The sequence below is a fragment of the Thunnus thynnus genome, chromosome 12, assembly GCF_963924715.1.
Source record: "Thunnus thynnus chromosome 12, fThuThy2.1, whole genome shotgun sequence".
Taxonomy (NCBI): Eukaryota; Metazoa; Chordata; class Actinopteri; order Scombriformes; family Scombridae; genus Thunnus; species Thunnus thynnus.
The window spans coordinates 7,371,104-7,515,282 of NC_089528.1; the positions used below are offsets into that span (position 1 = coordinate 7,371,104).

At 39.3% G+C, this 144,179-nt stretch overlaps 7 protein-coding genes across 12 annotated transcripts in view; 2 read left to right on the forward strand and 5 right to left on the reverse strand.

The window, feature by feature from the left end:
- Positions 1 to 3,475: 3,475 nt before the first annotated feature.
- pigr (polymeric immunoglobulin receptor) lies at positions 3,476 to 9,952 on the reverse strand. Of its 2 annotated transcripts, none has more exons than XM_067605025.1 (8): positions 9,802 to 9,952; positions 8,771 to 9,118; positions 8,554 to 8,635; positions 8,097 to 8,323; positions 5,955 to 6,048; positions 5,382 to 5,470; positions 5,110 to 5,159; positions 3,476 to 4,996 (listed from the first exon to the last, which is right to left on the reverse strand). In XM_067605025.1, exons 1-8 carry the CDS (start codon positions 9,848 to 9,850, stop codon positions 4,919 to 4,921), a joined length of 1,017 nt encoding a protein of 338 aa, XP_067461126.1. In that variant the 5' UTR covers positions 9,851 to 9,952; the 3' UTR covers positions 3,476 to 4,918. The 2 variants fall into 2 exon arrangements, with proteins under 2 accessions (XP_067461126.1, XP_067461125.1); XM_067605024.1 differs by having other exon boundaries at positions 5,955 to 6,051.
- Positions 9,953 to 13,323: 3,371 nt separating this feature from the next.
- dad1 (defender against cell death 1) lies at positions 13,324 to 16,073 on the reverse strand. The gene is made up of 3 exons (XM_067605030.1): positions 15,758 to 16,073; positions 14,671 to 14,841; positions 13,324 to 13,571 (listed from the first exon to the last, which is right to left on the reverse strand). Exons 1-2 carry the CDS (start codon positions 15,966 to 15,968, stop codon positions 14,711 to 14,713), a joined length of 342 nt encoding a protein of 113 aa, XP_067461131.1. The 5' UTR covers positions 15,969 to 16,073; the 3' UTR covers positions 13,324 to 13,571; positions 14,671 to 14,710.
- Positions 16,074 to 16,169: 96 nt separating this feature from the next.
- abhd4 (abhydrolase domain containing 4, N-acyl phospholipase B) lies at positions 16,170 to 22,135 on the forward strand. 3 transcript variants are annotated; one of them, XM_067605028.1, is made up of 9 exons: positions 16,170 to 16,755; positions 17,489 to 17,553; positions 18,784 to 18,869; positions 19,011 to 19,115; positions 19,353 to 19,641; positions 20,721 to 20,914; positions 20,994 to 21,105; positions 21,282 to 21,468; positions 21,692 to 22,135. In XM_067605028.1, exons 3-9 carry the CDS (start codon positions 18,830 to 18,832, stop codon positions 21,779 to 21,781), a joined length of 1,017 nt encoding a protein of 338 aa, XP_067461129.1. In that variant the 5' UTR covers positions 16,170 to 16,755; positions 17,489 to 17,553; positions 18,784 to 18,829; the 3' UTR covers positions 21,782 to 22,135. The 3 variants fall into 3 exon arrangements, with proteins under 3 accessions (XP_067461129.1, XP_067461130.1, XP_067461128.1); XM_067605029.1 differs by having other exon boundaries at positions 17,494 to 17,553; XM_067605027.1 differs by lacking the exon at positions 17,489 to 17,553 and having other exon boundaries at positions 16,171 to 16,755.
- A 3,183-nt stretch (positions 22,136 to 25,318) lies between these two features.
- tgm1l1 (transglutaminase 1 like 1) lies at positions 25,319 to 42,385 on the reverse strand. The gene is made up of 14 exons (XM_067605026.1): positions 42,208 to 42,385; positions 38,452 to 38,741; positions 38,066 to 38,257; positions 34,863 to 35,114; positions 32,713 to 32,831; positions 32,009 to 32,116; positions 31,686 to 31,863; positions 30,949 to 31,087; positions 29,569 to 29,761; positions 28,982 to 29,135; positions 28,377 to 28,661; positions 27,065 to 27,225; positions 26,761 to 26,897; positions 25,319 to 26,646 (listed from the first exon to the last, which is right to left on the reverse strand). The coding sequence occupies exons 2-14, from the start codon at positions 38,738 to 38,740 to the stop codon at positions 26,502 to 26,504; spliced, it is 2,352 nt and encodes a 783-aa protein (XP_067461127.1). The 5' UTR covers position 38,741; positions 42,208 to 42,385; the 3' UTR covers positions 25,319 to 26,501.
- A 6,650-nt stretch (positions 42,386 to 49,035) lies between these two features.
- On the forward strand, positions 49,036 to 58,860 carry LOC137193702 (nucleolar protein 9). The gene is made up of 12 exons (XM_067605031.1): positions 49,036 to 49,142; positions 49,978 to 50,279; positions 51,260 to 51,496; positions 51,618 to 51,815; positions 51,960 to 52,067; positions 55,661 to 55,802; positions 55,909 to 56,101; positions 56,182 to 56,322; positions 56,447 to 56,566; positions 56,743 to 56,955; positions 58,387 to 58,492; positions 58,624 to 58,860. The coding sequence occupies exons 2-12, from the start codon at positions 50,054 to 50,056 to the stop codon at positions 58,776 to 58,778; spliced, it is 1,839 nt and encodes a 612-aa protein (XP_067461132.1). The 5' UTR covers positions 49,036 to 49,142; positions 49,978 to 50,053; the 3' UTR covers positions 58,779 to 58,860.
- Positions 58,861 to 65,455: 6,595 nt separating this feature from the next.
- On the reverse strand, positions 65,456 to 97,524 carry rem2 (RAS (RAD and GEM)-like GTP binding 2). Its single transcript, XM_067605033.1, has 5 exons — positions 96,729 to 97,524; positions 93,023 to 93,359; positions 87,496 to 87,569; positions 77,708 to 77,885; positions 65,456 to 67,238 (listed from the first exon to the last, which is right to left on the reverse strand). The coding sequence occupies exons 1-5, from the start codon at positions 96,738 to 96,740 to the stop codon at positions 66,916 to 66,918; spliced, it is 924 nt and encodes a 307-aa protein (XP_067461134.1). The 5' UTR covers positions 96,741 to 97,524; the 3' UTR covers positions 65,456 to 66,915.
- Positions 97,525 to 121,877: 24,353 nt separating this feature from the next.
- The window catches only part of carmil3 (capping protein regulator and myosin 1 linker 3), a 77,183-nt gene continuing 54,881 nt past the window's right edge, over positions 121,878 to 144,179 (reverse strand). Inside the window, exons 24-40 of one of the 3 annotated variants that reach the window (XM_067605035.1) lie at positions 140,576 to 140,674; positions 140,311 to 140,430; positions 137,916 to 138,029; positions 137,047 to 137,222; positions 136,846 to 136,933; positions 134,861 to 134,986; positions 133,936 to 134,002; positions 133,486 to 133,673; positions 132,666 to 132,745; positions 129,792 to 129,911; positions 128,051 to 128,219; positions 126,964 to 127,327; positions 125,732 to 125,838; positions 125,429 to 125,627; positions 125,032 to 125,103; positions 124,587 to 124,706; positions 121,878 to 122,643 (exon numbers count right to left, since the gene is read on the reverse strand). In XM_067605035.1, the coding sequence (XP_067461136.1) occupies positions 122,603 to 122,643; positions 124,587 to 124,706; positions 125,032 to 125,103; positions 125,429 to 125,627; positions 125,732 to 125,838; positions 126,964 to 127,327; positions 128,051 to 128,219; positions 129,792 to 129,911; positions 132,666 to 132,745; positions 133,486 to 133,673; positions 133,936 to 134,002; positions 134,861 to 134,986; positions 136,846 to 136,933; positions 137,047 to 137,222; positions 137,916 to 138,029; positions 140,311 to 140,430; positions 140,576 to 140,674 (2,250 nt within the window). In that variant the 3' untranslated portion in view covers positions 121,878 to 122,602. Of the gene's footprint in view, positions 122,644 to 124,586; positions 124,707 to 125,031; positions 125,104 to 125,428; positions 125,628 to 125,731; positions 125,839 to 126,963; positions 127,328 to 128,050; positions 128,220 to 129,791; positions 129,912 to 132,665; positions 132,746 to 133,485; positions 133,674 to 133,935; positions 134,003 to 134,860; positions 134,987 to 136,839; positions 136,934 to 137,046; positions 137,223 to 137,915; positions 138,030 to 140,310; positions 140,431 to 140,575; positions 140,675 to 144,179 lie in introns of all 3 variants that reach the window. The other 2 variants (XM_067605034.1, XM_067605036.1) reach the window with 2 other exon arrangements.

A 144,179-nucleotide genomic window follows, 5' to 3' on the forward strand; every position in this document is an offset into this window, starting at 1 on the left:
TACCAGCTCAAGCTTTCCCTAGCCTGCAGCCCATCTTCGCCTTGCTCTGCAATAAATATCTTTTTACTGTATTCCTGTCTCCTTATCTATGTCTGCACCTGGGTTCACCTGTTCTGTAGCCCCATGTAATATTTACTTTAACCATTAGGGGTTTCTTATAGTTGTTACAATTACATTATGATAGGTAATGACATTATGACGCAACATAATAAGTGACATTTTATGAAATTTGGATTGATACTAATTTTGAATTTCTTTCAACAGGCTTTACTCAAACAATATATATGACTTTTTCCTTGTTGGCTTCAGTGTGCAGCACAACACTGAGATATTGCAAATTAAACTAATGATAACCTGATCAATATTGGACTTTTTGAGGTTGATACTAATATTGATATTTGAGAGTTTTAAAAAATCTGAAAAGAATATACCAATATGATTACATACATTATGATAACACAACCACATAACAATCTTGATACGGATTCCTGAAATTTTTATTTATTTATTTATTTTAAACTGTGACCAAGTTATACACTTGCCGGCACATTTTACAGAAAAAAATAAGCTTTTCAATACTCTTTAGAGGACAAACTATGTAAAGAGGACACTGTTTCTAAATTACCTCAAACATAGTTTGGCATTTTTTGTACTGCAAAACTTGTTACTTATTAGCCTATGTATACACAGATACCAATATATCTACAGTAAGCTAATAAAGGCTGATAGTCTGTCCAATTTATCAGCCTAACTCTAATTAAGATGTATTTGTTCATAAATGCAGGGTGCCGCATTTGAAATAAAATGGCATTCTGTCCTCATGGCATCCCCGAAGCTCAATGGATAATCTGGGATCCTAGCAAAAGACGTTACCTCTCATCCGTTGTAACAGTTCCTATTATATAAAAGACAACAAGTTAGTCTTTTGCATGGCGCATTGCGGTGTTCCTCAGGGATCAACTGTAGATCCTCTTTGATTCTCCAAAGTATGCAAAGAGAAAGGAGTCTCTCATGTGTTTATCTGTGTTATTATTTTGTAATAAATAAAACAATACACAATCACATAGAAATCCACAGCTTTATCCTTTTACAATGTAAGAACACAGACAGCTGGTGCAAAGCAGGACAAAACATTTTGCTTTTATTCTTATTCTACAATAAATCTTGTTATTCATAAATATAAAACGGCTCAGCTCTTGTTTCAAATCTTTCAATTATAGTATAGTAACTGTCAAGTGACAAATGATAACTCTAAATAAAGTATATACTGTAGGTTTAATGTGAAGTGTGGTTTGAGGATGTACCTTTAACAGTGATGTAATGTATATGAGGGATTTCAGATCTGTAGCACTACAGAAGGACAAGCATGTGCCCTTCATTTCCAGCCTTGTCATGCTCTCTCAGCGGGTGAGAGGCACTCTGGTAAGTCATGGTAGATCTTATGGTTGGACAGGACTTGGCAGCTAGGTATTATTTCCCCTGATGTTTTTTGTTTGTTTGTTTTGTATTTTATCTACTGTTACTAAAGAAACACAGAGGCAAATTATGCCTTTCACTCCATGCAGCTTATGGTGGATCTGTGATAGACTAGATGAACCACGACTGTTTAAAAATAATGAAATTATGCTTTTTAATATGCAAAAAAGGAATGCATTAGATTCTTTCAAACATTTTCATGGAATGGGTCTGAGTGAATCAATGCAATATTTCAATGGGGACTGTGCGCTTGTGCATCAGTTGGCCTTCATACCAATTGTCACAGAGCTCAGAGGACTTTCTTATCCTTCAGCCCGGCCCTCCATTTCCATTTCCATTTCTCACTGATGCCCTATTATCTGTAGCAGCTGCACACCAGGTGAGTACAAATGTATTGATTGTCGGTGCCCTCAAATGGCAAGACTTGAGGGACCCATTACAGGAAATGTAATTTCTAATGCATGTAGACATTAGCAAAGATTGGACTGTTCTCATATTAAATGAGCAAACACACACATATACACACACATACACACAAATGTATGCATGTGAAGCTATTGAAATCCCGTATTTCTCTGTGTGGAGCCTTATAGTGACTAGCAATAGCATACTGTTTTTCTCCACTTTTTCCCTACATTATCTCTGTGTTGTTTGGTCAGACAAAAGAAACAATTCTATGAGCATGAATGGACACACAAAAACACACACCAGCAATACATAGCGGAAAGAACATATTTCATAGAAGGTTGACCTCCATCTAGTGGCAGCGCTGATTCCACTCGAAACGCATCAAGATTAATGACTGAGTCCCTGCAACAGTGACACAACACAATGGTGACACTAAACTAGACTAGAATGTGCTCAACAGAATAGAAATCACTCGATTAATGTTTTGCTGTCTGAGGAGGTTGATATATAGGAGATATAGGATTTTATATGTAAGTGCAATTCCATAAAATATCCCAAAACTGCAATAAATAAATAAATAAAATAGAGACACAAGTAGAAATCGTAACACATTTAAATTAAAAACCTTGTTGATACTGCAGTACACCACCAAAATTACCACCACCAAATTATGGTGCATCCTAACACAAATAGGGTTTTTATGAATATTTTGTCATTTCACCAATATTTAGAATTACACATAATAAACCGGTAAAAAACTATGCCTTTATGCATCACTGCAAATATTCAAATATTCATCAAAAATGGCAAATCTCTCAGTAAAAGATCAAATATTTGATTATTAATGAGGCCAAATGAGCAAAAACTTCATAAAGATTGTCGTGAAAAAGTGTTCACATGCACATTTGGGCATGTTAAATGAAATCGTTTCCAGTTGGACAATGTAAAGAGCAGTTATAGTAATAAAACTTATTACATAGGACAAAATAATGGGATGAGATGAAATGAAAGAAAAATACCTTTTAATATAGATATAAAACAACACAAAATTACACCATTGATTAAACACTACTAAAAACAGGTAATCACACTAGAATAAGGCTAAAGCAAGCTAAGAACTGACACAATTCACAAAGTAGGGTTAGGGTTAGGGTTAACATGAAGGATGTTTCTTTTGATTCAAACACTTTGCAACAAAACTCTCTTAACATTTCCTGAGTAGCCTCCACCAGGTGCAGCAGCTGTGACCATAAATGATAAAAGGCTCTGAAAAGCAAGAACCTTTATTCTATTAATCTTGTCACTGAGCAGAGTGTTCATTGCTAACAGCACTACAACTGTGTGTTGTTTTGTCTGCTCCTCTTCAAATATGATTTTTGTCTGTTGTAAAATGACTTAATGTTTTTGTAAAGACTGTGTAGCTCTTTTAAAAAGAAATTTTACTCTAAAATTATAAAATGTCAAAAAATACACTCCTGAAAAGCCACAATTCAAAGCCAAAAGACAATATTGACCTCAGTCCAAGACGTGATTATCCACAGAGACTTCATTCTGATTCTGCAGGTATGCAAACATGACACCACAAAGGAAAACTATCTTTGTAATTTTATTTCTCTTGATCATAAACAACAAAATGGACTTTCTACAAATGAAGGTGAGACCTAAGTTACTATTAAGATTTCCAAGCTCTAGTTGGTTCCACAGCTGTTTGGGATGTCTCATTAGCCTGTTCAATTTACAATTCTAACACATCATTTGAGCTTCAGTGAGAGAACAGACGGTTCAAGCATGAAATGTAGAGCTGTTTGTTTCAGAGTTAATTTACAAACTCTTTCAAATGCTTTCTTCCCTTCTTTCTTCAAAAAGGTACGCCTCATAATTACATTCATATTCCCTGAATGTGCTTCCACATTTTCCATCAAACAGAATGTATCCAAGCCTATATGTGTTAATTAGCTATTTAATTATCTAGTTGTGAAATAAACACTGGTTGTACCAAAATAGCTTAACTGAAAACATTCTTGTGTCACTCCCATGGGCCGTTAATGCAGACAAGATTTTTAGTTACAATTAAAGGCAACAAACAGCAGTTGGAGCTGACAACAATCCACACCATTACTCAGTCTGTCCTTCATATTCATCTTTAGCAGAGCACAATGTTTTTCTTGAAACAAGGTACATGGTCACTGCTGCCACTATACCTGAATAAGCACAGCTATATTCTTTCTTGAGCAACGTTATTGGTGTTAACTATTCACATACTGAAAATACAACTTATTACACACTGTAGATATGTGGACTTCTGACCAGAGCTGTGGCTGGGATTTTAAAAATACTGGGGGCCATTAATCCAAGTCCCCCTCCTTCCCCCCCAACAGCCCCAGGCATCAAAAAGAAAAGTCTTTAAAATATTTTCTTTATGTCTTTTTTTCTTATATTTTCTTTATGGAGTTAGTGGTTAAATTATATTTTCTGACAGTTTTATTTAAATGGAGCAGTTACTTAAACGACGGCTGCTTATAGACTCAATTAACTGAAAAGTGACTATGATGAATATTTTTATATTAACAGTGGATTATATGACTATCTGTATGAGGAAGGTATCACTCTGCAGTTTTCCTCAGCTCTATGGGGCATTTGAGCGTTATTTAGCTTGCTGTTTTGGTTTTGTTGCCCACAACTTCACTATTTTTTTTAACTTCCACTGCTTTCATCATTTTCAGCAGCAGCAGGCAGCAGGCAGCAGGCAGTGTCCTGTAGTTGTGGTAGATACAGCTGTGCTTCTGATCAAATTAAGTAAAAGACCACATGATTATATTTTGGCAAAGTTGTCTTATGTGAGGTGTTTAGTCTTTTATAAACATCTCAAGATTATAACACTGGCAAAGTAGCAGTTAAATGTGGTATATAATATATAAAAGTAACTGAAAGTGAGCATGTGTGATGTGCAGTTAACTAACACAAAATTACATTCAGTTACAGAGAATAACAACACTGCAAATATAAAAAATGAGCCCAATGGTATTTTCTGAATTCAGCACATATGTGCGCTCTGGGAATTCTTGTTGAGGAAAACGACGTTTTGCAGGTCACCAACATCCCCTGATAACTCCTGTGGGAGACAGAAAGAAAAATGAGTACTATAATCACTACAGCATATTCTTAATTATGGTGTTTTTTAAAAGATTATGATACATAGTGACAGATGTTTTAATGAGGACTTACACTGAGCCTTACTTTCATCCCCTCCATTCGTCTCAGCCTAGGATCCTGCTCTGTAAGTGGATAGTAAGGATCTTTAAGACATACAGTAAGTAAAGCAAATAATCTCACTTTATCTTACAAATAATTAAAATTATCTTACCTTACTCTTCTTACTCTTATTATAATTAATGAATGCATTTACAATATTACATAATATATTCTTAAGAAAGTTAGTGGCATGATCCTGCCAAGATTTCATATTTAAAATGCAAAGAAATGGAAAGTTGCCTTACTGTGCAGTTTCCACATCTTCCATGCAAATACAGCCAAGCCCACAAGAAGCATGAGAGAAGCACACACCAGCAAAGACTCCAAGATGTGACTAAGACAGAGACATAAATATACTGTGGTCTGTACAGAGATAGTCCAACTTCAAGAGCAGCTTTGGCTTACGCTATATCTGTTCTTACATAGTGACATTACAGCAAAGATGATGAAAGATAAATATTACTGGGCTGGGCATGAATGGTATGATCATTATCTGTGCATGATTGAGTTCAGCTTGCATGAACTGTATCATGATGGTATTGATAAGCATCTATAATGGTTAACAGTGTAAAAGGCATCAAATCAAACACGGAAAGACCAGCACTCAGACGTTTTATGAGTAAATTTAGGTGGAAAGACATATTGGACGAGATGTCCCTTGAGGAGCTTTAACTAAAAGTAGCTACAATAAGTTGAAAATAAGTATCACTACTGTTCCACTGCTTTTCAAGAGCATATTTACATTTAAATATTTAAAGATATGCTGCCACCCATTTCTCAAAAAATGGCACTATCATAAAAAATTGCTTCATTTTTACCTGTGACCGTTCCAGGAGTCCTTTGTGATGGGTTTTGGGGGAGGCAAGTATGCAACAGATTGGCTTGGTGTAGCAGGGGACATCACAGACGCTGCTGCTGAAGATGGAGATATTATACATAGAGCTGAAAAATTTTGTACTATTATAAGCAAAAGAGTGTTTGTAGCAGTACCTACAGAGTTCATAAAATGAATATTGCTGATAAGTGACTTGTAATAATCATTGCCTTGTACAAGAGCCAATGCCATCTGTTACACACACATATTGATCTGTATAGCTGCACTTGGCTTCTTCTAATTTCAGCAGGTGGGGAAAATGCAATAAAGTCACAAGATTGTGTTTCATTTCATTCCTACAATGCCTGGTTTAATAATGATGTCATCAGGTTACTCCCTATAGGACACAGATTTGTTTAGCTTTCACCTACCAGGCTGCACTAATTTCTTGTGAGATTTAGGGTGTTTTTTAGGCTGGCGTTGTAAGGGTTGTGGTTAAGGATGATAACAGACTAAGAGTGTACAGCCTTGCTAGTGGCTCTGTGAGCACAGAGCTTTGAACTAAATGCTACCGTCAGCATGCTAATATGCTGACGATGACAATGCTAACATGCAAATGTTCAGCATTTTCAGCATTTTAGTTAGTGTTAGAATGCTAACATTTGGTAATCAGTACCAAACATGAACTCATGCAACTATTGTTGCAACATTTTGCTCAAAACCACAAATGTCAACCTCACGGTGGTACTAGAGGAAAAGTCATTAGGATTCATTAGGATTCTGTACAAAATTTTATAGCAATCTATACAATAGTTGTTGAGATATTTCAATCTGGACCAAAATGGTCAGACCAACTGATTGACAGGCTGAGATTACCAATACATATTGTAGCCATGCCGCTAGCATGGCTAAAACATGTATTTATAAAGCTGCACTAATCAATATTTTTATATTAACAGTGGGTCAGTTGACTGTAATGAATGGTGAAAGTGGTCACTCATAATGATGAAATCACAGAAAATTATCACCCAACTCAGCAGCTACCTCTAGTTCTACTGAGTGTTTTAGTGTCTTTCAGCTAATTGTCTAAATCCTAGTTCAGATCAATTATTCACAGTGAAACAAATGGTTTTAGAATGTTGCAGAGAAAAAAGGAAGTTGCAGAGCATCTGAAGCCATTGCATGGGGTCTCAAAAGACCTACCTTGTCAAACTGCCAAGTGCAGTTTTAGAATTTAAGGACTTGTGAGTTAAGTTAGCTAACGTTAACAAACAAAACAGCGGTCACTAGCCAAACAGTGGTAATATTTAATCTGTTCATGGATATTAACGTTTCCTGGCTTTCTGTCTTATCAGTTTCTTGATAAGTGTTACTGCAAACACTGCAATCAAATCACTGTCATCTATGTGTGTGGGGCATGCCAGTGTGTCGTTGCTATGGAAACGGTCATCTGTGTCTGTGTGATTGCTTTGATGTGACTGGCCCAGTTTAAGAACATTTATGATCAGACATCTGGGGATTTTTTTGCAAGTTTCATCCAGTCTCCTTGCGAATCATTGATCTGAGCTAGCCTTTAGTTTTCCAGCCTGCAACTGTTTTGCTTCAGTCTCACTGCCATCCTGAACCTTGTTTCAAGCCACAGCAAGCAGCTGTTGAGTAAAAACTATCTGCCCGGCACAAAACGGCAGACAGACAAAGTTAGCCAGAAATATAGAGCCGGACATTTTTCTCAGGAGCTGGTGAAGACCAAAACAGTGCTGGACGGAGAGTAAATAGTAGACTTACATTCGTCAGGTAGACTGAAACACAATTTCAAATGAATGAAATGTTGCTTCTTATCTGCTGGATGTGTAAGTAGGCAACTGTTTGCTAGCACACCTCACATTTCAGCTTTACAAGGTGGTGATATGTCAATGTAGTGTTTACAGCTTGTTCTGCTGCCCCCACGCACACAACAAAATCAATTAATGCTACTTTACATTAAAAAAAAATTGCCTAGTGCAGCTTTAACAATGAATCAATAACAATGGTTCAGTGGCTAAGATTGTCTACATGCCCACTGAATGCAACATTTTGATCTGAAAGAAAAAAAAACATGTAATATATTGTATATAATTTTAATTTTAAGAGATTTTTGTCAACCTACTAGTTGAGGCTGGAGGTGTGACCTGCACATGCACGGCTATCTGCTGCTGTCCAACAGAGCACCAGTACCAGCCGGCATCTCTCATCTGCAGCTTCTTTAAGGTTATAGTTAAAGTCCCAATTCTGTCATCGCTGATGGCCACTGAGTTGTCTTCGTAGCTCCCTTCAGACCCTGTCATCAGACAGGAGCTCCAGTCTCCACTCCGACACCACTTCTTCTTGCTTTCTCTGTTGGCACGCAGTCACAGGGGAGTTAATGAATGCTGACTGTCCGTCACTGTCTGACATCAATGGAGGATCTCCAACAAGTAACCATGTTTTTCTGGTTTACATAAGCATTGCTTTTAAGAAATTAGGATTCTAAACATTCTGATTGGTAAAATACTTGTAAATCAGTTTTATCATCATCATAACAAAATGGATGCAATTATAATATCATCAAAAGGAAAATCAAATACCTGTATCTCTCACTGTAGAGGCATTCAACTGTGACACTACTCCCCTCCTCCCCGCTCAGTCTGCTGTTCACCACTGACAAACCTGTAGGAAATGAATCAACATACACTGAGAGATTGCACTTGTAATCTCAGCATTTGAAAATGAGCAATGCACAAAAATGTATCTTCACTGGGGATTCATACAGGATTTTGTGTTCAAAATGAGTCCATCACTCACCATGAATGACCTTGACGTTAGTGTAAGCGACAACATCAGCGCTCCATACACCACCTATCTCCACACCACACATGTACCACCCAGAGTCTTCCTCCTTCAGGTCTTGCATGGTCACAGTGAAAACCAGCTGGACCGGATCGTCAAAAATGCTCACTTTGGCCTCAGCTGGATCGGCTGAACCGGGGTCATCTGTGCGAGCTAAGCTGGTACAGAATTCCCTCATCCTCCCTCGACACCAATATTTTACATAGCTGGCATACTGAGGCTCATAATGACACGGGACCGTGAGGGATTTACCTTCCAGGACTGCATGTTCTTCCACGGTGGTTACCCCACCACAGAGGAAGGCTGATGGAGAGCGGAGATGACTGAGTGTTCAACAGTGGCTTCAACTTTAACTTTAAACAGTTATGCTGCAGTCAGAACAGAACAGTTACTCATAGTGGACATTTCTTATCTATGATTGCGGAAAAGGAAAATGGCCTTGAGCAATACTTGTACCAAATTTATGGTTCAGTTTCCTTTCTAAAAAACTTCCCTCTCCATACTTCTTATTTCAAAATTGGATTATCCCCCAACTATAATACAGATTTTTGGGGAACAAATATAACAGACCTTTGAAGACTTGACAAAATAAACATCAAACATACACTTGCCAAGGGGCCAAATACAGTACGGAGCTTGGCAGATATTTTAAAAACACAAAAGCCAGTTACACAAAAATGGTAACTTTTACAGCCTTTTTAGTCTGTCTTTGACAAATTATCAACACAGGAAATAAATGAATTGTAAGGACAGTATAATCAAGCTCAGAATAGCTAATGTTTTTACATAAATAGCTGAGGCATTAGAAACATCCTACATTGTAGCACCCACATTTACCAAAACTATAATATTAAAGTGAGTAGGCAGCAGCATAGATGTTAATCGTCCAAGGAACTCCTTTTTTATCAATTATCTTCAGAAAAATACTGCTGCAAAAGCTCATTGTACATTTGTAAGCATATGACCTCGGTAGTCATGGTTATTACCTGGGATCCATGGTAACAGGCTGAGGGTGAATATGAAAAAGTGCTGCATATTCAAATGTCAGGTTAAGGTTTACCAAGTGGACTCTCACCGTTGTGTAAACACAGACCACAGGTTCCGCAGTTCCAACTTCCTCCTGGTCATGTGACCATAAGTTGGATCCAGATGTTGCACATGTTAACCATCTAAGTGCCGGTTGGATTTTAATAGTGAGGGATACTTTTAGAAAACATCTACCAAACTGTAGTCAAAGTCCAACTTCTCACTGTGGTACTGACTAAAATTTCATGACTTTTCAATGACTTTCTGTAAATAATTTGGATTATTTACATGACCTAAAAGTGGAAACAAGCCAGTCCAAGTTAAATCTGCTACCACCTACTGCAAAATGTGTGTTAAGGTTGCAAAAAGCACTGTTGTATTTCTGTAAAGTGACCTATATTCTATGATATTCAAGAAATCAAGACCCTAAAGAAATAGTTTGATTTCTGGGGGATCGCATTTATTCACTTTCTTGCTGAGAGTTAGATGAGAAGATCTTTCATGTCAGTACAGTGAATATAAAGCTACAACCAGCAGCTGGTTAGCTTAGCTTAACATAAAGATTGTAAATAGGAGGACAGATCTAACCCATCTCTGTCCAAGGGTAAAAAAGAAAAAAAAAAACCTGCCTACCAGCACCTTTAAAGTCCACTAATGATTATATCTTGTTTGTTTAATCTCTACAAAAGCCTAAAGCCAAGCTAGCTCTTTCCCCCTTTTTCAAATCTTTATTAGCTAAGCCAACTAGCTGCTGGCTGTGGCTTCAAATTAATCAAACGGACATGAGAGGAATTTTATCTTTGTAGCTCTCGGTATGTCAAAACCTTTTACTTTCTACGGGTTTGGCCTTTAGATTTCAGCATGTCCTCCCTAGTCTTATATCTCCTCATGTTCTTATTTCAGAATTAGCCATGTTTTTAATACCCTTTTCTCCAAGGCAACCAAATAACTGAGTGCCTTCCCTCCATGGAGAGAATTCTTTTGGCAGGCTGCAATGAAATGATTTGATTTTGATGGCTGAACACTTTGGATTTTGTCCAGTCTTCATTTGTTGGATTAAGCTCCTACACACAGCCCCCTCAGCCTCTGATTTAACAAACAATTATTCCAAGCCTCTCAATTTGCTATGTGAAGGGTGACAAGGATGTCCCTAAAGTCCCTTGCTTTTTGCTTTGGCTGCAAAGCCTTTTATGGCCATTCAGTCCCTGGAAGAACTTTGGATAGAAATTGCAGATTAGTCCTTTAACAGTTTAGACAGACCTCAGAATTGAAACCTAACTTTCACTAAGCTAATTCCAGCCAGTCAAGACCGGTGACAGTATCTGGTTCACATATCTGTTTATCTCTGTCACAGGAAGATAAGATACAGGAAATACAAGATTTTTTTTTTTTTGTGAATTGCTGCATTAAACAGCAGTTCACATAAGAATTAAAGGGAGAGTTAATCAAACTGTCACAACTTTTCTTCTCTCTAATAGAGCATGTAAACCTGACTGAAATGTCAGGTAAAAAGGTCTTCCATCAGTTTAATTGCCATCACTCCCCACACATTTTTTGAAGTCTCTGACTCTAAAATGTCTTCATATTTGTTGTCAACCTGTATGGTTTAGATAAAATGGTGTCATGATGCCTCCTAATGTTTGTTTTTATTATTGGGGTTCTCATATACATTGTTTGGTGGTTTGACAGCACTAGCATTTGCCCCACGGGCTGCTGCAAGTTAATGAGACCATTTTCCTTCCATTGCAGGGAGGGTCAGTTAAATCACGATCCAATTAGTCTATGATTCAGTCCCTTAGAATGTTTTCCATTTTCAGGAGGAAATGTGGCTCACTGTCCTCTTCCTTAGTACAGTAACTCCTATTATCTCAAGTTACCTTGTCCTACCCAAAATAGTGATTTGATAAAAGTTAAAATATCTTAAGGGGCTGGAAAATAAGAGGAGAGAAATGAAAAAGCTTTTAGTCTGACAAAGTTCCGGGAGCTTTAGTACTCTCCACTATTTTCTTTACTCAATTAGTTATCTTCAACATGGCCTAACTATAGGATGGGATGTGCACTCAGTTACCTTTCTGCCTCTTCATAGTTTTTTTTTTTTCTGTAACTCACATTTAAACTCTTACAGGTCGAATATGTCCGATATCTAATTTTCCGGTTCCTGGGAAAACCACTTCATTTCTAATTTACAAAGGGAGCAGTGTCACTGTTATCTACTTAATATCTAGAGGTGGGTACGTGTATTCTCTATGCCTGCTGTTAAATCAGCATATGAAAAGATTTAGATCTGACCTTTACAGGAGGAACCTGGGTTGTCAGACTGCTTCACTCCATTTTTCATCTATGTATGCAAGGCAGTTCATATCCAGTCCAGACTGGTCCTTAACATTCAGATCCCCAGCCCTTCAGGGACTTTACAGAGAGAATGGCTTAGATGGACCATGGACACTTTTACAAGACTATATAAATAAGTATAAATGAGACATTTAGTTTAAGAGGTGATTTGCACTGTTCAAGATATAAAGCCAGTACAATGAATAGAAACCTGAATCTTCTATGTAGTACAGAGATGTCCTGTCAAGGATTTTTGATGCAACAAACTCAAAGCAAATATATTTAATTTTTTTTGTCTGTAACCTCTGGCGTGCTGTTCTTGTGTTGTGTATTTGTGTTCTCTGTATTTTGGTCTTGTTGTATTCTTTCTTTTTTTTTTTTAAACCAGACTAGCTCAAAATGTACTCTCAGGTGAGTCCGCAGTGTGACAAATGTAAATGTGCATCGACTCTGTGCAGTTGAAAGCACTTTGGGGTTCCTCCAGAACAAGTAATAGAATCAAACCCTCTCATTTCTCTGGGTGTAATGTTCTTGCTTTCTCCTCTTGTACAGTTGAGTGCAGTTGAGTAGTAGGCCTGGTGCTCAGCTGGGAGTAGTTTGCTCCACAGACTCCAACTCTCATTGGCTGCAAAAAAATATTGTCAATCAAATCAAAAAAATCTGTGAGGTACAGAACCAGTTCCACAAGGTTTGACAAGTGATTTTTGTGCAGCCACAATATTGAGTCCTATATTTGCAGCTGCAATATGTCAATATAGAGGTCAAAGGGAGGTTAAGGGAATCAATCACTCTTGTAATGCTTTGTCTAATGTTTGTGGTATTGCTTTGTGTGATGTACTTCTAACTTCCTTAAAAAAAACCTTTGAAATTAATATAATTATGAAAAACATGAGTCTATGGCCTTATTGGTCAACCTATCCTTTTCTTCCTGTAATATAATAAACAAATGTATCGTTGTGCTTAAAATTATGTTCACACTCATAGAGAATGTAATGTATTTAAGAGATAGATCTTTAGACACAATGCCTACAATAGTCTAACCAAACCTTCTTTATTCATCTTGGTGTTAACAGTGTATTATTGAAAATAAATTGTATATTAAAACCAAATAGCATGAGTAAACTTCAAGTACTGTTTCATTATTCAAAAGGTCGCCATTTCACTTCTTTTTATTTCTTTGTCTCAGTGCAAAAGGGAATGCTTTACAAATTTTAACATTTAAAAAAAAGAATGACAGAAATTAACCATTATCAGTACGAAAACTGCAATGCACCATATGTGACAAGGTGCAATTAATTCAGTGTAGATGATGGGTTGTACTTTTTCCAAATCAATGGCCAAAAACCAGATGTAGCATCAAGTCTTGAAGGAGAGTTTTGATAACTTCTCTTGTCTTGACCTATGAAAAAAAGGAAGATGGGGTTGGATTAGAGACAGTGAGGTATGGAGGTAGTTACTAAAAAGAAGACACAGAGATATAGAGAACACAAGAACACTGTTTTCTAGCAAAGCAAAAAAAAAAAAAAAAGTGCCATCCTGTGGATTTCTCGAGAGAAGTATGACTGAAAGCTATCCTATCACATGCACTGTCTGGAGCTGCTCCGCTGAGAATGAAGTGATGAACTGGCAAGGATGTGAGAGAGCATCCTTTGAATTCATGAAATCTCCCATTTCTTGTCCATTGAGACTCTATACTATACATGGTTTGGGTCATATTTCTCAGATTTCCCTTAGAAAAAGTTCCTTAAAGTGAGACCAAGTAACTTTTGAAAGAAAAAATAATGTACTCTCCCTGTTAGTGAAGAGTTTAATTCATAGGGAATAAAACATTTTCATCAAACCAATAAACTCAGAGGTTCTGCCATTAAAACATGACTTGGTCTGGTATGGCCAGGTGCTTATGGTGGCAAACGTAAACTAATAATAGCAAACTTTAGTTAGATATTGCTGAGTCACGTGGGTGACTTTATGACTCTTTTCTACTTGAGCTACTGTTGCACTACATTTGAACTTACCATTACCCTGCTGTTGCAACAGTGGCCACTGTACAGCAAAACTCACAGTCTCGCTTTAAACTGAGTGAGTTCATCATTGAGCAGTCTGGTTTAAAAACCATTTCAAAAACTGAGTTTACATTGTCAGTAATAAAGAATGTGCAGAGGCAACTGACTTAAGTGCTCTGACAAGGCAGCAAAAACATTAGTGGCAACTTGTAGCTAATGTGAGAGATATCACTCAAACAAGGAGGCAAGTTTAACTAACAGATGCAGATATTTCATACTTAAAAGTGGTATGAAGCATACAGCTAGAGAAACTAACTGAGAAAAATAATATGATGACTGGATATGTTAAAAACACCACTGAATATAAATCTTAGCATAAATTATTTCCATTGGGGTTTGAACTACATGGTGCTAATGTGGTTATTAACAAAAAACACATTAATAATGCAACTTTACACACTCATAAAATGAGAAATACATGTGTCAAATATGCACCTTCTGAGAGGGGGACAGTATTAATTGGATGCACGTCTTTTCAACCAATGAAATTCATCACAACAAGATGCAGGACAGTGTGAGCGAATAGAAAGTCAGCAAAGGCTCTCTCTGGGGAGATAGACAGGAAGTCTCCTTTGTTCTGTGGGTTGATCTGGATACGAAGACACACTAAAAAAAAAGAGGCAAAAGACATGGAAGATTTAGTATTACTGCAGTGCACCATTTCCAACTACCCAACTGGCAGAGATACATTACTAACATTTTAAGGCATTTAACTGCAACTGACCATTATCTTCATCATTTACTACACTGTTCACTATTCTTATGATTTTTTTAGTACAAAAAACTTCACATATATGATATCTCCCAAGTTTCAATTATTGTAAGACCAACAGTCAAAAAAATGTATTAAAATTATAACATAAAAGAGAGAAAGGCAACTAAAACATCACTTTTGAGAATGGTGTCTGATTCATGCACCAATGAAATATCGACACCTCTCTTTCAGTGCAGTCTCGTTTTTTATAGTATGATTGTCACTTGATATCACTGTGCAGTTTGGTGCATTGAACATTGCTTTGATTAACAAAATCACTTAATCTCAATCACCCATTTATTGTTAATGGAGAAGTTCTGCAGTCAGTGAAATCACAGGTTCTTTTCAAAGTGACCTGGTTATGTCAACTACAGTTTTGAGTAACAATGACTTGATTATCTGTGACTATGGGAATACAATGGATTCTGAAATTGAGTACTAGCATACACTAAATTTGGCAGTTTACTTGATACACTACAACTAATGCCATCTAATGCAACAACCTCGCGATTACTCTCGCGATGCTTATGGTGTTGAGTTTTTGTCCACACTGTTTTAGAGATGTTGGTTCAACTTTGCAGTCAACTATTTTTTGTTAGAATACATTTTATTGCATTATTACTCAAGCCACTACATTTTAGTTAGCTTACTTAGCTCAGCGCACACGTCGAGCCAGAGGTCCAATAACCGACCGAAGCTGAACGCACTGAGTAGACCATTTGGAGGGAGGGGGTTCAATTGAAGACTTTTAATTGAATAACTACTTACCTGCGAGAATGAAAGAGCCCACACATGAGATGAAGCCCGAAAGAAAGCTGTTGAAGGGGAAGGTGCCAACGAGCAGACAGTACAGGAACTGCAGCGCTCCGGTCAGCAAGATGTACAACAAATACGCGTCCACCACTTTCAGCTTGTTGGGCGTCGTGGTGGTGTATTCCTCCAGGAACCGAGAGATCACTGATATGACCGAATTCGACATGGTTACAGGATATTTTTTACTAGAAGGCGATTTTTGCACTGTTCGTCTTCCTCAGTCGAATGAGTGACGTGTCCCCACCAACCGGAAGCACTTTGGTGTAACAGAAAATAAATTCCGCGTCTCTCGGAAGGAACCATAGAACAGGGAAAAAAGCCCGCAGGTTTACAACAAAGAGGTGTAATACGTGTAAAGATGTTCCACTCTGCCACATTTCGATCCAACTGCACTGCTACCAGTTTTGTTACGGCACTCTCACCAATTTTCTAGCGAAATGAAACAGGTCCCAGCTGTGAATCCCCTCCCAAAATATCATATCATTGATATTACTCCACTTTTAAAATTCTCCAGCTCTCAATCCACATACAACCGGCCGCTAGTGTGTGTTGTTGGCTAGTAAGTCAATGTACTGTCAAGTTTGTGTCTGATAAACGCCGACCTAAAAACGTTTTAGGAAATTTACTCAAATAATGCAAGGCGAAATGTCTCTATTTTGGCTGTGAGCACCCCGTACGTTGTATTTGGGAGGTTAGTTAATGACAGTGAGGCTTTATGTGTAGTGAAGCATCTTCTCTTTAGACGATCTTTGTACTCGGTCAGCTGATCTAGGAATGTACAAGTTACAAAACATAGAAACCCCGTAACACGCAGTAGTACCATTTAAAAAACAGATACAAAGAAACGACTTGAAATCCCATAACGTAATTTTGCTGATTGTAGTCACCGGAATATGTCAACCAATGGATCCTGCTACAACCACGGCTCCGATGCAGAACGACTGTGAGACAGAGTAAGTAACTTAAATACTAAATAGCTGCGTACAGCCTTCCCTGGTCTGCTTACATTTCATTTCAAACCTTTATTTATACGGGATAGGCCATTGAGAGCAAGCACTCTTTTTCAATTATGACCTGATTACAATTCAAATATAAAATATAAGAAAATAAACAAACAAACAAAAGCAATATATTAAAAGCAATAACACATAATATGAAACATATTCATTATTAAACTTCTTAATTATATAATGCACATAAAATTTAAAGCTTAATGTGCTAGCTAAATTTTTGAAAACTGACTATGTGTATTTTGTCGTTTTCTCTCTTCAAGACATTTACTGGGGTATTTACAAAGGAATACTGTACTGTAGTGTCTTGCCATTGTTTCTAAACGTATCTCTACCATATCCTAATGTAAAATACTGTTACTGCCCACACTGACTTAAGGTGTTTATGTGTAATTACCCTAGAGAAATAAACCCTTTTTGGTACATTTTAGAAATGTAGCTCACTAATGTGTATATATATATATATATATATATGTATATATACAGTTGAGAAAACTATCAAGCCTTCTGTGACCAAAATGAGAGTAAAAGTATTAGTCCACTGTAAGTTAGTCACTGTCTCACTGTGAACTCCTGTGTCAGTACTTAAGGACTACTGTGTATAATAGTGATTGAATTAGGTGGTCTTGATCCAGCACTCCTGACAAACTGGTCCTTTTATTGTCATTCATTGAAGAGCAGCAGTGAGTGACACGCCACAGTGACTCAGCAAGTTTGAATTGGCTGTTGACTGCCGAACAGGTAGAGGGTCTGGTGATGTACCTGGTGTATTGATGGTAGAGGTAGAAGTGTGGCGCTGGCATATTTCTGCCTCAAGTCAAAGAGGAAGTGGGAGGTAAACCCCCCTCAGCTCAGCTGACTCGCCTTTTGATTTCCAGAATAAAAACTAAAAAAGAGGGAAGTGTATTGCATTAAACTGCTTGAGCGATAAATGTGATTTGTGTTAAGAGGTCACAGGTGAGCTACATACAGTTGTATGCAAAAGTTTGGGCACCCCTTGACAAAGAACATATTTTGAAATAATGAACATATTATGAAAACATCTTTCTGGCATGTGCACAAGTTTGGACACCATAAGAGTTCTTATGTCTCAGATTCTTTTTACAAGGTCTCAGATCTTAATCAGCTCGTTAGAACTGAGGCATCTCAACAACTGTCATCAGGAAATGTCAGCTGGTGCCATTTTCATAGCTTTACAAAGCTTTGAAAGTTTTGAAAATGACACTCAGCAACCATGGGTTCCTTGTAAGAAATGAAAGTTACTGATGCCGACAATGCAGGGGAAGGATTTAAACATAAATGAAAATCTGTGGGAAGATCTTAAAAGAGCTGTGCATGCAAGACGGCCCAAGAATATTGCAGAACTAGAAGCCTTTTGCAAGGAAGAATGGGAGAAAATCCCAAATACAAGAGTTGAATGACATGTAGCTGCCTACAAAAAGCGTTTGCAAGCGGTGATATCTGCCAGAGGGGGTGTTACACAGTACTGACTGTGTAGGTGCCCAAACTTTTGCAAATGCCACAATGTTTTTCTTTTTTTTTTATTGTTGTTCAATTTATGACATAAAAAAGTGTCTATGCATCATTTTTTGCTGAAAATATTATGTTTTTCCCCATATTCTAGAGGGACTGTGTTTACTATTTTTCAATTAAAAAAATCACCAAAATATGTGATTTGTGAAGGGATGTCCAAACTTTTGCACACACAGCTGTAAATATTAACCACTACATCACAACTGTGGGTCCCGGCACTGACTTTGATTGACAGCATGATGGCTGTGACATGTGACTCCTTGGTGTGTAACCCTTGTGTTCCGTACACATAACATGATAACATTAGCTACACTGGCTTTAACCTTGGACTCCTGTCAGAAGTATCATAGTGTTGCACTCAGCATGAGCTAAACATTTCATCTACTATCTCTTCGCTCTTTTCACATCTTTCCTTTTATTTATTTCTTTTTTTGATAGGTCAAGTTCAGTTTGGAGCTGGTGGCCCTCCTGGCGTCCAACCTCCATGTCCCTTTTGAAGACTACAGAGTCCAAGATTCTTAACTGTAAGATCATGTTGACTAATACTGGCCGATGTACTGTAAGTGTAATGAGACACTTGCTGTGTATTCAGCCAGCTGTTATGTTGCTGGCTATTGAAGTTACTAATGGTTTTACTAATGGTCATTTGTCTCTGGTCACAACAGGTATTCAGAATGACCTATGGGCCAGGTTTGTGACCCTTCCAAACCAAGACCGAATATGGACTCTGACCCTCACTAACAAGGCAGTTCGCAAACCTGTGACGCAAGGTACTGACCTCTGCCACCCTCCTCTCAGCCTTTGTTTGCTTACTGGGAGGCAACAGCTGCACTGTAATATTATCATAACATATGGATTACATAACCCATATCTATCTATCTTGTCTACCAACTGTGAAACTTACATCTGCTGCCTTAAAAGGTGTCCGCTTCGTTCTATTTGTGTCTGTCACTCTCACACACGTTCTCCTCTATTTCTTTTCTGCCGCCCCCTCCTTTCTCCTACAGCTGCTAAGACTCCCCTAGTGATGGTTCATGGCTTTGGAGGAGGGGTAGGCCTGTGGATCAGGAACCTGGATGCGCTGAGCCGGTCACGGCCTGTATATGCCTTCGACCTCCTGGGTTTTGGCAGGAGTTCCAGGCCTTCTTTCCCCTCAGATGCTGAAAAGGCAGAGGAGCAGTTTGTCAACTCTATTGAGCAGTGGAGACAATCTGTAGGCCTGGAGAACATGATTCTGCTGGGACACAGTCTGGGGGGGTACCTGGCGACCTCCTATGCCATCCAGTACCCTTCTAGGTATGCTGATTGAACTCTTAATACATGTCTTGAGGGGATCTTTAAGGATGAAAGACTTTAGTAGGTCATGTTCTATGAAAAAAGCCAGAATTGTATTTGAATAGCAGTCACTGAATGAGTCATGCTCAATATTAAACTGGCTTGTGTCTATTTTTTTTTTTTTTATTTGAAGAATTGGAGCTAAAAGTTAAATGTATTGATTATTACATTTAATATTTATTCATTAATTGTACATAACAAACTCATAATGCCTTTACCTGTCAAACCCATTTTAGGTGAAATTAGCTGTTAAGTATGAATAAGGAAAACAACATTTATGGAGTCACATACAGCTTGAGTAGAGTTGAGGCTACTGATTTGATAAACACTTAACACCTGTAATAAATGACTTTTTGACCAAGATGTAAACACAACATATAATAATTTTACATTTTATATGATGACGCTGTTAACAAGAAGAATTTGCCTGTTTACACATCCAGCAGACACAGAGTATGTTCACCAGCTAGATGATATCTGATAAGAATGGTGAGAATGAACCAAAACAGAACATTTACAGGCCATAAAACCAAAGAAATGAGCTGAAAGATGCTAAAACGCTTTGTTTACCATCTGGGGAATTGCAGAGTTGGCTGATAATTCTTTGTGGGTTTGTCACTACGAGCAACACCCTTCACATTACACATAGTCATTCGATCCATTGTTAATGTAAAAATTTTGATTATAGCAGCTTTAAACTGGTACTTGTACTAAGACTTTACAAAAGCGAATAGGAATCTGCTGCCCTGCCGTTTATCAGATATAAATGCAATAAGTTTGGCCCCTTATTTGTGCGTCCATATTGTCTGCTTAAGAGACATGCTAAACAAAAATGTAAAAAAAATATATATATATATATTTATTTTAATGCTTGTTAAGTACATACAAAACTAATGTTTGATGATCATATTTTCAATTTAGAGAGCTTAGATATCTGTTCTGGGTGCAATCATAACCTTGTGAATATCAATAAAACATAAAATGATGACAAATACACAGCAGATGATGTGATTAATATATTGTATTCTGCTCTCTTCCAGAGTGTCACATCTTATCCTGGTTGACCCGTGGGGTTTCCCTGAGCGCCCACAGCCACAGACACAGACCCAGGAGGGTCAAAGTCAGGGGCCAGAGGTGGTGAAAAGGCGGCCTATTCCACGTTGGGTGAAAGCTATTGCAGCAGTGGTTTCCCTCTTCAACCCACTGGCTGTTATCAGAGCAGCAGGCCCATGGGGTAAGACGTGTAAATATCTGTCTGCTGTTGTGCTATGACACATGTAATGCTCTCATCTCACAGTGTGTAATTGGTTCAGGTCCGGGCTTGGTGAACAGATTTCGCCCCGATTTCAAAAGGAAGTTTGAAGATATGTTTGACGATGACACTATGACGCAGTATATCTACCACTGTAATGCACAAACCCCAAGGTACGTCAACACACGCGTCATAATCACATTTTGAACAAAAGAACATAACACTTGCAAAAAGCTGACACGGGCTTTAGAAAACAGTGACACCCTCTTAATTCCACATGCATTATTTTTTCATTGTCTTCCTCAACTAATTTCCATTCCACCTTTTCCATTTACTTTCCTTTTCCCAGTGGTGAGGTGGGTTTCCGGGCCATGTCGGAGTCTCTTGGCTGGGCTAAGAGGCCTATGCTTCAGCGGGTTCATCTGCTGCCCCCCTCCATGCCACTCACCATGCTGTATGGAGCACAATCCTGGGTGGACAGCTCATCTGGAGACAGAGTTGCCCAGATTAGGAGCCAGGTCCACACCAAAGTGCTGGTGAGTAGAGATGCCAAGATTCAAATACATAGAGACACAGAGTCATGAGATACAGTATTATCCGATTATTAGTTTAGCTCCATTCGGTGTTCAGCTTTGAACTTGTGTAACCCTAATTTCATTTATATTTTCTGCACACTGACTGTAGTGAAACTTAATATAGTTATACATAATTTCTGACCGTCTTTTCTATCTCTATTTCCTTATCTGTGTCACTCTGCAGCTGATAAATGAAGCCTCTCACCATGTGTATGCTGATCAACCAGATGAGTTCAACAGAGTGGTCGAAAATATATGTAGCTCTGTTAACTGACATGTGCGTATGTGTACAAGGACTCTAACTACATAGACAATTCATGGTGGTTTCAACACTGCAAACTTTGCATGTGAAAGCACACTGAATGGTTTTGTTTCAGGGCAGTAGCTCTTCATAACTTTGAATGTAATTTTGTTATGAATCCTGTCCTCATAGTAACAAGTTAGTGATATTATCGTAGTGAAATTGAGTTGTAATTTGTTGGCTGATGTACACTATTATTTTTTTTCAAGCTAGTATTGTCGTTAAATGTATTTATTACATATGATATGTATTTTTAATGTGTCCATACAGGAGATTAATTGGACCACTTAATACACTTCTAAATTATTTTGCCCATTTTTATGTTGTTTTTTTTACAATAAGTGAAACACACACATAACTGTGGATGCCAAGGGTCTATGTAAGGGTCTATAAGAGCAGCCACATGACTACTGATTCACTTTTTTTTTTACATGTTCCTGAGATGAAGCATTAAGTACTATATGTAATATTTTCTTTGACCCCCTGCTTTTCTGTTTTACCTTTTAATTTCTGGTTGTGTATCAAACAGCTGTGTGTATTTTATACCTTGAAAATAATAAAAGCCTATTTGTCAGATAGCCTTGAGGCAGTAGTGGAAGAAGTACACTGACTATTTAAGTAAAATTAACATGGTCATAATACTTCATTACAAGTAAAAGTACCTACTTAGGTAAAAGTAAATTGACCCTGTGACTGATTACATTATTAGATTGTAGCTGGTCAATGTTGAGCTAGCTTAGTATGCTTATCTGGTTTAATCACGTTGTGAGATAATTAGCAGGGGCCTCGGGCAATTATTTAAATGGAGCCATCTGAGAAGTAAAGATACCTTGTGGAGTGTTTGACCTTTAGTATGTGCACAAGGATGCATATGCACACGCGTGTGGGTGATGCAATGTGCACTCCCGCCAATGGTTTCAAACTATTTCAAGGATCTATAGGTGGCTGCAATTTGCCAGCAAATGCAAGGAAGAAGAATGTTGCTACTACTAATCATGGAAGTAAACGCTTTGAAAATGTTTTAATGAGGTATGATATTTTACACTTCTGTAAACCTGCATGACCTCAAGGACACACACGGTGTGTTTTGGTGAGTAGCACACAAAATAAACATAACTTTTGTGTGTTTCCAAGAAAACTCCACTAAGTATCTTTTCAAGAGGGAATGTCTTTTCAATGGAACTGCCAACAACTAGACACTTTTTCACAATGCAAAATGATTTTTTAAGTTTTTTTTCTGTAAAATCTTAATCTGAAATGTAACATGTAACTACAGCTGTCAAATAATTGTAATGGAGTAAAAAGTACAATACGTCCCCTTGAAATACAATATATAGTGGAGCAGTTGAAGGATAAAGTAGCAACAGTGTGCTTAAGCACAGTACCTGAGTAAATGTACTCAGTTAATTTGCACCATTGCCTCCAAGTCTACTAATGGAGAAATCCACATGTAGTGCACTTTGTGGGGTAACCAGTAGAGGTCACTAACAAATGTCACTCCTATTAGGTTAACTGTGCATTTAAGGTTTCTGCCTGTCAGTGGTGGAAGATGGACTGTGTGGTCCTGCATTCAAAATGTTTTATGAGTGAAAATATACATGCATTATCAGAAAGTGAAACTACTCTTGTCCGGGCAGAATGGCCCATTAGTGTTAGTTGTTATATTGTCGAATTATTAGTAGTATGACATTACATTTAACAATGTATTATATTTTATAAGCTGATCAGTATGTTTTGTATGTAATATATAAACATGTAAAGTAACAAGTTACCATACTTAATATGGTCAAATAAAATTTCCCGTCAAAAAGTATTTAAGTGCAATGGTACAAAATGGAAATACTCAAGTACCTCAAAACTGTACGGAGCACCACTGCTGTCTGTACTTCTATTTCAGTAAAAGTAGCAATACCATAAAATACGTTTTACAAGTAAAAATTCTTTAATTAAAAAAATCAAAAGTACAAAAATGCTAGCAACAAAAGTAACCTAAATCATCAAAAGCAGGCAGCAGAATGGCCAGTGTTATAATAAATGAATGGATTGTTATCACTGATGTATTAATGTTTCAATATTTTATAAACTCATCAAGGGATTGCATGTAAAGTTTTGATGTGAAAGTGGCTCTCAAATGAATGCAGTGGAGTAGTTGTATAAAGGAGCATAACATGGAAATACTATTTATTTATATAATATCACAATCAGTTATACAATGTATGTCAATATGTCAGTATCTTAAATTACAAAATGCAGCAAAGGTGTGTCACTTTCCTCCGGCTGCACACTTGAAACGTGTTATTAAGAATTAATTCATCCCTTATGCAACACATTTTTTTGTCCACAGTTATATTGCAGAAATGGAAAGTTACAGGCTGTCACATTCTTCCTCTTTGATCTCTTGATTACATCATCATTTTATCCTCTCTCACCTTTACAACCTGTAAGGGCTTGCCTGTTGTACAGAGGTAGAACATAACTCAGGAGCCTGGCCTACATACTAGTAAATGTTTTATTACCAGCAAAGCACAGGAAATAAACTAGAAATACCGCCTTGCGTCTGTATGCCTTCGCCAACTGGTAAAGTTTACATCCATGTTTGTCCAGACTCATAATAGTTGTAGTGAAGATTTTGAGGGATATTTAGTATATTTAGTAGTTTAGTATATATATATATGTATAGGATATTTAAGTATTAAGTGTATTTTCCTTGAATGTGTTCACATGCTTGGCCAATAAAGCTGATTCTGATAAAACACAAAATTGTAGCCATGACAGTAAACAATGCTTCAGATATGATGTTGCTACAACAAAGCTACAAATTCTAAAACGTGGATGCTTCACACACATCTTCAACCCGGCAGCACAGATGATCTGTACAATCACCACAGTGTCAAGGTGGCCACCCAAGATTAGTGTCACCAATTCAATATCTGATCAAATGTGAAATATGGTCACAATCTCCCTTTCTGTTCCTGAGTTATGGCGTTGATAATGGCCAGAAAAGTGTTTTTGCAGAACATTATGATGTCACATTGAAGTTGACCTTTGATCTCTTGGATATAAAATGTCCTCACATTATCATTTTATCCTATTAAACATTTATGTGAAACTTTGTCATAATTAGTGTATGAACTCTTCAGTTATGGCCAAAAACATGTTTTGTGAGGTAATAGTGACCTAGAACTTTGGCCTTTGACCACCGAAATCTAATCAGTTCATCCTTGAGTCCAAGTGGACGTTTGTGCCAAATGTAATGAAATTCCCTCCAGGTGTTCCTGAGATATTGCATTCATGAGAATGGGATGGATGGGAGGTCACAGTGACTTTGACCTTTGACCAGCAAAATCTAATCAGTTCATCCTTGAGTCCAAGTGGATGTTTGTGCCAAATCTGAAGAAATTCCCTCAAGGCATTCCTGAGATATCGCGTTCACAAGAATGGGACGGATATACAGATGGACAGACAACCCGAAAACATAATGAAACATAAAAACATTCCAGGTAGACAAGGTAGATAAATAGTATAATATTAGTATAGTAGTAGTAGTAATAGTTTCCTTCACATTGTATGTTGAGTGCTGAAAACAGACTAGAACCAGGTGAAGCTATGGTGAGTTAAGGTCACACTTCCATTCTGACATGGCTGGCTGCAGTTCACAGCAGTGACAAGTCCAATTTTGCCAGAACTTGTTATACAAAGCTTAAGTCAGTGTAATGTACACACATACGATGAAAAAAAAAAAAACACAAAAGATAATAAAAAGCAACATCTGGTAGAAGTTCATCTTAGGGAACATTAAGGCTTGCATTCTGCAAATGGAAACATTTCAGTTTTATGAATGCTGATTTGTTGGTTTTCAAAATAAACAAGGCAGTATGAAGTTGCATTTTCTCTGATGATCAAAGGAACATTTTTGACATGTCCTTGTAGAGTTTTTTTTGCAAATCTTCATGGTAAATTTGTACAGAAAAATTACTTTTTCAACAAATTTACATTTTCTTTCAACAATATTACAATTTGTTATTCAATCAAATAACATGTCAAAAAAACATGAGAAGTTGTAATGTGCCCTTTGCAAAATGTCAATGTCAATTACAACATCATTCCCTTTAAAACATTTCACAGTACCCTTCCTTCATGAATGCGAAAGCCACGTGAGGTTCATTTTGTCTGACAATACTTTTCATCTTATGAAATGCTATATGAGTAATACATAGGCCTATACAGTATTTACATTATCACAAAATAATGGTGACCTGAATCTCTGCACCTTCACATGCTTTGTTCAGTGTCTTCAAATGCATTAAGGCATGTCAGAACAGTAATTGTAATCTAACAGTTAAGTTTATAACTTTAATATATGAATGCTCGCTAATTAAAGCACTTGCGATGCATGCATTTAAACTCTGTGTATACACAACTGTATATACATTTCAGAGCAAGGCAGAAGTGTGAATTTATATTATTTTATGTAAAAAATATAATACTGATAATGCTACAGTTAATAATTGCATATTCATAGTTTTAAAATATCAAAAATTCAGATTTTGCTGTAGTACAAAACAAACAGAATATTTTAAGATATAGAAACTTTGCACACTTTTCATATAATTAGAGGCTCTTAGTAAATATTTTGACAAGTTTATAAAGAAAAAGTGAGAACCGGACAGGAAGTGATCTTGCTGGCTCCCACTCATTGTTCAAGAACAACGATATCGGCCACTCCATGCACTTGTGTGAGCTGTTTACAGTCGAGTGACGCCACAAGCTTCCTGGGTCCGGGTTGGGTGGGGATGAAGTGTTCTGTCAGTGTCACTGTGGAGTGACTACCAACGTCACTGAAAGACAAAAAAAGAGGAGTGAAATATCAGTCTGGAGTGGGAAATGTGGGGGGAAATGCACGGGTGACAGAGGTTATTTGGCAAAAAACAAGAGATGTCTCATTGTCTTACCCAACAACAACTTCGTGGCCTTTCTGCAGACCCAAGCCCTCCACTCTGAAAATGACTCCCTTCAGTGTTCGTGGCAGGGGGTTGGTGAAGGTGATCTTGGCTGCCATCTCCTTACCAACCACGGCTTCTCCCAAAGGCTGCCAGGAAGAAATTCAAAATTGATCAGGATTTGTGAAGTAAATCTTCATTTCTTAGGCTCCCGAGTAAATAAAATTTTACACAACAAAATCCTTAAAAACGGAAAGAATGCTATCATGCCAATGCTAACTTTAAATGAACTGTTAAATGCTAAGCAAAAACTCACCATGATGTTGAGGTCAGGTGTTCGGAGCCTGAAAGTGGTCTGGTTGGCCAACACTTGCTGGGTCTCACTGACTCTTCCTGTCAGTGTCAGCATCAGGGCTGCCTGGTCCACCAGCTGGTTTTGGTACTGTTGGTAGGGCAGTAACCACTCAATGGTCTTTTCTGTGTGGAGAGAAAAAAGTGTTGGGCTACGTATTCAGAATGTTCACTGTAAAATTTGTACTTCCTTATATAAATACTGTTGATTAAAGAAGTAACCCAAACTGTGAAAACATTAAGTAGACTTTATCTCAGTTTTATGATGTTTAAGATTCTGTGTCATGCATTTACTTTGATAGTTGCATACTAGCAAAGCTCCCCCAGCTGTTCCTGTGCATTAAAGCTAGATTATCACATTTGAAAGAAGAAGTAACATATTCTTCCTCTTACAAATGAAAAGTAAAAGAAAAAATAAGCAATAAAACACACCCTTTTTCAATTCAATATACTCTAGGGTTTTGCCTTTCTTGGGCTAGTATGACCAGTAGCTTATGCTGTGTTAGCTAATGTTAGCAAACTTCAGATTGAAATTGCTGACTTACAGCATCAGCTCATTGACTTAATGAATCTTCATTACTTGTGCTACTGTTACATTACATTTTAATATTTACCATTGTGCTATAATTGTCATTTGTGCGGACAGTCACTGTTAAATTACATAAGCTAGTCTTGCTTTAGATCAGCATTAATTGGTTTTCAGCTACTTGGGGGAGGCAGAAACAAACTGTACACAACACTGACATACTACCATCTTTTATGCTGATATGGCGCACTTGTTGGTAAACAGTTGCTTACACATCCACCAAACATTAGCATTCATTTAGAGTTGTATTTCCATCCACTTGATGAATGTAAGACCAATATTCATTCTACTTTTAGCTCTATTTTGCTCTCCAGTAACTCTTCAGAAAAATATCTGGCTTTATAACTGTTGCATATGTTCACTAGCTAGATGCTAACTTTGTTGGTCTGCTGTTGCCATGCAGATAGCATACAATGGGTTTTTAGAACTTTTCGCTCAAAATAGCTGCTCTCTCTACAAAACTAAGATGAAAGCAGTGAGAGTGAATCAATAGTTGTGGGCCATAATTCCAAAACAGTGAATTAAAAGACACAAAAACTCCATAGAGCTAAGGGGAAACTTTAAAGTTGAGTGATAATTCTCTGAGTTTGTCACTACAAGCGACCCCTTTCACATACATACATATCTTTTGATCCATTGTTAGTATAGAAATACTGATCATAACAGCTTTAAAGCATAGTGGAAAGCCAACCTTCATTGGGCAAAAGCTCCACAGGCATCTCCTCCTTCTTGATGGTGCCCCTCAGCACACCAGTGTAGTACATGACAGCCACCTGGCTGTGCAGCGTTGTCCGACGGGGCTGCGAGCTCAGGTTCTTCACTAGGATGGTCAGTTGGGCATCGGCACCCATCCTGGGCCCCTCGCCCTCCATCTTCACTTCCACTCTCACATCCTCTGCTATGGGAGTGGAGTAGACGTCTGGCTTGCTGCCATAGCGACTGGCAGTCTCCACAGCAATGCGTTCGTCTTCCGACCCTGACAAAAAGAGAGGAGGGGGTGAGTGCACCACATTCTGTCTGAGGTTTCAGGATTTATTGACAGATACAAGAGATATGGCACACAGTCCTTCCAAACAACGCAAACAGTGAGACATAGTTTCATATTTTGAAGAAGATGTGAACAGTTGAGGGGTCAGCTGAGGGGAATCTGTGCACAGCAAAATGATCTATACAGCAAGGACTTATTAAATTATTACATTTTAAGATGGTTCCTTGTAGGAATAATTATGTCTGGTTCTGCAACATCAATCAAGGGTAGAACTGAAATGAAGCAAAGTATAATATGGTTGCCAGTACCTTCCTGGTATTTGTACAGGTGTGTGATGTCTGCCCGTGTCTCAGAACCCACTGCTTTGGTGCTGATACAGTGGCCGACGGCTTTCTTCTCACTGTGAATCTGGCTGAAAGTACCATCAAGATTTTTCTGCCAGTAGATCTTATCACTGTTGACCTGATGGGAGAGTAACACTTGATCAGCTCAAACATCAGAGTTCATTGGAAGTTTGTCTTTCATACACATGACACAATTTAGGTAGAGTATGCACAACTCATAAAAATGGATATATATGAAATTCCTCTCTGTGATTTTCTTGTAAATTAACGCAGATGAGCTGTGTTGTTGATCTAGAAAGTATCAGGGGAACCAAGAAAGAAGTCCTTGTTTGAAAGTAATCCATGCTATGCTAAGACAGAGGGTGTGCGCTAAGAGCCACTAAATTAGATGTCTATTAAAACTTCAAAGCTTTTAAAGTCTTTGATACCTGTAATTTAATTCTCACTTTGCAATCAGAGACAACGCCCTGGTAACGCATCAAAATATTCCCTGAGAGAACTAAATAACAAAGGTCTCTGCTCATGCACATTTGCCAGTTTCTAGCCCTCACCTCAGCAAAGATGAAGGGTGTGTCATGTTTGAGGTAGACCTGGCCAGAGCGGATGGCGTTGACAGAGGAGGGGCCACAGCGGAAGGTTCCCTGGCTGGTTTCCTGGGGAGTGGAGTCAATAGCCTGCCAGCCTCCATAACCAGCGGGCAAGTCTGGTCTTGCCATCCAGCAGTCGTTCCATACGTGGAAATTCCTATGGGTAGATGATATTAATTATGTCATTTGAGTTTGCTTATAAATAAATAGTTTTACGTTTTGGGAAATACACGTATTTTTCCTTTTGCTGAGAGTTACATGAAAGGCTCAGTACTACTCTAATATGTGTCTTGGCTTAAAGGGATGGTTCGGATTTAGTTGTAGTTTGGTTGTATGAGATGCAACCAAAGGTACACTATAGAATAGTGCACAGTTTAGAATATTTTCACTGCTTTACCTTGCCATCAGGCAGCCCTTTCCTTTGGCAAAACATTTTCTCAACCATAGAACTTCTGTATTCCTACGCATGTTGCATGCTGTATTATGCCACAGATCAGCTGTATGGGTCAGAAAACACTGCTTAATATGAAATTGCAGCCAGTAGCCACTTAAATTTATATTGGTGTAAAGAAATAGTAAAAAAAATAGCCTGGCTCTATCCACATTTTTACACTTTCCCTACGTATTAAACAAATGAGATAAGTATAACATGTTAATTAGTGAGCTTTAGAGGTGCTGGTAGGTAGATTTGGTCATCTTTGAACAGAGCTAGGCTAGCTGCTCACTGTCTTTATACTAAGCTAATGAGCTGCTGGCTGTAGCCTTCTAGACAAATATAAGAGTGGTATTGATCTTCTATTATAACTCTCAGCAAGAAAGCATTTCCCAAAATGCATAACCTTTCTGTTAAGATTACATAGCATAGTGTTCATTTAGACCTTTTAGAAACATCTTAATTTCAGATTCGTGTTAGGTTTCATGAACATGTGTGTGTAAGTATTGAAGAGTCCTTTATGGATCCTAAATTTAACAGGAATTATTGACAAAATTGCAGCTGTCTACCATTGCTACATTTTGCTACATTTCAACAAGCACCTGATGTGCTTTTGCTTCTTGGTTAGAGAGGAAAGGAGTAAAAAATTAGCCAGAAATAACAAAAAATGACACCAATCATTCTAAGGGGCACAGATAGTACTTCCAGATAGCAGATAGATACCAGATTAGCCTCTGCTGTCTGAGAAGATTTACAGATAATTGAAAGAGCACGACATCATTGAGGTTTCAAGTTAGAGGGGACTGCTTTTGGAGAAGATCTAAATATACGGTGCATTCCTAAGGTATGGATTTAGCAGCTGGCAATTTTCATAGCAGGGTGTCCTGGCCATGTAAGGTTACACATCTTACCAGACAGAATCACTGTTGAGGTAGTCAATTGGCTTCATATTCTCATCGAAATATACATCTGTGGTGAGGGATACGTCAGTATCATGAGCAGACTGGAAGTTGGTCACACTGCGGGCGGGTATGCCAAGACAGCGGAGAACTGGAAACAGGGAAAGACAGAGGTAGAGTAATTAAAACTGCATTTACGATGTCATTTCACAATTCAATTATGTGTCCAGATGCTAAGACATGAGCAAAATGACTTCAGGCATTGCTCCTAAGATGGCATTTGCATGCTGGCACTGAACTTTATTATCCTGGCTGAATGAAAGCAACACGTGTGGCTCTATCTGTGACAAAAGTAGGAGGTATGACAAGAATGCAAATGCAAGGTATTTAGGGTGTATATGAGCTACGGCCTGCTATCAGGGGCAACACTATGTGCTAAGGTCAGCGAGCTGTCATGTGAGGGACCCTGCCTGCACGCACTATGAATGAAGTGTTCTGTTACAGTTAGAGTTAATGAAAAGGGCCTGATAGACAGGAAGTCTGTTCATCAAATTAACATGAACATTGGAAAACACACAACCATTGGGTATCCTCTGTGGCATTTGCACATGCACACACATACAATCTCTTCACATGGCTACTACCATAGAGAGTTCCAATTTCCCACTTAAGTCCAACCTGTCTACATAAACATGTACTCCTCACTCACACACAACATCACATGCTCTCTGTTTAGCTCACAAACTCACCTGTTGTAGTGACCCCGGAGAAGACCCAGCACTGTCCATATGACACAGGCGTTCCATTGGAGGAGTGGTATTTCCTCAGGATCTCCACGCTGCTGCTCCAAGCCGTAGGAGACACTCCATCAGAGTAATCTCCTGACCAGTTCCCAACCAGAACCCCTGAGTCATCCTGAGCATTTATCTGATAGGAGAATGGTGACACAGACAGTGAGAATCTGTCAGCATGTTGCTGTGTTGTGATGTTCACTTTCAAAGCAACATAATGCAAGTGAAAAGGTAGATAAATTGAATTATCTACTTAGTGATCAAAAAAAAAAAATTCTTACCATGGCAGATATGACCCTGACCACATTAATAGAATCCCCTCGGCCAGATGGTGGCATGTCACTCTTTTCCAAGATGAACAGACATGCTTCCAGGATCCCCTCATGAAACTAAAGTGAAGAAAAACACAAGATTACCAATAAAGGAAAACAGTCCATTCAAATGAGAATGATATATGCTGTATCATCACATTATCTGTATACAGTATTTTAACATTTAAACAAGAGTCAATTGCTATATTAATTGTGAAAACTTCTGTTAACAAATGAGACTAGCACATTAACAACAAGCCACATGGTAGCACTGGATGTTCCTTCATTATGATGAACGTGGGCACTGCTGTTAATTTTGAGTCATTCCCAAATACACGGTCCTGCTGCTGTGAATACTCACCAGCACATATTAATCTGCAGCTGGAAATAGTCCCCAATAAATGCACTATTTACTTCTGTTTTGAGCAACATTTGCTAAAAACTACAGTGCCCATATGTTTTAGAACCTAGCTTTTTTTTTAGAAAAAATAAAAAACATTTTCATTGTATGTTTTCAGTAGGAACCAATGGGTTTGGGGAATGAAAGTTGGAAAGCATTGTTCTTTTCATGGGATTTGTTGCTCATCAGCAAAAATATAGAATGATACCAGCCACATGGATAAGTAGAATTAGTCAGTAGAGTACAACTGAGTTTTTATTCTGATATTACATACCTGCCCAAAGTTCCATGTGCGAGAACCTATTTGATTCTCTGTGCCATAGTAAATTCTCCCGGTGTCATTCAGCACATACTCTTGCCTCTCATCATCGTCATCCAGGAACACTGTGTCCTCTGTAAATATATTACACCATTATATATGTATATATACAGTAATTTGGCATTACAATACTTACTATTACAAACAGTATACAGGTATCTCTAAAGAAGATCCTACTAAACTAAACTTGAAAGGAAATACACAGAAACTCTGTGTAAATGAACTCCTGTCAGTACTTTGGCTTCCTCCTTCTCCATAAAAGTCACTCACAATCCATGGATTAGTCATCTCTTTAGTGACTAGACTAGATTTCTCTTGAAAAATGTGAAAAAGTCCTCAAGGCCAGGAAATGGTTAAGATACACAACGATCCCTCGGTGGAGCCCACATTCATTTATGGGAAACAGTCTGTTTTAAGTGACATCAGCGCAACAGATTTGGGCGCGCACCACTGACATGAGCCTTTCTTTTTCCATCTCTTTTATCTCTTACTGTTACTACCGTGATTACCAGTGGTTGGATAAAGTAACGTGAGAAATAGAGAGAAAAGGAAAGCAGTAAAAGTATCAGGGTATTCAAGATGAACGTGAGAAAAAGCAAGTGGAAGGAAGAGGTTTAACAAAGTCATGAGGGACAACTGAGAGAAAGAGGGGAAGTTATGCTTCGGAGGGAAATGGGAAGGGAGAGTGGAGCGGAACAGAGAGTCTTGAGATTTTACAGGAGAAAACAAGGGAGGTGAGGCTGACAGTATCTGGCAGCTCTGATTATTGTGGTCCTCCTTGCTTACTGAATATTTCTGGAATGTGGGGAGAAACAGACACACACAGGAGGATAGGAGGAGCAGAACAGAGAACAGAACAGTGGGACGATGGAGTGAGGGTTGGGTCAACAGATAGCAAGAAAGGAGTAACACTGGGTGGGGGAGGCTTACAAAGGGAGGAAATACAGATGGAGGCAGTAAAAGCGAAGGAGAGGACAGGTTGTCACCAGCTGTAGGATTACTCTGCACTCGCCCCACGGCGTTTTATACAATAATTGTAGGATTTTGATGAGGATTTATGAGCGTGAGGCAGGATTGGTTTTGGGAAGAAGAGACTGAGAGAGGGAAAAGGAGATTGGGCTTGATGCCAAAAGCAGTACGCTGCCAAAAGCACCAACCCCATAATGAAAGACAGACTGTTTTTTTAACAGATCCAGATCCACTGTTGTTATTTTGCTGTGTTGTAAATGTGCTTTTTTGGGGGTGGGGGTCAAATATCCTGTACAAATAGTTTGCAGAGCTCAGCAAACAAAAAGGCACTCAGCGGAATACCTAATGGACCTCATTTACCAATCGCCTCTTAACTGAACAGTAGAATAATAAGTATGCATATTTTTTTAAAGAGATGGACCTCTTTTTTGTTTTTAATTACAAACATTTTGGAAAAAAGAAAATACTGATAAACCCCTCAAAGTGTTTGGATTATCCAGTAAGCACAGGTTTAAAATAATATCTGTATGTATGAACATTTCATAAATGAGGCCACTGAAAGTTGGTTTTATCTTAAAAAACCGAAGTGTTTTGGTCACAAACGTATCAACATAGTGGTTAAGTGGTATTAAGAAGTGTTGAAAGTCTTGAATTACAGCCAGTGGAGTTACATAACTCCCATAGTTATACACAGGGTCACACTGTAGCTATTTGACAGACAGCAACACTCTCATCGTCTGAGCTGGCCTTTCTTGCCCATGTGTAACCTTATAACAGGATTCCTCTCAGAGGTAAAGGTTAAAGAGTCATCTGTTTTGTGCCAATATTTGCAATCAGAACGATGATGCCATTCATTATCCAGCAGTTATGTTGTTCTCTTTACGTCTTCCCTGGCAACTGGGCTGTATTAGACACTTCTCCTGCAAGAAATACATTGACTTTGGAAGATATTCTGCTTCAAACCTAATATTGAGCCAAATAGTAACCATTTCATTCTAGACATGTTATGTAACACTGTCTGTCTTCCCTCATTTTTCTCCTCTTATCACTTGTGGCTTGTCTTCTTTCCGTCCACTCTTTCACATTCCACAATCTGTGCAAAGCCTCTGCCCAGTTCACACCCACTGCCAGCTTACCTTCACACCAGGGGTTGAAGAGCATGACGATGTTCTTGCTGGACTCGTGAGTTGTTTTGGCCTCACCCTTCGGAGAGCAAATTGTGACTGTGAGGCCGTACAGGCCAATCACAGCACTGGCTGGTGAGTTGACTGACAGCTTGATCTTGTTGCCGTTCTGCTCTACAACCTTGGCCTCCCAGCGTTCATCCTCCAAGTCATCCACCAGCGGAATGATAACATGGGTGCCTTTGGACACCATGGGCAGGGGACCTACACCACACAGGTTATATTTGAGTCAAGTTGTAAGGATGCAACAAAAAGAAACACTATAGCAACATTTTTCCTGTACAATAGTCTGATGTATCACAATGCATTTCATGCTTTGCCTTTATGTGGTTTTGTACAATATGCTCTCATTTGAATTTATGTGCGGAGTTCTACCCAATAAAGGAATAAACTGACATTTTGGGAAATAGAGAGAATTTGATTAGATGATAGATATTCTCCACTCTTATATATGTCCATTAAATATGAAAGCCTACAGTCAGCAGCTGATTAGCTTAGCTTAGCCTAAAGACTGGCAGCAGGGGGAAACAGCTAGCCTGGTTCTGTCCAAAGGTAAAAATATTTCTACTAGCACTTCTTAAACCCACTGATGAACGTGTTGTATTTAATTTGTTTAATCATTTTACAGAAACCCATTTGTTCTAGTGCTATAGGGGACTATTTCTTGGCCGGGTGCAGTGACTTCCAAAAGTCTCTGCTCGTGACGATAATGCCAAGCCTCCAGGAAGAATATAAGCTACACCATGTTAATTAGTGAGTTTTAGAAGGGCACATAGGCAGATTTCTTTACCTTTCAACAGAGCAAGGTTAGCTGTTTCCCCTTGTTTCCAGTCTTTGTGCTAAAGTAAGCAAGGCTAACAGTTTACTTGCTGTAACTTCATATGTAACGGACAGACATGAGAATGATTATCGATCTTCTCATATAACTCCCAGCAAGAAAGAGAAAAAGAATGTCCCAGAATGTAAAACCATTTCTTTAAGGAATCCAAAGATTAACTACATGCAACTGATTTGCTTTGCACCAGTAGAGCTATCAGAATATAGCAAAACATTTGATTGGAAAATGATAAACTCATAAATGAAGTTAAAAAGAATAATATAGCACAACCATCTGCAACTGAACAACAGATTCTTTCATTTACAATGAATGAACCTTTGGGACAGAACAACATATTTGACGCTTTTAGTATAAACAAAAGACAGCCTTCCACAGGCACATGATGTTGTACAGTTTTGTTTGTGCAATCAAAACTATCTTTGAATCACATTTTGTTTTAAATGTGTGTATGAAAATTCTAATTGTGCACCTCCATTGAAGTGCCTTTTGAGCCTATTTTATTTGTGATTCTCAACTGACCTTGAAAGTTTGGATTAACTAAAGTTAGACTGCAGCAGTGGCAGTGGAAGGACTTCATTGCAACATGTAGCTGGACATGGGCAACTCTATTATTTACATCACAGTAATTCTTAGTCAGTTCCCACAGTGGATGACACAACCATAGCACACTGTAAACCACAGATGCATCACTGCTTTGCACCCAACTGTGAGTAGTTTCTCTGGAAAGCCTCACATACCGCACGTAAACACACATCCAGCCAAACACAGAAGTGGTTTATCTTACAGACAGCTAGCTTGGATATGACAATGTTTTGCTTAATGATTTGCTAAATACTGACAAACTAAGAAAAGTTAACAACTTTATATGTCCTCTTGTTGTGAGAAAAGGGTTATATTAAAGGTCCTTCTAAGCTAAGAGACTTATTGCATGCTTTCCTCTGAGCTATTTTCTTGGTGACACCCTGCTGGGCTTTAGCTGCCATTTACTAAAGGGAGTATGGAGTTTATCAAGAAACCATTGTTCTCCAGCCGACCACAACCAAGACTCCCCACCCTTCCCTTGTTGAAAAGGAAATCAATGAAAAACGTTGTCTCTTTTCTTCTGGAGCAACTTCACCTTTATTGAAAACTGACTGCAAAATAACAGGTTAGTGGGCTGCAATGATACAAAGCCCAAACACTTAAAGCCTTTTCACAGCAAATGACACTGTGAAAGCAACAGCAATGAGAGTCTTTAGAATTTGAATAGCTCAGATAGTTATGTGTGTTGAGTCCTTGCTTCCCTCTTAGTGGTGGTGATGTAATGGCAATTTATTCCCTAGTGTGTATGGATCACTGTAGTGTGAGGTCTGTAAATACCAAAGGGAGGTGTCCGGTGTCCTAAGGTCTGGAATATGTTAAGACTGTGGGTGGAATCTAAAACGTGTGGTGTAGCTATGGTTGAACTGCAGCTCGATTTAAACGTGCTAGCTACGTATAGCATTCTGACCATGTTTTCCATGCTTTGTTTTGAGTTAATGGTTTGTTCCTCTGCGTTTCACATGGGCTTGAGACTAATATCGATTTAACACAATGTTATACATGAAGATCAGTTTATTCGTCATGATTAGTATGACTCAGCCTGTGAAAATTGTTTTATTATGTCTTCTGTGTCTATAGAGAAGCTTTCTAAAGTCTGAGAAAACAACCCTGATGAAGTTAGTCCTCTGAACTTGGACAAAGAGTTCAAAGGATGAGGGTATTTACCAGGCAAGGAGAGTCTAACAAATGACATTAACATACTTCTAAACATTTACAAAAATCCTCCCTCTCATCCCCAGTAATACAACATACAAATTGTAGGATCCAGTGTTTATGAAGCTTGACCCATTCTAGTGACTTAAAGTTAGGGTATCTCAACCTCTGCTGCATTGATTTCCATCATTCTTTTTTAATCTGTCTCTTATGAATCCCCAAAATTAATGCCGGTTGCAATGCAATTGTTGGAGTAGCCCTTTAAGATTTATTAATATATTTTTCTTTATCATTTTGGTTTTGATTTCCCATTTTCCTGCCACTGCACTAGTTGATGATATAGAGCACTGACTTTCTTTCTGACTGTGTCTGTTAGATGCTCCTTTGGTCCACTATGATGTTTTTAAAACATGCATTGGGCCTAAATAGTGTGACCACCTCTCAGTAAAAGCACTTGGCTTTTGTATCAGAAAAGATCAAATTTACACCTACTATACTGGTTGCATTGTATGTCTTTATCATTTAAGTAATATATATATCTGGTTGGAAAGTATGACACACACCCCCTCCCTTAGCCTCATACCTGTTTTAAGGTCCAGATACAGCATGTGAGTGTCAGCCTTGAAGGGCCTGTTGAGCTCCAGCTCCATCTGGAAGGTCTGCCCTCTGCGGATGATCAGCTCATCTCCGTCATACAGGTCAGTGTGGTGCTCCCGTCTGTTCTGACTTGTCTTGGAGCTCAGCAGGTCCACAGAAAGCACTGACAACTTCATTTCTGAGAGAGAAGGATTGAATATCCTTATATAATAATGCTGGAATAGGTTTGATATCTTCTGTAGGAAACATCATGATGCAAAAACTGTCCAGAGGTGAATAAACCCAGTCCTGGGCCCATGCCATGTTTTGTAAAACAAGCCACCTTCACATCTAGAGTATTACACAAATGACCTCAAAAGTCAATCACATTACCTTCCAGTTCCTTTGCTTCTCCATTCTCAGGCTGTGGCTTAACAGGCTCCGGGGCCAATTCTGGGGCTGGGGGTTTGACAAATTCCACCTTATCTGTAACATCATAAGAGGTGCTGTTCTGGCGCTTACAGCAACAGCATATTTTCCTGAAAAAGCGGCAACATCCTCCTTTCTCCTGCTTCTTCTCCTCATCCTTGTGAATGGTCAGCTCCACCCGGGTGGGTGGGGCTGCTCCTGGGAAGCGCCCCACCTCTGACGTGCCTCTTACTGTCAACCGTTCACCTGGCATTCTGGAAGACATGGAAAAATTGCTATTTCAAGATACGAATCAAGATATTAAGTCAATACTTTACACATATGACACTACTGAATCGTCCTGCTTTTCCTGAAATTAGGATGTGTGTTAATGACAAAGTTCAAGGGCTAACTGGAAACCAATAAGCAAGCGGTGCGAAGAAAAGAAAACAGAAATTAGGACAACAGAACAACTTACCTTTTTTAACAGACTGAAGACTAGAACTGAGATAATTAATTGAGCATTGCAGTTTTTCAAGCAAAAATGCCAAACATTTGATGATCAAGATATCATCTCAGTATAATCTCCAGACCTCACTGTGAATAGTTTTCATTGGAACTACAGAAACATTTCCTTGGAAAACTGTTGACTGTGTTTAAAACTTTCTGCATGGCTAGAGGCCACAAGTAATATTGAGTAATAAAAACATTTGTGCCTGAAAACTCAACAAAATTGTTGGTGAAGCACAAAAAAAAATCAAGAAAAAGGATGTAAATTATGGCCTCAAAAAGTTATGTACACACTTCTCCTTCTCCCTTTCTTTCATCTCTCCATTATAAAACAATCAATAGTCATCTCTTTTACTATTTCCCACAATTACCACATTCCAGACACGCACTTTCCTCGGCCATCAGGCTTTCCCAAAGCATTCTGGGGTATTTAGCCTTTCATCCTTGTCGGCTATACTCCCTGCGCAATCTAACATATTGTACCCACTACAAGCAGCTGGATTTCATCTGTCTCACCCCAGCTGTTGGGGCGTAATACAGTTTGTGGTATGTCTCTGTGCATGCACATAGGTGTACAGTACTGTAGCTCATGTGAACATTTATCACACTGTCACATCCCCACCCTCATACAGTGCACTAATAATCACAGTGGAATTAGATCATTTGTTACATCGAAGATAATCCCTGTCCCTCCTGCTCGTATTCAGCTTTGAAACTCGGGGCCAAATGTCAACTCTGGGAAAGTGAAAACAAAGAAGTGTTTACTAAAATGAAAGGCAAAGGGAGGAAGTCTTTCCCTCTTACCCCCTTCTTTCTCCCTTTTTCCCACAATCTGCATCTTCTCCACATTGGTCACATTGGGCTGCAGCCAGGCGCTACACACAAAAATAAATCTATATTACCCAAGCATTAAAGCGCCAATGGGGTTTTGTTGGCTCTTGTAAAACACCCATGAACTGTAATGAGCTGCAGTAATGCACGTAGTCAGCTAAATACAGCGTTGTTGAGTGAACACGTATAGGAGATGTTTGGTTTATGGGGTAATTATTCTCATTTTTACAAACAACTGACTATTTGCTAAGCCCCATCCCCTTTAGTTACTACCCCTGTCAAGCTTTATTCTACACAGCACCTGGTTCACAGTGATGACTGTGGACATGTGGAGGGTCTTTAATATGGCTACATACATGATATAATGCTAAAAAGCTGATGCTAAAGCTACAAGTTTCACGCAAAATGTCCACATCCTCAGCAGTTGGTGATCCATGTAGGCAACATGTAAATGAAGAAGCAGCATTAATTACCATCATCAATAAAAATCTATAAGAATAACAAAATCTTCTTATATACTTGTGCAGCAGTAATGCTTTATTATTTATATACTATTTATGATTTATTTATCATATACACAAGCAGCAGTGAGAGTCTTTGGTAAAGTGCTGCTACTTTTCTATTGATTGCATGTCTAAATATTAACATCGGACAGGCGTATCACACTGATTTGGGGAAAAAAGGCAGTGATATTGAAGTTCAAAGTTCAAAGAGCGGACAACAGCTGAGGAATAGGTGATAGTGAGGGACATCTCATAGTATCGGACCCGTGTGTAGGTGTAGAATACGCATGTAGCATCTGTGTGTGTGTGTGTGTGTATGTGACTATGTGCACCTCTGATTTTTCAATTCCGTGACTTCCTGAGTTCACCCGCTGGTCAGATGCTTTCTCCTCCCTTCAACCGTTTCCAAATCCTCTAAATATTTGGCAGAAACATTCATAATTATCGTGACAGATACAATGGATCATGTCAGCTCTATGTATTGCAACATGAACTCCACCCAAAACTGTTTTCACACTCTCCTACCCATTCCATCCTGTGCTCTCTTATTTTAGGAAAGGAATCTGCATGTAGACTGAAATGAGATGAAAAGCTCGGCACATTCTGGTTACAGGGCAGTAATTCTAGATTTATTCTATTGCATTAAGCTCTTTTGCTTTTATCTTCTTACTCACAGATGATATCTGACTAAATATTTGCGGTGATAAAATGCAAGATACAGGTACAAATGGACAAATAATACAACAAATATGGATATTTTTCAAACGTAACAGCTGAACAAAAGCTTTTCAGGGTGTTTAGTCAATAATTTGTGTCTTCACAGGCTTTCTAAAGATCAAGTTATCTCACAACTACACCTTAGGTGGCCTAAAATTGTCCAATTAGAGCCATCCACTCAACCCCCTAAAACCATGAAAAGCCATTCCACAAGCCTAATTTTTGGCAGCCTCGCTCTTCCCTCACACTTTAATGCAGTAATTTAAATGGATTTATAATACAGCCATCAGCCAAGCTTGAAATGAAGTGTTACTTCTTCACACACACCCCCCCCCCCCGCCGTTCACTACCACATGTATCACATCATCCATTATATTGCATGTGCCCACTCCCTCTGCACTTCTTCCCAGTCAGTTAGTGTTGGCATGGCGGCAGGGCTGGTATGCCTACTGGCCCCTGAGATAAGCGCTGTTCCCAAACAACAGCAGCCGCTTTAAATGGCCAGGCTTATATGTCTGATGATGTTGCGCCCATGTAATATTAATTAATTGATTAAAGAAAAAAACAAACTTGAAATGTCACAGTACGATAAAAGCCTGGAATGCCATCACATGTAGAGAAAAACAGCTAGAAATGGATTAAATCCTTTGTACTGCACATCCTTCAAGGTCTCTGAGAGAAGAAAAGGGATCAGCTGGTTAGTGGCCAACCAGCTGCTGCTGAGGGCATGAAAGTACCTTAACTACTTGTCTTTGTTCTCCATTAAACATGGTAAATGCTTTAAAGCGGATATAACAATAAACCAACTTTGGCAGGATGAGGCGGCCCCTTCCTTATGAAGTGCTGGAAGCCCATTGGGGAAAGTGATTAGTTGGATTGTTGTTATGTTTGACAACAAAAAAGGTCCATTCAATAAACAAAACATACTTCAACAATAGTCAAATGACTTTTATAGTATTGCTGAGCCAGAAAAAGTACTACAACTGTCTCCTTCCCTTCTATTCTCCTCCAGATAATCATCATATAAACCTTTAATTGTATGAGAGATTTTCTCTTATGTATGAGAGGAAACCGTTAGGTCAGGCGTGTCCAGTTACAGGTTCACACTTCCCTTCATGTCCGCTACTAGGAAAGGAAGCATACAGCAAAAACATGTAGTATTAGTGAGTGACGCTCTTACTTTCTCTGTGAGGACTCTTCTATGGATCAGCGGTGAAACCTCTGCTTCGTCCTGAGTAGTGATCCCTCAGTGTTTGAAAACTTTTAGAAACTTTTTTCTGTACTCGCACTTGGTCTCGTAGAAGACTTAGATATCTGTCTGTCCAAGAATGTACTGCACGCTACTTAAAGTCCCCACACACCCCTTTCCCTTTCAGCTCTGCCCACCCCGCTCCGCCCAGAGAAGCAGTTTCTCCACGAGATCCAGCTCCGTCGAACGCAATTTGGGCGCGCTGCGTAGAAGCACGCGTATATGACACACACACACACACACACACACTGGACAAAAGTTGTTACGTAAGATTCAGCACTATTTTTCCAATGCTGGAAGGGAGTGGAAGCACGTACAATGGAGGGTAGGGGAAAAAAACTTGTGAGTCTAAGTCATCCACTAAACCCAGAAAAAATCAGAGGCATTAACAGGGATTTTCAGGAATTATGTAGAAATATAAATATTATAATTGCCATAGAATGAAAAATGCCATAGAATAATTTAAAAAAAAATACACAGAATAAATACAAATGCCATAGAATAAAACTGTTGAATATTTCCACACAAACAGTTGACACCACATTAATAGACCAAAATCACAGTTTTAATTACAAATATCTTGGTTTCTGGAATGATGGATAAGCTGTGCTTCAAAAAGCACATTAAACTACATCACTTAAAGCAAAACTGGCATTCTTCTGCAGAAATAAGACTTTCTTTTTTTCTTTTGGACTATGGCGATACATTTATATACACATTCCTGCTACTTAAATCTCTTGATTCAGTACAGCATTCAGCTCTTAGATTCATAACTGGAGATAGCTTCAGAACACATCATTGTATATTATATGTGAAAGTTGGGTGGCAATCGTTGGCAGTGAGAAGGGAGCAACATAGTATTCTATCTATTTACAAAGCACTAGTGGGCAAACTTCCTACATATATCTCATGTCTTCTCTATTATAGATCACCTTCACACTACACTAGATCTCAGGATTATTTGTTTTGTGAAGAACATCAGTACAAGTTAGTACTGAGGTTGTAAAACTGGCTTTTAAATATTTCACTCCAAACAAGTGGAACAATTTACAAAAGCTTGCTAAAATGGAAGAGCTGATCCCTCACATCCATTTCAAACATCTTTTGATAGATTTGGTACAGTGTGAATCGACGTGTTTTCTATGAATGATGTTGATGCCTTTCCTTGAATGTCTTTGAACGTTGTCTCTGTTCGTATGTCTGCTGTAAATCGTGTTAGTTAATTTGAATTTGTACACTGTAAATATTGTGTTTATTTTCTGTATGTTCTGTATTCAGGGCAGCCTTGGAAAAGAGAGCATGCTCTCAATGGCCCCTCTCTGCGGAAATAAAGGTTACTAAATAAATTGCATGCAGACTGAGTGATTCAAGGGGTATTTGCAGGACATTGACTGTAACTTACCCTGGACACTTTCAGTTCCCCTTTGTTGAGTTATTTAGGAAATGTCAAAGGGTGGACAAACCAAACTCATTTTGAGCTCTGATCTGATAGAGTTCCATCTTAAGTTTAAACCATCTTACAAGCCGGGACAAATATTTTTTATTGCATATTGCTGATGTCAAGAAGAAAAACATGATGATGAAATGTTTTTCCAATTTCCAATTCCAAGTAAGCTGTCTCAAAGATTCCAGTTCTTCCATAGCTCCACCAACCAATAGCAGGAGACACGGTGATTTGGCAATAGATCATAATGAAGTAATATCTGATCAGACGTGATGATGCAAAGCTTCAACGCATAAACCTGCCTTCTCATGTCAATCAGAGTTAAATGGCTACGTCATACCAACTAAGAACAATACAATGAAATAACATAAAACTAGTTTAAGTTCAGGTTTATTAGTCATTCCACTTATGAGAAAAAGTGTTGAAATAAACAGAATTCTTTAGGGATCAGGTGAGAATATAATAAACTGGGTACATAAACAGACAAAATGTCCAAAAAACATAAAAGCAGTGTCTTCTAATAAGGCATATATACCAGAGTAAAAGGATTAAACAAGACATATACACATAAACATGCAGTACTATACACATAGTATGTGCAAATAAAGACTTAAAATTGGTGACTAGATTTACATGTGTGTTTAGGTTAATCGAGGTGTGTGTTGAGTGCTTCCGTGTGGCTGCAGTGTTCAGTATGTAGTCTTGACACTGACAAAATGTAGCAACAGGCCATCAGACAGGTTAAAAATATCAATGAATACATCAACAATTAAAATGGAGTGTAAAAAGAAAATAGTTTCCCTTTACCACCAATCAGCTGTGTGACAGCCTAAGAGAACAAACTGTTATTTATTCTTGTGGTGATACAATACATTATCCTCTGTCACATGGCATAGGGGTCAAACAGCATGTCTCTGTGCAGAATAATAACAATAAGAACACCGCTAAAAGCAATTAAAAACATATAGCACAGGCATGCTTTTATTGAAAATCTGCAGTATATAATATGAAGGATTTATGTTGTAATATCCTATGATGACATCTAAAACTGACATATGTTTATTCTATATTATTCTATATACTTATATTTTAGAGTATAATATATATTTTCTATTCAAATATATCATTCAGTTTAATCAGTCATTATCCGGCAAATATTTTTCACAACAGATATTTTGACATGTCATACGGGAAAAGCACTGATGGCTAAATTCCATTCAGGTGTGCCAATTCCAGTATTGTGTGGTTATGCTGGCTTACTCAAATGGTGGATAGATGGAACAATGATATCATTAATATCACTGGTTACACCTGTGTTTTTCCTGCTCTAACAAGTCAACGTGTCTGCAATGAAAAGGGCTCATTGAGGAATGAAGCCCTTCATAAGAATAAAGTAACAAGATAACCTTTAGGAACTGATTTATTCAATCGCTACAGTATCATTGGCACAGACTTGTGGTTTAGAGCCATATACATTAGATTTTTGTCATGACTGTTTGTATTTTGAAAAATGCAGACCATTTACAGTTTTATTGTTGATCCTGCTGGCCTGACAGCGGCGTGATAAATGACACAGACAACATTCGCAGCTTCTGCAGAGCGGTGGGCGTGAGAGGAAACATAAAGGTGACTTGGGTTCACCGAGTATCTGAATGTAACAGATGGGACTGGGTCCCAGCTCTCACTGTACGTGGGAAACCAAACAGCCAACGGTGGGCCAAAGGAAACTTCCTGACTGTGTGAGACGTTGGGGATTGGGAAGAAAAAGTACCTTTTTCGTGTTGTGTACATTTCCACTCTGAACAAGTGAAAAATACACTGTTGTTCATTTAAAAAAATCTTTCTCTGCAAACATAGATTGTCCTTGTGTGCAGAAGTATCACTGAGAATATGTTTGGTATGTGCTGTATTGACACTTACCTGTTAAATAATAACCAACTTCCTCTGACTTTTGCTGCCTCTTGTGAGGGTGTGTAAATGCATGCCGAGCCACAACCCACATAACTCTAAGATCTGTTGGACATGAAAAGTAGCCAGATAAAAAATAACACAGTGGATGAAAACAGCACAAACTGTATGCGCATATAACATTAAAGGAATAGTAAAACATTTTGGGAGCTATGCTTATTTGTTTTCTTGCCAAGACTTGAGAAGATTGATACCACGGAGCCAGTTAGCATAAAGACTGGAGGCAGGCGGAAACAGCTAGCATCTCGTTTGTTTATTCCGTACAAATAACAAAGTGTAAAGACAATCAATCATAGTGCTACAGGAGGGTTATGTGCTGGACTACCTTGACTATTAGCTGGTTTACTACTACTACTAGCTGTTTCCCCCTGCTTCCAGTCTTTAAGCTATGCTAATTTAAACTAAGCTAACGGCCTCTTGGCTGTAGCTTAAATTTAACAGACACGTGTGATAGTGGTTTCGATCTTGCATCTCTTGGCAAGAAACAGATTAAGCATATTTCCTCAAATGTTGAACTTCTCCTACACCATATTTTTAGTCTATCATCTTACTGTTGAGTGTTTGTTATAAAGGTCAGTGATTGCAACACCAGAAGTCAAAGTATTTGCAATCTTGTTTCCATTACTGCTATGAGTAATGTTATCTCTCGCCTTGTGGATTATATCTTGATCAGCAGCCAAAACGGGAACGGATTTTCATGTGTGATACATATTTACATTAACTTCATTTATTTCTTAAGAATTTTTCACACCCATAAGTAGTGGGAGTGGAATATTTGCCATTCAAAATTACTGTTGTTGCTCTGAACCATGAAATTCATGACAAAGTTCATTGTGAAATCAAGCACTGAGGGTTTTTTTCATCACGTAGTGTGATGAAATGTGTCTGCGTATGTCTGTGTAATTTGAAGTCTTAATCACTTGCCGTGTTCATTCACAGTTTGCCCTGTGGGGCTGATTCATACGCTGCAGTTGCTGTGGAGATGAACACAAACAGATAAATCCAACAATCCAGAAACTCTGTCATACTTGCTCTCTGCTCCCAACTCTCTTCATTAACAAAAGAATCTTCAACTTGTTATATTTCATTTCTTCTGTATGTATTAAAGGCAAAGCAGTGTGCTTTCTGAACACATTTTAGATAGGAAACACTTTCTTTCCTGAAAAGTACTGAATAATTTAGTAGAGAGCAGACCAGAATTTATTATAGTTTCCATATGTTTCAGCCTGTTCCAAGCTTTTTGTTATCTCCATACATTGTCTGAGGGTGTACAGCCATGCAAGCTCTGAGAAGCTGCATAGTGTTGCTTTGAGTGATGCCCAAATGAACATTGAAATAGGTTTTTCTCCTTTTCATACAAACCATTAGAAGATCCCTTCATAATGCACTTACAATGTAAGTGATGGGGACCAAAATCCACAATCCTCCTTCTGTGCAAAAATGTATTTAAAAGTTTATCTGACGCTAATACGAAGCTTCAGCTGTCTGTCAAATCTAGTAGATATCTTTCAACATTAGTCTTTTCAGTGCCCTCTTTTTGTTACTTCCACCACAGCTCAACAGAGAAACACTGTCCGAGGAGACACAAAGAGGGAATTTGATGCTAAAAAAGACTGTAAATTTGGCAGATATCCACTTGATGTGACTAACTCAAACTGCTGAAGCCTCATATAAGCTTCAGTTCAACTTTTAAATGCATTTTTGCACAAAATGACTGTCTGGACACACTGTGGATTTTGGCCTCCATCACATTTGAAGGGGATCTTTTAATACTCAATATGAACAGGAGGAATAATTACAGCAAGGAAAACATCTTTCACTGTTCATATGGACACCTGTTGTTTTAAGACAGACTTGAAAAAATGTGAACTGTTTTTCAATTAAACATAAGATATAGGCTGTATTTGAAATAAAATAGAGCTCATGACCTCAATGATAAAACCGTCAGGGAGGAATGCACTATATTTATTACATGATGGTACAGGAAAGAAACATTGTTCTCCACCAAAGACAAACTGAACGCAAAGAGTCAATAGAGCATTCTGATTGATTTGGGGGCAAAAGTTCCTCTTGTGCTTGCTGGAATATATACAGTATATTAATCATGGCAATTCTTTTTTGATAAAGGTATCAATTTAAGCTCTCATTCAATAACCTTTTCTCCATCCTTCTCTGGCACATAAGAAAATCCTATCTTGTCCTGTCATGTTTTGCAGTCATTCATTAAAAAAAGCTCATCAAAACCAGGGCTGATGGCCTTTTAGTACGCCCACAAAATGAAAAATAGATAGCAGCTAGCATACTGATGTGGGCTACTTAAGGTAATGATGCGGCACCGCTGGCCTTCTTCTGGCCCGGAAAAAATGGATGTGAGCCTGAAACATTCCAAATCAAATGTGGGCCTGTCTTGGTATGAATGCGGTGCGCTCGCTGGATGTGGGCCAGTCCTGGTTTATCTTGTTAGTTCTTGGTTGACATACAGTATTGCCATGGTTTGCTTGTGGCCCATATCTGGGAAACAGGAGCGGGCCGCCCAAATGAAGTCATTCCATGCGGTATGTGGGCCGGATGAAAGTGCCGAAAGTGTTGGGTGGGCCGGATCTGGACCACAGCAATTTTGCTATCTTATAATTATAATTCAAGTCATGCTTATGGGTGAAGTCATGACTCACTGGTTGTTGTACGGGTCTTTTTTTTTGTTGTTTTGATTGAGTCACATGCCCTGTGCTCCAGTAGACACCTCAGGTCATTACTTCATACAGTGGGATGTTGAGTGAGTATAAACCTACAGTCTATGGTATAAACACCGTCTGCCTCTGCCAACACAGTCAACATGCTGCCCTCTAGTGGTGTGTAGTGACAATACAACGAACATACTCTATAAAAATGATTCAATTTTGATATCTGGACTAATTTATTATCTCGTTGGTATAGGATGATAGGCAATATTGTATATCTGTATTAATATATTAAAAGAATTAATCTGACAATGAAAGCGAAACAGCTTCTACATTTAACCCTGATGGGTCCAACAATGACACTACTTCTTGATAGGCTGTTTTTAGTAGCATTGGAAGTCTACCACTTTTTGTGGAGTCTTCATTTTGCACATGTAACAAATCGTAATGTAGTTTTTTTTGTAGTTTAATAAACACTTTTAATCAAGCTGTTCTGTGACAGCAAGCTGTTACAATATGATTCACATACTTTATTTGTTGGCAAAATAGTGTAACTTGTTTGGAATATAAAGGGAATAATAATTTGTTCATTTCTTTTGCTTTTCTTTCTTTTTTTTTTTTTTTTTTAGTAAAAGCTGATTAATACTAAATGCTGTACCGGCATAGACTGTATAAAATAGTGCTGTACATATACTGTATATATGACGCAGCCCACTACTACGTCATCACTACGCGTCAAAAACACATCGCCTGTGTCAGGTCTACATGTCCCACACGTGAGTTAAACAACATTGTTGTCTGTCACAAATTGTGTTTTTGTCGACTCCTATTTTGCAAAAGTTAAGCTAAATGCCATCCTCGACTGTTTGTTATGAATTTGTCAAAATGTCTGCCTGTTCCGAAAAACATCGAGATAGTTTGTGTAGTTATGTGCAGGGAGTTAGCATGGAGGGCTACAGGTCGTCTGTCAGCAAGACTCCCTTCACAGAATATTGAAATGTAATGTGTCGCCGGTTTTCGGCAACTACATAAACTCCGTAAACCCTGATACAGGAAATTCTCTGAATCATTATTCATTTGTAAGTTCGGCATTCATTAATCTGACCCAACAATTCAACATCCCTTATTTATATCCGATTTAGATAGATAGATAAATATTTATTCCTGAGGGAAGTTAAAATGCCACAGCAGCCACCCAACATAAATCACATAAATACAAAAACAAAGAGGCAAAAAGGGCGAAAGAAACAAATGCAATTAAAGGCTAAATTATATATTATTATTATTTTCTGCTTGGCCTCAATTTTCTACCAATCCATTAGGGAGGATGAGCAGATCGAAAACACAATAATCGATACGTAGCTACTCAAACAGTACTGATTTAGTAGCCTTACATATCTACCACAACATATTGTGTTGTAGTATTCCCTCTAATATAGAGACAGTTCTCTCATTGTTTGTAATTTGACTGTCCGTATTTTATTTACAGTAAAGTATTACAAAGTTCTCTTTGCATTAAGTTCAAATATTTTAGTATGATAACAAAATATTAGGGATTTGACCACTGCATCCTAGTGATAACTTCACAGTGCCTCTATTGCCCTGTTTCAGCCTGAAGATTAACGTGTGAACATCCTCTGAAACCATCACTTTCTGCTGGTAACCTGCATGTTGTGAGGTTTGAGTTATGCTGGCGAAAACAGAGGAAATGAAACCACAGAAAGGAGGAGAAAAGAAGAGGAGGCATCCTGGTGACAATGGCCAAGGAGGAGAGAAGAAGAGGAGGGGAGGTGAAGAAGGAGAAAAGGGTCAGGGAGACGGCAACAGGAAGCGCCTGGATGCTCTGAGTGTTGGCTATTTCCGCCGAGTTGGGGAAAGACTCAGTGAAGGCTTTGAAGATGATGAGGAGAGAGGTGAGAATGAATGTTTTTCACAAGATCTGAGCAAGCAGGTTTGGAAATTTCAGTGAACGGAAATGTCATGTGAACACACCTTTAGCCTTTTTACTTGGGCTTTTGTTGAACCTCAGTTTTTTTTTTCCTTCCAAATGAATATATTGAAAACTGTGAAGAACAGAAACCTGACAACAAAGTTTGTTCAGATTTTATTTATTTTATCTCTTTTATTTATTTATTTTTTTAGCATTTTTAATTGATTTTAAGTCATACTTTTGCCCATTTTAGGCTGTATGTTATTTAAGTAATGTTCTTGCACAGGTGCTTGTGTTTAAACAGTAGTTAAGATTTGAGAGCTATGGAGTCTTTTAATAAATTATAAAAAATGTGGAAAATCACACTTGTGTTCCTCAAGATAAGGTAACGAAAAAAGTTTTCCTCGTTTTGGTATTGATATAGAAACTCAAGTATTTGCACTAGCATCAGATTATTTCTAACGATACCCAGCCCTACATGTTACTGAACCTGAGCAATTTGTTACTTAAACTTGCATTTTTAGTCGTCACTGACTCAGACCTTTCAGTGCTGTCAAGTGTCAGTGGAGTCTTTTTTTGAAAGTCCAAAAAGATTAGGTTCAAATATTATAAAGCTGTCCTAAATTGGTTTGACCGTCAGCTATGTAGAGCCGTAGTTTTAATGATGACACATCACCTGGATTTTCACTGACACGTAGATTCAGATGTGACCATCCCCGGCATCGTTGGAGACCTTGAGATATTCATGGATTCTTGTTGTCATATTACCCACACACTGATTTGACAGGATTCTGCTTATTGCAGGTTTATTGCACCATTTTACCTGAAATATAACAAGGTGGTGATGCAACCTCTCCATCTGTCCAGCTCCATTACAATTTTATTTTTATGTGCCTCCAACACTGTCAAAAAAAGCTTACTCTCTACTGACTCTTGCTGTATCCCTCTTCATCTCCTCTGTAGAGATGTTTGTGGAGAATGTCCTCACAGAAGTGAAAGGTAAAGCGAGCCTGGTGGCAATGGACCGCACAGGAAGTATCACTCTTCAGTACCTGCTCCCGCTCTCCAGTCTTGAGCAGGTGGCGGAGGTGCTGACTGAGCTGGGTGGAGAATCAGGGTCAAAGTTTATGGCGGTTTCTTGTGATCGGTGTGGCGGCCATGTAGTGGAGAGTGCGATCAGACAGGCATCCAGGTGTATGGGTAAGTTTATCTCACTTCTGAGTGGAACACTGCTCCTCATTTTCTGACAAGAAGATTAATGTATGTAATGTTGTATTAAATTGGTGAAATCACCTAGACCTTTGCTTCCATCCTTTTTTAGAAAAGGAGCCATCTGCTACCACAGAAGAAGAAGAGGAACGTGCTGGAGTGCTGGAGGCCCAGGTGTTGTCTTTAAGTCAGGTGGTGAGAGACAACACCGCAGACTTCATCAAACACGCTCACGGCTCACATGTGGTCCGCACACTTTTACACGTGCTAGCAGGCTGTCTTGGACCCCCCCGCACTGAGTCCCGTCCAGGTACACACACACACACACACACACACACACACAACGGACAAGTCAGAGCAACTACAAACTTAAATCAAAAGGCCCTGTCCATTTTACCTGTCACTATGCATGTCATGTTTTCTCTTTTTTTATTCGTCTTGTATTTTTTTCAAGGTGCAAAAGAACGCAACGTCGCTCCTCAGCTGACAGACTTCGATATTCCCACGTCGTTTTGGTACGAGCTGAAAAACCTCACCGAGGCCTTGATGGAGAATATTAATTGTGAGTCATTTTTCATCAAACCCCATCACATGTACCCTCATCTAAGTTGTTGCCTGAGCAAAATTTAGTTGTCTTGAAAGGTTAAAGGTATACTATGCAGGATTTGTCGGTTGGTGTTTGTAAACACAACATTCAAAGTTAGCCCCTCCTCCTCAGCTCAACCAGAACGAGTGGAACGGAACAGAGGAGAGAGAGACGGAGACAGCAATGTCACCTGGTCACTTCGCCACAAGTCCTGACCTCACATTTGCTCACTGTCATTTGCTGGGGGATACACAACCACTGCCCAAAGGTTGACGCCAAGAAATGTCCTGAACAGCAAAATAATAAGAAAATATAGGCAGAGGGCAGATACATACAGCACCACACACTTCCAGTGGGTCATAAGTGATGAGTATTTGAGTCTATACATTGTTTTTAGGAAAATCCTGCATAGTATACCTTTAACTTTATTACTCAGGGAAGATTCTAGTATTGCAAAATAAAGGTTGTGTCAGTATCTATTTCTTTTAACTTAATGAAAACGAGCAGGTGTGTAAATGTCTTCAGTTGATTGCTGTTGCCAGTTAATGACTGACTTTGAAGGTTACTGCAGTTCCACTATTTCAGGATTTCATTTTATTTTCAGTTCAGTTTGAGTTTTCTGAGCTCGACCATTTCTATTTGAATTTTAATTTTTTAAACTAAATTCAGTTTTTATATATTTTTTTTTCAACAAACGCTGTCAGCAGTGCTGCCTCCCTCTTTATGTACTCGACTGACTGCTCTGACATTTTTGTTGGCGCTGGATAAACATTCAATCCCATTAAATGCAAGTGAGGACTCAATGGAAAGTCAAAAGGGGAAGTGCTCAAGGGCGGCTTTACAGAGCAGAACGCCCTCCAGATTGTGTTTAGAATTTCTATGATAACTCAACCTTGCACTTTGAATACCAAAACAAAATGATAATAGTTGATGAATAGCTTTGTGGCAAATGCACACAGCACAGAGCTACCTAAATTGCTTTTCTGCACAGTGACAGAGGGAAATGCTGTTTTGTTCATTTATTAAAACAAACACACAAAACAATAAAAAAGTGTCTGGAGAGAGAGGCCACGCATATGTCTCTGATACAGATCTAACTTTCTTTCTGTGTTTCAGTAAATGAACTCGTTTTGTTTGTTTGTTTTTTTTGAACAAAGAGATTATTTATAATTTATAATTCTATACATTTACATAGCTCAGCCGTATCAGGAAATTAAAACCAAAACCAACAAAAAATACACAAAACATTTTTTTTTTCTTTTTCTTTTTTTAAAAAAGGGAACTATTCACAGTTCGGCAAACATACATAAAAATGATAAATCATGGCGTCCTGTACATCCACACAGAGGAGTCACCCAATAAAGATCAAATAAATAAATGAAAGAAAAGTACACTGCAAGAAACAAATGTTAATCTTAGCTAATTTCATATTTACGTCAGTACAGTTTCTTATCACGTTGGTAATCTATAATTAGAAATTACTGGAGCCCATCGGTTTAAGAACTTGTCAGTCTTTACATGGAGTTCTGCTGTTATTTTTTCCATTGAGTAAACCATCACTAACCTGTCTTTGCACTGATGTAGGGTGGGTGGCAGTGGTTTGAACCAAGATAAAGTAATCTTTTTTTTTTTTTGCCACCAATAGAAGAATATTCAGCAAGTATGCCTTTCTGCTCCATCGGGGATTGCTCCTGTAGTTCTAAAATACCTCATTTTTAATTTTCAGTTGAATTCTTTCCATAGTGGGCTGCTAGTTAATTAATGTCCCCCCTCACACACATTTTCCCATGTTTCATCCTCAATAATAACATTCATCTCCAGCTCCCACTTTTCTTTTACATCCAGAGTATTCCCTGACATGTGTAATTGCAAACATTTATATATTTGTGACACAATTTTTGTACTACTTTTTGCTTCTGTAATCTTTATCCAGAAACATTCTCTGGGTTTGGGTGGCCGTTTAATGATGTTCCATTCGTTATGTAACATTAAATTACTTCTCAGTTGTAAATATCTGTAAAAATCTTTAGAGCTTAGACCAAATTTATCTCGTAGTTGTTTAAATGTTTTTAAAGTGACCCCCTCAAACATTTGGTCTGTTGTAATATGTCCTTTATTTGCCCACTCCCTAAACCCTGCATCTGTTTTACCAGGCAGAAAACCCACATTCTTTGCAATCTGTATTGCTCTTGATATTGTTAAGGGTGCTTCCACCTTTTTTTTCTCACCAGTGACCAAACTTCCTGGGTGCAATTCATCCATTAATGTTTTATCTGACTTTTTTGCCCTAGAAAAAGCAGTGTCTCAAGAGGCACTAGTAGGCAGCCAATTTGTCTCCTCATAACCATTCAACCATTCCACGAAGTTGTGCTGCCCAGTAATATAATTTCAAATTGGGAAGATTAAGGCCTCCTTGATTTTTTGGATAAGCTAACAATTTCAATTTAATTAAAGAACACATTTAAACCTTAGTCTTTAACCTTCTGTGATCATTACGCTGCATTGGAAAGGGTGTAAAACATGTTCAAGATGAACTATTATAGTTTTTTTTTTTACGATTGGTTACGTGTGTGGTTCAATATCTTCAAAACTCTTCACACAGTTAACTTTACCAACACACTGCTGAGCACAGCAGTTCATTTTACTCATAAAAGCAAATCCTTCCAGCAGACGCTAGCACACAATTCATGTGTCCATCAGAACACAATGAGATAAAAAACCACTAACAACAGGCAACATGTGATGATCTTTTTATGGCAGCTTTTGAAGTAGTAAATCACTTTGTGATCTCTAGTGTATATGTTGTTTTTTAATTATTGATAGTGTAAGAAATGTTTATATTGTGTTAACAAACATTTCGTTACAGAGTATAGTACAGCAGTAAAGGTTTCAATGGGCTTTATTTTTAACAATTTCTGAATATAGGTTGAATATAGACTTATTTCAGTGTGGTTATGATTTGGCAATTTGCTGTCAGAATGGATACATGTTAGTTTTTGAACATAATCTGAAGAGTTCTGAAGTGAGTATGCAAGAGTTTTGTTGGTTGTTTGAGTGAGAAAAGTATTCAGGAAATTGAAGGCTATCGTCATTGGATGCTTTTTGTTTGTCATAAAAAAAACTGTAAATCTAAGATTTTAAAATTCTGTTAAAATCAGAGACTAAATGCTCTGTGTGAATACGAGGAGTAATGAGGGCTCTTTTTGTCAAAGGTTTTTCTGCTTTTGCTCAGGTATTACCTGAAAAAAAGGGTAATACAAAAAATACAAAAAAAGGGAAATTACTCAATCATCTGTTTTTATTTTTATAGTTGTTTTTTTTTGGTTTAAATGTTTAACCTGAAGGAGTAAATGGTGTTATTTCCAGGTTTTAGCTTAAATGGTTTATGTGTTAAACAGTGGGCGTCCTCTTTAGTGTTGATTGTGTCTGTGAAAGCTCTTAATGCTGTTTAGCTAAATCCTTTAATGTAAATCCATTAAGCTGAAATATACATCTGAAAAATAGTCTGTGTAAAAAAGCAGAAAGTATGAAGTCTTTTTCTCTTCCCTTGTGTCTCTTTCCTTTCCTAGTAAGTGTCACTGACGCTGTTGCCAGTGCAGTGTTCCAGACTATGTTGACTGTGTGTCACAGAAAACGGCCCAAACTCTGCAAACAGCTCCTGAAAGGCATCACAGAGTATCTGACAAGTCGCAGTGCTGCTCCGGGAGTTAGGTCAGAGACGACTCTTGTTCTATTTGACTTTTATCCAATGAGTCACTGAATTAAGGACTTAAATGGCATGAAATGACACTGGGTTTTGTTTTTGCTTCCTCTTTAGTCCACTTCTGGTTTTTCTCAAGGACCAGGCCTCCAGTCACCTCATTGAGATGATCATACAGCTATCCCACAAGGCTCTGCTCCGAGACCTCTACAAGAACCACCTCAAGGGTCAGCTGGTCGACCTGGCCCTCCATCCGATCGCCAACTTCCCCGTACAGAGGCTAGTTGTAGCCTCAGCCAAATATAAAATGGTAGGTTGAAACGTGAAGAGAAACATCAGGGTTTCTCATTGGAGGGATGACTCCATTTTTCTCTCTTTTTCTCTTAATAGTTCCTGAAGTTGTTCGATGAGCTACTCCAAGGTGTGGAGGCCATCTTGGCCGCGGGTCACATGGGTGTGATCGTGCAGATGGCAGAGAGCTGTGCGGAAAGTGGAGAGAAACAGGATGATTTGATGCAGTGCCTCCTACATGTAAGACTTAAATCAATGTACACTTGCTTCTGTTTCTCTGTCTTTATGACTGAGATCGAACACTCATGACAAACAGCAATAAAACTGCTTGATTTATGGAATCGGTGCTGTTGTGTTATCTCAGGCTTTCCACTGCGCAGAACCTGGCTCTCGACACACCAGCTGCCTCCCTCTCTTCATGTCCCTGCTCACTTACGAGGTGTATTACCACTCTGACACAGCAGAGGGCAGCATAGAGACACAGGTAAACAGCTGAGAGAAGCCTGATCAAATCATGTCTGGTTGGATTTTTGTTGTAGTCTTGACATTTCAACTTAATTAGCACAAACCTGCTCCACAAATGACAGCAAACCACACTGATGTTGAATAAATTCTGGAGACACAGTGGGGTACAGTTCTGGTTTTCTTGATCATTTCTAGGTCCCGCTGTCCTCCATCTGTTACCACGGCTCTCGGCTAGTCCAGGCACTGGCCAAGTTCAAGGAGCGCTCACTCCTTCTCAGCAGTCTGCGCACTCTGACCCCTGCTGACCTTCTGACGCTGGCCTCTGACCCCTCGGGCAGCCACGTCCTCCAGGCCCTCATCACTACATCCAGCGACAAGGGCAGAGGCAAGATCCTCAAGAGGCTGGAGGTACGAGTACAGGGGCATTTGTATAGCATTATGCAGTACCGGTTATAAGTTTGGACACACTTTCTCATTCAAGAGGTGTGTCGAAACTTTTGACCGGTACTGTATAACAGGAGGCTAGTTAGTGATGGACATTTTGCATTAATTACTCCTGTCTAAGTGACATTAAAAAAAACTACAATGCTGAACTGTTTCTTTATTTTACTTAACAACAACAGCTTGGAGCCACAGATGGGTTAGGGAGGACAGAAAGCATTGACAGATGGACTAACACATAGTTTTGTTCCTTTAATGGGATTTGTTGACAAAAGCAAAAATACAGCCAGCCTTGTAAATTAAAGGGTAAAGGTGAGGACCTGTTTTGTTTCTTCTTGTGAGGACTGCCAGTGGTTTCACACTGCACCATTGATCAGCTGGCGGTGACGCAGCGAAACATACAGCAGTGTGTCAGTAAAGGCAGTTAAGAAGAAGACTGTTAGTAAGTAAACATGGATGTAGACAATGCAGGTTTCAAACTTTGAAGAAAGATCAGTTTTTCAAATCTTCTCTTTCTCTTTGACGCAGCTCAGTCAAAGACAAAGGTAGATAAATATAAGAATAACAAAGTAAAAACAGTAAAAACATCACAGTAAAATAAGTTATGACATCAATACTGTTGGAAGAGAGGTTTAGGTGTGCATAATGTGAATTCAACACATTATGAACCTCAAGGATACACACTATACATTGGTTGCTCACCAGTCACCAGGGCACCTTTTAAGACGTGGTGAGCTTTGCTATTGCTACTTTTTGTGTGATTGAATTTCACATAAATGGTCCACTGTGATAAGACAGACTGCAGTTCTGATCGAAATGCTGCTGCTTAATGGAACAATTGGATTTTTTTTTGCAGAGGTATCAGAGTAGTATTGACATTTTGGTATTTATCACCTCAGCCAGAAGTAGCCACATATAGAATTGTAAGATGCTGCAACAGACTTTTACTCCCATGATGTCCTTGCAGTTGATAAAATAATCTTACCACAAAGTCAATTTAATAGCTGTTGTAGAGCTTTCGCTCTTATCACACAATCTTCCTCAGCAGATGAAGCTGCCCAGCTGTCGTGTAATTGTAGATGTTCGATTTCTGTTTTTCTAAGCGTTGTAAGGACTTCTTGTTAATGTTGTCTTGAAAAGTTGAGATGAAAGTCCATTTATCTATGATTATCCTGTATATGTCATCCATGATAACTGAGCAACATCTGCTGAGAAAGATTGCTTGATATGATTGAAAGGTCCAGAACAGCTACTGATGGACCTTGTGGGGAAATTGTTTCAACTGCTGTTTCAGAGGTCTAGAATGAACTTTCTTTATTTTTATATATATATATATTTTTATTGTCATTGCTCCTATGAATCATCTCTCTTTCTCCATCTCACCATCTGTCTTTCCAGGGTCAATATGTTCAAATGGCCTGCTCCAGGTTGGGCAGTCGGGTCCTAGAAGCCATATGGAACAGTGCTTCTGTCAGTCAGAGGCAAAACATTGCACAGGAACTAGGTAATATGAATTGAGTCTGATTTTTTTTTTTTTTAAGGGGTGGCAAGGCAAATATTTTTTTTTACAGAATTGTTTTTGCACATGTCCTTTCTTATTCATGACTTCCTTTCCTATCTCTCCTTCCTCTCCAGTGCCGAGTGAAAGCCAGCTGAGGTCAGATCAGTTTGCGCGCCACGTATGGGCCAAATTTGCTCTCTCGCATTTCATGCACAGACGAGCCCACTGGCAGGAAATACAGACTGGCGAGTCCAAAAAGCGGAAGCTTTTCAGTGACATTCTTGAGTGAAAAATATATTTGTACAATCTTTTAATGTTTTTTTTTTTTCATATAATTGGACAAAACATAATAAAAAAGAAAATGTTCCTTATTTGTGTGCAGAATTTAATGGATAATATCTTAAGTATGGCGATGTCAGTCATTCAGTCATTTACAGTAGTTCTGATCACATTTGTTTTATTGGATGTACATGTAAGGAGCAGTTTGGCCTCTAGGGGCTGCTAGCAGAATGTTTATACTCAAACTCTTGTTTTCCCCGAGGTCCAGCTTTTCAAATGAGCAGAGTGACACTAGCTCAAATTTGTAAACATGCAGGCAATTAGAAAAACTCTGTACCAATGACAAACAGCTGACACTACATCTTTTTTTAAATCTTATTTTTAGTGTGATGTTTGATTTTTATGCTTCTGCACCAGCAGCAACCGTGGCCAGAAGTATTATGTTTTCAGGTTGTCTATCTTTCCATCCGTCCGTCCCGTCCGTTCTCATGAATATGACCTGGAGGGAATTTCATTACATTTGGTACATCAAACATCCACTTGGACTCAAGGACATTTTGGACATAACTCAAGAATTCATAAGCTGATTATGACAAAGTTTCACACAAATGTATAATAGGATAAAATGATAAAGTGATGAGATTTTATATCCAAAAAGTCAAAGGTCAACTTCACTGTGACATCATAATGTTCTGCAAAAACACTTTATTGACCATTATTCAACGTCATAACTCAGGAACAGAAGGGGAGATTGTGACCATATTTCACATTTGGATACTGAATTAGTGACACTAATATTTGGTGGCCACCTTGACACTGTGGTGATTGTACAGATCTTCTGTGCTGCTGCGCTCTTCAATGTGTGTGAAGCATCCACGTTTTAGAATTTGTAGCTTTTTTGCACCAACATCCATATCTGAAGCTTTGTCTACTGTCATGGCTTCAACTTTGTGTTTTGTCAGAATCAGCTTTATTGGCAGCATGTGAACACATATAAGGAAAATACACTTAATACTTTTTATTAAATTCCTTCAATTCCTTTACTACAAATATGAGTCTAGACAGACATGGATGTAAACTGCAACTTGACTGGTTAGCGAAGGCATAAAACTGAGATGGTATTTCTAGTTTTTTTCTCCACTGATATTATGGAATATTAATCACAATAACAAAGTGAAAAAGTATATATGTATATAGGCATACATATGTAGCAGTTTTGGTATATTTCAGAAGTTTGGAGGAAAAAAAACAGCACCATTTATAGGAAGACTCCACATCTCAGAAAATGTCTGATTCTATAATTGATTTCTCTGTTTCTCTGTATGTCATAATTCCTTAATGGAAGCACAAACAAATTCAGGATGATATAAGTCCTTTTCTGCCTCAGCTATGAGCACTTTTTGTCACAAGCCTGTTGGAGACACATTAGCTTAGTCACAGAGGAGAATATTGATTGTAAATTGATTGGAAGGCCTTTATCTTAGCAGATGTCTCTAAGTGGAGAAGAAGCACGTGGCTAAGAAGCCACACTGAAAGACAGCATTTGTTGTCTGTGTGGAAACAACAACAAAGAGCATCATACACCTAGGTAAGAAATACACTGTCACTCATTATCAGTGTGATTTGGCCACAGAATTTTCCCCAATTTCTCCCTTTATCTCAGGTATAGACTTATTACGTTATTTTAACCCAAGTTGACCAAAAAAACCCACATTTATTCATATTTTGTTCCAAGATCTTAAGAAATAGTCACATACTTTATGTGTGAGGCAGAAGAATAGAAAGCATACTTCATTGTAATTCAGTCCACAACAGTAGTCTTGTTATAAATACTACCTTTTCTGACACTGTTCACACTGTGTCAGAGTTCTCTGGTGGTGTTAATTCAACTCGTTGGTCATTTTGAAGCTGTAGGTAGTTTTATTGGATTACTTTATAATGCAAATTGCTTCTAGTGTTTTTGCCCTTCCACATAGTATGTAAATGAAGTGGGTAAAATATTAGAAACATCTTTCAACATAATGCAGTACAATACAGTCACACCAAAGTGCAGTCTCAAAATGTCCAATATAATTAAGTACACACACACACACACACACGAAGCAGTGTTTATTGCAGAGCTACTGGTACATTGCATTACATTACATCATACTACATTGCATTGCATTACATATTTTTCTGGTCACTCAATATACAGTGTATACACACCCATCACAAAAGCTTACAGAAGAGCAATTTTAAACAACATTATTTGTCATTGTGGTGTTCTGTATTTAGGATCAATTCACTCAGATCAGGAAAAAAACTAGTTTTAACAGTTTCACTCCACCAACCACCAATGGTCACCTCCCTCAACCATGGTGTGTCTTGTGCTAAACCTTTTGGCTGAAAACATGGGTAGTTGTGCAGGTGACTTGAGAGAAAGCGCCATTTAAATGTCTTTACCTTGTAACTGAATCTCTGTGGTTTGGAGCTCTGTTCCGTACCTTACCTTGGCTGTTCATAACATGAAATGCAGTGTCCTATGCATTTAAACCTCCAGACCCCTGGTCCACAGGCCATTACTGGATCACTGAACATTTGTGATCAGGCCACAAGGAAATTGTATGATTTGGCTAATTATTAGGCATACTTATAGGTACCTCATCCTCTTCGTTTCTCTATCTGCACGGGCTTTGTCCCAATTACTGTTGCAACCAGCTAGCTAACATGAGTAAAAACAACATGAGAACTTCTTCAGTGGTGAAATCATTTGTTTGTGATGATATTAATACCCCATGGGGACACCTGATTTAAGGGAGGAGTTAGACATTTTGATAAATAATCTCATTCGCTTTCCTCCAGAGAGTTAGAGGACAAGCTGGAACCAGAAGAAGCTTAGCTTAGCATAAAGACTGGAAGACAAGGGAAACAGCTATCCTAGCTCTACCAGCCCCTCTAAATCTCTAAAAAAAAAAAAAAAAAAAAGCTAGCTAGGTACCTCTAAATAAAGAAGATGGCAGATTTTGTTCCCTGTTGACAGAGCCAGGCTAGTTGTTTCCCCCTGCTTTCAGTCTTTATAGTAAGCTAAGCTAATACCTCCTCCTGGCTTCAGCTTTTTATTTAACCAACAAACGAGAGAGGTATTGATCTTTCCATCAAACTGTCTGCAAGACTTAGCATATTTCCCACAATGTTGAACTATTCCTTTGAACTATTCCTTTGAATATATCAGTTGTTCACTAGGTCCTGGCATGTCTTTGCAGTATTACACTATAAGAACACAGTTTTACGTGATTCATAGCACAGTATCCAACAGTTTCCCCATTACACCCATGTAGCCCAATGTTGAGATCAATACTAATCTCATGTAGGCATCTTATTATAGTCTTGCTGGATTTGCAGAACACATGGCTTTGCTCTCACCTTTTGACCTGCTATTAATCCACATTACTGAGGGGCGCACTGTATGAGGAATTCAGATCTAAATAAGGCTGATTTGCGCCTTCTTTTTCAACCCACTATTACAGTCACTTGGCCTGATGTTTCACTCTGGGCTTCTTGCTTTGACGAAACCAGTTTTAATTACATGTGCTTCATTCCGAGTGAGACTGGTCTGACTTACTCTCGCTTCCTTTGTTGTTTGGTTATTATAGCTCTGTGCATGTATAATCAGCTCTGTGCACTCGGGAGACAAAGCAGAGGAACAATGACCTTTGGGGTACAATGAGGCATTGCTCCTTGAAAACAAATGACATGGAATCCCTGGGGATTCAGACACACTTCCTTCAGTGCCATTGGGCGTTTGGCCACACCGGTGTTTGCAGTCACTGCAGACTCCACATTCCCAAGTCTATCCCCAATTGCACTCCACAGACCATTTCCAATATTACCTCCTAGCTAATATGCCTACACCCACACCTCAGGAAAATATGCATCTCATTAGTTATGCACAGTGCTCACTGAAAATAGTCTTTCTTTGGTGCAAAGTGAGGAGTAAGTTCGACAGGCTTTCAGTGGCACACAGTAGGTGGTTTTCCGTCTTTTAAGCTCCCTCTGTCTTCCCTGCTCTCGAGAAGTATTCTTTTGCCGAAAAATCACAGTAAATGCCCACTGAATGAGTCAGCGACAGAAATTCAGAGAGAGGGAGGATTTCCGTCACGATTTGAGAGACTGATAGGGTGTCACAAAGAGATATTGTATCAAACGTTCTTTGTTTCCTGCAGGCTTCCGGGTAGCTGTCAAATGTATTCTATTATCTGACAGTTATCTGACCTGTTTAAGTGTGATAAAATTCTTAGTGTCATTTTCCATTCTGTGAAACATATTGTATAAAATCCAGCCTGTTTCTGTTTGAAGAGTTCACTTATCTCTGTGCTTATCACCGCCGGTCTCTTATTCACCTTCTGGGGGGTAAAGTAAAATAAACAAAAAAGCTCTTTCTGAAAATCAACATAAATATAGGACATTTGAGATGCCAAAGGACTCTAGGACTCATCGTCTCCTTGACAACAGTCTCCAAGCAACCATTACTCCTCAAAGCATATCTCCAACCCTGTCTCTCTCTCCAACTCTCTCTCTCTCTCTCTCTCTCTCTCTCTCTCAACCCCTCTATCTCTTTGCCAGTTTTCTTCCTCTCAAGGGTCCTCCTGTGTATCCACTCCAGATAGTTACTGTACCAGCATCAGAACCTCAGCTATCTGATGTGATCTCATGTGATTGGCTGTAGGGTGCTCTTGCTTTTTAGCCTGAGACACTTATCTACACCTGCTAAAAACTAGGGTGGAGTAGATAGAGGGGAGGGTGACTGAGATTTTTTCATGGATATTTGTGCCATTGCCATTTTGGGAGATTAGCACTTCGGCACTAGAACTAATAGGATTTTGCTTTTTAGTATTATTGAATATAGTTAATCCAAAAGTGTTATATGTTCTGTGGATTCATAAATCATAAATCATCCATATACCTGATGTAGCAAACTTCACTTCTGGAACTATTTCAGGTAACCACCCTCTGTGTAGTTATTTTTAGTTGTAGACAGTCTCCTATGGCCCCTGTCCTTAACTTCCTTTAGGGGGAGGGAAAGTAACCTGATAGATCCAAACAGTGTTTTGTTTTTAGACTGCACTGCTTGGAAATTGTGATGATTTTGCCAATATGAGGCAACTGAGACAAATTATATTATTAAAGATCATGTGTCATGCAGTCGCTCAACATAGTATGTTATAGGGTCAGTTTACACAGTGTTGGGAAGGTTACTTTAGAAATTTAAAAGGTTACTAGTTACCCTGTTAAAATTGTAATAAGTAATGTAACTATTTTAGTTACTTCATCAAAGTAATGTAGCTTATTACATTTGATTGTTTTTTGATTACTTTTTTAACAAATGTTTTAAACTCAGCAATAAAGCTGAAAAGTCCTAAAACCATAAATATAAACCAGGCGGTGTAACCTCACTCATTTCCAGCACTGAAAGACGTTCTTGTCCAACGACATGGCCACCTGCTTTGACATGGTCGGCTGGTCGCAACCATGGCAGACTCAGGTTGATTAAAGTAATGTGATTGATTTGATTGGCAGATGACAGGTGGTGTAAATTCAAACAAGAGAACTAATCAAAAACAGTGCTCAAAGCTCGAGTGCATACTGATAAATGAACAGAGCCCGTCTCAACATAGCGACAGCTCCTTGTAAGCCATCCTGCCCTTGATGGTGTTGCACTCAAATTTGTCCCAATGGCTTTGATGTTTTTCATTGTCTGGAAATATGCCAAAAGAAGGCGAAAAGATGCAAAGCAACAGCATGAACGTTATATTCTACATCTAGGCTTTTTCTGAAAAGAATATATTCGGATGTAACCTCTTTATAATCACCAACATTTTTTCATTAGTAACTAATTTAATTACGTATTTTTTTCTGAGTAACTGTTATGGATTACAATTACATTTATTTTGGAATTTAATTATGTAACACCGTTACATGTAACTAGTTGCTCCTCAACACTGGCTAAAAGTAACGAATGAACAGTTGAAATAAGGTTAGGGGTTAGTTGAAATAGAAAGTTAAAAGTAGCAGATGAATCATCCACCTTCTGCTACTCCAAGAGAGCAAACTTGACCAAACTTTTCGAAACATTTCAAGTAGTTCAAGTATATGAAAAAAAGTATATGAAAAAATCACAGTAACATATACACTTATATAACAGTGTTAAATAGCATCCAGTTTAAAAACAATTCAAATGAACACATTAGGAACATGACAAGGGAGCTTGATGAAGGGTTTGTCTTCATCTGTAAGGGGCTGTGGGGATGTGTCAGGCAGTAAAGGCTGGGAACAAATGCGTTTATAAGAGACATTGATTTTTAAATTCCATCATCATTAGCAGGTATAAACAGATCTGCCAAGATGCATGCATGCTGTATATATCTTTAAGTCAGGACAGTTCAAATTGCTCATTCTTGGTTCCCATTCTCCCCTGATACAATCTATTTTTAACCTGAGATTTTGCTACAGCCACAAAGTGTCGACATTGCATCTTTTTGCTGCTTAGCACTAAATGGAACAACTGTCCTGAGAGGCCATCTCACAGTCTGTCTAGAGAGGACCTGTGAGTCATCTGATGACCTGTCACGCCATCCCTCAACCTAGTAACGTCTGTAAAGAGACATGCATTTCATAACATTGTTAGAAAGAAGGACAAGACACTCGTTCAGGATGTCAGACAAAAATTAGTTTATTCTCTGTGGAAAGACGAGAGTGCTTAGTAGATGGTGACAAACAAGTGAGCATGTATCAGTGATGCCACCACGTTTTGACGAGATATCTGAACAACGTTTCCAGAACGTTCTCTTTTTTCGGGTCACCTGTGTGGCCAGCCCCCACAGAATCCAGTCTTAACACAGATAATTATGTCAGTGGGTAAAAAGAGAAAAATGAAAACATAAAACGGCCACAGGTAGATTAGGTTAACTCTTGTTTGTCCTCCTTATCCAGGAACAACCCACAGCTCTGTGACTCAGCTTCAATTAAAGAAAAGTTCAGTCTGGTAGGCGCTGCTAACATCTTATTCCTTACAGCCGTTTTGACCTTTTCTCCTTCGCTCCACATCCTACGGTAAAGGGTTCTTTGTGCTGATTGCTCCTGATGCTTTCAGCAAAAATATGGCTTGGGCATTGATGCTTTTAGCCTTGTATAAAAGTCACAGATGAACATATGCCATTGGTGATATCATCAAACACTTCTTCAAATCAGTACGGGACACAAACAGTGGAAATTGTGTGTGGAAATTGTGGCTAAAAAATGCGCAGAGAGGGAGCATTTTCTTAAATAAAGGGTCTTGTCTTGGAGATGGCATTGCTAGAGACACTAGCTAGATTGTGCATTAGCTATCAGCCACTGACGTACAGTAAATCATGTAACTGTAAAACCTACAGGGTCATGTCTTAGATCGTCTACTCGGCATGCTATAAAACAGGGTCTACAATACATAAGATTGCTATATCAGTCTCTACATAATCAGTGCGTGCTACTTGTATGTGTGTTTATTTGTGACTTTGCCCCCACCCCCACCACCCCCCACCCCCTGTTTTGCCACAGTAAGCGTCCAATCAGCATCTCGATGTGACTCTCTCCACTGTCGCTAATTTTCTCTCTCCTGCTCTCATCAGGTAATGAGCACTCGCTGATTCACCCAAGCTGAAGCAGCAAATCAAGCTCACCTCCTTATTTATTTGTTCTATTCTGTTCCTCTCAAACCTGGCCTCTTTATCTCCAAAAAAATTGCTTTCTCTCCTTGATAGGTAAAAGATAAAGGTTCAGGGCTGCTGCTATATCTATCTTTATATTTCTGCTATATCTATCCATCTTTCCCTCCCACCTCCTCTCCCTCTCATCTCCTTTCTCCACCCTTGACTTTTATCTGCCAAAATTCCCTCATTCTCCGTTAATTCTACTGCACATGTGCTCCTCCATCTCCCTCTCCATCCCTCCGTCTATTCATCTGCTCCTCCCTGCTGTTTTCCATTTAACCCTCTTCCTCTCTTCATCTTTTACTTGTCCCCCATATCTTTCAATCTGGTGTGTGTGTGTGTGTGTGTGTGTGTGTGTACATGTGTGGGAGTGTGTATCTCTTTGCCTGTGTGTACTGTATGTATGAGTGTGTGTGTGTGTCACAGTGCACTGAGGTCATGGCAGGAGCGGGATTTCTGGCGGAGGATCTTGCTGCCACGGTGGCGGCTCATCTCCCGGTAGCGACCACGGTCCCGGTCTCGGGCATATGAGCGCGGTACTAGCCCCGACAGGAAGCGCTTAGCCCGGCTGGTCAGGCTCTCCCTGCGGCCTGCCCCGGGGTCTCCGTCAGCCCACCCGGGGCCCACGCAGTCGCCTCTCGCAGTCCGAACTGCAGCCTCGAGCAGCTCGTTGGTGCCGTGGTCCAAAGAGGCTGAGAGCTCCAGGTAATGGCAGTCAAACATCATGGCGCTGGATTGGGCCTCTGGTGCAGAGAGAGGAAGTTCAGTTTTAGAACCATGTGTGTGATGCACATTTGAAATAATTGAGTCTGCACTTGACAGCTTTACACACTGGCAGCTGCAAACGGCAATTAGAGATTAGTTTGAAATTTAAGGTTATTAAATCATGAAACCTATAAACCGTCCAATGTATGTTAACAACCCAGCTGGTATGTGATGTCTTTCACCCCAATATATGTAGTACCTCTGATAGATAACTCACTCACTGCTGTATGGGAAACTATTAGACTCTTAAGTATTCATTTGTCACTTCTTACACACCAAATTATGACAAATAGAGTGATTCTACAGCATCTCAATGGATGGGAAGAGAGAGAGTCTTTTTAGAGTGCTTTTGAAATTATGGTCTGAAAGACATGGCAGTGAAAGAGAAAGAGTCACAAAGGGAGAGATGTTTTTTTTGGAATGTTTTCAAAGAATTACCTCATTTTGTTTACTTGGTTTTTACGTCACATAAGATAAGCATTTAAGTCCATTCATGACTTTGGAAATAGTACTTTGACAAAACAATCCCAACTGAATGTCCACTTACAAGCTTTTTTCCAGAGGTTTCAACCATATTGCATGTTCTTCATCAGTGATTAGAGTTTGCTCTGTGAATGAGATGGATCTGTTGACATACCACTGTATATATAGCTCCACAAAAAGCTAGTAAGTGGACCTTGAGTGAGGTTTATTTTGTCAAACTACTATTTCAAAGATCAAGAGTGACCTTTCATTTTTCATAACTTTTCAGCCAACATGGAGAGAAGTCCTTAAAGTGCTATGGGAGAAGAGTCTGCATGTCATTAGATGCATCTTCATGACAACTGAGCAGAATCCATCCACAGCTGAAGACTGTGTGATAGAGCTGAAGCCCTGGAAGAGGCTAGTAAGTGGATGTTGAGTTGGGTTTTTATCAATTTTACATGCAAAATATGCAGATCTTTTTAAAACAAGAACTATTTTATGAGGCAGTTTTGGGTTTTTTTGTTTTCGTTTTTTTTTTACCAAGATTTCATGTGTCCTGCTGCAAAGATACACTGACCATTGTAGTCTTAAGGTATCAACAAGTTAAGAGAAAACAAGACTAACAGAGCTATGCTAGCAGCTCTGTAAAACTGTACTAGATGCTAACATGCTCACAATGACAATGCTAAAATTCTGGTATTGAGCAGATATAATGTTACCATGATTAGCATCCTAGGGGCATGCTAACATTTGCTATTTGGCATTTAAGGCTGATGGGAATGTAATTAGTTTGAAGTATTTGGTCATGAATGAAAGTACTGAACTCACTGAAATTTCAATCTGATGGTGGTGCTAGAGAAAAAATTAAGAGACAATTTGTCCTGAGGGCATTAAATTTAAATGGAAATTCATCCAAAGCTACTCACACTGGTGATGTTACAGTTCATGGTCACCCCAATCCAAGCAACTGTTGCTGAGACATTTCACTAAAACCACAACAGTTTGGAGTGTTTGTATTGCAAATAGTAATATTAAAGATTTTCACCCAGATTTCTGTATTACAGATTTTCATTCATTCAATCCAATTTTCTTCTGCTTTTTAATATTTAAAATAAGCATCGGTAAACATTTTAAAATGAAAACTAATGGGGCCTTAATTACATTGTAATGTTTTTAAAATTAACATTTTGTGTGTCTGTCAAATCTTTCATAGTCACAAGTGAGTATAAAAACACAGAGCAAGACGGTGATGGCAAGATGGGGTTAACGTTGCAACTTGCTGAGTTGTATAAGCTCAAATCTCTTGGCTGCGGCTCAGATGGGAAAACAGTTTCTATCTCAGTGTGACTCTCCTGGATAAGGACAGGTGACTGAACATGTTGACAAGGCTCTGTATCTCAGCTAAAAACGCCTGGATGGTTGGTCAAACAATCCTGTACGATAAGGAAAGCCGACAGATACGGATCATTCAGCAACAAACAGGCTTCATTATCAGCTCAAATAGCGTTTTTCTTTTCAACTATACTTTCACACAGCTTTTGCTTTGCCCTAGCTCTGTTCAGAGAGCTCATGAGCTGTGCTTAGCAGAGTGCAGCTGACACACAAAAAGGCTTTTAAGGCTTTATTTTGGCATTTATAACAAAATACCAATTTAAAACGTCCACTGCGAGAACTTAAACAGACTGCACTGTAAAAAGGTCACTGCCATGGACTAATGTTGTGCAAGTTTCAGAAAGAGTCTTTTATCTGCCTTGATTCTGGGTAAGCGCTGATAAAAACTTGTCTACTCTCAGGAGGATAAAAACTCACAGTATGTACAAAAGTAAAGCAAATCAAACAAGACAAGTACCAAAAAATGTAAAAATAAAGAATAATTTCAGGGCAAGAGAAAAAAGAGCCTGCTGCCCACAATGTGATATTAAATTGAACACGTCAGAACCACAGAGAAAATAATTTTTCCATTACCTGTCACCATTAATTCTTATCATATTATATTCTGCTGGCAAATTAGAAATGGCAGACACACAATTATAGCTTCCTTCAAGACAAAGATGAACAGAAATCATTACGCAAACTGTCCATTGTAAATGCACACTGCATTTTGTATCAGCTCTGACCTATTGCACTTAATATATGTACGCACAAGCATGCAATGGGCAATTATCAGACAGTTCAGGTGTATTCAAATCCATTTTTACTTCCAAATTAGTAGTTTAGGTCATTTGGTTAATGTGGGGGGCTTGTTTAAAACCTGTCCAATCTCCTGTGAGGTTTCCCTTTGTACTCTATTATAAAGAAATGTCGAGCTGTGTCACCACGTCCCCGTATCTCGATAATTGACTGAAAATAAGACTCTGCTTGTAAAATGACAGCTTCTCTCTCACCGGTAAGATAGGAGCTGAAGATGATTTACTGCAGTAAATACTCATGCTTCATTCTCTAGTTGAACTGTTGTTAATACTGCAGGAGTATCAGTGCAAAGTAAAGTGTTAATCTGGATTCTGTGTGGATGCATTCACACATCATAACCACACACAAGCCTGTGTTACACAGGTGTTACAAAATAACAAGTAGATTTGATCTGGGAATAATAATCCGGCCGCGCAGCAGCTGTCAGCCCACAGCCCTGTCACCTAATAGTGGGTGAGGTAAGAGTGAAAATAAAAAAAGACAAATCCCAAACCAGATCAACAGGGCTTATCATAGTATCTATGACGGCTGATTTTATTGAATTGAGTCTTTATAACCAAGTAAAGGAGTGTTTGGGAAATTGGCTTGGAGAGGAGGGGGAGAGAGGAAAAACAGAGAAGAGAGTTGAGGAGAGGAGACAAGAAGGGAAAAGGAAACAAAAAGAGGAGGCAAGAGGAGATGATTTGAGGAGAGGAAATGAGGAGACAAGACGAGGGGACGAGGAACTGAGGAGAGGAGACATGACGAAGAAATTAGGAAAGGAGGTGGAGAGGGGGAAAACGGAGAGAAGAAGGAAAAAGGAAGCAAAAGGACAAGACAAGTTGAGAAGAGGAAACAAGGAGAGAAGACAAGATGAGGAGAGGAGAGGAAAGAGAAAAAGAAGTAATGAGAAAAAGAAAAAAATAAGAGGAGAAGAAACAAGGAAAGGAGAGGACACAAGACAAGAAGAGGGGAAGAAACAAAAAGGATAGGAGGAGGCAGAGGACTACCCAAATGTGAGGACGAAGGGAAGGTCCCTAACTGTGTGCTGACACGGAGGAAAAGAAACAAGGGATGAAGAAAGAGACAGACAATAAAGTAAGAGCGACATGTATATGAACAGGAAGAAACATGTGAGTCACACAGAGAGAAAGAGGAGATGCTGAAAAGAGATGACAGGCAAGATGGGAGATGAAATGAACACGCAGGAGGAGAAAGAAAGAGACAGATGGACAGAGGAGGGAAATGGACAGAAAGAATGTCGACTAAGCAAACGGCGCCATGGTGCATATTAATCAAAGCTCTGAGGAACAGGGCCACACCACAGCCATATTGAGCAAATGATAAATATGTCTTCAGTGTGACAGTGTGTGTATCACTATGTGGATGGGAGAGAGAGAGAGAGAGACGTAACAAGGGGGAAGGTGAGAGATTGCAGAATAAAGTGTCACTGTACGTGCTATAAATAGACTTTATGACTTCAGCTCCTTCAGCCAGGCCCGAGGTTCTTTAATGAAGATGTTTGCTGGCGGGCTTCCTCTGTCAGGCTCACATATCAGTAAGAATACATGTGGTCCGTCCAGAGAGAACATAAGAACATCCTTGTCAGGTGCTCCGGGAACAGCGATGGAGCATTTCCATATCGCTGACTGCATCTATGCTCCTAGGTTATTTTTTTATGAAGAGAGAATATGCTGAGTATAGGCATCTCTCATTATTCATTCCTCCTCTTCGCACTTGTGTCATTAAGTATACACCAAAGCTGTGACCGAACTTGAGTTGACAGCAATGCGCAGGCACCGATGTGCACAAATTTTACACTTGCTGCCTCTGTTTAACTTGCACAACACAGCAAATCAAACATAGTTTGACCCCAAACTGTGGTTTCTACATTTCTACATAATTAACACACACACACACACTTTTCTATTCTTATGTCCTTGTGAGAACCTTCCACTGACTGTTCTTTCTCCCAGTGTGAATGCTCACCATTGCAAGCCTTAAGTTAACCACATATGCAAGGCCTAACTTGTCCTAAACAACTATGAACCTTAAATCATACCATAAATTAAACTTTAATCTTGTAAGAATTCTAATCATTACCCTAAATCATACACTTACCCTGACTCCTTGTAGGATTATAAAAACAAAGACAATACAAATTCTGATTGTAAATACAATGTCTTCAGTTAAGATATTGCCAGAAGTGTGCAAAGCTGTCATCAAGGCAAACAGTGGCTACTTTGAGGAATCATATAAAACATATTTTGTTTTTTAAAACACTTTTCCTGTAATTCCGAATGTGTTATTTTATAGATGTCTTCAATATTGTTCTACAATGTAGGAAATAGTAAAAATAAAGAAAAAACCCTTGAATGAGTAGATGTGTCCAAACTTTTGACTATGTGACGTGCAATATTATTCTTTTTAGCTTATTCCAACAAAAAGGGAATGAATCAGGAGCTGCATTAAAAAGAGTATATATATATATATATATACAGCCTTGGCATGGATTCTACAAGTCTCTAAATTCTACTAGAGGGATGAACGCATTTCTTCCAAAAGATATTCCCTCATTTGGTGTTTTGATTATGATGGTGGAGAGCGCTGTCTAACAGCACTTTCAGTCCAAAATCTCCCATAGATGTTCAATTGGGTTGAGATCTGGTGACTGTGAAGGTCATAGCATATGATTCACATCATCACATCATTTCCATACTCATCAAACCATTCAGTGACCCCTCGTGCTCTGTGAATTGGGGCATTGTCATCCTGGAAGAGACCACTCCCATCAGGATAGAAATGTTTCATCATAGGATAAAGGTGATCACTCAGACACAGTTTGTATTGATTTGCAGTGACCTCTCCCTCTAAGTGGACCCAAACCATGCCAGAAAAATGTGTGTAAATATATAAATTTTATGTGTGTAAATATATATGTATATATATATATATATATATATCCTAAATTCATTTGTATTGTCAAATGTCAAATGTAGTTGCTTGTCAACTAATAGCCATCAACAGCTTTGTTAGAATTAGCAGCCCAAATTTACAGTAATTTAATCAAATAACATTAAAGCTGCAATCAGCAATTTTTAACCACTAGGGGGCAGAAGGAGTTCAAAACAAATTCACAAGTACACATCCCTATCAAACTGTCAGCTTAGAAATTTCTTGTGACTAACATGTTAGTAAAGCAATATGGACCCAGCACACATAGAGCAACATTAGCTTCCCATTTGAGACCTGTTTCTGGTTACCTCATGAATGTACATCCCTCTATTGTATCTGACAGTTAAGTTCAAAATGAGACCATTTTGAAAGCCTCTCAGGACCTGCAGCAGTGGTTTAGAGAGGTAATCTGGCAATTTCTGAATAACTACTATACTTAAGGACAGAATTTTACAAAATGGGCAGCACAAGAACATCTTTTATAAGACAGCTACAGAATCACCAAAGTGATCTCATTCATACTGGCAAAGAAAGGTGGATACGCTAATACTGACATCACTTGATTGATGTATGGAAAAACCAATATATTGGTGTAACACTAGCCATATAGCCTCCATTTGTGAAAATATCCTCAGTCTGAAAATTTAAAATTTAAAGTGGTTCTTTCAAGGACAGCAAATCAAGCATCAGTCTCCCCCAACACACACACACAACCACACTCTCACAATGCGTTTCACACATCTCTTCAAACTGAAGCTCCCATTCACACACAAACACACACCATTCTCATAAATTTACCCTTCCTTCTGTCACTCCTGTTCTTCTTGTCCCTCTTATCACAGCCCTCACTATAAAACAGCCTTGCAGACATCAGGCAACAAGAAGATGGAGCGAGATGAGGTGTACATATCCGCTCGTTTGGGGTGTGTTTGTGTGTCTACTGTGTCTATGTACATGCAGGCAGTTGTGCATGTATGGTGAGTACAAACATACATAAAGGTAGTAAAAGCAGTGGCGTCCTGTTAGAGAGAGATAATCCAAACAGAGATGTGCCATCTGGAAAAAGAACAAAACAGAAAACCTTGGAGCTGAGGGACATAAGGAGATGGAGCCCCTCCAGAGGATATAGACAGGGGGAAGATAAGGTAATGTCTGCAACTGCAGCAAAACATGTGTCTTTATGTTGGCATGATGTGACAGTGGATATAATTATAAACTAAATTTATACTGTGAGTGTACTGAAATTGCAGAGGTGATCATAAGGGTTTGAATTCATACAATGCAAGCTCAAATCAAGGTGAAACTCTGCTGTCAGTCCCTCAACTACAGCCACTCTGCACCCAGTTTCTATTTGAAACATTAATGACATTCAGACAAAAGGATGGCTTGCCAGTGCTCCATAAAAATTCCCTCAAAAAGTGAAGAGAAAAAGAGAAAAATGATGACCTGACTGTGGTCTGATCTCTGCTCAGTGGATTTTTAAGCGTCACTAAATGGATTCCAGACAGCGCTGTGAGTTTCTCTTTCAATTGAATTTGTTATGCCAAAACCTTGCTTCAGTGTTACATGCCAAAATACAAAAAGTCTATTAAGCTTGCTGATCAACAATATTTACCAGAACAAGTTTTATTCATTTGCAGCTGTTGCACAAAATAGCCGTAAACATACCTTCAAAAATATTTATCCCCTTTAACATTTTCAACAGAATAACACTCCTCAGTGTCAAAGTAAAAATAAATCTAACATCAATCAAATAGAAATATAAAATACAAAATAATCAATTACATTCTTATTCTCAACAAGCCAAATATATTGTTGAGGCACCTTTGGCAAGAATTACAACTTTGAGTCTATGTGGATAAGTCTGTATCAGCTTTGTACAACTGGACACTGTTTTTTTCACTCATTTATGATTAAGAGATATTCAATAACATGAGGCTTTGTTTTAATTATGTAATTTATCTAGAAAATTGCTCTCCAGATGCTCACCCGAAATTACTTCCACTTCCATTACACCTTGGTGTGCACTCCATTTAACTTGTTGTATGACAACTGTCTGCACGCATGGCAATGTATAGTGTATGTGTCATAGATGCGAGCATACATGTGAGGTTAAGATGCAGAAAGTCAAAGCTTTCACCCATCACAGTTTCACTTTAATTTCAGCAAGACTACAACCATGCTGCCGGCTCTGTAAGGTTGTGCTTAGGCACAGTGGTGTTTGAGCTCAATGCTAATGTCAACATGCTAACATGCTCACAATGACATTGCTGATATTTCACAGGTAATGCTCTCCATCTTAGTCTAGTGTGTTGCTAACATCAGTTAATTAACACTAAACGCAAAGCTGAGGCTGATGGGAATGTCACTTAATGTATTTGGTCACAAACCAAAGTATTGGACAAATTAAAATGTTGACTTGGTGTTACATGAAGAGTTAAGGGATCACCAAAATTATTACAATTCATCCTGAGGGGACATAAATGTCTGTACACAATATTGTGCTAGCAGACAAAATATTGTAAGATATCCCACTGAATGATAAAAAAAAAAACAACTTTGACTTGCTGTTGAAGCTAGATGAAAAGTTGGGTGATCGCCAAAGTCATTGATGTTCATCCACTGAGGACAGTGAATATCTGTACCAAGTTTCACCACAACAGTTATCAGACAAAGCCAAAATTGTCAACCTCATGGTGGTTCTACAGGAAAAGTCAGTAGGATTCATCCACTCTGCAATAAAAAAATCATGGCAATTCATCCAATATTTGTAGAGATATTTCATTCTGAGCAAAAGTGGTAGACCATCTGAATGACCAAAGGACATTGCCATCCCTTGAGCTAGGACTGCTAAATACGCTGCTCTGCTTTGTTTCATGGTGGACCGCATGATTGGGGAGTCTCACTGCTGCAACACAACACAGAGGAAGAAATAGGCCACACAGTTCTATATTCTTTTCTTTTTTTAAATAGGAGTCAATGACAGTCAATGCTATGACTGTCTATGCATTTCAGCAGCAAATCTGTTATTGTGGTTTTTTTATATTCATACTTCATTTAGGTCAATTTGTACAGATTTGTTTTGTTTTTGTTGCTTTTCTTTGATCAGTTTAAAAAAAACATAAAAAGGCCGGGGGTTGGGGTAGTTTTTATAGGCAGAGTATTTTCCACCCCATTACAACAATAACAGATCATAGAATTTTCTTCCCATAAGGAGTTTACCAACAGAGCATTTATCCCTGGATATTGTAAACACTGAAGAAATTGATTTTGCTGATCAAAGATAGATCCCCCAAGAGCCTCCCTAATGGAGACGCTGTGGGCTTGGAGGAAGATTTATGGTAAAATACCAGGGCAGACAAACAGATGAGCCAAGACAGAGAGAGACAGAGAAAAGGGTAAATAGAAGGGATATATTAAGATGGAGTAATTGAACAAAGCACACTCACATTCTTCTCTGGGGGTAAATGTGTGTATCATATGTGTGCGTGTGCCTATTAACTGCACATTTGCATATGCTTATGCATTAAAACCAGCAGAAAACACACCAATATTTATCAGATCGCTATAATTACAAGAAATTTTCCATTTGAGATTTTCAATTTGGAGAGCTACTTGAAAAGGCACCAAACATACATTAAAAAAGGAGCAAAGAAGAGTCAATTTCAAATCATGTGTGTTTGTTTTCTTGCATCGCATCCGGCAGCCTGACATTTGTTCATCAGTGCCTGTTTCTGAACAGATGTAAATTGACCATTCCCCAAGCCCTGCCCCCGTTTAGTTGCACAGCACATATGCAGATAATAATGTTAGCGGATTTACCACAAGAAATTTAAAATAATTGATGATTTCATACAGAGGGAGAAAAACAACATTCTCATTTGTAGCCAGAGACTGTTGATTTTATTTATTTTATCAGCTGTAGTTAGGAGGCTAATTAGGCTAATGTTAGCTCCAAGAGTTGGTTGAAAATGCTGCCGCTGGCTCACGACAGGCACAAGTACTACTGGTGGACATATAATTAAAGCGTGATGTGAAGTGAAATTAAATGTGTGAGAGGAATCATTAAACAATCTGTCTTCATCAAGTTTGTTTTTATAGATCACAACTTTTGCATGGGAAGTGGTGTACGCCTACCCCAGGTTTTGATACCTGGAAGGAATAAGGGTTAGGGTTAGAGTTAGGGTTAGCGCATGGAATAAAAAAGACATGATCTCTAGTTCATCGATTTTGATCCTTTTACTTTTTAAACTGTCCACCGTGAGTCCAAAAATATCATAGGAGTGGAGTACACTTTTAAAAATCAAAGATGGAAATGCCAGATTAGAAGATTAATATTGTAATTGTTCACATTCCTTTGTAGTCTGTAGTATCCTAATTAGCTGCTCTTTAGGATAATTGTGTGCTGCTCTTTATTTCTGTACTCTGCCTCACGCAAATAGTTTGCTCTTGCACTTTTTGTCTGAAACTGCTGTATAGCTGCATGCCCAAGGGAAAAAGTCAGCATCTGTAGTAGACATGGGAAAAATTGCATTGTTCATGTACTGCAGTGCAGAGCTACTTAGTGAGTATGATTTTAAAAATTACTTAATGCATCCCTTAAATTTCTTCTCTGGTGTTTTTGATTTTGGAAAGGCTAAAAAAAACCCACCCTTCAAACTCTTTAAATACTACTATCTCTCTTCCTACAGCACCACGTACACCACTTCAACATGCAAAGAGATATACGGTGTGACAGGCCTGCCATGCCCAGTTACGGCTATGATTGGACAATTGTTGTTCCAGGAGGGGTTTGGAGACAGTGAGTATGTGACAGCTCTACATGACAGACTGGTGTCACTCCTTCTGCTGTACCTACCCTCTGCACTGATTTCACGGGAGCGGACAAGGTCGCTCTTGTTGCCCACCAGGATTATTGGTGTCTGTGGCTGGGACTCCCTGAGGAGAAGGCGGAGCTGGGCAGTACGGTGGAAACTTCGCCTGTCAGTCACTGAGAAGACCAGGATACACACATCACACTGCAGAGTGGACAGATCCTGGGGATACAAATACACAAATGCATTAATAAAACAACACCTCAATGGAGAGGATTACTATTGCACACATAAAGGAGAGATCCAATGACAGCTAAATAGGTGTGGAATGTCAAGCAGCCAAGACACATTACACAGGATCCTTTGCATGCCATCAACAAATTGACAATTTGTCCTTGAAGGTTTTTAAACTCCTTTCTCAACTCTCTGTATTATTGTGTTGGAGCTTAGCCACTGAAAGGACACTTAGTGCCAATGCCAGACAGGCGGCACTCAAGTTTTTATCACTGTCACATGACAGGACGCAGAGGAGGCTTTGCTCAACTTGACTGTACGCACGTCACGTTTCACTTTGAATCTCCTGACCCTTTTAACAGTGACCACTAACATCCCGTCGGGGCTTCCTGTCACAGAGGCTCAATTAGCCTGAGTGGGTTTAGCAGAAACAGCATTTTGGAACTGCCTGAGACCATCTTTGTCCTCTCTCACTTTCTCTCTCTGATTTCCATTGGACCGAAGGTGGTGCATGGGCGTAAAATGGGTCATTGCAAGGTTCTTCGGGGTGTTCCTACATTTGCCTTTGTGTTTATTAATTTTAATGGAAGGCAAAGATCAAGCAAAAACAAGGCCAATTAAATAGATCATATCCAAGGAGTAGTCAGGGCCAATGCCCTCAGTTGATCATTTGATCTATCACACTGACCAGATGATAACCTTCTGTCAGTCTTGTGTCAGTCAAATGTCTTGAACTTCAGTGAATGATATTAAATGTAGATTCTTTACCACCATATGGTTGAGGGTTTAGTGAATTGACATCCCTGTGGTTGTGATCTGCAGTGTAAAATGCAATCCAATTTTGGATTTAAGTGTGAAGCCTGTGGTCATACGGATTAGGTATGCACCACTTGTGTTGCACAGCATATGTTTTGCTGTCTTTGTTCCAAATGTGGCCAAAGAACATCAACCTTTATTCTATGTTTCCTAGTATTTCCTTCAAAGCTGCACTATTCAATATTTTTGTATGAACAACGGGTCAATGTGCAATGTGAATCTGCAATTCCCCCCAGATTTATGGAGCGTTTCAGTGTCTTTAAGCTTTTAGTTTAGGTTTTACAGCCCAAAACTTCACTCTTACCACTCTCTTCAACTCTGTTTTCAGTGAAAATGCATGGATAAACTGACTGCTGTCTATTGACAGACAAAGTTAGCAACTAGCTGGTGAACATAGTGGAGTATATAGCAGCTAAAGTGACAGATATTTTCCTCAGGAGTTGTTGGAGACCAAAACAGAGATAAAAGGAGAGTGATTGTTGGATGTGCATTTGTCAGGTGGCCAGAGACACAACTCCAAATGAACGTAAATGTTGCTCACTGTCTGTTGGATGTGTAAATAGGCTGTCTGCTAACTGTTAGCTAACACGTTATGTTAGCAAATGTACGAATGATAATATATCACAGCTATGTTTACAGGTTATTGCCAAAAAACAGCCAAAAATCTGATTTCTGCTTTTAAATTTTCCTGAAGTAGCGCCAAAGTTAGATAGAACATTTTTCCAACATAACATTTGTACCTGATTGATCCAGAGCTTTGTAATTCAACAGAACTAAGATTTGTTTTTTAAGGACATAACATTGCATCTAATGGGACATATTATATATATCGTGCATCTTTTTCCACACATGTCCCTTTTACCTAATTCACCACATTCAGAAGCCCTGGCCTCTTCACTACTATTTAAAACCAAATTCTGTAAGTTTTTGCAATGCCTCTCCGCACAATATTAATGTATGATGAGTCACATCAAAGGCCTGTGGGGTTGAGGATGTTAAAACAAAAGACAGTGAAACCTAAAGTTGGACAAGCACAATCAATACAAACTATTTTTCTCCCAAAGACAGAAACCTGAGACCAGAGTCTACAGTGTAATGCCCGTCAAAGTCACGTTCTCGAAACTACATGTCGATGAATGCGGGGCACATTATAGAATTAGAGGACATACAGGAATGATTGTTTTATATATAGATGGGTTTTCATGGAGTGAAGCACAGACTGAGACTGTAGTCTGTAGACTGTAGCTCAGAACCTTTTCACTTAACTGTGGACACACTCGTGGTGAATGGGTAAAATTTAGCTTGAGGGTTGATTTGCTTTAATCAGTGTTATTTCTAAACACTGGAATATTCTGACCGATTCTGACTCGCAAACGCTGAGATTGAATCAATTAAAAAATACGTTATTTCCACCAGATAACCAAATCTGCCTGCTAGCTTTGGACTGCATGTTGTCTTTGTGTATGTGTGAGTGGTTGGATGCCCTTGCCCTACATCCATAGCCCCCAAGGTAAATTCCTGCCCTCCAGAGAGTTTCAGACGCCTGAAAAATTCACATCCTCTCAAGCCGCCAAGGAGTATCGGATCAGACCCTGGAGCAGGAAATTCATGGGGAGCGCCTTGGCACTCTGTTTGACGGAGCACAGGAAAAGACAGGGAGAAGAGAAAAGAGGAGGGGAGGGGAGGGGAGCCAATGACGTGGAAGGCGGCTCTGCCACCTGTCACTGTCTGATTGAGGGATGAGGAGGAGGAACAACAAGACAGAGAGAGAGAAATGGAGAGAGAGAGACCAAGACGCTAATCTGTGCATGCAAAGGAGTACAAACACAGAGTGGATATCGATTAGGCGTGTGATGGAGCGCTCCGGGAGGAAAACTGTGACCAAGTAAATATGCCTCTCTATCAAACGGAGGCAGAGCAACGCAGGACAGTGCCAACTCCCTCTCCTTCTCCCGCTCTCTTTCTTTCTCTCGATTGAGCAGCTTCTCTCTGTTCACAAAGAGTAGGCCATCTGTTAGTACCTACTCCTCCCATACACACACAGTACACACATTCACATGGGCTAATGCACCAACACAAAAGCCATGCCTCCATATAATAATGTTCAAATCATACACAAATACACACGGATGACTGAGCTTTGAGGATAATATTAATTATAATCCTATTAAGTAAGAACTCATGTGGGTGATTAGGCCATTTTCTCTGGATTACGGGTGCTTTGTCAGGTCTCATTTGATTGACTCTGGCATGGTCTTTCATGGTTTGATCCAGGCCCCTTAGTTCAAATGAAAGGAACTTAATTTTAGCTCTAAAGCATACAGTGATCATTTTTGTTAGTGTGCTTCCAGTGTTGTGGCAACAGTTTGGTGAAGGCCCTTTCCTTTTTCAGCATGCCCCTGGACACAAAGTGAACTCCATAAGGAAATGGTGGAAGAACTGTCCTGTCCAGAGCCCTTGCCTTAACCCAATCCAACATCTCTTGGATGAATTGGAGCACAGACTGTGAGCCATCCAGACCTTTTGGCAAAAATAAAAAACAGTGGCAGACTTCACTAATGCTCCTGTGGCTTACTGCAAGCAAATCCCTGCAGCCTAGCAGGTTCCAAAATGTTGTGGAAGGCTTGTAGCAGCATATTAATGCTCCTGGTTTTGGATTGAGATGTTCAACAATCATATATGGGTGTAATATTCAGGTGTCAACATACTGTTAGCAGTGTAGTGTACCAATGATTCAGTCTTTAAGAATGTGGACGCAGATCTTTCTAACACTGAGATCTGCATTCGATTCTAATAATTATGAGTTTACATCCGTAATAATGACACATGATTTGTATGCAAACATTTACAATGCTGGCTCTAAATTGAAGTTATGAATAAATAAAAGCAGTATCTTTGATGGGAGATTGTTGCTTTGGGCTACATCCTGCAATGTTTCTGCCAAATAACCAATGTTGTTTCACATCAGTTATGACTATGTATTACTATCTATCTTACTGATAGCTTTGGTTCTCATTGCCACTAGAGCGGTATTTCTGAGGCCGATTTTCTATATTGGAGCGCTTAAAGAACTGATCAACATCAATTATGAGCTGATATGTATTTTTTATTTTTTTTACATAAACACATAACATGCGGTACATGTGCATTTGTAATAAAGATACCTTAAATTTCGTCTCTATAGAAGTGTAATAATATGCACTAAAAAGGATAATTTATGGTAGAAAAATTAAATTAATTATGTCATTACATAATTAAAAAATTATGTAATGACAACACTGAACTTCAGTCAAAACATAAGCCCATACACATTTATCTGTAATAAGCTAAAATCAGCCAATAATATACCATGTTGATATCTTAGTCAGGCTCTTCTTACCACTCCGCTGTAGCTTCTCACTCTGTTTAAACACAGTCCAGCGGAGCAATTGTTCAGGCTTCAAACACCATGATAAATGTTGCTATAAGAGTCAAACAGGCCTATCTGTTCTATCAATAAAACATGACCACAAACCAGGCTTTCTAAGAATTCATTTTTCCAAACTTCCTGTTTCTGGTGCAGATGTGGATAAGAAAAGCACATTCAATAATACATGACAGAAAGCATGAATCGCAACTCTACTTTTTATCAGCACAACATGAACTCTGACTTTTTTTTTTTTTTAAGCTCAGAGAGAAGCTGCAGCAAAAGCTATCAGTGAGGTTATGATTGAAAAACAGTGAACCCAGCCTCTAATATATCACTTAACTGTTTCAAAAGCTTTTTGTACGGACAGAAACAATACACATTATATACACATGCACACACATATTCACCTGCACTCACACACACACACACGCACACACACACACATATATGTACACAAACTTGTGAGCGCCAGGCGCTACATCAGCAACCATTAACAGTGAGGACAATGAATCATTTATCAGACATCATTTGCATAACATGCTGTGGCTCTGTGAGCACTCCGACTATTATTCCTTCCAGTCGTGAAAAAAGGCAAAAAACACAGAATTTGACCCTATTTTTAGAGCGTGCATGAGCGTGTGTCTGTGTGTGTGTGTGTGTGTGCGCGCATCCCTTCTTATACAACATGCTCCCCACTGCCTGGAACACATACCCTGAGCTATTGCAATCTATTGGCTCCCAAGTCATTTGCTTTGTAGAACAAGATACATGAGCAAAGCAGCTTACGGCCTTTACATGGAAACAAAGGTCAAACACATCCCCACCTGCTTACACAAAACATCCACAGAGTGTCCACACATGTACAGATAAACACGCTCATGCTACCATTTTACTTCATCAAAAGCAAACTCATGCACTTTGCACGTACATCTGCCTCTTTGGCTTGCTTTCCATCTGTCTGAGTGCCTGTCAGAGCAAAATGAAAGAGCAGCCAGATCAATAAAGATGCAGGGGTGATGAATGAAGGGAATGAAAGAAAGACAAGAAAGGGGGGGAAAAGGAAAGAGGAGTAAAGGGAAGAGGAGCGGAAGTAAGAAGGGGAGACAGCGGAGCACCTTGCTTTGGTAGCTTAGTCAAAATCTGATAATAGGATGACAAAGCTTAGTTCACATGGAATGCCGAGTTAGTGTGTTTGTTTTTTTCTCTCACTTAGTATCTGCTGCACAGAGACAACGCTTCCCTAAGGAAATATATTACTGAGGCCATCTGGCGTGGACTGACTAGGCCACACACACGTGCACACATACACATACATAAGCACTGCATAAGCTGAGCATGAGTGAGCACGGATGACCACATCATCACACCAAGCACCTCATGCACACACACACACAAGCGCACATATGCAGGGGGTGTAGTATGTGTCCCTGCATGACCCAGATTCAAGCTTTAATATGACGGCATGTGGAGCCTCCACCCTGCTGAAGTGTAGCAAATCCCAGAATCCCTGCCAATTTCAGGGATGCTGTGGTTGACCTCTGACCTCCCTGTAGAGGGGGGATAAAAGAGGATTTCCCTACAGGACACAATTAAGTGTCTCAAAATGTATTATTCACATGGCACTATTGACAAGTTGTCAACATTCTGTGTTTGTTTGCTGTATTTTTAGTTTTACGCATTAATGGCACTATAATTTGAAAAAAGTTTCCCAGGCTCTGACCATGAAGCCAATCAGAACTCAGAGTAAACATGGACTTTACCTGTTGCCTCACTGCTCTGTAGCATGAGGTTAAAAGAGCTGAATACATCAGAAAATGGTGTACAATCAGAAGTTTTGAATCCCCAAAAATTGATGATTATATCAAAACCATTGTAAATGACACTGTTACAAATGACAGCAAAGTTGAGAGCAATTTTTTCATCTCATTTGAACTTGATGAAAAGCTGGTTTTGAGCATTAACTGTCATGCTAGGCAACTAGCTTACTGACATCAACTACACAGCTAATGCTAACATTTATTAGCAAGAATGAATGTCATTACACTGTTGAATGTTACAATGTTACAAATGACAGCTAGGTTGAGAGACATTTTTTTAATCTTGTTTGAACGTGATACAAAGTTGATTTTTTTTAGTTACCATGCTATCTTACGAATTTTGTGCTAAACTCATTCTATAATGTATCGGCAACAATTAATATTCTTAGTGACTCAAAGTCACTGTAACTACTTTAGAAGTAACGGATAATGTTAAAGGACAAAATCATTTTAATACTGTATGTATTATTTTTGATGTGAATTAATGATGAATTCAGTTTACTACAGCTGGCTAGCTAGCTGACAGAGTTAGCATCATGGACGTATTAAGGAGAACGCTAACTCTACCAGGTTTGTGTCTAATTTGTGTACTACAGCAGACTCGCAGTGATGATAGTGACTACATTCACAGCTTAGACACTGACAGTAATGACCCTGGCTTGTCCTGGAAAAAAAGTAAATTAGGAAGCAGAAAAGAAGAACACTAAAAAGAACAGTAGACAGAGGGCCAGTAAATAGAAAAGCAGAGCAACAAGAGAAACCATAGGCAGAAACACATGAAACATTTTTTGTATTGTTTTGTTAGGGTTAGGCATTATTAGTACAACTTTATGAACTGTATCATCAGTTCAAATCTGTCAGTAAAAATCTTTTTGATGTGACCAAATATTTTAGTGGCAAAATTTACAACATGTTGCTAAATTGCTGTCTGTGCCCAAACATCTTCCATCATAGCTCCTTCTGGGATTAATACATTGATTCTTTGTAGTAAAACAAAGTTAACTGTGTACTTCTTTCCAGAAAATCAATTCTGTCACGACTTAGCAGATAAAACTTCTGATGATTTCAAGCAGAAAATGAGTACTATGAGATTGTTCAATCTGCAATCCACCTGACATAGAAAACTCCATTTAAAATTGTACTAGGTTTGATATTATATATTTATCCCTTAAATACAATTCAGCAGCTCAGACTTCAACTGAGCTTTTCTAGCTCTTGATTTTGGTTCACACAGAATATTCTACACAAATAAAATGAGTAGTGATTCCCAGTGGAGACTAAAACAAACAAAACTGTTAAGGTATAATAGTTTATGTGGATTAGGGTAAGTAATGAGAGAGCGTAAATAGTCCAGAACGACTCTCATAAGGCTGCAGAACAGCTAAACAGGAAAGAGAAAAATGCCAAGGGAAGGAGCTCCCCAGACACTTTAAGAATAAGCTTGAGGCCAAAATCAATTTCTGCTGCATGCGCTGGATGGTGGAACAATGTTTTCTTCCCTCATAATCAAGCGAAAGAATGTGGTCAAGCAGCAATTATCTTCTTCAAATTGCATCCTGGACTTTTTCTCTAATTTGCTTTAACATAAACAATCCGGTCCAGCAGCAAATTACACATATATATCACCGGCCTATATTTTACCAGGCCTCAGGCTGCACCTTTTGGTTGTCTTCAATAAATATTTTAATTTCAAGCTATCAAATAATAATGCAAACTCCTACACTGGCTCGAGCTTCAAATGAATTCAGACTCTCACACACACACATTAGGGTAGAGGGCGAGAGGAGTCCTCTGGCCTTCTGTGACCTCAATCTCTCCTTTATATACAGAACACAATTGGCTGTTAAAGAGATCCATCACAGAACCAATGTCAGTCTGAAGCCAGAGGACAGCATGGGCTGGCTAGGTCAAGGCCAAGTGTGCCAGTGTATCTATTTCGGGAACACAGATGACTTATTTAAACCATCCTACCCCCGTGACGTCAACAACACTCGCAACGTCCCAGTGTCTGACTGAGCAGACTCTCAGCCTTCTGTGCGTGTGTGCTGTTGTGTTTGACCATGTTGATGCTGCATGTGCACGCACACACACATCTGTCTGCACAGTCTATATATTTATGTGTTAGCTCTACCTGCGGTTTGTTTTGCGCCGCTCCCTGCACTGCAGTTAGGAGAATTACAACTCCAGCCTGACCTTCATGTGTCAATCAGCTATGACTCAAGCAAAGAGAGTACTTGAAGAAATAATCGAGTATGAATGTATCAGCTTTTCATCTTTTTTAGCAGTTTGTATTGCAGGGGAATCATGAGGCGCTGATTGGGCTGGCCAGAGAACGCGTGAAGCCCTACAGCCAACAGCGTTGGATGCTGACTGTTCTAGCATGATCTTATGCGTGAGTGAGTGATTAAATCAGCCTGTACAGTATGTGCGTACATGAGTGTGAATGTGTGTGGCTGTGCATGTTGCTATGGTAACTTGGGTGTAGGTTGGGGTGCCCCATGGAGAACACTTGCAGCTTTGCCTCAAGACCAGAAGCCCTGCCTCTTGGAGTGGGAACACTGGTGGTTACAAGGAAGCGACACGTGTCAGGCAGCTGGACAACATCTGTCTGCACACCTGATTGTGTGTTTGTGTGTGTGAGAGAGAGCAAGAGATTCAGTGTTAAGGGTTATATTTGTATGTGTGTGTATGTCTTTTATCTACAGGCATTACCAGAAAAAAAAAAAGCACAAAATATGAGCATGAATTGGCGGATGATTTGGGACGCCGTCCAGTCCTCTCTGCCTCCCCCCACTGCTGACGACCCTGGAGTTATTCCAAGCTTCCCGCTGGCCTGCGTCTGTTGCTTCAGCCTTAATGCCCTGCCTTGTATTAACACGCACAGAATAACAAATGTAATTAACTTTCAGCGAGATTTAACCACAGCAGAAAAGGGTTGGTGGAGGAGGCAAGCAAGCTCCACACATACACACAAAAAAAAGCAGAGAGGGAGTGAATGGATGGGGAGATTTGGAGATGATGAAAGCCGCCAGAAGGATGGGCAACAAAATTGGGGGTGAAAGTGAGAGGGGAACACTTGCCGAAAAAGTGAGGAAGTGAAGAGATGAGCTTGCTTTCAGTGAAGTTCCCCCGAGTTAAATGTAGCTGTGTGTGAATAATTTACCCTTGAGGGGGGAGCCCCTGAAGGCCGAGTGGACATCTGGAATAGGATGCATCAGGGATGATCTACCCTACACACTAATTAGAGTGTTCTACTGTTCCATCACATCATTAATAGGCATTAATGACTGCATGCCTGATTTTGCATAATGTCCTCAGTGTCACGAGGAGCTTTTTGACAAGCTGTTCCTCCTCTCTGCCGCTGCCTGCTTTTTTCAGTCCTCAGTTTTTCCAACTAAAAATCACTGCCACAGGGTTGGATTGGATCAGCACGAAGTGAACAATGGTTTAGAGAGAAAGAGGTCACTGGAGCACAAAAACACAGGAAGCTGGGCGAACCGTACGAGATAAACAAGACAGACTGACTGAAGTGTGAAGCTGAAAGTCAGTAACTCACCTGTTTCCAGTTGTCGAAAATTATGACTTTGCTGTCCTCGTCGTCAACTGTCACTGTGCACTCGTAGCCCTCACCTGCAAGCAAATACCCATGTAAATGTAAGATAAACACCTCAGCATACAGTGTATGACAATGCCAGGGTTTACTAGGGGTTACTGTGACAGTATGCATTGTGGAGCATAAATGCATCACAGTATTAACTAAAGTGAAACAGCAGTGGTCTCAACAGCTGAAAATGTTAACAAGTTCATCTAAGTCTTAGAAAATGTCCTTGACCTACTCTAGAAACCTAAAATCATGTGAGAAGATGTTTAAAATGGGGTTTGTGGCCAGTTGATGTGTTTGAGTGTTTGAAGAATGTTATTTTAACCAATTTCAGACATTTACTCTTCATCCTAATAAAGACATGTTATTTAGACATTTACACATTTTTTGTTCTACATTTTAAAAGATAAGGCTGGTAATGTTGGTAATGTCAACAAATCCCATGAAAACACCAAAACCAACAATGCATTAGTCCATCTCTGAATACTTCCTAACTTCCCTACCTGACCTGAGGTTCGCAGCCCCAAGCCTATTTGTTCCAACTTAAGATGTAAACTTTAAAAAAAAAAAAAAAAAGGGTCGCTAAGACGAGGGAAAATACACCCAAAGGGGAACCTTAAAGGAATAGTTTGCCAGTCTTTTATTCACTTTCTTGCAGAGAGCTAAATATTGAGAAGTCTGATGGCCCAGTGGTAAAACTGTTCTTAAGTCTGGTGGTACATGCGGCCGTGCTCCTGTATCGTCTGCCAGACGGTTACAAGGAGAACAGACTGTGTGCTGGGTGGATGTGGTCCTTGATGATGCTGTATGCCTTCCGAAGGCACTGTTGGCGGAAGATATCCTGAATGGCGTGGAGTCTGTTGCCAGTAATGTGCTGTGCCATGTCTACCACTCTCTGTAGTGATTTGGGTAATTGTGGGCAGAGCAGTTCCTGTACCAGACTGTGATGCAGCCCTTCAGCAAGCTCTCGATGGTGTACCTGTAGACATTAGTGAGGATGCTGGTGTTCATGCCGAACTTCCTCAGTCTCTTCAAAGAATAGAGCCGCTGGCGAACTCTCTTGACCACTTTATCTCTGACGTATATAGAGAGGAGGAGAATGCACCAAAGTTATCATTGATTTCTATTGGGTTGGTACACAATTTAACAGTGATGGATTTAATAAAGGTTTTATTTGCTAGTCTTTCGCTGGTTTTCAGTTTCAGTGCTTGTAAATGGCTTGGTTGTGCACTATTTAGATAATAATTTTGCTTAGCTCTATGCATAAGGATGTCTGCTCTATGTCTGAGTAAATCATTGAGGTTTTTGCTGAGTAACTCCCTCTTAAGCACTAGCTTTGTTGTGTAACATTCAAGGCCATAATGTTTTCTACTTCACAACATCTTTTTCCAATTTCTGAATATGCTGCAATCTGAATTTTTATAGAATGGAAACAAACCCAATTGTTTTATCCCTGATGAATCCCTTCAATGCGTCCAACAGAACATCAGAATCATTCACTGATGTTGTTTTAATTGCAATAAATTCATCCAATTTTCCTTTCATTTCTTTTAAGGTTTCATTCTGCAGTAGTGTGGAGTTGAAATGCCAACATGCTGCACATTTTAGTAGAGAGAATAGAGAGAATAGTTATTTCACCTGTCACAGCTCTGTGATCTGAGAGTGACATGGGGAGCAAATCAAGATCTGAAACCTTATACGGCTGTTGAGAAATAAAAATGTAGTGAATACGAGAAAAAGATTGATTTTGTGAAGAGAAACAGGTAAATTCTCTCCTAAGGGGTGTGAAGTCAGCCAAGCATCTAACACAGAGCAATCTATAGCCCATCTCATTAATGCATGAGATACTGGACGTTGTTCTCTTGACTCTGTGATCCCAGTTCTGTCCAATAAGGGTACCCAGACTTAAAGTCACCCCTATTATTAGAGCAAATTCAGATAATTCAAGTATTGTATTAGTTAAGTAGTTATAGACTTCAGCACCAGATACATTCGGTGCATATACAGAGAGAAATGCTATTTTTCTCCCATTTACTACTGTTTTTACATAAGCAACTCTACATTCAGTATCTCTCCCAGATCCCAGATCCGTATGTTGACAGGTACATTTGACAGGGATTACTACACCTCTGTTGTATTTCATATTTGTAGAAGATGCAATAACGGTAGAATCTATTCTGCATCTGCTAAAATCCTTTTCCAATAAATATGTTTCTTGAAAAAAGGCCACCTCTACTTTTTTTTCTCCATAGGAAATCCATGATGCTTATTTGTTTCTGGGGGATATTTAGACCTTGTCCATTCCAAGATAGTACTGTTGCTAGCGCTAGTCATGAATGTAAAGAAGAAAGAGCGGTGCTACCAAGTGATGCTCAAAAAATAACTACAGTTGTTTAATAAAGAGAAATAAGATAATTCCATAAAACCCTTTCCCACATCCAATGCCACCATGCCCGAATTACATCCCCACCCCCAAATTAATAATATCAGTGATGGGAATTCAAATAGAAGAACTAGCGGCCTCCTCTTATACCCATCCCCAACTCCACAAAAAATAATTGTGACTGTGAAAAAGACAATCTGGAAAGGGAAAAAGACAACCTCACTCCTTTCCCCTTAAGGTAGTCTCTTATTTGAGTGAGATAGAGTTGAGCAAAAACAAAAAAGGGCCAAACCACTGAGCCTCAAGGCAGAATAAAAAGAACAAATAACAAACAAACAAAAACATCTTGCCTATTGGTAATACTCAGATAGGTCTGAACTAAATCAGGAAAAACCTAAGTACTGGATATCAAACATAAATGCATATCTTTGCTTAGAAAATAAATAAGCAAATAGATAATAAATCACAGAGTGTAAGCAGTTGCGGCAGATGTGTAGAGTATGAGTTTGAAGGTCAGTGAAAAGATGCTGCTCAGCACTGTGGACCAGTTTGATGACAGCCGGTGTTGTGTCAAAGTCTGTTTTCCTGTCAATATGCGTTTCCTGTTTTCTTAACCTGCACCCAACCTTATCCCTAATCCCAACCAGTCGTCTTCTGAGGTGCTTATCCTGACCCCAAGCTTACCTTAACCCCAACTAGTCATCTCTGCTATGCCTAACCATAACCTAAGTCCTAACCCCAACTGTGGAGGTGGTGCTATGGGAAATTCTAACACGAGGGGAACATTATTCGAGGGGGGAACAGACTTTGGTTCCAGACTTGTTACAGCAAGAAAGTTTCGAAACCCAGACCCTGAGTCCAGTTCATGACTGGGTAGCAGGGACGTCTCTGCCCGGTAGTACAGTCACTGTAGTCCGGTGTGAATCAAACAGTGTGGCTGGCAACTTCCATGAGTGTTCTCCTCTCCCAATTTTAAGTAGATGAAGTGCAGGTTGTCTCATCTGCTTCTGTCCTCAAGAGATACCAACTTGTTTTCAAGCTGGTCTAGTGTTTTGCTGTGTTGCAATGTGGTTTCTTCAGCATTCTTGATCCGTACCTGCAGTGTTGAGGTGACTGAGCACTGAGTCTTGATATCTTCACCATATTTGGATAGGTCTCTTGTATGGTTCTCAGTTGACTTTCTATATGTTCAAATCTTTCTTTGGAATTCTTCTCAGCTTGACTGAAGGGTTTTTTCAAGGTAGATTTCAGAAAGGCCACTGTCAGCTGGCATGCAGTAGTCTCATCATCATCCATCAGTGGTTTGTCAGCCATCTCTTTGGTTTTGAAATTGCGTGATTGCATCAACATTATAATATTCTAGGCAGACAGAAGTTATAATTCTTTTTACAAGTTTGAAAGATTTGAAAGCAGTCTTATCAAAAGGTTTTGCTGCAACAAAGATAGGGGAGTTTGAGCAGAGGGAGTTCTACTCCGCCATCTGGATCACCTATAGGGGCTTCTCTGTCTGACAGACTTTGGACACTGTAGTTCTAAGAAAATGGAGCTAAGCAAACAGAGGTAAATATTGCGTTTGTTGGCAGATTTTGGTGCTCTTTATTTACGTTAGCAGTACGGTTTATGTGAGATTTATTCAAAATTATCTGTAGTTCAGTACAATGGGTGTGTTGTACTGAACCATGAGCTTACTATCATTACAACGAAAACACACTACCTATAATTATACGGCAGCTTTTAAAGTACACATCAATCCAAAAATCCTTGGAAGAGATTGGAAAACCCATAATGAATGACATGTCTATTATAAGGTACAAGTGCAACAAATCTCCTGGTCCTAATCAGTGCTGTCTTTTACAGGTGATTACTTGCTGAGGACACGTATTGATTAATGAGGTGTCCTTCCACTTATGGAGCTAATATGGTGCTGGAGCATCTGTGTTCGTAACTACCTCAAAGTGTTAATTGAGTGGGTGTTGAATGGTGTGGTTTTTTTTGTTTTGTTTTGTTTTTTTACACTTTGCTATTTCGCCGTGTAGCTCATAGAATAATCCAGCACATACAATTGTCATTCAGAGTGAGAGCTGAATCATGACATTGTGTACATGCTCTTTAGATGAAAGTGCTTTTTCTATCCATTTATGATGCATGAATCCGAATGTACTACACGGACAGTAATGAATACTGTATGGTGTGACTCTGGGGCAAGTCAGCATTATGCAGAGGGATGAGTAGCTGCCTCTCAGTGACACTGACTGATTGATTGAATGGTTGAGGGCTGATTATCAGTGTTGCAGTGACCTCTGTTTAGAGACACACCTACTGACTGACCACAGCAGAGGGAAACGGAGATCAAGCCTGTTTTTAGCAGCATTTAAAGGGAAAATACACCCAAAGTGAAACCTGAAAGGAGCTGTTCTTTTATCCCATTTCTTGCCAACAGTTAAATATGATGATATGATACCACTTGCATGTCTGTATAAATATGTGGCTGCAGCCAACAGCTAGCTTAGCATAAAGACTGGAAACAAAGGGAAACAGCTAGTCTGGAACATAACCTCCCCTAAAATGGCAACCTTCTTCGATTTTTGTATAAATTAAACAAACAAGATAAAATGTGTTAATTAGCTAGCTTTAGAGTTGCTGGTAGGCAGATTTTTTTACCTTTGAACAGAGCCAGGCTAGCTGTTTTCCCCCTGCTTCAAGTCTTTGTGCTAAGTTATGCTAACCGGCTGCTGGCGGTCGCTTCATATTTACTGTAAAGACATGAGACTGGTATCAAGATCTCTCAGCAAGAAAGTATATGAGTATTTCCCAAACTGTCACACAATTTCTTTAAAATACATTGGAAGGGAAAAGGTGTGAAGTCTAAAATCGGGGTTTGGGTGGATTCTCCTTTGAGGCTGAATGACAAAAGGGACCAGAATTTATGAGCATACTGTAGATCTTCCGAGAATTGTGACCATTTCAGCTCCACACCCAGTGTCTGAATTGAGCTTTTCAAACATTAAACCTTGAAAATGATTTAAGACGGTCCCCCATTCTTAACACTGATGCACACATACACACACACTCTCAGTCAACTCGTGTATGAGGCATTACCACAAGCTTGTGTCTCAGAGTCTATAGAGAGGGATCTGTCCGACTGCCCGGCCAGAGATAAGGCCAGCGACGACTTGCCCACGCCATTCTGTCCCAGCAGCACTATTCTCAATGCCCCACTGTGGCTGTGGTAAACCGCCTGGGTGGCTGCCGATTGGCTGAAGGACTCATCCCGAGGCACAGATGGGTCACTGATAGGCAACATGGCAGGCTCCTCCAAGCCTGGGATCCAATCGCAGTCCTCGGATACGGCCTCTTCCCTTCGCAGCTGGTGTTTGACAGGCAGGGGTGTGCTTCCTCGGCGGAGGGGAGGCGCCGTGGTGAGAAACATACTGTACTAGAATGAAATTGATACAGAAGAAAAAAGACATGTGTATGTATAGAAAGGAGCTGCTGTTGCATGACATACAGTATATGGCGCTGCCTAGAGTACTTTTCTGGCTTTAAAATTGAGGTAGACCTCCAGATCTACCTGTAACACTGTCTATTTTGGTGAATGTTATCACTGGAGAATGGGGGAAGGGTGTTTCCACTCTGTGTGTCTATGAGTGGAGGAAAGGAGGGAGGTGTTAACAATGGAGGTGAGACAGATAAGTGGCAGGGAGCGAGAGATGCTGATGAAGACGCAGAGCGTGTCAAAGGGAAACCTGGGGGGGGGCAGCAATGAAATGAGGAAGACACAGGACAGGAGAAGCTGCTGAAAGACTAGCAGAAGATAAGTGGATGCTAAAAGACAGCAGCTTGATAAGGGCACATACAGAGAGAGGAAGACAAGAGAAAGACATGGAGGATGTATGGAGAGAAAACACAAGGGAGGAGCAGAGGAAAAGAGGCTGTGCAGCTGTGTGTAATAAGGGCATATGTGCGGTCAGGTGGCTCTATACTGTACAGTGTGTACATAGCGAGTGCAGCATGAATTCACACAAAAATAGGTCAGAAACATAAAGTCTTGATCTCTAACCACAGTTATTTCAAAAGGGAAAGCTGCAAGGGAGTTTGTCAGCAGTTTTCTTCAGAATAGTAGTTTGGCTGAGAAAATTGTGTGTATGTGTGTGTGTGTGATTGTGTGTGCGTGCAGACATGTGCATAATAGTGTGTGTGTGTGCAGCCACAGCAGGTCGAGCAGAGAGGACCCTCATCAATATTAATACAGCAATTAATCTAGTTCCAGCAGAGCCCCTGTGTGTCTGTAGCTCAGCGTCTGCCTGTGGCAAAGCTAAGTACAGTATTGGCACTTAATTAAAGGAGGTAGAGACAATAACAGGAACACATTAGAATATAACGCAATCCAATTCACCACTACAGCAAAGTAAAAGTATCGCAAATACAACAAACTGAATTAACACCTCTCTGACACAGTGTCAGCAACGATTTAGGATTATAAATGTTACAAAATTAGGATTTACTGCAGGACTGTTGTATCGGATTGCATTAGACTGTATTGGACTCTACTGTACTTTGTCTCCTATAGCATAACATTTCATGGTTTTGCTTTGTTTTCATAATTTGTTTTAAATATAATTTGCTTAGTAGAATATAAGTTCTAAAATATACTGTAGAATATATACAATGATGGTATACTTCAGAAGTAAACATGTATAGTAATCCAGTACAGTATAGTGTAATTTAATTTGGCATAGTATAGTATAGATGTTTGTAGTGTAATGTAGTGTAGAATATAGTGTGATTTAGTTTGGTACAGTATAGTATAGTAGTATAGCACAATAAAGTACAGTATGTAATGTATATAATGTGATATCATATAGCATACTATTGTCTAGTTCAGTATTCAGTGGTATAACATAATTAGTATAGTATAGTGTATAGAATGTATAGTGTTGTGTAATGTGAGGTACTGTAAAATAGTTTAGTGTAGTGTTGTGCAATGTATAGTATAGTATGGTATAGTACAGTATAATGTGTCATGCTGTAATATAGTTTAGTGTAGTGATGTGTACTGTATTGTAGTGTATTAAAGTAAAGTACGGTAGTGTTGTGTAATGTGATGTTTTGTGATATAGATAGTGTAGATAGTATAGTATAGTATGTGATGTGCTGTAATATCATTTAGTATAGTTCTGTGTAATGTATTGTTGTATGGTATTGTATTGTATAATATAGTATAGTACAGTATAGTATAGTGTAAAATTGTGTAGTGTAGTGTAGTATAGTATGCTGTTGTGTAATGTACAGTATATTACTGTGTAGTGTAATCTAGTGTATGTATTGAAGTAAAGTATGGTGTAGTGCTGTGTAATGTGATCTGCTGAAATATAGTTTAGAATTGTGCTATGTCATGTATTGTTTTGTAGTTGTATAGTTTAGTATACTACAGTATAGTGTAAAGTAGTGTAATGTGGTATAGTGAAGTATAATGTTGTGTAATCTGTTGTTGCATAGAACAGTAAAATGTAGAGTGGTGTAATGTATTGTTTTGTTCTATAGTACAAAAAAAATGTATATTAAGTATGTAAGTACGGTGTAATGTTGTGTAATGTGATGTAATATGATATAGATAGTGTTGTTGTATAGTATAGTATAGTATAGTGTAGTATAGTATAGTATAGTATAGTATGTAATGTAGCGTTATATGGTATTGTAAGTAAGTATGGTGTAGTGTTGTGTAATGTGTATTGTGATATAGATGTAATGCAGTGTTGTTTTGTTGTATAGTACAGTAGGATATAGCCTATTATATAGCAGATTATTATGGTACTTTTTTATATAATGTATGCAGTTGAGGTGTGGCTGCTTGTGACACAGTCATATAGCTGTTGGCACAAACACACAAACACACGCACGCACACACACACACACACACACACACACACACACACCATTCACAGAGGCTCGTTTAGGTAGCTCAGTTAGGTTAATTGAACAACCTAATCAATTAAGCATGGCTTCTATTGTCGGCGGCGCTCAGGGGAGCTATACATGCAGAGACCGGAAACTCTGACCGCGGGCTGAGCCAGTGTGTCAGGGGTTAATCTCCCTCTCTCACCAGGCTGTCGAGAAACTAGGGCAAACAACGGTGCACAATACAAAATTAATAATACAGGCAATGTTTTTATCCTTCCGTCGTTACTGCCCAGTTACACTTACTCCTCCTCCCCTACAAGCTGCAGTCTAGTTATGTCTGGTGTACTTTTGTTTTCTTCTAAAGGATTCTTACTGTGCGCCTCATTATCATTCTATTTATGATATAATCTATGAGGAATTAAATGGTCCACCAAGAGGGAGAGAAACAGATCGATTGGTCGAACACCCTTCAGAATCTTGTAATAATCAATACTGCACAAATATCACAGCAAAACCTTGAACTATCTCACAACTACTAAGAAAATATGGACTGTGGTAGAAAATCCTATATGAAAATATAAGGCACATATGGGTTACTATAAAGTCAATATTAAGTAGACACATGTAATAACATTTGACAAAAATCATATGAGAGTAAAGATTTAAAAAGCTACAAATGATAAAGTGAATTCCCCCCAACACAAAGACAGAACCAGACTGTTGAATTAAGTGTTGGTTGCAGAAAAATCAGTGATTAGATCTCGTGCCATTCACTAAATAAGATTAGAGGGGGTGTGTAGCCTACCTGGGGTGTGTGTTTGTGTGTGTGTGTAGTCTATGGCTATTGTGCAGAGCGCGCACGAGGTGGGTTAAAGCGGGAGGTGGAAAATATGTGTCGCCTTACCTGGTCAGTCATGGTTTTCGATAAGTCTTCTCTTTCTGAAATAAGTGCTGTAGTTGCAACCGCCTGTGCCGCCCGGTTCAAGTCATCTGTGCTGGCTGCAGACCCTGCATCACATTTCACAATGGCAGGACCAGACGGCGCACAAAAAAGACGCACCGGATTTCATTTAACATGATGTTATTCTTCCCACTACGGCGCGTAAAATCCCCCTCTGGTGACTTGAAAGGAAAGGTGCGGCGCATGGAAATTTAGGATAGGTGGTAGTAGTACACCGGAGGGTGGATAAGGAGGATACACCTGCGTCACCGCTTGGATTAAGAGTCGAGTTCATAAAGGAAGGAGATGAAAGAAAGCCATCAGCACAACAACACATCCCCTCCTGTCCATTTGGTGTCCCAACGGTCAGCAACGACTGCGCTACCCTCCCCACCTCCAGTTAATACCTGCATCTCTCTCTCTCTCTCTCTCTCTCTCTCTTTCTCTCTCTCTCTCCCTTTCTCTCTCTCTCCTGCAAAGTGTGCCTTGGGGGGCGCGTCCTTGAGTCAGTATGGAGTGATCCTCCTATGGGTTGGGTTGGGGGTGGAGGGAGGGATGCTAGCGGTGAAGGAAAATGTGCCACTTCCTTCATCCAGCGTAAACGTTGGCCCAGATGCACAGGTTCGTTCAAATACGTGCCTTTGGCAAACACCGCGCTGGTCTTTCAGTTCAGGTTCGACGGCAGGAAATCAGTTTTTGCTCTCATAATGAGAAGCGGCCGCCAGAGGGAGGCAGAGTGACGCCTCTTCGAAGTGTTGCCAGTTTTTGTACAAAGGAATGAGGTGAAATTGTGCCCACATTATCTCAAATAAAACAGCATAAGATGTTATTATTGAAAAAGAAAGACCAGTTTTTAAAAAAAAAACAGCATTCATGGTGATGTGTAATATTTAATGTTTTCACTGGTGGTTTGGAATCAGGTAATGTGGGACACTTTTTGGTAGAATTATCAGGAGACCATCAAAAAAGCTGGTTACTCACTCCAATGATGTTTTTATATGTTATCACAGATCCCTGCAATAGTTCTATTTTGAAATTATGTTGTAAAGTATACTTATATATATATAGTATACTACAGACCTTCAAACACACGAAGACCCCGTCTCTCACATTGTTGGCATGTTCAGGTAAAATGGGACAGATGGTAAGGTAAAGTGGGACATTCATTTCAGTTCAAATATTTTTTTTATTTGAACATATTGTAGGCTACATAGCACAATTGAACATAGTAATAGAAGGGCTGAACAGACAAAAATAGGGAATCCGGTGTTGTATGAATACAAAAATAATTAACAAATTAATTAACCTTAATCCTTAACACAGCCTCTTAAATGTTTCATATTTCATGTTCATCATATTTCATCCTACTAAACCACTACACCTTCATCGATGTTATTTGGGTTTTAGTTTTAATTGTTAAAACGTAAAAGGGCTGAACAGCCCAGTGACACAAGCCAGAATACTGGTTATGAAACCACTCATAGGCTTACTGTGTGTAGCCTACTCCCCACAGCTCTCATGGAACCAGCAAAGGCTGCTAATCCTCTCCCCTGTCACCTTGGGGTCACTTTTGTCCCCATACATTCTCCTACAGATCTTACAGGGGTAACTGCAGGTCTGGCTTTTTGGCTGCTTGCTCAGCCTTTGTTGGCTTCTTGTTTGTTTTTGAAGAAACATTTGAAATGCTCTTTGCTGGTAAGTCAGTAGCTGGGGAGTTTAGCCCTCTTTCAAATCCCTCCCTCTCTCTCGCTCTCTCTCTCTTTGGAATGGAAATCAGGTCGATGAATGTCACTGGCTTGGCCTGAGGGGAATCAAGGGACAGAAGACAGAAGGTTGACTTAGGTGATGTATACAGGTAAGTGACAGGGTACAGTGATAGATAAGTAATTAAAGGACCATACCAATGGTTTTTAGTGTTCTTGCCCACATTGGGTAATATTTTAAAGGTTATTCTGGCTACCCACCGTAGAGGCTGATGGTAGCTCATCATCCCGACAGGTGGTTGGGTCCTCCAGCATTGGGGTGAAGCGGAGGACGGTTGTTGACTTGTTGACATGTTGACTTCTTCTGCACCCAGATCTTCCATGCTGAAAGTTGTTGCAGCGTGTGAGGGTCACGCGGCTTGTGGGAGTGACATGGTGGGTAAGGGTGGCACAGTGGGTGAGGATGGCATGGTACGTGAGGGTGGCACTGCATGTGAGGGTGGCATGGCGTGTGAGGGTGGTACAGCATGTAAGGGTGGCAATGTGTGTGAGGGTGGCATGGCACATGAGGGTAGCACAGAATGTGTGAGTGGCACAGCGGGTGAGGATGGTATGGCACATGAGGGTGGCACAGCATGTGATGGCAGCAAATGACTTTGTGGTGAGACTTGGAGCATAGACCTCAGCAGGGACAATGTTTTGTTCAGGGGAAACATTCCCATTCCACTGAGGCCAGCCTGAAAAGAGCCTTGTCGGCTGGCTGCAGAACATATGTTATGTGGGATGGATCACATATGACGTAAACGTTGTTTTTCATCAGCTGGAGGAAAGGCATGTTATAGACATGGCTGCTGTGGCCATCAACTAGGAGGACATGAGGTCTGAGGTTGTTCTTCAGCAACTCTGCCACGAACAGCTTACCCCACTCAATGAAGTGTTTGCTGTTTATCCAGCCATTCTCTGAGACACTGGCAATCATATGACGTGGGCACCCATACATCCATTCCATCCTCAGCTCTTTTCCTTTGCAAATGACAAGTGTGCGGCTGTACTGGCCCTGCACTGAATGCTGCCAGCACCGTTGTGATTTTTCCCTTCTCCCCACCCATTATTTCCACACACTGTTTCCCCACTTCCCAAACCACTCACGTGACGCAGAACTGGTCTTGTAGTCCCGATTCGTCGCAGTTCCACAGATGTGAAGGAACGTCCATGATATTTAGCTCTGTGAGCAGAGCTTCATACTCCTCAAACCATTTTCCCACCACCTCTGGATTCAGGCCTGCAGCCCTTGCTGCAGACAGTGCCCGAGTTTTTTGATCCTCAGCTATTTGTGATGTTTCATAAAATTGTTAAACCAGTTGTACCTGGCTGAACCCTTGGCTTCTGAAAAGCATTTAATGCCATTGGTTTTGGCAAAGCTAAAGCCAAGCTGTTGAATATCTTTCTTGCCCAGGGGGAAACCAAGCCACTTTGGAGCCACTTATCTTCCCATTGACCCTTCTTTCCAAAGTAGACTTTGGCACATTCCATGCCCTTGCTAAGATTCTTAGTTTGGGATTCTGCCTTGCCTCCACTGCCTCCCTATATTCTTTAATGGCACCCTCCATCATGTCCCCTCTCCACTGATTGTATTTTACCTTGACATTCTCTCTCTGTCTTTTCTTCCCTGTCTCTCTCCTTGGTGCCATGTCTGTAATAAATAGTTTCACAAAATGTTAGTTTTAGGCTACTAAACTTTTCAGAGCTAGCTAACTCTGATCAACTGTTATTACTACATTAGCTTAGACTAATGTACATTAGCCTAGTGTATTGTGTATCTGTGCAAGGCAAAATGTGTGACAAGGTCAAAATAATACAAGAAAATGCCTATAATAACTGATTACACACAATCTTATTGCAAATATTAACACTCAAATAAGTGTCCCAATTAAGCTTAAATTCTTGTCCAAACAGTGTTTGATAAAATGGGCGAGTGCTTCAAATGCTTATTTATGAAAAAACAATGTATATTCAGCAAATATGTCTATTAAAATTATAACACTTCATAAAAGACTTCATCATAATACAGTGCTGCAGATTGTTAAATAGTCTGTTTTTTGGTTTAGCACCCATATTATGCAAAAGTAAAATTCGATATATCACAGTGCTTCCCAAACAATTTGCCTGACTTGACGTCCTGCATGGTTTTGCCACACACTTCCTGGGTACCACAGACCAATCAAAAGAATTGTTTTATGTTAAGTAGTGTTGTAGCAACATTTCAAAGACCTTTTCGATGACTGGCTGCTAATATTTAAAGAGCACAGTGCCTCAAAGCTTATATGTCCCATTGTACCTGATGTCCTTATTTACCTGAGATCACCCTATCTTATGAAAGGAATGGTTAACTAGCTTTAACATTAGTTTTCATGAGGATTTATTTCAGTTAATTCTAATATAAAACTTCAAATGAAAGCAAGACTTGTACTCCAGTACTCTGGGTTTATATAACTACATTGCAGCAACATGTGACAGAAGATAAATTAGTTTAAAATTAATCTGTAGGAAACTGCAAAGCTGGTAACTCTGATGTTCAAAACAATAATGCTCAAAAACATAAAATATGATAAGCATATCACATTACAGACCAAACTGGTGTACATAAAAAAACTGAAAATACATGACAAATATTGAAGCTCTGGAAGTTGAGTCAAAATAAATTCAAACTTTTAATTAATCTTTAATGACTTGCTTTGTGACTCATGATGTCTGCTGGTACCAAGATGTGCAGCTGATGTTGTGTTCACATTAAATGAGAATAATTAGTCAACAACACAGAGAGAGAGAAATGTCTAGCAAGTCAGTGCATCATTCTGTTCAAAATGCCACAAAGTTACTTGTATGAAAATAGTTTGTTTTGTTCATTTCAAGTGATAATTTCATTCTCTACAAGTTTTTTTCCATGTTAGCAACAGAGAGTGCAAAAATGACAGCAAGATGACGAAGGATGGATGACTGGCGGCTTGGTGGTATAACTGTTTGATTCCAGCAGGGGAACTTTGTTGCCATACCCCTCTATCCCACTGTGAGCTGGCAAAATACCAAGAAGTAATTCTGAAGGCAGGGAAGGATGTGTTTGAGCCATCAAGCCCAACACCAGTGCTGCCAACAGACCACAGCACTGTGACTATGCGCATCAGTGAACTGGCAGTCTCACTGGAAAATTCATTGGTTCAATTTATTTACAAAATTCCCCTTGGCTCCAGATAATATCTGTCAAAAATGTGACAAATAAAATCAGCTTCCCATAACTCATCAGGTCTGCCCGTCACATCCTGTCGCAATGTTCAAACCTTGTTTGGTCACATCTCACTCCAGTTAACTGCTTGCAGTGAGCTGAAAAAGACTCTCTCTCTCAGAAATAAATAAGTTCCCTATCAATGACACATGCTTGTTACAGTTGCTTTAGTGATGTCCTTGTTATTGATGGTGGTATGTTTTTAATGCTGTAGTCTGCAAGCCGAGGTTATTCCTGCTCTAACATTAAACATCACAATTTTTATGCTTTATGTTGCCTTCTGCAGACTCTTACCCTTTTTGTATATCCATTTTGTATATTTATGTCATTCCTTCAAACTTCCCATCAAGGTTATTGGTGTCCAATCCCAGTGAGACCTAGAAGCTGACCTGACAGATGTTTGCAAGTGCAACCCTCATGCAATATCTACCATCTTTAATATGAAAAGAATCCAGCATGAGTGAGAGTGCTCTGCTTCTTCCCTTTTACAGTTAAAAGCAGGAGTTCCAACTTCAAGGCCAGGTAAAGTACAACGCTACCCGCCAGTAATGTTAAGAAGCCTATTTCTCTCACTCAGGCATCTATCAAAAATGTGTGGGCTACTATTTCAATAATAAATGCACAACAAATACACAGCAGTAAATACAGGCAATTCAGAACTACCCTTGACGACCCTGTTGTCACTGCACAGGGAGTAAAGGAGAGATAATTTTTTGTTGCATCTAGGAAATTAATTAACACTAAGGCTGTACCAGTGGTAAGCTGGCTGCAACATATACTGAGTTCAATCGCTGATGCCAAAGAAAGGATGTGTGCCTACCTGAACCCAGGTCAGTTCCACTCATCTCCTACGGTGTCATCTCACTCAAGCTGGGCGGTGTGAGCTAGGCCCAGTGTTGCTGGCCATGCACTGATGACTCACAGCATGATGTTGGGTTCAGTTTTCTTTAATTCAAAAATTCTCTCCCCTGGAGACCTAACACATTGTAGCAGTAATTCGCTAAATCTGATGCTTAAGGAAAATTGCCTACTTAAAATCCCACTGAAATCACAATGCAATCCAAAATAATTTGTCTATTTTTTATCAGTAAAAGGAAGACAAGCAGTCCTATGAGAAATGGTCCTTTTCATCTCGGCAGGCTGAAGGGGTGTATTGACGTCTGTGTTTGATTGACAACAGCAGACAGCCTGAGCTCTGGCAGCAGAATGAGACCTGCAGTAACAAACTTGTGCTGTAGCTTACAAGCCATGGCACAGTGTGTGAAGACTGCAACTGAATCTAAATAGCTTTTGACATTTGAAGGTAAGTTTACATGCTGTTCAATGTTCTGCAGCTGAACAGCTAATTCAAACAAACACGTTTGTTTGGTGACATTCAAGAAGCTAAGGTGCAGACAGAGATGTGGGTTCATATTAGTAAGTTAAATAAGAAAAAGACTGGTGAGAAAGCTAATGTTTGTTGTTAAGAGTCTCTGGCTCTTGTGCTGTGTAGCAGTTTTAGTACCTAAAACAAAGAGACTGGTGGAAAATAACATTAAGGAATGGAGATACTGGTGTGTTTCGAGGTGTCACTCACCACCAGCAAACCATGTGTATGTTGATAGCTAGTTTACAGCTAATGTTTGTGCAGTTGGTAAATTGTCTGTTTGGGGTGAATGACATGAAAATTCACTTTGCATTCTGTCTGAATACACCTTTCAAGTAGTAAATTGGCTTGGAGGCAACATGATGATGCAAGGACTTTACAACAAACCTTATACTTTTTTCAAGACAGTTTGCCATTTGCTATCAACTTAATTTAAGGCACAAATTTATGTTAAGTTACAATAAACTGTTTATTCTGTAAAAATAAGACACAGAAAGAAACATGAATTGATCTAAATTCAGGTGATTTAACTAACTTTAACCAAAGCAACATAGAAACTTTTACCAAAAACTAGTTTAAAAAGACAAAAACAACAACTACAATAAAAAATAGAAATGCATGATACAGTACAGTGCCATTTATTTAATATTTAAGTAGCTTTGAAGCACAGTGAATTTGAAAAAAAGGACAAAATTGGTGAAAGGAAGTATTCATCTAGAATAATGTGGGACAGCATATACTGTATATGAGTAGATAATTTTCACTGGTTCCTTCCATTTTCTGTTTAACACATAGCAGTGGGCCTATTGCTGAGAGGAACATGTTGATCATGCTGTGTGAACATGCTGGCCTGGCTGCAGGCTTATTTTTAAATCACTATAGGTCTATACTGTAGCTCTTTGTATTAAACAGATCCTCCCTGTGGGATTTAAATAGTGCTTGATGACAGTGAATGACCTGACAACCTTTTAAGGCTATTAAGTGTTAAGTGTTCGTTCTTGCTGTTACACTCAAAGAATCAGTACCGTCTCAAAAAGTCCATCTAGACAGTGAGTCTAGTTCCTCCATTATAATAACCATCTCCTGAATCCCTTAGATATTCATTTCCTCTCAGTATCCATTCTACCCACTGCTGTTCTTAGCTGCCTGATCTCACAGTGCTTGATAGAGTACCAGAAGCCTCCAGACACGTTGAGGCTACAGTAAACACACTGAATGGAAGTGGAAAGAATCCTCTCAATGGGCCTGCTGAGCATGACTTATATTTTAAGCTTTCACTAATCTGCAGACTTAATTAACTCTCATCAGGACATCAGAGCTTGCTAGTGCCTTGCACTGTGTGAGAGGATCACAGCGCAGACAGATGACAGATAAGTGCTCTCATTAGCCACCAAGACAGTATTGACGAAAAATTGCCTGCTCCTCGCTAATGGAAACACTCCGGTCTGTCATTAGAATGTGCAACGGTGCAGAGATGTCAGGGGGTCAAGAGGTAACCAAGGCAAGATTTATGGCTGCCAATATGATGACACTTGCAAGGTCATGCATCATGTATACGTCACACGCCTGCCATCCACAGATCTAAATAATGACACCAATGGAATTTTATTACTTTTTGCCATCCAATTAAATCTAACACTTTGTAGATGAAGCATGTCTTTAACATTAGCATGTGAGAATTGATTGTTCATGTGTAAATGTTTTGCCCAACTAGTACTTAAAGTCAGACTGAAATTGAATTCTTGCTGAAAGAGCATATATATTTGTTGTTTATTTTAACCAAATCATAATGTCCAAAATTAGAAATTTAAGTTTTATCATTTTTCTGCAATGACGGCTGCCCCTTTGTTAGTGTTTTCCAAGGTAAAGGAGCTTTTGTTACGACTGATGAATTTGGTAATTTAATTTTTTGCTATGTCTTTGTGCTTTGTAAAATAGTACGTAATATAACTTCAGTTCCAACAGACATACAGTTCACCAGCTGGGTAGCCAACAGAGTTACCCTTGCTTACACCCCGTTATTTCAGCCCTGCATGTTTCTCCATGACTCCATACAATACTGCGTGACTCTGTACATCACTCTCTGTCGGGATTTAAATCACAGGGTAAGGCATGCGGTGAGGTTACAGGACTATGTTGCTAAGTGAGTTTTGACAGTCTGGTCATTTGCCAACACCCCAACAGGACTCATGAAAGACAGACAGTTAATGCTAGCTAGAACCAGGGTGGGAAATTAGCACCAGCTGGTAGATTTCAGACACAAAATAATACTTTACTATTGAGTGGCCAGTAGATGTTCACATTTGAAAAAGTTAATTTCCCACCCTAGCTAGAACCCTCCCTCCTTTGTATAAAGTGGGATGGACAACACTGAGTGTGTGTGAGCTGCCGATGACTCAGCAGGTGTTGAAATAACATGAATGAAAAAGTAACGAGTAGTGCAAATAGGTGTTTACGTTAGCAAGCTTGACTGAGTAGTTTCCTCTTTTTGAAGGATATCTAGTTAGCCTATGCTTGCTAGTTTCCACTGTATGAATCTATACAAACTTAAACACAATGGGACCTCCCAGGTGCTGAATGTTGTTAAGGGACAGACAACTTAAATTGCGTACATATCGACTGATAATATTGAATCAACATTTATGGCTGTACAGGGCTAGGACATCCCCCTATAAATTCTCCCATCAGTAGGGGAGAACTGAGTCGAAAGTAATACTTTTCAGTTTTGTTAAAGACAGAAACAAATTTTCATTGTGCTTAACAACTCACATGTGCGTTCTATCAAGACCAGGTGCTATTTTGTACAAATTTGTAATGACTTTGGTATAATTTGACTTTGAACGGAAGTTGCACATTGTTACTTTCAACACCGTCAGTCAGGACAAAATTAACACACAGGTGGGTTAAAAGTAACGCAACGGTATAAACTTGAATTGTTTACATTATTCTTGTTTTTATTAAAAATGTCTGACAATTAACCCTTAATTAATATGTAATTGCAAACATACTATGTCCTTTATCTTAATAAAAAAGCATTCAATTTCATATTTAGAACATAGGGCCTAACAATCAATGATAAGCATTTGGATTTTTTATTTTTTAAACTTACGTAGATCAGCCAATTAACACATTGCATTTTCTTAAATTCCTGTTTGGAATCTTATTGAATGATTTATAGTTAAATATATTATATTATATAGTATAATTATAGTGAAAGAAATGCTCATTGTTACTGTAGATAGATGAAAGAAACACCTGTTACAATCGTCCTGACAATGACTCCTGATTTGCTTCTATACTGAAAAGCGCTGACATGGCAAACTTCAAGATGTATCAAAGTACTAAATAATCTATCAGATGATCATGACTATGACTATGACACATGAAACAATAAACACAACTTGGCATTCAAAAAAAATTACCAGTTGAGTGAATTTATTTACCTTGATTGAAAACAGCTTTTCTGGTAGAACACTGCGAAAGTATGACGTATCCACACAATTTTTCGCAGTTGTGGGAAGTGTTGTGGGCTGTATGTGCTGATGCAGTTGTGCATATCAGACTTGTGTGAGGTCGGAGAAAATCGCAGTGTTAAGCCTAAGATATACTTGCTTTTAACTACGCGTTCACGAGTGCATGATGGCTGCCTTGCATATGCTGCGGCCATTTAGAGGATTGGTTGTACACGTCGTCAGAAAATTTACTACTATGTGTCCGAAAGATGCAATACACACACGAATGGTAGGAGCAGTGTAGGGGCAGTATGGCGATGTGACAGGATCAGAGGTCAGTAGGCATGAAAGCAGCAACAACAATGGCGGAAAGTTTTGGAGACAAGTTAATAGACCAATTCCACAATTACCCGCATCTCTACGATGTGTCATTGCTGCTGCACTGTGATAAATATGCTTGTCAGACATGCTTTTTCTGCTGTGACCTCAGAATTAACAAAATAGTAACCTCCTTGAGTGTCGCCATGTTTATTGTTTATGTCATGCAAATCCAGAAGTCCTATTTATATCCTTTGTTCTCTGGGGTGCCCTCTAGTGGAATCCTCCAGGAACATGCAAAGTACATAGGCAAGTATGTACACGAGCACGTGGTTAAAAAGCAAGTATATCTCCAGCCTTACTTTCGTCCCGTGTTACTTTCAACCCAGTTCTCCCCTAGTGCACCCTAGTGTGTATCCCCCCCCCCCAAGGTTGACTCTCAAATATCAGTCAACCATTATCAAGGTGAAACACCCACCCAGAGGCTTGAAGCTTAATTTAAATGCAGTTTCCAGAAAATATGTCTAAAAATGTTTTTATCAGCTGTTTTTAAAAAAAAGGAAGATAATGCATAATAGCAGCAATATCATGATAGTTTATATTTCCATAAACAAAAAGGTCAAATGAGGTTTTTTTTCAAGCTTAGATCGTGTTTCAGATTAAAAATTTTAAGCCATCTCCATTTTAGCTGCAAAACAAACTATATTCGGGGCTGTTGAAGCGATTCTAACTTCCCAATAAATTTAAACCACTGCTTTACATCTGCCCGTATAAATAGCCTGACAACAAAAAATCCAATTACTCGTCTACAGACAATTTGTCAAACAAAGCCCCTGACCACTGCAAGTACATGACATGCCCTTTACATTGTGATATTAAACCACTCTGTTTGCAGATGGGCTCCACTTGTTAAGAAGTAATTTTCCCACGTAGTCATCTTGTGACGTGATCCTTTCTGTCAAATCCTTATTTAATAAGCACTTCTCCGCATACAAGCCCAGAACAAAATTAGTCAGCTTCTATTTATGCTTGTCATAAGTCAAGGAGGCCTCTTTTCACAATGTTATTGAGATGACACTGAATTTAGTTTATGTTGCAACCAAGCGCTTTACAGGGAGCTTTACAGGGAGGCAGGCATGGCGCTCTGTGTCCCCTGTGTTTTTACTCTGTCAGGCAGCTTAGAAATAGGTTTGCAAGGCTGTATTTCTTGTAATCTACAAGATGCAATGTAAAGATGTCATATGAAGGCTTCTGGAAACAGGCAACATTCTTTTCATAGTTCATACATCATGCACATGCTGTATGTCATACTTATCAGGCGCGCTTTTATTGTGGATTGGGGACGGTTGTTTAAAGGCTCCATGGGGAATCTGTTTTATGTGTGCTTGGTTGGGTCATGTCAGTCAGTGTGGGCTCAGCAGACATCCTTTAATGCCTGAAAAAGGCTGTTAAGATTGCAGGTTTCAGGTCCCATGTGGGAGCTCTGAAAAGGTTCAGTGACCTGGTTTTGTAAATGATAATGTGCACATTGATATACAGAGGACCTGCTTTGTTTTGCTGTAAAATTTTCTCTTAAATCATCCCAGACTTGCAGCTCTCCTCTTCAAGCTTCTCACAACCAGGACAGTGAGTTGCTTAGTGACTCTGGCATTGCGATGAGCAATATAAACCTTGTGTTTTTATGGCATGTAATGCATTCTGTTTATGATACACTGTTATCTATCTGAGAGGCCCCACACACTGTTCCCTAGAGCCTTTTTATACATTTACTGTAATGTTGTGAAGAGGATGTGGGTATAACCACATAAGCATCTAAGCATACATAATAGTATGTGTACACAAAGCATGCTGTGACTCATGTATTTGTATGTGTCTTGTGATGGCAAATATGAATAGTATGTCACGGGGGTACTATATGTGAGTGAGCACAGTTGTGTGTATTAACTTTTACTGAGTCAGTCTGTGTGTCAGAGGTTGGTGAGTAAGTGAGTGTGCAGGAGGCTGAGGGTGTGGTAGGCATGGGGGAGGAGCAGGAGCAATACGCCAGCATTGTACAGGTTTTTTTCCCAAATGCTTATGAAAGAAGGAAGGCAGCAGAGCTCGGAGCTGACGTACTGCCGGACGTGACAGCAGGAAATACAGTGGCGGGTTCCAGCATGGTGCTAGACACACCAGCAAAATGGCCATCAAGGATGCCACCTCCCATAGCAAGGACACCCTTGTCTCTGTTTCCACACTTGGCACAGTTGAAGTGACTGGCAAATACAATGGAGACAAATTGGAGAAGCTAATGGGAGAAGCTGCAGAGCTAACATAGGGTGACATAACATTCACAAACTCAAGTGCATAATATGGCAACCAGCTAATAGCAAAAACCAGTGTTGAGGCAATCAGCAGAGCGGTAGCTTTTTTGTTGCGTCTGTCAGCAGCCAGAGTGCCCCTGCAGCCATGGAGATGGGAGATGATGAGGCCGCAGTTGATGGCAATACAGAGGAGAGGGGCCACATAATAAACCAGGAAGGCAGGAACCAGGAAGAACAGCCACTCATCTCTGCCTACTAACCATGTGCAACCACCATCAAAGTTAATGTAGGTGACCTTTGGTAACGCCATGGTTACTGAGACCAGCCAAATGGCTACTACAGTGCATAACCTGTGGGAGAGGGAGAGAAAGAACAGTAGGTTTATTTGTTGTGCAAGTGGGTTGTATTTGCCGATAGAAATAGATCATTTGAACAGTATAAGACAGCATGTACCAGGGTCTGCTGATGTAAATCTTTAAACACAGGTCAGAACAATACAGTTTCATTTTTCAAAGGATGACTCGTTTCTGAAAAGCTTTGTAGTTATGTACTTAAGATTTAAACAAATGTTACTTAAAGAGGGGTAAATAGTGCAAATGTTGGGGACAACTTTTGGCCTTGTATTAATACACATTTGGTGCACTAGTGAGTATTAATGGGACTGTGATGGATACTAGAATCTATCCAATGTTGGTTTTGTTTTGTGCTTCAATGGGATTTGTTGATAATACAAAATATTTATATTGCCAGTTTTATCCTGTAAGACTTTCTCAAACCCGCCAAGTGATACTCACACTTGCGTCAGACTAGCAGCTAGTCTCGTCCGTGGCGTAACGATACGATACCTCAGCGCTGACAAAGCCGCCAGACTGAAAATTTCCACTCCCACTGTTATGGAAGTCATGAATCCCAGAAAGACGCAGGTCCCACCTCCAAGCTCCCAGTTCTGGAAACTAGCACTTAGAAGCACACAGGGTAAGGTGAGCAGGGCGCCCAGGTCCGCCAGGCTGAGGTTGAGGAGCAGGACGGAGCTTGGCTTGGAGCGGCTCCGGGGGTTCCTAACCAGCACCAGCCACAGCAGGAGGTGACCCCCAACCCCCACTAGAAGAGAGACCAGGCTGACCAGGGGCAGTACCACGGAAAAGGAGATGGTGGTGTTGGTGGAGACGACGTTGAAAAGGAGGTTGACTATGGCAGGCATGGTGAACGTGAGACTCAGTGCAGTACAAGGTGTTTCTCTGGAAGAGCAATGAAAGACAGATTTAGAGATGGAGGCTAGTTGAGCAAATGGAAGAAAGAAAGAGAAGATGGTGTATAAGGACTTGAAGAAATTGAAGTAATTCTACAAAATAGGATTGTGAATGAGGAGGAAAAGGCTAGATGAAGAGAATGAATGCACTGAGGGTGATAAAGGGGTAAGAGGAGAAAATGCACGGAACTATTCGAGAAATTACAAATGAGATGAGACAGGAGCAGTGAAGAGATGATGAGAAAGGCATAATAGAAAAATGGATTTTTAGAGTTGAAGAAAATTACCTACAACTGTGAGAGCGAGGTAGACAAAATCAGGAAGTTAGTGAGACATGCAGAGCAATGATAATTTTGAAAGCTGATTTTAATAATCAACTATCTTCCATGCATTATTCATGTATATAGTTGCTGCTCCTTGGCTCCCAGATCACCTGCATTTCAGAGCTTACCAGGCCCTTCCTGTGACTGACAAGCCTGATGATTCAGACGAGACAGTCTAGTCCCCCTCTTCTCTCTCAGGAGACTTAAGCAACAAAGACCCAGTGACATAAGCAAGTGCGACTGCATCACAACACAAACAAGACAACTCACCTCGGCGGGCACATGGCAAGGTACAGGCAGATGTGTCACACAGACAGAGGAATGGAGCTTGTTTATTCCCAGGGTAGACAAACAACACACATAAAGTAGTTGTGCAGAGGAAAAAGTATAGTCTTTAGTAAAGAGCATTCAGTTAACCAGAGAAAAGCCCTGCACGTAAACAAACCACTTATCCCCTTAAGTAAACAAGCCACTTATTTAGAAGAGATGACTCGGCTACCTACACAGTGACATTTGCGAAGGTTTGTTGAATAATTGATTTTACATCAATATCTGAACAGAGTCCAACCCGCAAGAAAAGCATTTGTCTTGATCCTCCAAAACCCCAAATGCATAAACAGGAATATACCACTGAATTTCAGCAGTCTTACTGATGTCTTCATGGATCGATTCAGCTACCCTCTACTGAATCCCACTGGAATATCCCTCAAGAAAACAAACCCAAACACTTTGAAGACAGATTAATCTAAAGGCTCTTTAAAACACCCTGGGAGGTGTCTACCTAGAGATGAAGGCATTTAAAATGTTTCAGTCTCACATCCACTATCCAATTTTACTTTACTTTTTATAAAACTCATGAATTACTGTCTGAGATAAGAAAGAAACTGGTCAAAAGTGTGACACAATGAAGTTAGAATACCTACAAATCATTAAAGGAATGGTTTATTGCTTTGGAATACCCTTATATGCTTTTTTCCATGAGTGAGATGAAAAAAATCCACCTTAGCCTAGCTTAGCATAAAAACAGGAAGCAGGTAGTACCAGCTAGCCTGATTCTGATCAACATGAATGGTCTTGTTTGTTGACAATGTATAGAAAGAGAAACGTTAAAACACAAATTTGGGTAAGTTTTTCAGTAAGGCCTTTTTATGTCTGTAAATTCCTAAAAAAAAAAAAAAATCTTTGAATTTCCTGCAAAGAATGATCTAATTTGGTGCGAAATATAAGGAAAACAGAGACAAAGCTCTGAGACTGTTAGCTAGATTTAGCTAGTTGTAGTAGTTGAGTTAAGTTGATTTCTAGATTTCCTTTGATATGCTGCTTCACTTAAATCAAAGTAAATATTTATTTATCATTAATTTATTATTGTAAACCTTATTCTTAATTATATGTTCATCTGTAGGCAAATTTCAACTCATGTAGCCTACACTGACTAAAAGACATAATTTAAGATGGTTTAGCAATTGATAGGAATAAATAAATTTAGAAGAGTACAATTGTTTCTATTTTACCTAGAATCAGCACCAAATTACATAGTTCTTGGTAGGAAACTTCAAACCCCTGTTACAGCCGGTGAGAGCAGTGCTGGGCAGATGGATAAATGGTTGTTCATCAAGAAATAGTTACAGCTAGTTAAACCCCCTAAAACAACAAATGATAACAAATGTTTTTATATTTTTGTTTGTGTATGGGTTAAACAAATGAGATGCAACGTGTTAATAAGCAAATTTAGAGATATTGGTTGGTGTATTTTACAACTTTGGACAGAGTCAGGCTAGCTGTTTCCAGACTTAATGTTAAGCTAGGCAAACCATGTCCTGACTCCAGCTCATAGCGCAAAGGAATGAGATTGATTTCAGTCTTCTTATCTTATTAATGAAAGCAACTGTTGTTTCACAAAACCTTGAATTATTACTTTAAGCCACAAATAAGATGTTTATTGGCATAATACAATTTTTTATACAGTAGCAGTAACACACACAGGATTTCTGTTATTTTCTGATTGTGATTTTGGAAGAGAGGTGCTCAAGGTTTCAGCCACATTGCTCAAGGTCATATGATAATAGGTTTTATTTTTTTAAAAATCGTGTGGCATTTTCTCTTTTCTCCATATGTATGATCTTTAACCAATTGTGACATTATCAATGGACTTTGAAAATGCCATTGTACTGGTAGGATGCATCAAAATCTGATCAACCGCGTCTGCTATATTGTGTGTGTGTGTGTGTGTCTGTGTGAGGGACAGATGGACCAACAAATGAACAAACGTTTGTTCCTTCATCCATCTGTCCCTTTCATGCAGCATCTCACTCAAGCTCAACATCCCTGTCCAAGTTTCATCTTTGGGGGGTGGGTGATATTGTGTGCTTTACAGGTAATCAAGGCAGTTTAGGTGGTGTTTTGAACAAAGTGTCACTAACTATTCACTATGCTGAATGAAGGCCTTAAATGACAGTAATTAGAGGGGAAATCATTTATTTGAGGGGAAATAACAAATTAGCAGCCTGCTTCCAGCCTTACTAAAATTCACTTCACACATTAGGCTGACGACAGAGCTTCATAGCATTTATATTTCATTCTGGTTTTATCAGTACGGCAGCAAGTGAATAAGCAGTGAAGAGCAGAAGTAGTGGAAAAGGGCTAAAAGGGAAAGATAGAACATGACAGATGAGGAGAGACAGCCAAGAACACAGAAGTGATGGAGAGTACAGAGACATGAAATGAACAACACAAGGCTAAACTAATTGTGTTTAATTTTAGACACATTGACCTCCCACTGAACTGATTTACTGATTTAGAGTTTGTGACTGGCTCCAGGCTATTTTCAGTCCAACCACAACCACTCCTTGGCCACATTATGGATTACATACATCTGTAGCATGAAAATCAATCAATCCAGGCTGTCTTTCTCAGAGGAAAGCAAAAAGCAGAAGGAAAAACATATTAATTTACCACAAAATTTAATCCAGAAGTACAGACGGGGGGACAAATTGAAGAATTAAACCTGAATAAATGGACAGAAACACAAGAAATGCAGATATATCTATTAAGAACACTAAAGGTCATTGAATGGTTTGATAGGTATAAAAATAGTGTGGAGTCATATTCTCTGGCCTTTACAGTCACCAAATCTCAACTCATTTGACCGCTTTTAGGAGATTTTTACCTTTTGCAAGAATTGTGTTCCCCCTCCAGTGGATCTCCAGAGACTCCAGAGAATCTATTTGATGAAAGCTGTTGTGGCAGGTCAGTGGCTTAACACCTCAGCAAGACAATGACAATGTCAGTTGGTCTGTCTGCTAATTTTTCCTCAAGCGGTACCCTGAAGTTTACTTTTGTGGTTTTTAGTGTTATCTCCTCAACAGTTGGATGGAATACCAGGAAAATTGGTACACATATTCATGCCCCCGTCAGAATGAATTCTAATCATATTGGTGATGAACTGTTAATATAGCACCATCAGCAGGTCTATATTTTAATTTGCCCAGTGACTAATGACATTAGCCATCAGCCTCATTTTGGACTTTGTGTATAGTGCTAATTAGCAAATGCTGCGTGCTAACAGGCATGCTAAGATGGTGAATCTGCTGATACCTGCTTAAAATCATCATCTTAACTTGCTGATGTTCGCATTCAGGTCAAAGCACTGCTGTCACCTCAAGGCTCCAGGAACAGAGCTGGGCTGTAAGGTGATTTTTTGCAAAGTAGTCACACTTGGCTTGACACACACTGGCTGAAAAAGCCCTTTTCCCCCATACACAATCATAAATAAAGTTGTGGCTGTAAAACAGTGAATACATTTCTTCTGAACCTCAAAAACAACCCGGAACAACTGACTTTGATCCCATCTGGTCAATAAAAATAGGAAAGTCTAGAGGAGCTGTATCACATTTACAGTTGGGGCCAATGCAAAATCAGCTACCTCCATAGACTAGACTCCATAGTGTGCATGATGGGCCCAAAAACATGAAAGCCCACTGAGACCTTTTCAACATATGTGCCCAGTGAGCAACTTTCATAGTAATGAATGGGCTGCTATCCTGGAACACGTTATCCACTTTTTCTAATTTTTATATGTCTTAAAACATGTCTGGAGGGGATCTTTAATTGATCCATGCTACAGCCTCACAGAGCCAATAACATTGCTGTAGACTCTTGGTCTTGTTCCTTTAATTTGTCATCTATCTGCTGCTTGGAGGCACGTAATTTGATTGAAGTTCTTTATGGAACAGCTAATGTCATATTACCCTTTCAACAACAACAAATAAAAATCAAAGCAGGCAATAGCAGCATCATTTTATATCCGTTGGTTTAAACCATTAACATCTTTCACAAATACATTTTTTTCCTTTTATTGTCCTTTCTCAGATGCTAAATGGATTGTTTTGTTGCATTCAATAAGACAGTAATTACCACAGGTAATCATGTGCGCATCCACAAATCTTCAGTTCTGCAATAGAGGGGTACCCATACACTGAATCAGAGCTCCCTTGTAGGCTTTACTGGCATTATTTTGATCCAGCACTGTTTGATCAGGTATTTCTCATGTGTTGATGATGATTTAACAAGATCAGTCACATCATAATCACTGAACCACTGTACATGAATATATGCAAGAACTCAAAGATGTATTACACAATCATCCAATCAGTATGTCACAAGAGAATCCACTGAAAATATCACAGAAACACTTCTTCTATCAGAACAAGGTAGCACAATTAAGTCAAACCTCAAGTGGATTTAAACAAAATGAGGCACTTTGTGCAGCAACTATTTGACCCAGGTGTGGACTGAAGGTATTGAGCTGAAAAGAAAAATGCAGAGGTCTGAAATGCAGGCAGAGCCACAGGGACATACATAGAGAGGATAATAAAAGTATGAGTCTCACTTACTGTGCACAGTGTGCTCCTCCGGGGAAAGCCCTCTGCTCACCATCAGCTGATGTGCTGCATAAAGAGGACAGAGAGAGAGAGGACACACACCTGCGTTCCTGCCTGTATGCCCTCCTCCTCTTGACTTCCTATGCTGTCCTTTGGCCATTCACACACACACACACATTGTGGGTGACTGGACAATTTCCCCCTCCACCTACAAAGTGTCAAGATAATGAGCAAAGATGTCCATCCAGTGAGCCACTGACTTTAGAGATGATGAGCAAATTCACTATCATCTATGTACACTATATGGCCAAAAATATGTAGACTCATCATTTGTGTATTTTTGGTTCTGGGGATGTTTTTCATGGTTTAGACTATAAAGGAAATTGAGATGCTACAGTGTACAGAAACTCTTCAGACAATCACATGCAACTTTGGGAGCAGTTTGGGATGGCCCCTTTCTTGTTTCAGCACAACAATACCCTTGTGTACCCAACACCAACTGGAACACTGATTGCAAGCCAGGGCCTCTATTTATCAAACTGCTAAAAATGACATTTTGGACTTACGTGAAAGATGAAAGTTAAAAATACGACTTGGAAACTACACATTTTATGTCTTAAAAATGTGCTTGAAACTGAGAAAGCTCCAGATGTCTCTGAAAGTCGGTGAGTGAAGAGAAGAATCTTAGATGACTGTAGTGCAGAAACAGAGGGGACAGGTTTTGGAGCCATTGTACAAAATATCATTCGTCGTGATGAGTAATAAATATACATATAGGTGAGGAAATATGTATAATTTAGAATAATGTCATTTTAGCCACTTATTTGAATTTGGTGTGAACATTTGATAGGATATTACAGCACTTTTCTTGCATTTATCAGGGGTGCAAATAACAAGAATAATGCTGGCACTGACTTTCACTTTACATGCATTACATTGTCATACATTGTCTGCACTTGTCATTGTGGTACTAAATTGCCCTTATTACGAGTTTTCTCCAGTGTACCATGTCTACCAGATTTCACACAAATAAAATGAACAATAAAATCAACTAAAATTGCAGTTGCAGAATAACATATCACTGAATAAAATATCAAGTTGTTTTTTTTTTTTTAAAGAATGAACAAAGGGCATATGTTGGATAAATCCTTGTCTTTGATTGGCTATTCCTGCTCTGAACATACAACCATGTGATCACATGAGTGTTGTTACTCTTGCACTTTGTTGTAAGTAGATCTAAGTTGCTTGATTAATGTGTCTTATTCTTCACACTCGGCAGAGAACTTCACTCTTAAATTGGTTCTTATAATAGTAATTCTTAGAAGCTTGATAAATACAGATCCAAGCCTTGTCTCCCAACATCAGTGGCCGACTTCACTGATTCTGTTGTGGCTGAATGTGAGCAAATCCCTGCCGCCAGGTCCCAAAATCTAATGGAGATCCTTCCCTGAAGAGTGAAGTCTGTTATAGCAGCATGTCGATGCCTGTAGTTTTCATCCAATCACATACGGATGATATGTCTGCCTGTCCACACACTGTTGGCAATGAAATATATCTTCATTATACAACCCTCCTCTCTGGCGTGGTTACCTCAGCTGGCTTCTCCCCCTCTAGGTATTTGTTTGTTGTCTACAAAATCTCTCACTCCCACTAAATCTAACACTGCCTCTGCTCCTGCCACACTGACCTCACTATCACTTTCTTTTTCACTCACATACATCGACAAGAGAGGAACACACAAACACACTGAGCCACCCACGCAAGTGCAAGCACAACTAGACACACACATACAGCTTTAATCTCCACTAATTGCTGGCAGTAGGTATTATGAGTTTTCAGAAAACAAACAGGTAGCAAAGAGAGAAAGAGAGAGCAGAGAGAGGACTAGGGTGAGAGAGCATTAAGAACGAGAAGGAGGGAGAGGGGGATGAATGACTGCTTCCATCGAGGCCTGCGTGGAAAGTGTCAAATACGCCTCCTCAGATTGTAAAGATGGAGGCAAACTGAATAGAAACCTTTTATAAACCTAAGGAAAAACACAGTGACGGCTGCGTCGGTGGGAGATGTCTGAGTTGTGTAGTGTTCAGGATGGAGTCAGAGGAATCTGTCGAATGTGCGCCGCTCTGTTGTGCGTCACATTTTACAGGCGGAATGAAGGTGAGCCATGTCAGGAAAATGGAAGCAGTAAAGTTTATAGGTTTACTGCTTCGCTTGAAGCCTCAGTAGTAGCTGTAAGTTGATTTACAGTACAGTGCATGGGGTTTAAAGTGAGGCTTAGTCTTGATGTGTTTGTGAGTTTTTCAGGCTATAAACGTTGGTCATATTAGCTTGAAAAAAACCAATTAGCATTTGTCAAGCCCTCATATACAACACTATATTTCAATCAGGAGAGACTGGAATAAAAAGCTTAAGAGAAACTGAATGGATTTATTCGATATACTATATTATGCAAACAGGAAAGATTGAAGATATATGTGAGGAGTCTTTGGCGATTAGATTTTTTTTGGGGGGTAGTCACACCATGAACCTTATAAGAAATGCCCCTCCAATGAAGTCTAGACACTGGTGGTAATGAAGAAGTGAAGAGCAATGGCTGAAGATCTGGATAGATGTGATGTGGAGTGGTACTTCTGATGAGCTCAGTGGAAGGACGCATGGAAAGCTGCATCAGATGAAACTGGTGGTGAATAGGAATGGGTGGGCGGCACTGATTTGAAACTGATATTACCGCTGACTGCAGCAGAGAAAGAGACAGTTTTAATGTTTCATAGCGACAAGATGATTGGTTCACAGAAGTCGTAGCAGAATCTGGTTGAACTTAATGGGTGAACTTTTGCAAAGCTTCATGTCCATGTAGTTTCAACATGTCATATATGTCATGGCTTCTGAAAAAAATAATTTGGGTTATTTTTTCATTTATTCATCTGTATTGCCTGATGTATCTGTAGTTTTGGCTTCTTTGGAGGTGCCATATTAGTCTGAAAGCTAACATATCAAAGTACTTATTGTCAAACCTCTGTAGTTCTATGACTGAGAGATGGAAACCCTAAACCTGACTAACATTTTAAGCTAACCCACCTCTGAAGCAGTTTTTCCATGAGAAGTTTATTTGGTTTTGTTCACACTAGACAGTATTACCATTAAGCAAAGTTAGGTGTCTAGAGCTAATCAGTCTAATCATTCATCAAGCAAAAATGCAGAACATTTGACATTTCCATCTTTCCATCTCTTTGCTGCTTTTCTCTGTTATGTATCACTGTAAATTGTCAGTTGGACAAAAAACAAGCATTTTGAAGAGGCCACCACAGTGTCAGTGAATTTGGGGATTTTTCACTTTTCAAATTTTTGTGAATTTTCACTTTTTTATAGATTAAAACAATAAATCTGAGACTGAAGACTGATTGATTACTCCAAACGTGTCATTGTTTTATAATTCTCAAGCAAGTCATGGCTGTGAAATCCTTTGAATGTCACATGAAACATTTAAAAGCAAAATGATCAGGCTTGCCTTGGTGTCTTACTAATCACCATCATTTTTAATTACTTGGACAAATGTTTTTCATGATGCCAACTGTTTTTTGTTATTTGAGATATCATCTGTTGTCTGTTAGGCTCATGTTTGTTAAACAGCTCTGCCAAACACACTTTTCCTTGCTGCTAATGAGGATATCAAAACATTCCAAGTACAAGTGAAGTAACAAGTCATTATTCAAAGTTGAGTTGCAAGTCTTAAAGTCACCAGATTTATGACTCAAGTCCAAGTCATGTGACTTGGGTCCTTACATATGACAAACAATACTCTACTCTGAAAACACTGCATTCCACTCACCCGTCTCCTTCTTGCAGCTGCACACTATTCTGCTTGATTCTTTTTTTTTTATTTCCACTCTCCAGTTGCCTCATGAACATTAAAAAAGAAATAAAGCAAAGCTGCCCAAGAGGCACAAAATAAAGGAGAAAATCCAACTTTGTTATTTTCACCAAAAGAATCACATGCTATTTGTGTTGCTGCTCAAAATATTACCACTGCCTCCAAACGCCACTAGTATCACAAAAGGGAGTTGTAATAATCTCTCAGTCGTGAACGTTCAGCTGCACTGTTGTTGTCAGCCAGCTTTTGAACAATAAGGTAGGGGTTGGGATTCAGACCCCACGCTTGCCATCACCAAAGTCCACTCCTTATTGTGGTCTTTTAAAGGAGACAAAGGTGATTTAAACTGGTGTGATCTCTAACTTGAGAAATGTACATAAATGCTGCTTGTTTGCATTCAGATAAAACAGTTCCTGTGTGTTTGGATGAAGATTGTCGCACACAACATGCATCATATAACACACGCATGTGCTATGTTTGAATAGAAGTCCCCTACTCCAAAGACTGCACAAGGGCTGTGACACTAAGATGAAATGCTTTCTTTGTGTGGTGTTATTATATTCCCCAAAGAAAGAAACCCACCAAAACCCAAAACCTTTTTTTAACATCACACATTCAGTAAAACTCATTGTTGGTCAGGCTTTGATACCTGTTTTTGTGCTGCTCAGTTGGTGCACAGCGGAGCACACTGGCTCATATAAACTCATTACCGGCCCGCCTCTGTTGACACATTGAGTCAAGTGGCTTGCTGCTGACCCATCTGCTGGTGCTGTGCACATGCGACTCACACTGACACACACACACACACACACACACACACACACGCACACAGTCAGAAGAGCACACACTTCTCTACAAACACAGACATAGATGAATGAGCGAGCTTGCCAACATGCAGATAACTGAGTGCAAACCTCACACGCGCTCCCATCTGATACACATCAAGATGAATGAGCTGGAATACCCTCAGGTAATATAGTGCACATACACACACATAATTCTGTTAGTGGAACATTGTGTTAATGTATGAACCATGTATTGGTTTACATATACTGTAATGAAACATTCAGCTGAGCATATGGTGTGTGGAAAGAAAGACACAGAGAGAATTAACCGAGCTTATCCGGTGACCTATTGAATGTGAATGCAACACCGCTGCCTGTGATCTGTCCTGACAGGGTGGGAGATCAGGTGACTGGATGAGGGAATAAAAGCTTCTCACTGTCACGAGACAAACAGGCTCCTCATTATTCAGAAATACTGATGAACTGCCCAAGCCTGATCTCACCTGTGTGCTTGCAAAACAGAGTGAGACTGTATAGGCTTAATCTGCTGTTTACACACCAGAGATAGCAGTAATTAATGAGCGTGTTTATACTCTCAGTTAAGTGCTGATCTTGCTCATTAGTAAGTCACCGCTTGATCTGTGAGCCAGTGAGCTCGTCATCATGCATATTCCGCCTTGATTTATCGTGGCGACAGTGTCTGCTGCTGAGATTCACGGTTATGGTAATAAAAATGCATCATGACTTGGCTGCAACGTGTCGCTGGAGCAGTAAGCGGGCCAATTGCAGGCTGGAGAAGAGCTCAGTCTCTGCTGCCATCTGCTGCTCAGATACAGTAACTGGCCTTCAAAATGAGTATCTGGAGTCATGACATTACTTAGATTATGAGCCTTGCAAGCTTCTTTTTAGACGTAGTTTTTAATGTAGACAGTCATGATCTGAAAATTCAAGTCTTACTCAAATTTTTAACAATTTCTTCTGTCTGGCTTAAATTTTTTTTACATCTGTTTTCACATTGAGAACATCCTGATTGCTGTTTAAAATGTTTAAAAATTGGCAGTGTGCTTCCATAAAGTTGAGGGAATCACAAGAGACAGATTTTAAAAAGAAAAGATTAACATTGAAGCAACAGAGGCTGAAATGTCCTGACTTTTAGTCCCTAGTATGGGTCAACATCCTGAATACAACTTTTCCTATAATTCAACCTTTTTGTTTAACCCTTCCTGTCTGGGAAACACTCAATTTCCACACCTTCACTTTGTAATGTGTGCTTCCTGTTTTTAATTTGTAGTCACCAAACTCAAGCTAAGATACTCCACCCAATCACCATGACATCATCAGGGTTTTTGTTTTACTCTTGAGACAGATTCTCCAGAGCCACAGGAGACATACCACTACTACAAAAAAGCTGTTTTCAGGCTAAATATTAATCCCCATGACAAGTAAATTTACCTTTATGTGTAAAATTGGTGAAATTCCCCTTTAGGAAATGTATGACTCTCATAGCATATTGAGCATTTAGATACACATTCAGAATGTGGAGCATGCCCATAAATACACAAAAATAACTTTCAATCATCCAATTCCTTGTGTAAAGTCAATTTTATTTATTCTGATTCATAGAAGCATTTTTAGAAAATATACTCATTTTCAGGCCTGCAAAATCAGATTAAACCTGTAAGTGATCCACTGACTGACTGACTTAAATACTCTTGAGGAGATGGGAGTGCTAAGTGCATGGTAACACATTTCTCAATCGTCAACATCAGCATACAGTAAAAGCATACTTACAAACACAGTTATCAAATGATATATTATCACAAATAAAAACATGATTGTTAACTGGTAGAGTTACCACAATGGTTAGTGCAGATTTATATTCAGTATGTACATCTCCATTAGAATAAATACAGTACAAACTCACTTCTAGTTATCACAGATTGTCAGTAAAAGACAGGGAGGGGATGAGAAGACAGGATAGCTTTGAAGGATTTTGCACAAATGCATAAAACAACAGTTCATGAGACTACTGGAGTGACGTTGAACTACTGTGTGTGTTTGTGTGAAAGGTACTTTATGTACTGCAGGTCAGAACTCCCCTTATGCCTGAGAAAAAACACAGCAAATCCGACCAGTTAAAAACAGAGAGCATACAGTACATGCATTTTCAGCAACAAATGTTTACATGGATTAAAAGAAAAAGAAAAGCTGCTGTTGGATCCACACAGTTTTAAAAGCTTGTCTCTCTCCAGTCCTCAGTGTTCCAGTCTTTTCTTCCCAGCAAACTTCTCCTGGTCCGCTGGTGACGTCATAACGCATCTCTGTTACCAAGGTGGGGACTTTCATAACCTAAATAAGCAAATACAGTGTCAGGACCTGACTGTAAAACTGCACTAATCACTATTTTCCATATCAGTAATGGGGTCAAATGACTATGTGTGATGTGAAAGGGGTCGCTTGTAGTGACAAACCCATAGACTATTATGTCCACCTCAGTTCTAAGGAGCATAGTTTTAGCATATTTTAGCTAATTGTTTTGGTTTCAGAGCTTACAAGCTCGACTTTCATTACACCCCTTTACAACAGCAGCAACATTTTCCATGGAAAAAGCTCTGAAAACCCACTGTATGCTACTCACGTATCACTAAACAACAGACAAAGTTAGCAGCTAGCTGTTGAACATAGTCAAGTCTATTTTGGATCATTGTTCTCACTTTCTGGCCAGCAAATTAACTGACCACTAACTTTTTTTTTCTTTCTTTTTTTTTTTTTTTCTTTTTTTTTAAAATTGCAGCAGGAAGGTGTTTTTAGTTAAAAATCTCTGATAAACCCACTATACACTACCTGCCCATCACAGATGGCAGACAGACAAAGTTAGCAACTAGCTTATGAAAATAGTGTAGCTTTTAGCAGATAATGAGCCAGAGACTTTTGTCAGACAATGGGGTAAAAGAAGAAGCAGCAAAAAGAAGAGTGAATATCAGGTGGAACAAAATGAAAATCTAAATGGACACTAACGTTGCTCCATATCTGCTGGATGTATAAACAGTTTCCTATCATGTTCACTATATCAACTTCATAAGGAGATAATACACTCACTAAGCACTTAATTAGGAACAGCTGTTCTGACAATGTCAACAAAAACTGAAAATGTATAAACTTCAAAAAAGTAGAATTTATGGCAGAGATGTTGCATTGGATTGCGTCAGATTGCACAGGCGTTCCTAATAAGGTGCTCAGCGGGTGTAGATCAATGTTTTGTTTTAAGCATGTTCTGCTGCCCCACTAGTGGCCAAAAAAAAAAAAAAAAAAATCAACTGATCCAGCTTCAAGCTTGCCAAACTTATCATTAGGAGCAAATATAATTCAGCACAAACAGAGACAATAAGGACTCTAACACACTCCTTTCACTATTCTGATTTCAGTGTGTACAGGAAACAAAAATGTGACAGTGCAAGGTGAAGTCTCTGCTTGATGTTTCAGCCTACTTAAAATGTAACCAGACAGAACACAAAGGACCACTTAGGTTTCACACATTCTATAATATGGGCTTTTATGGCACCATTTGTGACATGTGGACCATCTTATTCTCAAAGTGATGGTAATTGTAGTCCCCTGCAGCAGGTTTTTGATATATAGTTCCATATTACAGAGGTAATTGGCAGTGGTTTTGCCATGTCATTAGTGCCCCTTGAATTCCACAGCCTCAGGGTTTTCATCTTCAATGCCAAGCAGCTCAGCGTATAAAGTGATGATGAATCAGCTAAACATGGCTGCCAATTATCTCAATAATGGAACGTGGTATCAAATAGGAATCAGCTCCAATTAAAGTAGGAGTGATAAAAGATCCTTATTTCAGAAATAGTGAAGTTCTCATCTAATAGCACACTTATCCAGGCAGTGTCAGATCTGGCTGCCAGCTGCAATGAGACGTATCTGGAAAACTGCCAAATTATGTCTTTAAACTATAATTGATGATTTCTTTCACCGGTCAGCCATTTATTGAATACCAGAACAAGTATGCATTCGATATGTAAGGTATGACTCATCCATGTGCAGAGCTATGAAAAAGTTTACACATACTTGAGTTTTTGCAAAAGTTAAGTTGTACACACTGCTACACAACTTTTTTGAATTTAAACAACTTCATAAACATTAACTGAATTTCTTTCTTTTGGTAGAATTCAAAATAATGATTTTTTTAGTCCAGTAAGCTGTGCAAAAACTCAAACTTTTTCCATCACATAGCTGTCATACCACACACATTTGCAGGAAGGGAAACAGATACATACACCTGGTCCCAGCAGGGTAGTCCAGAGATCTGTTTCTGTACTGGGGGAAACAGGGCTTTTTCACAGGGAATCTGCGATCTGAAGACCTCTCCAGATCGTAGGGGCTGTCCCGTTCCATGCCTGAGGGGAAATGGCATGAGACAAACACACATACATAGAGTGGGGCACGGGAACTCAGAAGGGGTTGCAGGATAAGGCAGTAATAGGGTATACAACGAGCAAGCACTACAGGCTTGGGAGCACATCAAATAAGAGAATCGTGCTGCTTTTATTTGATAAAAAATAACAAAGACTTTGAGCCATTGTTATAAATTATGAACAAAAACAGCAAGAGGCCATCACAGCAGAAATCCATGTGTACAACACAACAGCATGCATATCGTGTATATCATATAATGTGTGTACATCAGCAGGGGTGCAGCAAACACACTCAGACACACAGTACCTATGTCAAATGAGTTGGACTTCCTGGTGTGATGCGATGTTGCTGGAAATCCATTACGGCCTCCTTCCTCATCTGATTGGTGGAACAGGTATAATCATTATTGTCATCTCATTCTGTCATGTTAATGTCCTTACTGACATCATCAACAATGGACAATACAGATGAACTTGGTGGTTAGCATGAACAGGATTGGCAACTATGGCTAAATCTCAGTCTTTTATTTGAAAAATACATCAAAGCACCAGCCATTCTGTTAAACTGACGTGATCTTTGGGGTGGTAAAACAGTGCACCACTTCTTGGCGTCAAACATGTCATACTTTTTTATTAACCTACCACATCACAATTTCCTACTACTATTGCCGTTCTTTGCTATAAAAATGACATTGTTACAGTACCTTGACTAACAGCAGGATCTGGAGGAGATGCTGCTGGGCTTTTCCTTTCTGTGGTCCCCTCCTCATGAATGATGGACTCAGTAGCAGGCATGCCCCTCTGGTCATTGGCTGCTTCCTCACCTGGACTGACAGATAAGGTTTCAGGAGAGGTCTTGGCCTTTTCCGGAGAGATCTTGTCTTTTGAGAGGTCGAGACCGGGCTGAGGGTGGGACATAGTGTTTGGTTAAGTGATGTATTAGAGACTGCAGACTTCAAGTGAAAGCTAAAAACGTATCTTCTTCTACTTTCTTCTATTATACACACCTTATTGGGAATAAGAGGACGCTGTCCCTCTGGTCCTCGTGTTCTCTGCTTCTCTTCACGTTTTCTTTCATTCTGGTCTTCTCCTAATTCCAGCCTTCCTGCCTCTTCTGGAAAAACAAACACAGTCCTTTCATTGAATCACCAATGCTTTATAAGAAATTTAATGAAAAGAAGTAAAAACCCTTAAAACAGAAATGCTGACAAGTAGCAGGAGCTCACATTTCATGTTTCAGCCTTGGTTTGACTAGGGATGAAATTTTTCACAAACCTATACTACAACAATAAAACATTGAAATATAAAGTAAACTTATACAACACCTACAGTTATGGAGTGGGTTGCTTTAACAGTTTCCGTGTTAAGTGTATGCTCCAAACTCGAGAGAGACAAAAAGATATGTGCATGTAGGCAGTTGGCCACCTGTTTATTTGCATATATGCATGTACATATGTTTATATGCTAATGGGCTGTCTGTGAAATGAGTGTGACAACCCATCTCCAGTTAATGAGGAACAAACAGCAGCACCTACTATTAACCCTTATTTGCTGTCCACATATTGCAGCAAGGTTTTCAATCAGGGGAGAAAAGTGAACACTCCTATACCGTTTCTCCACTTGAAATGTCAATCAGCGGATTTTATATTGATTTTACGGTACAGCCGGTCTTGGCCTCTGGCTGTTATACTGACCTTCTAATTCCCTTTGAGCCAACTTACCGCGTAGAGTTTTGAAGGTGAGGAGCTTTTGCTTGTTACAAAGTTTACACTGGAAACTAACAGCAACCCTTTAACAATGGACCTTTACCTGTAAAAGCCCCTATAGTAGCCAGACAAATCAGTCCATTCTTATACTGCAGCTCTCATTAAACTGTTTGACAGACCTGCCTTTAACAAATGTTCTTTTAACAGTTTTCATCTAATGTTTCTAACTTTAGTTTTGTAACTGTCTCATATGGTTTCTTATTAGCTTTTTTCCCAGTGTGCTTTAATTGTAAACAGTGATGCAAAAATGTATCACTGTGGGCCATATTATTGCTTAATTAAGGGCTGCAAAATTATAAAGAATTGTATCATTTTTAACATCAGTGACAAATGTAATATTTTGAAAAAAACTGTAATTAGATGAAACAGACAACCTGCTGTCTACATCATTTGTTTACAGCAATCATACCATGGTATCACAGGTAATTAGACAATGATACGCAGAACCTTTAATACAACTTCAGTTGCAGTACCTAAACTCTCCTGCAGGTGTCTCTGCCTCATGGCAGACAGACTGGGCTTGGTACTCTGTGGCGGTGGCTCTGGCCTAGGCCCAGAGGGGGCCATGATTCCACTCTGTCTGTCCTCCTCCAGCTCAGTCCTTGCGTCCGTCAGGGGTACAATCCTCTCCTGCCTGCCTGTCTCCATCTGTCTGTCCGTCTGTTGTTTGGAGGAAACCACGTGGCCGTTAGTCCGAGTATCTGCGGGGGCATCTGAGATGGTGGTGGACCTGTCAGCATCTTGGTCTGTCGCTTTGAAGTCACAGGTGCTGCTGGCATCCGAGTCCTCAATCTCAGCCCCGATGCAGCTGTACACCATGCTGACCAGGTCTGTGGACTGGCCGAGAGAAAAGATACATGAGTCCTCAAACCTTAAAGAGGTAAAACATTCAAATTCACATACCTTTCTATGATATGAGAGGTCTACTGAATCATTTAACTATCTAGTGTGGTGGTAATAGGGGTGAGAGTGAAGCCTACAATTAAAATGTATTATTCTAGTGAATTCAATTAAACCAAAATTAAATTAGCTCTCATTTTGCTGGGAATGTCCTCAAATCCCCTCAAGGATCAGCAACGGTCCATGGACTCTACTTTGTGAACCAAAGGGATTTGGATGACTCCAGTTCTCTGTGTGTGTATGTGTGCGTGTATGTGTGCGCGTATGCATGTCTGGTTAGGCAGAGATTTAAAATAGGCCATATAGTCCTCCATACCTCAGACAAGCTAGACAAATCCAACACAGAATTGGTTAGGAATAGCAGGTGGTGGGCACAGCATGCAACTGGGCACTGTGCTATGTCATGTGCAGGCTTGCAAAATTTGGATCCGTATTTATGAGTTTGATTGGAAGCAGGCAGCATGGCGATAATTTCAATACTGGGTCCCTGTCTAGTTTGTCAGGGAAGTGTCTTTATTCTTTCAAAGGTCACAGTTCGCAATAGAGCAGTAGCCCTGGAGCTGGTAGGGATTCAGTGTCAGTAGCTGCTTGCTGTCATAAGATTTCCAAATTTGGGTTTTCATTTGAAGAGTGGTCTCGAAATACTCGCTGACACTGTACCTGTCGTTGGATGAGGCAGGGGGGGCTGGCAGCTCTTATCCCATGCACAGGTACACCCTGCGTGGGCCTGGGTGAAGGCATGGTCCCATTCGCTCCAGGAACAGTGCTCTCTGCCCTCCCGGCGTCCTTAGGGTGCTGAATCATCGAGTAGACGTTCTCTGAGGCGCTGCTGGAATGGACAGAAAGACGAACATGAAAATTTTGATGTGTGAGTTATATTTAAGTACATTTATAGGGGGTTGAAGCTTGAGCTGAGAGGTCAGGGAACATGTGAGTAAGAGTTGGGTGATTTAACTTGCATTCATAATGACTTACCTTGCTGTATTATTAATATACTACCAGTGTTGGGCAGTAACGTAGTACTTGTAATGCGTTACAGTGATATTATTACTTTTTTCAGTAACGAGTAGTGACACTTCATGTCTTTTACACTTGGGGGTTGATGTGTTGGCTGTCTTACCAGGATTAATGGAGGATTGATATAAGTGTGGTCTCTGCAATCAGCTGCTGATAGACGCTCCAGAGGAGGAGAAACGTGACTCACAGTAATTTCAAAGTTGTGTTGTATCTGGCTTGCTAACATTAGCCACAGATACGCCTACATTCACCTGACGCTGGTTTAGTTCAGAGTTGGAGGGTGTGTCAATTGTGCAGCTGAGATCAGGACTTCTTCCAAACTGTTTCCTGCCTGCCTGTTAAACCACAAACACCTCATTTTCTATTTCTACGTGTTAAATACAGAAGATGTGGCGTGTGTGTGGAGGATTTTGAGCTGTTTAAAGGCAACTTTTAAGGAGCCAAAGGCTGAGTAACAAAAGTAAAGCAATAACAATTTTCAAGTAACTTGCCCAACACTGTATACACATTAATATTCCTTATTTTTTATTAATTTACAATATATAAATAGATTACAGGCATGCCACCAATTTGAAAAGGCTGAAGGTGGACACATCTTTGGCCTAGATGCTGTTACACTTCCTACACACTCTGCGCTGTCTTAAAAAGACAAAAGAAACGGATGCAGAGGGCAGCCAAGAGAAAGCAGCGACAATCTCTTTGATTGCTTAGCAACTATCTTCATGTAAAACACCACAAAACATGGTAAACTGTTTTAAAAAGCTATTTCTATCTATAGCTGGCCTTAAGATGAGTCATCTGTTCTTTTATTCTTTATTCTCTTTCAGACTGCTGTAGGCTGCTGTAAAACTTGGCCTCTGTTTTAATGGTGAACCCCTTTTCCTTGTTAACCAGAGGAGGCAATTGCGTCACCTGTTTTTAGCTTTACCACAATTTCTTTAAGTGCAATTTATAAGCACCTCTTTCAGCTGAAACGCTTAGCAGAGTGTTTTTTTTCTCAATTTTGTGCAACCGTGTAACTCCTTTTAAACAGAGAAGTTTGCAAAGAGTTCCCACTGAGTGTTGTCCTCTCCCTCAGTTATTAATCTGTGTAATTCATTTTTTTAAATAAATTTGCTACCTTGTACTTTTTTTTTTTCTTTTTGCAATACTTTTGTCTGCTTTTTGACTATGGTGCCATTATGTAACAGCAGATTAAATATATGCAGTGCAATAAATTCCAAGCAAAGGAAAACAGAGACGGTGAAATATTTTCCTCCATTAAAATATTTATGAAGCTATGATGTGACGTTAATGCCCAGAGCTGGATTAACTTAACAGCCTGCTCATTCTCAGGGTTGCTGCACTTAAACGCTACCATTCAGCCCATGTGCTGCATACTTACTCGGAGTCCTGATTAGAGATGGTGGAGTTGCGGTTCTTGCGGAAGCCAGAGAAAATGGACAACACGCTGCGTCTTTTCTTCCTCCTCAGTGACTGTGCCTGATGGAGGGATGACAACTGACTGAAAGGGAGAGGAAGAAGAGGACATATGGGAGGAGAGATGAAAAAGATTATTGGTAAAGACAAAAGAGTAAAAGGATGGATGGAAAGAGATAGCTACACCAGGATAAGTGTTTGAGGATTTTTTGTAGTCAAAGTTGTACTGCTAATGCAATCAGCCTCCAACCATTAATTATGGATCAATGCATTCTATATACTGTAGATGATCATTGGCTTCCTGATCTCAGTGGTAACAGCTGACTTCATTCCATGTGTTACTGATATTAATGAAGCATTTGACATTAATAAGATACAGATTTTTTACTCTGAGTGGGCCTGTGCAGATGGTTTGATATATTTGACAGAAGGCATTTTGGCTGCCTCGATGACTCTTTTTCATGCACTGCTGGTGGGCAATGAGCACATTTCCATGTGGCCTTGTAACTCTTTGGGAAGTACTATTTTGATATGGTTTGGGTGGCCATAGTGCTATCCAGCTTTAAGTTGTAAATTTCTGAGACATATAAAGTGATATGATGTGCCCAAGTTGCTAACAAATGGCTAGCTTAAAAATTTGTGTCATGATGTGTTGATAAAAAAGAAATACATTGAAAATTGTCTGATCACACAATTACAGAGTCAATAATTGGAAAAGGAAAATTGAATTCACCTCCCTGATTTGCTGTAGCATATACTTCTGTAGCTACTTGCAGTATGTCTCAAAATGCATTTGAAGTCTATGTGAAGCTTATGTTGGTACTGTTGTTTCTACAATTTGTACTGATATTGTTTTTGGCTACAGGCCTAATACAAGGTATATGCAACAGCAGGGTCTCTTATAGAGAAAAATGAGAGGAACAATTCTGCTTGACCCCAGTGCAGTTTAAAGAAAAATTTACTGGAAAACAGGAGCCTGGACTCTACAGTAAACAAGATGATTTATTTTATATTCTGGAATATGTTCTAGTTATTGAACAAATAGAGCCACAAATGAGGTCTATTTTCAGTCCAAATTGAACCTCTCCACTATATTATGGACTTAAGTCTCTGTGCCTGAGTACTTCAGGAGCATGCTGTCCATTCATCATTAATAATATTATACCGTATGTCATGAAAGTTCAAAGGCATTATAGAAGAAGAGATTTAATAGATATTAATGCATAGTATGAATTGCAAGTTGCATACGGGAGGAATACTTGTGTTTTGGAGGCTAGGTGCATATTCATAAATTGCTATTTTGGGCTCAGCAGGTTGATGGGTGTTTATTTTGTGTCCAGAGCAGACGTATCCAACAGTAACACTGTGAATCTCAAACTGTGAAAATGATTTGATTCACATTTTCATATGCAGTCAACAACCTGATGCATCTAGATACATATTAAGCAGCCAAAGGACTGATAAATTCATTAATTTTATCTGGATGAACTGTAACATGAATTACGTTCTTCAATTCAACACAATGTGATGGAAGAGAGATAATATTTCCATTTTAATTATACTAAGCACATCACATTCAGCAGCGTTGTCTCTTGAAATTATGAATTCAATCTCTCATAATTATGACTCAATATCTTATAATTAGAAATCAAAATGTTGTAATTATGAGGAAACATTTTCAGAATTAGAAAATCTTTGTCATAATTATGAGAAAACTATCACATAATTATGATTAAAAAGAGAAGACAGGACCTTTCACAATCATTTCATGCTTTGAGGCTTTTGGAGACGCTGTTATACACACATGGCACTATCACTCATGTGTCAACACTGCTCAGGTTTCTTAAATTACTCAGTTAATTAGTTCATTATTCAGGTGTAGAGCACATCATAATCTACTTAAACCTGCAGTGGGCAGTGCATAAGGCATATTATCAGCTTTTAATTTGATATGATGATCCTATTTATACAACCGGCAGATACTGAGCAACATAGCTAGTCGCTAACGTTATATTTCTGCCAATGAAGGTACCCTGTGGAGTTTTCTTGTAACATAAACAAAGTTTCTGCTTACATTCAGTGTTACTCACCAAAATACATCGTCTAACAAACATTTAGAATCCCTTACATTCCTCATAAAACATTTGCAAAGCCCATTTTCTTAAACATTTAAAACCTGCATTGTTTACATCCATATGTATTACGTCACCTGTGTGCATGCACGATAACAAAGACAATGGGGACCCAAACGTGAAAACATTGCTCCATAATAGTACTAGTGGTGAAAAACTACACATGGTGCCTTTAATTGCAGGGCAGGTAACATACAATGCCTGCTGCAGCTGGAAACATCACTGTTGAGAATGCTGAGTGCGAACAAAAACAGAAAAGCTGTGGCCTGTAAAACCAAAATAATGAGCTGAAAGGCGCTGAAAGGAGCTAAAACGCTCCGTAGAACCGACACAATGTCTACACAGGCTGGGTAGCAAAAGCAGCACGTAAGAGTCGTAGCAGCTTCACTCCTCTGCTCGGAGGCCTGCACACAATCACTGCAGTTACTTGTGTAAAATGTCCTTCTAATAATCATTAAGAGATAATTATCTCATACTAATGAGAACTGTCTCACATAATTACAAGATTAAGTTCTTGTAGGTCTCGTTGGATACGCCTCTGTTAGATGTTTAAGAATAAAATATCAGGTTACCAGATTTAAAGCGTGGTTCCCTTAATTGTTTTACTTTCACTCTTGCGTGTGTGTTGTCTTCAGGGGCCACTGCAGCAATGAGATATCTACAGTATTTTTATTAATTGTTCTAAAAGAAAAATGACTGTGAGCTACCTGTCAGGGAGAACTCTCTTGCTGTAGAAATCAGGCAGTCCATCCTCCAGCATGTTGACTCCTCCATTCTCTGAGCAATGCTACACACACACACACAACAGGAAAGGGATACAATAACAAAAACAACAATGATCAATCCGCCATGACGACAAAAAGCTGAAAGGCTGACAAAAGGTATTATCATTTCAAATGGCTGGCTGGCAAATCCAAATCCACTGCCAACAGAAGTCTATTTGTAAAACAACTCATCATCATGCTGCTCTAACTGAGTTTGTACCGATTTAGAAAAGGCTTTTACAAAGTCTCAAAACAAACAAGCCGCTAGGTTAAAGGCTGCCCCGCGGCCCCTGGGAGATAACTGTGCATGATTAACATTTGAGTCACAGAGACACACGCGACAGCTTCCTACTTTAAAAAGGAACTTATTTTTGGAAAGTGCTACTGGCATGGAAAATAAGATGAATAACAAAAGTTCACAAAAAGCAGTCAAGAGATTAAAGAAAACCTTCAGAACTATATATCACTTTCTCACCTCTACAACCTTCTGAGCTTTTCTGCAGGAACACACTGACTGAACTTCATGTTGTATGAGATCAAAAATGGGGCAGTTAAACATAGACCATGGCGTCATGAGCACAATAACAACTTTCCTTCTTGGTTTCAGGAAAAGGGTTTAGATACCATTTGAAGGTGCTCACCATGTTAGAATCAGGATAGTGTCAAATCCCATACATTAACTCAGAGGAAAGCTGATCCCTGCCCACTGAAGCTAAGGACAAGGTCAAAGGTCACTGCTGTATCATTTGCCTCATCAACTCACAGATTCTGGAGGAAGGTGCCCTGCTCTGTGTCTCCGCGGAGGGCGTGGCCTGACATGGGTCACGTGGCGTAAGGGAGAGCCGTTGGTGGGAAGGGTGGACAGACACTCCCATGATGCCGAGTGGGAAAGAGGGGCAGAGTGTGGTGGAGCGGAGGGGGTCGGAGAGGAACTGGGCTCGTCACCTAGACCTACAACGAGGCGGGAAAGGATTGTGACAAAATGAAGATTTCCATGTCAAATCACATTTTGAGTTATACATGATAACCTGTTTTAAAGTAAGTCTTCTTTCATTATAAAGAATATACAATACATATATTAATTAATCACTTTTCTAAATCAAATTGAGAACCTATATCTGAAAAATAATAATAACAAAAAGAACAAATGTATGTACTGCGAGGGTTGTAAATATGTTGTGATACTAGCTGTGAATCAAAGCAGAAAACTCACTCAGTCTGGTGGAGACGGGACGAATTCTTCTGGTTCTGGAGCTCCGCTTCTTAATAGCCATGGTGTCCTTTTGTCAAAGGAGTTAATTGTATGATGAGTGTACAGTGATTTTACATAGTATGTCAGAATACATTAGCACAGACAAGAACAACACAAAAAGCAAACACTATGATTAAAGGTGTGTTATGTGTAGTATTTCAGCATCAGTGACAGAAAGTTTGACCCATTATTATAGTTTCTGTTAATAATCAACAGTGATTAAATAATGTGAAGTTGGACCGATTTAACTGCTAATCTGTTGGATTGTTATACACCAAAAACAAGAAGATGAGACTGTTCTTCCTGTAAAAATTGGAGATATATTGGAGTTCTGGCACATGCAAAACAGGTAAAAGGCTGAATGGCTGAATGACTTTCAAAATATGCATCCACTTCAGGACATGAAAGAACAAATTCAGGCTGCTAAAAAATTATAGGGATTATGGGAAATGTGGTCTTGATTTTGAGAAAGCGTGTCACTCATAGAAGTGGTGTGGAGCAGAGGATGGCAATCTTTTTGACCCTGGTCTATTTTTACAGCAATTACAGTAAACCAAGGTGTGTATGTGCACACAGTGGTAACATATGAATATAGGGCTGCAACGATTGGTAATTTTCATTTTCAATTTATATACTGATCTTTGTTTTGATGAATTGATTCATTCTATGAATCTATAAAATGTCAAATGAAATATTGCCCATCTCAAGTTCCTAGAGCCCGAGATGACATCTTCAAATGTTTGCTTTGTCCCTGTAACGGCATTAAATCCAATGGTATTCAAAGGAAAAGCAGCAAATTCTCTTATTTCAGAAGCTGGAAATAGTGAATGTTTGGCACTTTTGCTTGAGAAATGACTCATGTTATAAAATTTGAACTGTCACTTACTATCCCCAGATTGATGCCCAGGTCTTCATCAGGGAATTCCAGAGACTCGACTATTCTGGACTGTCTGATCGTGCGTCTGCCCGTCCCGACGTCATCCCAGCGTTTCGCCTGAGACACCTGCCGCAGCTGATGCAACACACACACACACACACACACACACACACACACACACATCAAACACATGCACGATAATATACACACTTTCACACACAGTGATGACACCTGAAACAACATCCTTCAACACAGTCTCAGAGGAGAAGAGTGTCTGCCTTTGTAACCAAGAAGCTCACAAACAAAGCAAAGGGTACTTTGCCGTTGTTTGCATGAAGTGTATGAATAAAATACAAGTTCTTGATTATCAAAGCAGAGTGAGACATGATAGAGGACGAACTTGCGCTGCAGCAAAACAGAGGAAAATGAGATGGAGCTGTGGAGGCAGTGAATGGAATGCAAAGCAGAAAAGAGCAGGGCAGGCGCTGTTATTGCCAGAAATCTATTTCTGCCTCCTTTCCGCTGGCTTCATTTTAAACAATTTGATTATATGGAGAGGAAGACCTGCAAGGTCTAATCACGTCCTTAACAGACTCAAATCTTGTTGTTATGTTGTCTCTCAGCACAATATTCTACAAAATCTGCTCTATACTTAAACCTTCATCCTGATATGGTAATGACAAAAAGAACAGCGCATCTTCATATAATTACGCACACTAGAAATTCAAGATGACGACCTTTTTTGACACCCAGAGAGATTTGTATCAAAAACTTTTAAAAGACATTTTAAAGAGTCCTCCAAAATGTTAGAGGAAGCTTTTCATGAATGATTGTAGAATAATATCGAGTTGCTGCACTTGATCCCAGTGGCACTACTACTGTACTGATTTTTAACTCACTTAACTGAACCTTAAAGTAAATGTTATAATCTTGTTGAGTGTTATTGAGATTGAAGTGCAATCTCAAGCTTTTGGGCTGACTGAAAATCACTGCTCTACACTGATGTGACTGGAGGCGAGGATGTCTTTATTTTGCAACATTTTATCAATATTATGTGTGATCTGAGATCGACTGTTGTTTGTACATTGATATCTATAGTCCGACTGGAGGAATACGTGCTTTGACAATTCAATTTTATTCCATTTTTGAGTGCTCATATAACTTCAGGACTCATCTTGTGATAACAAAATATATAAAGATTATTTTTTTAAAGCTGCAGTGGATAACTCGTGGATTATTATTTCTATAGAAATAATAAAATTAATTGCTTTTTTTTTGGTAGGCTGCTAGAAAATACTTTTGATTCAGAAAACCTGGTAGCTCATTTCCTCTGGTTCTTTAAAAGAAACATTTATCTTAAAGTGTTATATGTGAAAATGAATCCAACCAATGAGAAGAAGTCTAAGACAGAGGGCCTGGCTGCATCCAGTCAGTCACTTGTGAGCTACTTTTGCGGGGAGAAGCTTGGATCAATTAAAGTCATTATTTGAGTTGGATTGAATTTCCACACATTTGATCTTTGTCCTCTCAAAATTACTTTTTGTCAACTAAAAGGCCCTAAAAACCTATTTTCTCAATCTGCTTGAGCTGAAAAAACACACAATTTTCTGCCACAGTTGGAACAAAATGGCCAAAACAATCATACAACAATTTAAAGCTGAAGTCTGTAATGTTTTGTGGTGAATATATTAGTTATAATTGATCTTTATAGTGGAGTGTGGTAAAGAAATCTATGCACACCCCATTACACTCGTATGCCAATGCCACATAATGTCATCATGTCCATAAGTAATGCAGTATATTTGTGGTGACATCAGTCTGTTGGTTGATAACATTTCACATTTTTTACTTTTAAATCAAGTTGAAACAACTTTGTAAACGATGTTTCATCATCTTCACTGGAGAGTTGAAGATTTCTGCTTTCAACTGGAAGAAACTATTTTTTTTCTACAATTCTACAAAGAAGTCATGCAGTAAAGGGATATTACCAGTACCAGCGTTTTATGAGTGGTGTAGAGCTCTTGTAGAATCTGATCCACGATGGAGTTGGTTAGATAGGAGACAACAGACAACTTCACCTCCCTGACAGGAGGAGAAAGAGGGAAAACAGAGGAGGGAATAACAAATAATGAGTCAGTATCTCAGCTAAGGTTCTTTTTCTTGACTTGACCCTTTTTACCAGCTCTCTTTCTTACTCCAGGGCTCTGTTGATATCCTCAGCTGCTCTCTCCATCAGGGCGTTGCGGATGGCCGAGCGAGGGATCGAAACTTGTTCGGAGATGGACGAGAGGGGCGGGCTGAGCCTCTCAGCGGCTGAGCTGGACATCGGACACAACTCGCGGCACAGAGACACCATGGAGTCCACCACCACCTTGACATGAATGCACCGAGACATGCATCACTACACAACAAATCACACCTTATATACATTCTCAGTATATCCCCATATATGTTTCCAATGCGAATCCATTTATGTTGAATTATTCATTCTCTGTGTTTTTATCTGCTTGCTTAAATTTTCATCGAACACCTTTATTTTGACTTGTTGGTATCTTTTATTTATCTGCAATGCTGCAGTAACAATTGATATGATCTGTTCATACCTTCATTCAGGATCTTTAACTCTTTCACCAGTTCAAAATGCAGTTGCACAAAAATTACCCTGCTGATGTTTTGCACTTTCATTGATCTTGACCTTGCAAATTAGAAATGTAACCTTGTGCATACTAACAACATTGGAAAGTACAAACCGATATGGAAAATTAAAAAGTAAGTTTAAATTCAATAGAGGGTTTCCCATATTCCTCCTCAGGCTGTGCTGATTTTTTTTTTCATCATTTGACTGCCTTGTGCTTCTGAATCCCAATGGGAACAAAACGGAACTAAAAAAATGTTAAACTGTTCTTTCCTTCTGAATTTAAATACTGCATTTCTTTTGAAGTCAGCATACCTGCGCCACACACACATCCACACGCTATTAATGGGCAATTTAAATGCAACTAGTCCAGAGCTCCACCACTGTTCAAAATACAGATGCATCAGGGAATGGCTGTTTCTGGCCTACCTGCAGTTCCTTGTCGGCAGCCTTCGCCAGTTCCCCGGCCAGAGTGTCTAGTCGCTGTTTGACGGGGCCGTCCACTGACAACACATGGGCCAACTCACACAGGGACGGATACAGCTAATACACACGCAAACAGCAGGACAGGGGAGAGAGGAGGTTAAGTATCAAAAGTAAGAGGACTCATTAGGCAGAATGTCTCCTTTCTGAAAGTTATATCACTCTATGTATTATATTATTGGATTATTGGTTGATGTTGCAGCAGGTTGAGGTGGAGCTAATTTTGACTGCATTATATATAGTTGGTTGGTTTAACAAAATCATCATATTTTATAAGCTAATCATATATTTTATGAACCACTTTCTAATCACTTAATTTCATGTACACAGTATTTTCATTCATAAGCCATTAAAAAGAACACATTTTTCATTGCTAGGTTGTGAAAAATCTCTCTAACTGGTGTCCATCCTCCTCCCAGGTGTGTAGCTGTGGGTAGGCCTGGTCCCACCCACTTGGCACTCAGGCCCATCCAATCAGAAGGCTTTTTTTTTTGCTGGATCATCCATTGAATAGCAGTCAATGAATACTGTACTGTAAACAAAACAATTCTTGTTTCTTCTTGTTTACCATATGTTGACGATGTTAGGTCAGATTTTTTGAATGGCAGTACATTTTGCAAATGTCAAAGATTGCGAGCAGCCCCTCCTCTTTCAATCAGCGTAGTCCGCGCATTGAACTTCCGCTAGCTAGCTGCTTGCTTGTCTCGGTCTTTTTGGTGACAAGGCATTAAATCAGCCCGCCAGCTCACACTTTTCCATCGCTGTGGAAGATGCAGAACATGAAGTGTTTGTACAGCAGCTGAAGAGAAAGGTCACAGCATACAGGGCCTTTCCATCACTTGTTGAGGTGCTCGACGCATGCCCCAGTGACATATTTCCCAAAGTGAATCGTCTCCTACGGGCCCTCGCCACCCTACCAATAACAAACTGTACTGTTTAAAGACTCTTTTCTGTCAGTCTGATAAAAACTGGCATCAGGGCATCAGTGATGACATACAGACTGAACTCCTTTGAAAGAGAACTGACTGAATCGTTGGACTATAATGATATAATTTCAGTGTTCAACATCAAGCCCCGCCGTCTCCTGTTGTAATCATAAAAAGTGAGCTAATTTACCATTTAGGACTGTAGCAGCCTGTTGCCTATTTCAATATTATTGTTTATTGGGTGTAGTTTTTATTGGGTGTACAACTAGATTTTATGCTGATGTTGCGGCGTCTGCCATCTGTGTGTGTGTGTGTGTATGTATGTGTGTCTCTGACATAGCCTACTTTCGGGGACAAATTTCAGACTAAAGACCATTAACTGGGGACGGCTGTGTGCGCGTGTGCGTGCATGTGTTTGTTTTATGTGGCCGCTGCGCCAGGCGATGTTCAAGTGTCATTTTTAATGTTACTGAGCATGTTGGTGCCAGTGTACCTCTATCCATACGCTTGATTAATGATGCTGTTGCGTCCGTCAGCTGTGTGTGTGTGTGTGTGTGTGTGTGTGTGTGTGTGTGAAAATGTGGCCGCCGTGCCAGGCTATGCGATGCTGTTAATGTTCGTCTCCGTGCCTGTAACATTACCTCTGATGATGTATAAGGCTTGCATGATTAAACTGTGATGCATGCAGGCAAGTATAGTTGTAATGGCCTATTTTGGTTAACATATGCATTTCAGAACCTATTAAGTATGATTGGTCTTGCATGGGCCAGGCCCACCTGATTTTCTCTGTGTCCACCCACACTGTGATTTCTGCCTACGCTACTGCCTCCTCCAGCACAACACTCGCTTTACATTTTCTCACACTGAAATGTAAGTGTTTATTTGTGTAACCTTTTAGCTTCCTACTGCTACTGCACAAGCATTTGTTGACTTCATTTTTTATTGTTAAGAGGATCCCCATTCATTTCCACTGATGCAGATTGGTAATTTGAATTCATGTATAGCTGAGTATATGTAGATAAAAATGTTTGTATGAATGTGTTTGTCTTTGTGTACTTATCAAATCTCAAATTAAAAAAACAAATGTGCAAAAAATGAATAAAAAAAAAAATGTAGATGAGTATAAAGTAGAATAAAATGGAAACACTTTTGTAAAGTACAACATAGTTCAGTACTTAAGCATTAACTAAAAGGATAACTGAAGTATTAAGTTACTGATTCCATGATTGGTTAAAATATGTAAAGAAACAAAAAATAACTAATTCTCACTTTCTATGAGTACTGTACTGAAAAAGTGTGATTTGTGCCTTTACCACACATCTTAAACATCTAAAACGGTTTAGATGTTTGTGTGACATCTAATTTACAGTTTAGATGTCTCACACACACAGAAAATAAAGCGGGAGCCTACTCACAGCTCTCGAGTTCCTGGCCTCTTTGAGGATTTGTCTCGCTGTCTGCACCTCCTCTCCTTCCTCATTGCCTTTGAGGACACACACCTGCTGCTGCACCCGCACACACAGACGCTCCATCACCTACACACACACACAAACACACACAGAAGAATGGATGTACACAATTAAATACAAACACAAGACAATAAGTCTACTATGAAACTAAAAATCTTGACACGTTTAGAATCATGTGCACAAACACAGACACATTTAAACAGACACACACCTGTTCAGCGGTGCTGGTGACGAGGCCTTGATGCAACCTGAGAGCCTGCTTCTGAGAGAAACGCTGAGTCTGGTTATTCCTAAGCAGGGCACGCTGGATCTGTCTCACACACACACACACACACACACACACACACACACACACACACACACACACACACACACACAGGAAAAACAAACAAGGAGAGAGAGAAGTGGAGATGACAGGTGTTTACAAAGCACAGTGTGCAGGAGACTGTAGACAAGTCCATTTGCATGGTAATAAGGTGACTGGAGAGACAGTCTTGATCCCGGAAATAAACGGGATGCCTTTGATTTATTTTCTTGACTCAGCAGGTGGAAGCGTTCACTCCTTAATCATCTTGTGTAAAGAAAGATGGAATCAAGTATTCCTCAAGGACAGGACTTAGGAGCTTCACAGACGAACAAAAACCCTTACCTAAATCAAACTTAATACACTACATACTCAGTCAGAGCCATAAATGATTCATTAGGCTAGTAGCACTATTGTTAATGTTAGAAAGAATCTGCAGTAAAAAAAAATAATGCTACAGTGATGTTCAAATATGTTGTTGATATTTTTTCTGGAGATGTTTTAGAAATGCTCCTTTAGCCTCCACGCTTCTGGCGAGGCGAGATGCTGTGTGTGATTGACTGACAGCTGAGCCGGCAGGGAAACAGAGTTTGACATGCAATGTAAACAGTCTTGCACTGTTAACTGCGGCTTACAAGCCAAGTAAGTGACAGACAGCAGCAGTGTTGAGGAAACATGACCACACAAATCTGTATCTAAAATGACAGAGCCGAGTTTTAAAGCTGTTCAACAGTTGATGAGCTAATTAGCTATGTCTTCTGCCTAATGATGTTAGCAAGTGTCCATATGGAGGTTTGTTTATGGACTTTAACAATTCAAGGTGCAAGAAAAGATATGTGTCCAAAAAGGCAAAATAAAGCAGACACTGCTGCTTAAAAGCTAATGTTTGTTGTCAACACATAGTCTGCGTCTGTGTCACTCTTGGTTACAGCTTAATGCAAATGTAGCTTGAAATACAATATTGGGATTGGCTATATGCAAAGAAATCATCATCTACTTAGACATTTAACCACACACCATCTAATATATGCATAGACAGGGGCGCCAATATAAGAAGAAACAATAAAAAATGTGAATGTCTGCCTTTTTTCTACTGATTTCTCTTACAGGAAATCCGAGGTAATTGAAAAAGCAGTACATGCCTCCATTGAGCAAGGCTCTTAACCCCAAACTGGCACAGTGGAGCTATTCAGCGGCCAATAGATTCAAATAAAAGTTTCAATAAAATGTCTTCAACAAAGACTTATACTCTTTTTACACCAAGGACCCACAGTTAAACCAAGCCTTTTATACAAGAAGCAGTAGAAGATTAAATTTTCTTGATTAAAGTCATTAATCGCTTCGTCTAATAAATGTCAAAAAGAGTGAAAAATGTCCATAAAAGTATTCTAAAGTACATGGTGACGTCTTCAAAAGGTCTTGTTTAATCCAACCAACCGTCCAAATCCCAAAGATACTCAGTTTATTGTCGTATAAGATAAAGAAAAGCAGTAAATACTCACATTTGAAAAGCTTGTTTGGCATATTTACTTGAAAAATAAATCATTTTTCATTTTAATTAATTATGAAGTAACACTTTACTCCCCCTGAGTCCCTGTATTTAGCATTTATAATTAGTATTCAAACATTTAATAAATAGTTTATAACTCACTATACAATTACTTTGCCCTTGAAGACATTTTGTATAGTTACAGTTGCTGGCAAATACATGTATTAACACTTATATCTGCCTACAAATCATTCAGTGATTGGGGAAAAAAAACAACACAGCAGGAGCAGGCTCTGTAGAGGATGGCAAGTCCGCTAGCTGAGAAAGCTAAAGTGAAAATGTAGGCACTCCAGCCCTCATGGAGAGAGTGGGGTTTTCTGTTTCAGAAGGACCGTGCTGTGTGTACTTTGTCTTGAAAATGTTGTTAGCCGAATGTCGAGTGTTAAATGCCACTTTAAAACCACCAGAAAACTTTCAAGGATGAGGCAGACAATGCTGAAATCATAAAACCTGCAATGTCCAGGTATGGGAAGCAAGCAAACATCCTCAAAGTCTTTGCCACAGTGAAAAATCGTGCTACTGAAGCAAGCCATTGCATTGCTCACTGCATTGCGAAACATGGAAAGCCATTCACTGATGCCGAATATATTAGGCAGGCTTTCCTCAGTAGCTCATAGGTTTTGTTTGATGGCTTACCAAACAAACAGACAATAAAACCAAAAATTAAAGACATTCCTATGTCAGCAAGAAGTGTTGACCGATGCATCAAAGAAATAGCAGGAAATGTTGGCACGCAGCAGACAGCTGGTTTGAAAGAAGCCATGGTATTTTTGATGAGAGTGTGAATGTGAATGACATACCACGTTTGACAGTCATGGCAAGATACTGTGATTTGACTGTAAGGGAGGAGCTCTGTTGCTTAAAACCAATCCCTGAAACAACAAAAGGTGAGGACATAGCCAAAGTTTTTATGGAGCATTTTTAAGGAGCAAGGGATTGACATTTGCAAGATTTTTTGCAGTGACAACAGATGGTGCCCCCGCCATGGTTGGGAAACAGAGGGGAGCTGTCACATTGAGGAACAAGTCGGTCACCCTATCATGAAACTCCATTGCATAATAAATCAAGAAAACCTCTGTGCAAAGATGTCAAATTCAGATCTTAATGAGGTCATAGCTACAGCGGTGAAGGTTGTTAACTTCATAGTTAAGCAACCTGCTCTGACAAAGCAACAGTTCCAGTCCTTGCTGGAGGAAATGGACTGCCTCCCTCTCCACGCAGCGGTTAGGTGGCTAAGCTGCGGAGGTTTGTCAGCTGCTTTGATGCTATAAAGGCCTTCTTGGTTGAAAAAGGTCAAGACTATCCAGAACTCGAGGATGAGAAGGAGGTTGTGAAACTTATGTTGTCACGGATATTAGGTGCAGGGCAAAGTGTTTTGGACATGTTCGACAAATGGACGTCTTTTGTTGGAAAACTGGCAATTTTTTCAAGCAATGTTGATACCTCCACTTTCCGATACTAAAAACACTTAAGGGAGCTGTCTTCACCTGCTAGATATCTCTACTGGAGAAGTTCAGCTGTCTCTGGAACACTGCATTGGCTTTGCTGACAGTCTTCGTATCATATCTCTGTGAGCAGATATTCTCGCACATGAAGAGTGTGCTCAGCCCCTCCCGCAGTGGTTTGACAACTCATGACTCCAAAGCTTGTGTGCAACTTAAAGTGACTAAGTACGACCCCCAGATAAGCAAAGGAAAGCAGGGCCAGGAATCACATTGACTGGTAGGCATCTGAGTATTTGTAGCACATATGACTTGCATAATGGAGTTCTTTGTCTCTTTTTCTCCTCTCAGATGTGGATGTTTTCACAAGGATGGCAGCACTCTTGTATAGTGCTCATATTTCTATTTGTTACACTTAACTCTCCCTTTTTGACATTTGCTGCCATTGTAACACTTTGTAAGTGAGGGAATGTCATTGAAAGCAGTATGCTGAAATGGAAACTGTGCATATAATTTGTAA

Coding starts and splice junctions, on each gene's coding strand:
- pigr (XM_067605024.1), bottom strand. CDS start 9,850: ATGCAGCACTTTTTCATATTCACCCTCAGCCTGTTACCATGGATCCCA. Junction 8,636..8,770: donor TAACGTCAAGGTCATTCATG/GTGAGTGATGGA, acceptor CATTTCCTACAG/GTTTGTCAGTGGTGAACAGC. Junction 5,471..5,954: donor GACTCCTGGAACGGTCACAG/GTAAAAATGAAG, acceptor TCTCTGTCTTAG/TCACATCTTGGAGTCTTTGC.
- LOC137193702 (XM_067605031.1), top strand. CDS start 50,054: ATGCTGGCGAAAACAGAGGAAATGAAACCACAGAAAGGAGGAGAAAAG. Junction 56,956..58,386: donor AGATCCTCAAGAGGCTGGAG/GTACGAGTACAG, acceptor CTGTCTTTCCAG/GGTCAATATGTTCAAATGGC. Junction 58,493..58,623: donor AAACATTGCACAGGAACTAG/GTAATATGAATT, acceptor CTTCCTCTCCAG/TGCCGAGTGAAAGCCAGCTG.
- dad1 (XM_067605030.1), bottom strand. CDS start 15,968: ATGTCGAATTCGGTCATATCAGTGATCTCTCGGTTCCTGGAGGAATAC. Junction 14,842..15,757: donor GGGCTCTTTCATTCTCGCAG/GTAAGTAGTTAT, acceptor CTTTTTTTTTAG/TGTGTCTTCGTATCCAGATC.
- rem2 (XM_067605033.1), bottom strand. Junction 87,570..93,022: donor CTCTGAGACACAAGCTTGTG/GTAATGCCTCAT, acceptor ATTTGCTTGCAG/GTGAGGGCTACGAGTGCACA. Junction 77,886..87,495: donor TTTTCGACAACTGGAAACAG/GTGAGTTACTGA, acceptor TTGTATCCCCAG/GATCTGTCCACTCTGCAGTG.
- abhd4 (XM_067605027.1), top strand. CDS start 16,706: ATGGATCCTGCTACAACCACGGCTCCGATGCAGAACGACTGTGAGACA. Junction 16,756..18,783: donor CAGAACGACTGTGAGACAGA/GTAAGTAACTTA, acceptor TTTTTTTGATAG/GTCAAGTTCAGTTTGGAGCT. Junction 18,870..19,010: donor AGAGTCCAAGATTCTTAACT/GTAAGATCATGT, acceptor TGGTCACAACAG/GTATTCAGAATGACCTATGG.
- tgm1l1 (XM_067605026.1), bottom strand. CDS start 38,740: ATGCCAGGTGAACGGTTGACAGTAAGAGGCACGTCAGAGGTGGGGCGC. Junction 38,258..38,451: donor AGAAGCAAAGGAACTGGAAG/GTAATGTGATTG, acceptor CTTCTCTCTCAG/AAATGAAGTTGTCAGTGCTT. Junction 32,832..34,862: donor CTTCAACCCCTGGTGTGAAG/GTAAGCTGGCAG, acceptor ATATATTTACAG/AGGACACAGTGTTCCTGGAT.